Genomic DNA, 144,179 nt, shown 5'->3' with positions numbered 1-144,179 from the left:
TTTGCTGCTCACACTAAAGTGATGTGTGCGCCTGGGCAAGGTTTGTGGCCCAGTGGGCTCCAGGCTGATGGTTCTGCAGCGACCTGGATGTTTCCTGCTAGATCAGTCTCTGCAAGTCTTTTCTCTTGGCCTCGCCAGCTTCCCTGGAGATGAATCATCTGGTCTGCCTGTGGGGTGTAAGCCTCACTGCCAGCACTCCGGGAGCCAAGAGTGGGGAGGAGACTGCGGCTGTTACAATCCCCAGGGCAGACTGTCATTTACTCCTGTTTCAGCGGCGGGTCACACGCCAACTCCTTGTAGTGCCCGCTGTCCACGTGATCTCTCCCAGGGCTGGGCGGGGATGTGGCCTGGCCGTGCAGGTTTGTGGGAAGGCGCGGCGGGTGTCTCCCGGTTCCTTGCACTAATTTTCAACACGCTTGTCTTCAGTGCACCTGCACCCATGTCCTTCATGGGGGGGAACCGATTTCTGTTTCTTTCTCAGGTTCTGTGGAAGCTGGTTTGCTTCTTCCAGGCTTCCCTCCCTGTGGGCTTAGGTTTTGACTGTATCTTTTCTGCTAAATTAATGACCTCTCTTTTGTCTGCTTTTTTAGCTTCCCGAATATTGTTGACTTTTTTTTCCCCCTACTTTTGTCTCCATTGCTAGTCTCTCTTTGTCCTTAGGGGTCTAGACAAGGTATGTTGGTAAAAGTTTCACGAGTGGCTCTTGCGGGGAGAGGGAGGCCCTGATTTGTCGTCCAGTTTCGGGCCTCCTAGCATCAGTCCTCCTAGTGTGGCTATTTTGAGTGACCAAAAGGACATAATTGAACATACAGCTGGGAAGGAACGCTAAGAAGCACATCATTATATAATATTTCTACCATACAGACACAATAGACATAAATAACAGCTAAATAACCTCAAAAGAATATATAATTGCAAAATTACTACGAAGTGGTAAGTTTTGAGAAATTATTACCATTGCTTGCAGTGTCATTTTTAAAATTGTAAGCTTATGTAATTTAGCTTTGAAAATAACTGTATTTAACAACTTGATCCAAAAACTCCCCAAAATTTAACAATCCATTCTCCTAAGCCAGTATCAGCTGCCCCTGGCATACCATTGGGTTAATGTCTTTTTAATGGTTTAATTGTCATTTCAGTATGTTTTTGGAGTACTATTTTTCCTTTTTGTGGCCACAGGATCTTAGTTCCCCAACCTGTGCCGCCTGCAGTGAAAATGCGGAGTCTCAACCACTGGACCACCAGGGAAGTACTAAAATACTATATTTCAAATGAAAATACTAATTTGAAAAGATGCGTGCACCCCAGTGTTCATAGCAGCGCTATTCACAATAGCGAGGACATGGAAGTAACCTAACTGTCCATCAACAGATGACTGGATAAAAAAGATGTAGTGCATATGTACAATAAAAAGAATGAAATAATGCCATTTGCACCAACATGGATGGACCTAGAGAATATTAAACTTAGTGAAATAAGTCAACTGGCTTATCTAAGAAATAAAGACAGTTCAAAGTATATACAAAACAGGCACAGACTCAGATTTAGAAAACAAGCTAGTGGTAACCAGAGCTCGGGAGAGGGGAAGGAGGAGGGACAAATTAGGGGAATGAGACTAGCAAACTACTACGTATAAAAGTGGTAAGCAACACAGATATACTATATAGCCCAGGGAGTTACACATATTATCTTGTAATAACCTATAATGGAATATAACATGCAAAAATTCTGAATCCCTGTGCCGTACATCTGAAACACAATATTGTAAATCAACTATACTTCAATTTAAAACAAAAAGTTTTTCAATTTGCTCTTATATAGCACACAATTATCTTTCCTCGTATATTGGGGATTTTTCTCCCAGTTTTATTGAGATATAATTAGCATATAACGCAGATGTTGTTAACTCAATGGCAATTCATCCAAAATTCACATTATCTAACTGAAACTCCAACTGTGGTAAAGGAGGTCTGACACCTCGGTGTGATGGATGATGCTTGACCCGAAGAATGAATGGAAGAGTTAAAATGAGGAAACGGGGTGCTTCCCTGGAGGCTCAGTGGTTAAGACTGAGCACTTCCAATGCATGGGGTATGGATTCAACCCTGGTCAGGGAACAAAGATCCCACACGATGCAGGCACGAGGCCCTACTCCAACAAGACAGCAAACGGGCCAAACTTTCCATTTTGATCTAATCTCTATTTTTAAAAAGACAGTTTAGTTTATCTGTGTTTCTTTGCAGTTGTCTGAAGTAGTGCCAACCAGCTTCTCACTCCAAACACACGTGATCATGAAGAGTCTGTATAATAGCGCTGAGTGACTTCCCGGAGCCTTTCATTAGCTAAGCTCAAAGCGTTTTACCAGAAGCACCTCCTAAGTCTCACCACACCCCAGCGTGGGAGTCGAAGGGGAATATCATTATCCCCATTTTATGGAAGGGAAAAGCAGAGGCCTTACAGCAAAGCAATTCTAGCTGAGACTGGCTCACCAGCGTGCAAATCCAGTATGCTATCATTTCATGATAACAGGATCTCAGGCACTAGTTCAGGGCTGTCCCTGGTGGCTCAGTGGCAAAGAATCTGCCTGCCAATGCAGGACTCATAGGTTCAATCCCTGGTCTGGGAAGATCCCCTGGAGAAGAAAATGACAACCCACTCTAGTATTCCTGCCAGGGAAATCCCATGGACAGAGGAGCCTGGTGGGCTACAGTCCATGGGGTCACAGAAGAGTCAGACACAACTTAGCAACTAAACAACAGCAACAAGGGATTAGTTTATATTTTCTGCTTCTAGGCAGGCAAGTAAATGTGCAGGTTTTATTCTCTGAAATAGCGAAAAGTTCTTTTAAGTCCTACATTGTATGATTCTGGTTTTGATTTATGCTGACCTTCTCACACCTTCCTACACATGTGATTTTGTGGTATTTTATGTACATTATTCAATAATTCCAGTCTAGCCATAGGAATAGGGGTGAGTTGATAAGAAAGCCTCACCATTTGGGTTACAAGTAGAAGACCAGATGCTGTGGTTTGAGCAGATCACAAAGCTTTAACAATTGCCAAAATAGACAATGGACTTCTCGAACATTTATTTACTATATGCCACTTACAGAATTTAGTACTTTACATGCATTATCTCATTTAAATCATTTTAATCTTCACAATAACCATCTGTGGTTAGTGTCAATTTTCTTCTCTTTTTTTTTTTCCCACTCCACATGGCATTTGGGATCTTAGTTTCCTGACCAGAGAGTGAACCCGTCTCCTGCATTAGAAGCACAGAGTGTTAACCACTAGACCAGCAGGGAAGTCTTGGTTGGTGTTAATACTATCCCAATTTTACACACGAGGAAAGTGACACAGAGTTTAAGGAGACACAACTAGCCTCTTGGCTCCAGTGATTGGTGTAGAGATTGACCTGTCACCCAAGAGTGTCCCAACCGGGTTGGACCCAGCAGAAGAACCCTTCCTTCTTTGGTCACAGAGTCTTTTGACTGGGAGCCCCGTGAGGAGGACTCCCATGTCCACTACTGTGTGAGGAAAGCTGCCTGTAGGGGGAGAGAAAGAAATCCACACACAGGAAAGCAGAGAAAAGGATGCGGAGAAAGAACTCCGACGGAATCCAAGTCCTTACCTCTGAGTCCCAGCCTCCCTTCTCCAAGCCAGTGGGAGTTCAGGTCTGGCTCCTTGGCCCCTGGGAGACCCTGACCAACACTGTGTTTAAACACCTGCCACCCCGCTGACAGATATGATCATATTTACCAGCTTAGGAGAGCCCACCATTGGGCCACTTGGACTTCCCCCAGTCTCTCTCAAAGCTGTAAGCTGGTAAACTCTCCATACAGTACAACCCTTTCTCTACTTCTAGACACATTCTACGTCTTGTCCATAAGATTCTTCTCTATCTCTTGTTACTAGGCTCAAAACTCCTAATGCAAACACAGTATATCAGGATCATGCAGTCTGCTTGAGTCCATACGCGGGACTTTGTCTTCCAATCTCAAGAGGCAGGAGAAAATCATGGTACTAACCATGAAGGGCTTCCCAGGTGGTGCTAGAGGTAAAGAACCTGCCTGACAAGGCAGGAGATGTAACAGCCGCTGGTTCAATCTCTGGGTCGGGAAGGTCCCCTGGAGGAGGAAAAGGCAACCCACTCCAGTAGTCGTGCCTGGAGAATCCCATGGACAGAAGAGCCCTGAGGGCTACAGTTCATAGGGTCACAAAGAGTCAGACACGACTGAAGCAAGCTAGGACTCACTAACCGTACAAATTATTCAATGGTGCACCAATCATACAATTACACAATGGTGCACTGACCAGAATTACATTGGCCAGAAATTGTTTTTGATAGGATGAGGGTTAGGGGACCATCACAGAGTTGTCCACTTTTTATTTTACCAAACAGAGTTAGTAGACTTAAATTTATCCTCTTCAACTCTTCATTCCTACGTTCACTTTTAACAAGTCTCCTAAGCGCTTTGCTGTAAGCCCTGAACAACCTTGTAGTCAAATCACTAGACGATTGTAAAAGTCACACCGCTTCTTCTTCCTAAAATTCCACTCTTCACCCCACTTGATGCCCCTGACGACCTTCCAGGATTCAGGTGACGGTGTCAGGAGACTGTCCGGCATCCTTGTTGGGCATAACTTAAACCCCGCATTGGAGCCGGGGAGAGAAAAGGAGGTGAAGAGGGAGGCCTGGCGGTAGGGACTGCTCGTTCAAGGCCAGCGAGGAGCTGCGGCCTCTGTGGTCTATGTGATGCCCTGGGCGTGCACCTTTCGGATGCCTGCAGTCCCCACTTGACTTTAGTCTCCTGAGGCCTGAGTCAGAGCTGCCGGCGAGCTCACGCCCAGATTCCTGGCCCTCGGACACTGTGAGAGACGGCACACGTCTGTTGGTTTAAGGTCCTGAGCCTGGGGGTGGTTAGTCATATAGCTAGACGGTTACTGCAGGAAGGGGGTGCAGTATTTATTCCCTGCTACCCTTACTGTCCCTGGGAGTCCCTCCTTCCTTCCGCAGGGAGAGAAGTCCAGGCCCCTGATTATAGGGGTGGAAGCATCCCCCTTCCTTTGTGTCCGCCCCCCTTTCTTTGTGTCCTGGTTACACCTTCATTATCCCTTGGTTGTTGGGGCAAATGGATGAGAAAGGACACACAGAGTCTACAGAATGACACAGACAGTCCCTTTTGTTCCTGTCTCAACGGGGTGGAGTACGGAAAGCATCTTTGTGTACCTGCGGGCTTTAGAAATGGGCATAAACAAGAATAAACGTTCACTGTTCCTTTCTTATTATAAAAGCAATAGTATCTGTGGTATAAAAAAATAAAAAAGCAGGACTTCCCTGGTGGTCCAGTGGCTAAGGCTCTGCGCTCCCAAAGCAGAGGGTCCGGGTTTGATCCCTGGTCAGGGAACTCGATCCCATTAGCCGCAACTAAGAGTTCACACGCCGCTGCTAAGACCCGGTGCGGTCAAATAAATAAATAGATATTTAAACGAATGAAAAAGAAGACCATTAAAAACCTACACTTTCAATATGCAGATATAAATACTGTTAATAACTGAAGCATCTTCTACTTCTATGTCTATATATTTTAAACATAGGTAAAATACTTAGTGCTAGTTTATTTGGTTTTCATTAAATATATTATAAGCCTGTGTTTATGCCATTAACATATTGTCATCTACACTCATAGTTTAAAATAACTGCCTAGCACACTCCATTATACAGATGTCATAATTTTTTAAGCCAAGTCTTTTTGTTGGACATAAATTTGTTTCTATTTTCATTTTTCTTAGAAACGCTACAAAGATTATGTTTGTAGTTAACTATCTGTACCTCTCCTTGACTTTCCCCCTTTGGGATTAAATTATCAAAGTAGATTGGTTGACTTAAAGCCTATATACATTTTTAGAGCTTTTCCTATGTATTGCCAAATTGTCTTCCAGAGAAGTCTTCCACTTTAGAGTTTATTTGTGTGTCTAATTCTTCATACCCTTGCCAGCACTGAGTAATGATTTTTATCTTTCTGGCCTGCTATCTGACTGAGTAACACAAGGATTTCAGGAAGTCTAGCTTACATTCAGAAGTTGGCAGCATCTCTTGAGTGTGAACAGGCTGTGCTCCAGCCTGATGCCCAGTCAAGTGTGAGGGAAATGAAGCCATGAGTTGAATCTGTGTCTCCCAGATTAACCTTAGAAGATGAAGAAGGGGGACTTCCCTGGTGGGCCAGTGGTTGGAACTCTGAGCTGACACTGCAGGGGGTGCCAGTTCCATCCCTGTTCTGGGAACTAAGATCCCACATGAGGCTAAAAGTGAAAATAAAGTTGTAAAAAAAAAAACAGATGAGGAGGAAGATGTCTGCATTGGAACTCATCCCTATGCGTTCAGGATAAAAGATAGCCAGACATAAAATACTCAAATCCTTTGGTCCGAAAATCATACTTTTGGAAAGAAAAATCCCACTGAAAGGAAAAAGGGTACATACTTCAAAAACGTTTATTTAACATTACTTATGGTATGGAAACAAACAACTGAACAGAGAAGAAATGGTTTTAAGATTGATGTCTATTGATGAAATATTATGTAGATGTTAAGTTAGTTAAAAATAATTATGTAGAAGCTTGGGAATATATTTATGATATGTTAAGTGCAAAAGAAGGATATACATTTTTAGCTTTTAGAACGTATGCTCCTTAAGTCCACGTTGGTGAACTTTAGAAGAAAGCATAGAAACTGGAAACAGTTGTGAGAGAGCGGTACCCCACGTCTACAATTGATCTTGAAAGTCATCCTTGTGTGATTACAAGGAAAAAGTAACCATTCTGAAAGAGGTGGGAAGAGGTTCTCGGAAAGAGGCGGGTGAATATGCGAGAGGGACAGTCACAGAAAGTGCTAGGTCAGCCCCGCTAAGTTACTTAGGGAGGCTTTGAAACTTTTCAAGGGCGAGAGGGAGGCGCTGCAGGCAAACAGCTCGGCTGGAAGCCAGGGTCCACTTCATACCAGAAGTATGAGCCCAGACAAGTTATTTAACTTCCTGCCGTTCAGTTTACGTAGCTGTAAAAACGGATGAATAATGCCGACTTGTGCAGATGGTGGGGGAGGGAGAGGAAGGGGCGGGGCGGGGACGGGGGCGGGGACGGGGACGGGGGTGGGAGCCTCTGTGCTGGAGGCAGGTCTGATCAAAAGCGACATTGCTCCTCTCATGTGTTCATCTTTTCATAATTACTGATACTACAATAGAGAGAAGGAAGTCCAGCCAAGAGAAAATATTTGCACGTCTATTTCTGGTGAATGTAAACCATGAAATTCTGTCCAGGACACAAGGGAGTGAGTGAGGACTTTTCTCAGCTGGGCGGTTACAGAGCTAACTTAGCTGTGTCTCTGCTGCCTTCCTGTTACCTGATTTATCTGGAGACCTTGACTGATGATGGTATAGCATAAAAAGTACCACAAAACTGCCAGCCTTCCACTGTGTACTGCAGGTAAAACTGGTCATGAAAAGGTAATGGCCAGGAAAAAAATTCAGAAAATCTTACATAATATCTATCCCTGTGTTATTATTCTTCTTCTTAATCGGTTTATACAAAACTGATCTTATGTAACAGGGGACAAAGACAGTGCCGCGCTTCCCTGGTGTTCCAACGGTTAAGAATCTGCCAGTGCAAGGGGACATAGGTTCGATTCCTGCTCCAGGAAGACCTCGAATGCCACAGGGTAGCTAAGCCTGTGAACCGCAACTACTGAGCCTGAGGGCCTACAGCCTGTGCTTTGCAACAAAAGGAACTGTAGTACTGGGAAGCCTGCACACTGTAACTAGATTATAGCCCCCACTTGCAGCAATTAGAGAAAGCCTGCAGGCATCAGTGAAGACCCCGCACAACCAAAAATAAGTATAATAATGAATTAATTTAAAAAAACCCAAGTGCTGGCTCTTGTTAACACAGTGGTTTGAAACCAGCCCCAGAAGAGCAAGCAGCAATGCATTTGGCTCTCTGAGATGTCAAGACTGTTTGCCAATCACTTTTGGATTCACAGTATCTCTTGCACCAGGGAAAACTCAGAAATGAGAGAGAGAGAGAGAGAGAGAGAGAGAGAGAGAGAGAGAGAGAGAGAGTGACCTGACTTATAGACACTCAGTAGAAAGACCACCTGATGCAGAGAAATTGGGGACCAGAAAGAGGCCCATCTGTCTTCTCTTCAGGGACAAGAAAAGAGGGGGACAGTTTCTCAGCTACCCCCACCCCTTTTGTAGGGAGAAAGAAGTCAGCACCTTATTTGTACTTCATCCTTTTCGACAAATTCCTTGTCCTCCTAAGAACCCTTTTCTCTTCTTCCTCTTCAAAAATCTTTCAACAGTAACAGCAGCTCAAAGAACTGGAATTATCTTGGCATTAAAATGCAGGCTTCGTGGACCTTGTATGCAGGCGGCTGCAATTTCAAAGGAAACTTCTTTTGCTGGGTATTCAGTGTTACACGGGGATTTGGGGAGTTAATCTTCACCGTCTCTGTTGTTGGTGGGGGGAGTGGAGGTGGGAGTGGAAGGAAAGAAGAGCTGCTCTTTTTAGCTGCTCTTCCCTGTGGGTATCTGTCTCCTTTTGTACCGTGGAATTATGGAGAGGGAGGAAAGTTGGAGTGGTTTTGTCCATTCCCCCAACCCTGAGCCCCTCGAGGCATGCTGGGCTCTTCTTAAACCTCCAAAACAGATGGTTGTTGATCAGAGTTTTAAAGATCCCAGGATAGATATTCTGCAGCCTCCCTTGTTAACTGATGTCAGTGCTTAACCTGTTTTCATCCGAATAACTTCTTTTTAAAATTACACCAACAATAGTGGGAATTTGAAAATTGCCCAAATACGTGCAATAGCTCCCCACGCCATAAACCACCTGCAGCCATGTTGCTACAACTTACATTGGCTGCAGAAAGAGTTGGAGTTTAGAAGATGTAGTTTTATAAAAATACAAGTTTTTTTTTTTTTCTAAGAGAAAGAGTTACAAGTACTAATCAGTCCTCTTCCTCATGGAGTCAGGGCTGCTCCATCATGGGTCCTGCCTTCAGAACCCCAGTAAGGAAGCCCTGGCCTTAAGTCACATGGGTCTTTAGCCAGGGGACACAGACTCTCTGCTGTGCTCTGCTCCATCGTGGGTCGGGCGGGAAGGATGCAGCTCACCAGGTGTCTACTGGGGAACCCCCGCCCCCAGTGTCTCTTGGATTAAGGGTTGACTGAGCCCCACATTTGACCCGGATGCCTATTTTCATATAGCCTGTGAGCTAAGGTTTTTGTTTGTGTTTGTTTTTTAACCTTTGAAGTGGTTGGAAAAACACCAAAAGGAGAACACTATTTTGCAAGGTGTAACAGGTATTGTTGTTTAATTGCTCAATCAAATCGTGTCTGACTACACGATGAACTAGAAATTCTAGAATTTAGAAATTCTAAATGAACTAGAATTCCAATTAGCTAGAATCTTCCACTCTGTCTTTCTCATCCTGCCTTGCCTTCCTTTTCGTCTGTCTTCTCCTTTCTTCTCAGTTTTGTGTTAAACATATTGGGAGCACCCAGGCCCTCCAGCCACCCTTGAGCGTCCTTGCTTACCTAGCTAGAGCTCTGGGTGGAGCAAGTTGATGATCCAGCTCATTAGTCCATAGATAACCTAAAGTCTACATAGGTTGTTTTAAAAAAAAAGTTAACCTTGTTCCTGTTGAATCTCACCCTCTTTATAAACTATTTCTTTGTTCAGTTCATGCTATTTTGACTCCCGCCTGCCTTCTTACTAATGCCTCACAACTGGGTGTCATCTGCGATTTTAATTAGGAAGTTCTCGGTTACATCACTGGGGTGAAGACAGAGATGTTGACACAAGTGAGATCAAGCAAGATGCTCCCCAGTGGAGCCTGAGTCATCAGTCAGCCACCTCTTGGGTGATATTATTCAGCTCTTAAGAAAGAAAGGAGTCTTATTTCTTTCTATCTCATTGATGAAAAGTCATTGGCAATAGACTCTAAAGTCATCTTTCAGCACAGAGATTACACCTCCTGCTTATTCCCTATCTACATGGCCGATCTATCGTCGAAGAACATTAAATTGGCCTGCTGAGATTTGATCTTCACATACTGTCGACGTGAGTGCAAATTGATTGTTTGTTGATGGTGGACTCACTCTTTTTTTTTTTTTAATTTTTTATTTTATTTTGGGGTATAGCCGATTGATAGTTTCAGGTGAACAGCAAAGGGACTCAGCCGTAAGTATATACACATTTCCATTCTCCCCCAGACTCCCCTCCCATCCAGGCTGCCTTATAACACTGAACAGAGTTCCCTGCGCTATACAGTAGGTCCTTGTTTGTTGTCCATTTTATAACACCAAAAACATTCCGGGTTGGGGTATAGCCAATTAACAGTGTTGTGACAGCTTCAGGTGAAGGGTAAAGGGACTTAGCCACACCTAAACTTTTATCCACGCTCCCCCAGGTTATCCATTTTAAATACAGCAGTGTGTACGTGGGTGGACTCATTCTCGACACTGAAGTGGATTGTATGGTGTCCTGCATGGGTGTTGCACGGGGTGAGACCAAGGCAATCAGGGAGACCAGCCGAGGTCACATTTTTCACCTGGGAGTTATGCCAGGTGCTCTATGAAGATTTGCTTATTTAATATTTGCAACAGCCCAGGGAGTTTGGTATGGCTGTTCTTGTTTTCCAGCTAAAGAAACTGAGGCTCGGAAGGTAGAGGATCTTGTGCTAGGCCACACAGCTGGTTGGCAGTGTTGAACTTGAACTTCGAGTCTTTCCCACTGACTCCTGGCAGTGATGAGTGTGTGCTCACCTGAACAGGACCACACTGTGGGAAAGACTGTCTTTAAACTCCCAAGGCTTCAAACAGCGCCTGGGCACAAATGACTTCAAAGTTTATCATCTGCCTTCTAAGACCCAGCTACCATCTCCAACTGCCTCCTGGATGTTCCCAGTCACATCTCATTCTAAAAACTGCTGCTCCACATGTCAACTCAAGCAGTGATCTTCTCTGCAAAACTCAGGACCTCCCCACCCCTCCCATCGCTGTCGTGTGCTTTTTGGTGGTACAGTATCCTTTCAACTTTCTCAAAATAGGAGTTATTTTTAAGCCCCTCCCTGTGGACTCTTTCTCTGAAATCTTCCTCACCTCCATCTCCCATTTTCTATTTCTACTTTCCTTTTTGCCTTGATCGCCTAGGGCTTAGATTATTGCAACAGCTAAATACATCTTTTACCAGCTGTCACAATTAAACTCTGTATACTCAAGTCCGCTCCTTCCTTAAAAGTTCCTTCCTTGATTGTGTTTGCATACTGAAATTACCTGGGAAGTGTTAAAAGTACTTAGCCTTGTGTATGTTGGGGGTCTTCAGCATCGGGGTACCAGCCTTGTAGGAGCCACGTCAGGATTCTGAGACCAAGTGTGCTGTCCTAAGGTTCTGGGGATCAGACACAGTCCCCAGGAATTAAAGAGGTGTGACTGTAACCTCACTCGTCTCTTTGGACTGGATGAGATGAGACAGGCTTACCTGCCAATTAAGAGTCAGGTAGGTAAAGCTTTGCACTGTTGCCGCCCGCACTTTCTCATAGTCCCTCCAAAAGGTATCCACTGTCTTCCAGTGAATGGTGCCTCTATGGGGTCATAGACCCTCGCACAGAAGGGTCATGCTCAGACTTGCCACTGTCACAGTTTATACATTACATGTTTTCTAACCAACGTTCACAGAATTCTCTGATGAAGGCAGTTGGCTGGCACATCTGATCAGTTAATCCGGAATATAATGACTTGATGCAGTGTTTTCGGTTTTAATTTATTATTTATTTTTGGTAGTGTCGAGTCTTAGTTGCAGCACGTGGGACCTTTGCTGTGGCTCTCAGGTTCGGTAGTTGCCGGGCACAAACTTAGTTGTCCCCGGCATGTGGGATCTTATTTCTCGGACTAGGAATCAAACCCACATCCCGTGCATTGGAAGGCAGATTCTTAACCACTGGACCTCCAGAGAAGTCCCCTTAATGCAGTGTTTTACACTCTGTGTTCCATTTAAGTAGCACTATAAGGTGCTCCAGAGGGGAAAAAAAGAGAATTTCATGCCCAAGTAATCTCAACAAATCTCTTGAGATGCACTTTAGCATATTAAAGGCTCTGAGAAGGTCTGCATTCAAAACTTTTGTTCATTACTATGTTCTCCAAACATATTTGACTATTGTCCACTGAAAAAAATGCACAGCCTAAAAATTGAAAACTATGTTTTATTTGGCAGACAAAACTGAAAACTTAAGCTCAGGACACAGCATCTCAGATAGCTCTGAGAAACTGCTCCAAAGAGGTAAGGAAGGAGCCAATAGATGTAGGGATTTTTGCAACAAATAAGATACGCATAACAAAGAGAACACAACAGGTAGGCTTCCTGCTTTCTCCACAGCAGAGGGTGGTTGATCCCTTCCTCTCCCTTCTTCCTGATTGGAAGACATGTTGCAGCTGATGGTTACACCCCAAGGTGGCAGGTGATAGGAAATGAAGAGGGAGTAAGGAATCTGGCTGTGAGACTCTGGCCTCCAAAATAGTGGAGAAGCCTGAGTTTAGGGAATCTGAATCTTTTATGCAAAGCAGCAAGCCTGTGACACCCTCTGCTTCACAGATAGACAGTATCTCAGTCTCACAAGAATGCAAGCACACTCGCATTTTCTTCAAAGGGAGACACTGTCTCTCCTTATCAAGGCTGGTCAATGCACAGACATCCTTCAAAAGACAGTCCAGAACAAAAGGCAGTCAGAGTCTCTGCTCAAGACATGCGGAGATTTGAGATATCCATGAAGAACTGTATCCTCCAGAAATGTCTTTTTAAGCTTAAACTCTCAATAAATGAAGTTGGAATGAATAAAATTAAACGAATGATTTTTTACTTTTACCCCAAATTGTGTACTCAATTCTCACTTAAAAAAAAGTGATGTTGGAGAGTATTATTAATGTCTTATCATGATTGATTCCCCAGATCCGGAGAAACTTCTTAAACACTGCAGGAGTCTTGGTACACCGTTGTCTCTGCTTTAATTGTCTCTGACTTTGGTGTCTCAGATCCCCTCTGGCTTTTTCACGCCTCTGTCTAAACGACTGCCTGCTGATAACATCTTCCTCGCTCCCTGGGCTCAAGGCCTCCTTTGTTTCTGTCCCCAACTTTTTTTTTAAACTCTTTCTGGTCCTCTTGGGTTTCACCTCATTGGGTTTTGTCAACAATATATACAAAGAGAAGACAAAACAATTTCACTTCTCAATGCGTTGGCCGTCTTCTCATAGCGTGTGAAAGTGAAAGTCACTCAGTTGTGTCCAACTCTTTGCAACCCCATGGAATTCTCCAGGCCAGAATACTAGAGTGAGTAGCCTTTCCCTTCTCCAGGAGTTCTTCCCAACCCAGGGATCGAACCCAGGTCCTGCAATGCAGGCAGATTCTTTACCAGCTGAGCCACCAGGGAAGCCCGAGAATACTGGACTGGGTAGCCTATCCCTACTCCAGCGGATCTTCCCGACCCAGGAATCGAACCAGGGTCTCCTACATTGCAGGTGGATTCTTTACCAACTGAGTTATGAGGGAATAGTTGAGAGAAATCTTAAATGCTATCTCATCGTACCTGCTCATTTTACAGATGCGTGGGGTTCTGTGGTCAAATGAATACAGGAAATACACTACGTCCAAAAAGTTAACAGGTGCAACTATTTTGAAGAGCTGCTTGGCAGTTTTTAGAAAGTTAAACATATCTACCGTATGACCCAGTCATTCCTTTCTCAAGTGTTTACCCAAGAAAAATGAAGACATATGACCACAAAAAACTTGCACAGGACTGTTTGTAACTACCTTATTCATGATAGTCAAGACCTGGAAACAACCCGATGGATAAACAGATCATGAGGTAGATAAACATATAGGTGGCACTAGTGGTGGAGAAGGAAATGCAAGAAGGAGAAGGAAATGGCAGCCCATTCCAGTGTTCTTGCCTGGAGAATCCCGGGGACGGGGGAGCCTGGTGGGCTGCAGTCCATGGAGTCGCTAAGAGTCAGACACGACTTCACTTTCACTTTCATGCACTGGAGAAGGAAACGGCAACCCATTCCAGTGTTCTTGCCTGGAGAATCCCATGGATGGAGGAGCCTGGTGGGCTACAGTTTATAGGGTCCCACAGAGCCAGATGAAGCGACTTAGCGTGCACACACATGCATCCATATATGCAGAGTGAAATACAGCTCAATCACCACCAAAAAAAGAAGAAAGAATGAGCTGACATACGCAGTAGCTTTGATGAAAGTAAGAAATCTCACATTGAGCAGAAGAAGCCAGACCCCCCACAGAATTAAATCCATGTGGCGTGATCTGATTTTTATGAAGTCTAAGAAGTAGCAGAGCCAGATGATGGTGATGAGAAGTCAGACAATGGTTGCTGCTGGGTGAAGGGAGAGAGGATGGACTGGAACGAGACTTCCTGGGATGATGAAAACATCCTGTATCTTGTTTCGGATGGTGGTAGATTCATTCAACTTTTCTTTTTCTTCTGTTTTTTGACTGTGTGGCACGTGGAATCTTAGTTCCCCACCCAGGGATTGAACTTTCGCCCCTGCAGTGGAAGCGTGGCGGCTTAACCACTGGACCACCAGAGAAGTATGCATTCAACTGCTAAAACTTATTGATCTGAACAATTAAGGTCTGTGCTTATGTTAATAATCCCTCAATTAAATCTTTCAAAAAATTCAACATACTCCGATACTGTGGTACATTTCAGAGGCATTAATCCAGCAAATATTTATCATCTTCCTTTAAGACGGAGACACAAGACAGAGTATTCCTTAACCGTATATGAAGACGGGCCACACTTTGACGGTGCATCTGGGGAACGAAACATGCTTTAGAGGACGGATGGGTTTGCACACTGACTTTTCACCTCTCACCTGCTCATTGTTTCTTCTGCTTCCTTCCTTCCTCCTCAACACTGAGAGGGGCAACTCAGGCCAGTGTCCAGGGCAGGATGGTGAGTTACCTTCCATGGCCCGATTCCCCTGCCTCCCCCTGGACAGACTGAGTCCCCCTGTTGTGGGGGAGATGAGAGATGAGTCCCCCCTCATCTCTCCAGATCACCCCTGCCCATCACCTCCTGTTAGTGGCAAGAGACAAGGTTGGACGGGGGAGCTCGGCTCCTAGCGTGTTTGCAGGACGTTGCCTCTCTCGGCCATGCAGCCCATTCATTCCGTCACAGCTGTGTCCTTCACCAGCTCACAGCCCACACTGATGTCAGTGCCTCTGTCTGTCACTGTGCCCACTCTGGGGACACCAGACTGAGTAAACACCATTTCTGCCCCCCAGGGGAGAGAGTTACATAAACATGCCTTTTTTTTTTTTTTATGGCTTTTAACATTTTATTTTAGTTTCAGTTGAACAGGGAAGGGATTCAGTCATACATATCCATGACTCTTGAGAGTCCCTTGGACTGCAAGGATATCCAACCAGTCCATCCTAAAGGAAATAATTCCTGAATATTCATTGGAAGGACTGATGCTGAAACTGAAGCTCCAATACTTTGGCCACCTGATGCAAAGAACTGACTCATTTGAAAAGACCCTGATGCTGGGAAAGATTGAAGGCGGGAGGAGAAGGGGACGACAGGAGATGAGATGGTTGGATGGCATCACTGACTCAATGGACATGAGTTTGAGCAAGCTCCGGGAACTGGTGATGGGCAGGGAGGCCTGGCGTGCTGCTGTCCATGCAGTCTCAAAGAGTTGGACATGACTGAGTGACTGAACTGAACTGGAGCTGATTCTCCCCCGAACTTCCCACCCATCTAGGCTGCCGCATAGCACTGAACAGAGTTCCCTGTGCTATATGGTAGGACATAAGCACACCTTTTTTTTTTTTTTTTAAGCCAATTAACAATGTTGTGATAGTTTCAGGTGAACAGGGAAGGGACTCAGCCATGCACATCCATGCACCCATTCTCCCCCAAACTCCCCTCTCATCCAGGCTGCCATGTACATTGAGCAGTGTTGCCTGCACTCTACAGTGGGTCCTTGTATACACCGTGGCACAGCAGTGTCCACACGGAGCTCAAGGCCAGCTTTTATCTTCATTCCTCCCCTGCAGATGTGCTGATTTCCTCTTTCCCAGATGGGTCTGCCAGAGGCGTAAATCGTTAATACCAACCACTACACACAATAGGAGGCTCATTACTGTGACTGAAAAGGTATCCGTCCTAAGAGGGATGCTCTACATGCTGGCCAGGTGCCAGAGTGGTGCAGTGCGGGCAGACTCCAGGGCCTTCAGGGTTTTCCTGCACCTCTGTGGGTGTTGCAGCTAAGAAGCAGCCTCAGAAGCTCCAGCAATAAGGGGTCATATAGATCCATAAGCCCTGAAGCCAGCGAGTCCAGTGGAGTTTTGTCTTGTTTGTGTGGCAGGGATGAAGGGAGCTCAGTTTTACGGTTTTCATGGAACTATCAGTCCGTCACACAAAATGACCCCAGACTTCTTGCTCATTGTCCAGTTCAAGCGTGTGATATAGTCTTCCCTTGAACTAGTAGCTAGGCAGGTGGGGAGGGTAAATTCAGCTACTGGCTGCACTCAAGGGCAGCAGGAACAGCCTGGCATTGGCCATGGCCTTGGCCTCATTGATTGCCCTTGCAAGCAGGAGTCCAAGGGAGATGGTGGAGCCTTAGGTATGATTCAAAGCCCAGAAGGTTCTTCAGTGCAGTTGCTCAGTCGTGTCTGATTCTTTGCGATCCCATGGAAGGCAGCATGCCAGACTTTCCTGTCCATCACCAACTCCTGGAGCTTGCTCAAACTCATGTCCATCAAGTCGGTGATGCCATCCAACCATCTCATCCCCTGTCATCCCCTTCTCCTCCTGCCTTCAGTCTTTCCCAGCATCAGGGTCTTTTCCAGTGAGTCAGTTCTTCCCATCAGGTGGCCAAAGGATTGGAGTTTCAGCTTCAGCATCAGTCCTTCCGATGAATATTCAGGGCTGATTTCCTTTAGGAGAGACTGGTTGGATCTCCTTGCAGTCTGAGGGGACAAAGCATTCCTAGGGAACAATGTCTCCATTGACTTTTTTTTATATCTATTTATTTGTCTTTGGCTGCATCACGTCTTAGTTGTGGCATATGGGGTCTTTCGCTGCGGCGTTCTGGCTTTTCCCTAGCCATGGTGCCTGTGTTCCAGGGTGCGTAGGCTCTGGATATTCTGCACACAGGCTCTCTAGCTGTGCCGTGGGGCTCAGCGGCTCCGTGGCATGTGGGATCTTAGTTCCCTGGTCAGGAAACTAACTAGCAACCCCTGCATTGGAAGGCAGATTCTTAACCACTGGACCACTAGGGAAGTCCCTGACTTTTTAAAAGAAATTAATATGAACCAATTCTGTCTGGAGAATCCCCATGGACAGAGGAGCCTGGCAGGCTACAGTCTGTGGGGTCACAGGGTCGGGCACGACTGAGTGACGACTGAGCACAATGTTGACTTTGTGTGTGTGTGTGTGTGTAGAGCTTCATGCGTTTTACTGCATGTAGAGTTCCTTAAAACCGTCATCACGGTCAGGACACAGACAGCCTCGTCCCTCTGAAATTCTCTCCCGCTCCCATTGTACCCCCACACTCATCTCACCTCTGACGCCTAGCAACCACTGAGGCATTCTCCATCACCATAGCTTTATCTCTCTGAGAGCATCATATAAACGAAATCATTATAGTACATAACCTTCCGAGTCTGGCTTTTTTCACCCAGGGTAGTTTCATCTGGCGATATTTCCTTAGCCCTTCAGCAGTTCTTCTAGAGCAAGTCTGCTGCTGAATTCTCTTATTTTTCATTCACCTGAGAAGGTTTGCATTTTACCTTCATTCCTGAAGGATATTCTCTTACAATATAGGATTCCAAGATGACTTTTTTTTTTTCTTTCAGCACATAAACACAGTTGCTCAACTACCTGCTCTCCTCCAGTTGTTTCAGATGAGAATTCCAGTTGTTCAGCTGTTTCAGCATAACGTGTTGCATTTTTCTGATTGTGATCATGATTTTTCCCCCCATTTTCAGCAGTTTGATTATGATGCATCTGGGCATGGATTTCTTGGGTTTATCTTGTTTGGGGTTTGCTGAGATTCTGGAATCTTACCGATAGGTTTTATGCCTGTTGATAAATTTGGGACGTTTTCAGTCTGTATTTTTCACTTGGTTTTCTAGATTATACTCTATCCTCTGAGACGCAAATGACACAAATACTAGACTTTTTAGAGTTGTCCATAGAACTTGGAAGGTTTATTTTTTTTTTTCAGTCTTCAGTCTCTCTCTCTTTAGTTTTTAGTTTTTTCCTGTCTTTCAAATTTTTAAATTGAAATATAGTTGGCTTCCTTTGGTGGCTCAGACGGTAAAGCATCTGCCTGCAATGCGGGGGACCTGGGTTCGACTCCCGGGTCAGGAAGATCCCGTGGAGAAGGAAATGGCGACCCACTCCAGCACTCTTGCCTGGAAAATCCCATGGACAGAGGAGCCTGATAGGTTATAGTCTATGGGGTCGCAAAGAGTCGGACCCAACTGAACGACTTCGCTTTCACATAGTTGATTTACAATGTTGGGTTAGTTTCAGGTGTGCAGTAAAGTGATTTAGTTATATGCATACACACACACATATACTCATTGTTTCTTGTTAAGACTAGATAATTTCTACTTTGAGTTGATCAACTTTTTCATGTTATTTACATTCTGTTTTTAAACCCATTTAGCGAATTTTACATTGTTGTGAATGTATTTTCATTTTTAAAATATCTATTTGGTTTGCCTTTTATTTTTTGGCTGAAGTGTTCCAGAGTGTGTGTTTTTACTTCTTGGAGCACTTTTATAATTGTTGCTTTAAAGTCTTTGTCAGATAACTTTCACATCTTTATCATCCTGGCACTGCCATCCATTGATTGTATTTTCCCGTGTGAGCTGAGATTTAGCTGGTTCATATGCCAGATATTTTTGGATCATATCACATTTTGAGTATTATGTTAGGAGTTACTGGGTCTTGTTGAAATCTGGTAGAGAAGGTTGATTTTTTTTTAGGCAGACCATCGACACAGTTGGGCTCAGGGTGCAAGTTCTGAACTGACTTCTGTGGGTTGTGGCTCCAATGTCAGTTCTACTTTCAAAGTCTTTGCAGTGCTATCCACATTTCTCCTGAATGCCCACTGTCTCATGGTCAGGCTGAGACCTAGAGGGCGAGGAGCCTGTTAGTTCAGTTCTCTGTCTTGCAGCTTTGTTTGTGATCGAATCCAAGCATGCCTGGCTTGGCGGTGAGCCCAGAAGTTAGATGATAACATCATGAGTTTGTTTCCCAAGTCCCCTTTCTCTGTATAATCTCCCTGGTATTTTCCAGTTTCCTGGGGTTTCCCATTTTTGGCCGTCCATGCAGAAACCTGGGGTTTTCTTTTCCCTATTCTTCTGTGCACTTCCTGTGACATTACCCATGTCCAGGGCCGGTTCATCAGAAAAGACCTTGATGGTGGGAAAGATTGAGGCCAAAAGGAGAAGAGGGAGGCAGAGAATGAGATGGTTGGATGGCATCACAGACTCAATGGACATGAGTCTGAGCAAACTCTGGAAGATAGTGAAAGACAGGGAAGCCTGGCATACTGCAGTCCATGGGATCTCAAAGAGCTGGACACAACTGAGCAACTGAACAACAACAACAAAGGGCCAAACGGGTGGGGGACACAGAGAGAGGAAAAAGCATGTTCTTGGAGCCTGGAGAGGAAGAGTCCCCTTCCCCAGCATTTTCCATGCTTGTCAGAGGAGGTGATGGAGAACATGTGACCTCCAGGTGACCCATGAGCTGGATCTGGAGAGGCAGTGTCTCCTCACCCCTCTCCCCTCCCGTGAATGTACATTCTGCCCATGATTCCCGCGGTGGGAGCTGTTCCCAGAACTCAGCCTTGGGAGGGGGTGTTGTTGAGGCCATCCAGATGGTGTATGTGACTGGACTCAGTTAAGGGCTCTGCATAATCTTTCAAGATTCTGGTGGGTGGATGCAGTGATCTGTTTGTCTTGCAGCTGCTCAAGATGAACACCTTATGTAAGTTCCCTTGCTCATGAAACCTGCCGCCTGCCAACCTGTAGGGTCTTACTTCTTACCTCCATGTCTCCCTACCTGCCTTATATAGGGACCAGTTTCAGATTTCACGAAGGAAGCTCCGGAGGTCGTGAACCTATACCTCTGACCCCAGGAGGCTGAACTCGAAGATTTCTGCTGGAGTGTCCTTGGTCCACACTGACATCCACTTCCGGGTTTCAGGCTTCCTTGTGTCTCTTCCAGGGAAGACCAGGGTGTGGGAGGGGAATGATGGATCTGAAGGCAGCTGATGCTGCTACAGATTGGTGTTTTCTGCTCGGTCCTCAGATCACTGCCCCACCCCCCTCCTCATTCTGTTCGGGAGCTCACTGGGTGCGCCAGGATAGAGAAATGGAGATCTCATCTTAGCCAGATCTAAAAGCTGCTCACTGACTTTTGCTGAGCCATTTCTCCAAACTGGGGACCCTTGCCTAGTTACGAAGGGAGAGCGGAAATGTCATCATAGGAGTCTGTGATGACAGTTGTTGAGTATGTGAGTCTGTTTATCTGTGTGTGTGTGTGAGTACTACTAAAGTGTGGATAAAGGACACCGCAGCCTCTTATGCGCATCATGAAACCTTCAAAGAGAAGCCCAGCCCTCGTTCCAGACCAGAGTGGTGGTCACCCTCCACTCATCCCCAGACACCGCTGATGGGAGCAGAGTCTGCCCGGCCTGTTTGGTGTGATGGTACTTCAGACAGCTGCTTGAGGGTGGCTCTTCTCCTAATGGCCCGTGGGGCGCCTGTGATATTCCATGTGGGGAGATGTCAGCCCAGCATCTCATCCCAGGGTCCCCTTTCTGTTTGTTTGTTTTTTGTCGGTTTTGCGTATGTGAAACTTTAATCTTTTTTAAAAAATAATATTTCTTTCTCTAGTGCACTGGGCTTTCGTTGAGTCATGAAGCGTCTCTTGTGGTGGTGCATACGGGCAACAGAGCCCACAGGTGCCGTTGCTCCATGGCGTATGGGATCTTAGTTCCCAAGGACCAAACCCATGTCCCCCCTACATTGCAAGGCAAGACTCTCAACCTGGACCAACAGGGAAGCCCCCGAAACTTTAATCTTTATTTTATGTCTTAGGCCAGGCCATCAGCTGCGTTTGGGATCTTAGTGTCCTGACCAGGGATTGAACCTGTGCCCACTGCTTTGGGAATATGTAACCTTAACCACTGGACCACCAGGGAAAGCCCTTCTCTTGCTAGGTCCCTTTTGAAACTGTCTTTTCTTCTCTTTCGCATTTACCCATTTCTTCTGCCAGCCCCTTTTATGGAGTGATGTGATGGTAGGAAGGAATGATGAGATCCAAGCAGCAGAAGAGAATGAGTGGAGTGTTTCTGTGGCAAAATGAGGATCTTACATGTTGTATGTGTTGTGATCTGGGCTGGGGCAGGCTTTTGTGGGGAAGGAAGCGGCAGTGCAGAAAACTCTTGATGGATAAAGATATAGCTGTTCTCGCCAATGTCACCCAAGGGATAAACAGCTTGCCCGCCATAAAATCTCATTAGTCCTGCCAGGCGGATGAAGAAATGTAAAGATTTGTGGCCCCAGTCTAACTAAAGCCATTATCTCAAGACTGTTTCAGCAATGCGTTATGAGTCTATTTGAAGATTTCAATTTACCTGTAGTTGGGTTTGCTTTCTTTTCTTCCACTGGAGGAAAACATTCAGCCCGCTTTATTGTTTCGGATTCATTTTTTCAGAGAAATGAAACTATCATGGCCCTCTCTCCAAAAATAGTGAAAACACCACCAGTTACCTGTCTAGCCCCGCTCCCTGCCTGGGCCACCCACACACAATCATAGAAGAGATTTCTGTTGGGGCAGTAAGGGCAAGGGACATCTGCTGGGTGCACAGTTGAAGAATATGACTGACACAGTCATAAATTCCTTTGTGCTTGAAAAACATGCTGAGAATCCAAGGAAAACTCAGTTTCTTTCTGAAGAAGAGACATTACTATGAATATGGGCACTATTTTCCTTTATATATATTCAGTGAGAGAAGTATACACATTAATTATTATTAATTATATTATATAATTAATTAATTATATTAACGTATATACTTCTCTTAATGAATGTTAGCTAAGTGCCTCTGAATGAGGCACACACAGAGAACATACTAAGATCCTTGTTCCCTCTGAGTTTTTTTTATCGCCTTGTGAAGACGAGACATACTGGAGTGGGTTACCTTTCCCTTCTCCAGGGGATCTTCCCGACCCAGGGACCGAACCCGGGTCTCCTACCTTGCAGGCAGATTCTTTACCGTATGAGCCACCAGGGAAGCTCTTGTTCCTAAAAGAACTTCTCAAATTCCTTCTGTTTTCCTTCCTCCACTGTCACTTGGCTCCATCAGAGTGTCACTTATTACAGCATTTTCCTCCGAAGCAATCTCCAGTTCAATCTGATCACATCGCTACCCTATTCGGAATCCCTCCACGGGTCTCCATCATGACCAGAGCGAGGCCTGAAGTCCTGAGCTCGTTATTCTGGCCCTTGAGTCAGCACAACTTCCTCTCCAGTGCTGTCTTCTACTGGACCGGGAATACCGGTTGCTCTTGGAGGCGGCCCACCGTTGTCCCAACTCCTGACTTTGTTCTTCCTGTTCTTCCGTTTGCAATTCTTCTCTTCTGTTTTCTTCCAGGTAAAATCAGTCTTGCCCTTCCATACTCAGGTCCAGTGGTATCTCTTCTGTGTGATCTTTCAGTGGTTAAAGCTCCCATTCCTTTGCTCCTGTAGGGCTTTGTTTAGATAACATTCATTCATTCATTGAATCTATTCATTCAGCAATACTTTGTTACTAGGCAATAAGTCCACTGCTGAGGATGCATAAGAGAGACATCCTTCCATCCTCAAAGGACTTAGTCCAATGAAGAGATGAATTTGAGTATAAAAATATGCAATAAGGGGGCTTCCTAAGTGGCACTAGAGGTAAGAACCCACCTACCGATGCTGGAGACATAAGAGACGCTGGTTCGTTCCTTGCGTTGGGAAGATCCCCTGGAGGAGGGCATGGCAACCCACTCCAGTATTCTTGCCTGGAGAATCCCATGGACAGAGGAGCCTGGTGGGCTACAGTCCGTAGGGCTGCGCAAAGTTGGACATGACTGAAGAGACTTAGCACGCATATATGCAAAGACAGAGATACAATGGCTGTAGTGGACTTGTGTGTGTGCCTGCGTCGCTGTGTGCGGGGTCCAGGAGAAGAGGTCCCTAAGTCTGCTTGGGCGATCCTGGAAGAGCTGCCAGAGGACAGAGTATCTGAGCTCAGGCTTAACGGATGGGCAGGGTCTGTCTGGTAGACTAGTGGCAGGCGGGAATTTCCGGCAGAAGAAAGGACGGAAGCAGAGGCAGTAAACTCTGACCCGGCAGGGCACCTTGGGGAGGGAGGGTGCGCATGAATGGGATGCAGACTGTGAGAGGCAGCTGTGGGTTTTGGTGGCACCTGGGCTGCTTGTGAGGCAGAGTGCAGGACAAGAACAGATGCCAAAGCATTGGGTGGGTCGTGAGAGACTGTTCTGTGATTAGATTCCAGGGGCTGAGCCTTTCAGGAAGATGTATGCTTTTACATATTTAGATAAGAGTGCCAGTTGATAGTAACATCTGTTGAAGCCACACTTAAAAAAAAAATTTTTTTTTAATTTATTTGGCTGCATCATGTCTTAGTTGCAGCATTCAGGATCTTTAGTTTCTACATGTGGGATCTAGCGCCCTGACCAGGGGTCAAAGCTTGGCCCCCTGCCTTGGGAGTGCCTAGTCTCAGCCTCCAGACCACCAGGGAAGTCCCAGAACCATGTTTAAGCTAAAGGGTACTCTCACTCCCCCAAGTGATCACAGTGTTAGTGAAAGAGTAGAGTTTGTTTCTCAGAGCTTGGAACAGTATATGAAATAAACTAGGCATCCCGTTCTCTTTCCCTCCTCCCTTCCGTTCCAGGAAACTGTCAGGAGATAGCACTTAAGATATATCAGTGTTATTAAAAATTTGACTGGAAATAGTTCTAAAATTTAGAGACTTCCCTGGCAATCCAGTGGTTAAGACTTCTCCAATGCAGGGGTGGCAGGTTTGATCCCTGGTCGGGGAGTTAAGATCCCACTTGCCTCCAGGCCCCAAACCCAAAACATAAAACAAAAGCAATATTGTAACAAATTTAATAAAGACTCTAAAAAAGATCCACCTAGGAAAAAATTCTTTAAATTTTAAAAATAGAGAATGATTCTATTTCTATAGAGATATATAACTACAAACACTTACCTATAGCATATATCTATGTTTTATATAACTAAATTTATTTTATTTTTGGACACATGGCTCTTCATAATGTTTCTGCTTCCTTCCTGCTGCATGGATGGTCACACACACACACACACACACACACACACACACACACATACACAAGCACAGAGCTTCACTGGATTTGGAGCCCCCTTCTACTGACTTGAGGGGCTTCCCTGGTGGCTCAGCCAGTAAAGAATCTGCCTGCAATGCGGGAGACGTGGGTTCGATCCCTGGGTTGGGAAGATCCGCTGGAGAAGGGAATGGCAACCCACTCCAGTATTCTTGCTGGAGAATCCCCACGGACATAGGAGCCTGGCGGTCTGCAGTCCATGGGGTCGAAAAGAGTCAGACATGACTAAGCACTGCTGGCACAGCACAGCCACTGATTGGCAAGGTGTTCGCTGGGGCTTGAGCATTTGCTTTTTCCATCGTTTTCAACACAAGCCCCCGGGATGCTGACGCTGCTCATCCGGAGACCACTCTCTGAGTAGCACCGCTCTGCATGCTACTATCTCCATCATCAAATTCAGCACAGAAAACACTAATCTGAACATGACCTGCTGAGTTGAAAGGCATTTTAAGAGGCTATCTAGACTCATCATCACTTCACTACCCAAGGCATGACAGCGTGTACTCCAGTGCAGTGTTCAATACACCCAGGTGACTGAAGCCCCAGGTCCTGATACTCATGGGGATAAAAGTTGATTGTTCCATTTTGTTAATCTTGGATTTTAAAAAAATGATCCTGTGATACAATATGAGATATATTATCATGCACGAAACAAACGACGCAAACTTCTCAGCTACAAGCTCTAATGCCTTGGGACTAAGGTTAAGCTTTTTTTTTTCTTCCTTAATACTCGATCTACAAGCTTCAATTTTCACCTCTCTGTATCTTCTATTATCAAACCTTTTAAAAATCAACTTTGTTGAGGAATAATGTAGGTACAATAAACTATCCATTTAAAGTATTAACCTTTTAAACTACTGAGTGTGGTGGTGGTGGTGTAGTTGCTCATTCACGTCTGACTCTTTGCGAACCCGTGGACTGTGGCCTGCCAGGCTCCTCTGTCCATGGGATTCTCCAGGCAAGAATACTGGAGTGGGTTGCCAGTTCCTTCTCCAGGGGATCTTCCCGACCCAGATTATTCACCAACACAAATAAATTTTTTTTTTAATCCAACACAATTGGGAAATATTATGCGACCTTGAGAGGGAACAAGACAAATATGATTTATGAATGTGAATTTATGAATATGAATTCTGTCTGGGATCTATGTAACATATGCATGACAGAAGGGCCAGAGGGAATCAGGACAAGAGGGTCTACCAGGATGTTGGAGTCACTTCCTAAGGGCATGTGGGGCTCTGTTCTGAGGCACCTGAGAAGGGGGAGAGAAAGCATCAGATCCCAGACACCCCGGAAACTTTGGGAGTGCACCTAGTTGGCTCAGATGACACAGTCTAGGGAGCACTTGGACAGCAAGAACAGAGCGAGGGGACACGTCTTTGTCATGCCTTTCACGGCTGCCACTTGCTTTCTGTTCCCGGTGTCCCCACCTTGGCCCAGGACCTCATCACCTCATCACCATGCTTCTGGACTCTTCCCACATGAACCTATCTTGCACATAATTATGTTTATGCCACGTCTCTACTAACACAATTTCTAGAACTCTCAGAATGCAACCATACTCTTTAGTCTGGTATTTGAAGCCCTCGACCATGCGGCCTGCACCTGGAGTGGCTTTGTTGGCCCATCTCACCAAATCCCAAACACAGGTGCCACGTTCCAGGTGAGCGGAATGCCCTCACCTTCATGGCGTCTCTCCTGCTGGAACATACCTTCGTTCTCCTTATCTGTGTTCTATGCTGTACATGCTGTTCTCTGTCACCTTTACGCACACAATGAAGGCTCCAGTCCCTCTGAATTCTTTCTCTTCCAAATTTTTGCGGCTGTTACGGTCTGAACTACTTACTTTATACACAATCGTGAGCTGCTTTTGACTCTTAATGGGCGTTTCATGAACTTATGTTCTGTCTCTTAAAAAAACAGTATAAGCTGGTTGAGATTAGAGGCCACATTATAGAATACTTTTGGGGCTTTAGAATTATAGGTAAAAAGATACTTTAAACGTGTAATTCAGTGGTGTGTTGAGACTTTGAACACAAGCAAATCCAAGAATCTGAAGAGAATCCTTTGTTAAACCAAGCATCTTAAAAAAAATTTTTAAACATATCTTAAATATTTTTGTAGGCACCACAGAAATGCAAAGTGTGATAACAATAGCAAATGTTTATTGAGTGCTGACTGTGTGTCAGACTTTTTTCAAGTGCTTTTCCATGGCAGTCAGTCTCAGTTCAGTCACTCAGTCTTGTCGGACTCTTTGCAACCCCATGGACTGCAGCACAACTGCGTTAATTCTCCTGACAACCCACTGAGGCTGTTATTCCCATTTTACAGCCAAAGAGACCAGGATACAAAGCAGGGAAGTCATTGCCAAGGTCAGAGAACTTGGGCCACGGAGGTGGGCCTGGTGCCTGAAAGTTACACTGCGGTACACACTGCATCTCATTCATATAAGGAGCATATGAAATGCAGATGGGATAGAGGAATAAGAAGCAGAATTATAATTAGAGGCCAGAGGAAAAGATCTTGAAGTCCATGTCAAGATTTACACCTTGGAGATGGTGAGATGGAACGTAGGTTCTGTATAATGAAGGTGTTGGATTCTAATGAACTCTGGGGAAAGAGTGGTTCATTATTGCTCAGTCTATTTTTAGCTCCTTTTTAATGTCATCATAGAGAAAATATAAAGTCTCTATAATTTGATTACGCTATATATGATAGGTATTATCTTAATTATTATTATTTTAAAGATGTCCTACAAAAGTCTGCACTTCGCTGAGTTTTTCATTAAAAATCTCCTTTTTGGACATAGCAAATGCTTTATCTTTTCCACTTCAATAGCTGGAAATTCTCCCTTGGGCGTGCTAGCTCTTTAAATATTTTTAGGTTGCCAGATTTCCTCCGTTGGCTCTCCAGGAAGCCAATTTGGTTCTAAGCCCTGCTCCAGCTTTCACACCCTCACTGCATCATAATAAAACGCTGCCTAATTACCCCCTTTGTGGGGTCCCAGAGGCTCCTGTACTTGTCTCCAGGCCATTGCTTTGGACCATAAACTCTTCTCAGATGAGACATAAACCTCTTCAGTATTTAAATCTCCAGGTCTTGTAACATGAGTTTACTCCCACCAAATCGTTTCCAGTCTTGTAAGAGGAGCGATCAAATGAGACAGTGTAACTCATCTCAAGATCTTTTCTAATGGGACCACTTTAAGGGGAGGGATGTTCATTTCTAAAAATCCGGTACCCACATCTAAAAGGGGATCTCGAAAAATCAAATCCTTGTATTTGTTTTGTTTCTCCACTTCTGGTATGAGAAGAGAATTTAGAAGTGAATAGTTGCAGAAGTGTTACTGTATCACAAAGGCAAAGGGCCGATTAAAGTAATACAGTGGCTTTATTTGCTGGCTATTTTCTTCCAATAATGGAATTTTCTTTAAGAAACTTGAGCCAAACAGCCAAATCTATGTTTCTACTGAAAAGGAAATGCTTTTAATAGCTATGAAAATATCCCATTTGTAAAGTATGTGCATGCTTATGTGTGCTAAGTCGCTTCAGTTATGTCCAACTCTTTGCGATCCCATGGACTGTACCCACCGGGCTCCTCTGTCCATGGGATTCTCCAGGCAAGAATACTGGAGTGAGTTGCTATGCCCTCCTCCAGGGGATCTTCCCCACCCGGGGATCGACCGCGTTTCTTATGTCTCCTTCATTGGCAGGTGGGTTCTTTATCAGTAGCACCACCCAGGAAATGCATTTGTAAAGTAATCTTATGCTTATTTGGTTAACCCTAAAACAAAACAGATAGAACATGTTAGTTTGCAAGAGCATTGGAATTGAGAGGGAGAAGTTAACATTAAATGATCATTTCTTTCTGATCAGTGGGGAAAATGACAGGATTGGACACTTGTAGAATATTTGCTTATCTTCTGAGATTTCTTTCTTTTTTTAAATTAACAAATGTATTCAATTTTCCAGTCCCTAGACATAGGGGAGACATGGGGGCATGTTTCTGAGAAGCAGATCTTAGCAGAGAGACGGAGATGAGGATGAGGACATGGACTCTGCATCGCTCAGGCTTCTCTGTGTGCTCAGCATCTTCCCCACCGCACACATTACCCATACTTTCCGCCCACAGTGCCGGTCCAGAAAGGAGCCAGGCTACCGATGTGATGGCAGGACTTTAGGATTTTTGTGGTCTAAGGCCCAATTCCTGAATCACTTTCCCAGGTAACTTCAGACACCCTCAGCTTATGTGCTTCAACCTCTGGAACAAATAGACAGACTTGTAGTCTTTACAGGCTTCCTAGGTGGCTCAGCGGGAAAGAATCCGCCTGCCGGTGTGGGAGACGCTGCTTTGATCCCTGGGTTGGGAAGATGCCCTGGAGGAGGAAATGGCAACCCACTGCAGTATCCTTGCTTGGAGAATCCCACGGGCAGAGGAGCCTGGTGGGCTATAGTCCATGTGGTCGAAGACAGTTGGCCATGGCGAGCAACTGAGCATGCACACACGTAGTCTGTACAGGAGCGGCTACCAACTTTAGCTGCAAATCAGAACCTCTTGGGGAACTTTAAAAGCAACTGATGCCCAGTTCCTCCCTACCCTCAGATAAAGATTTTAACTGGCCACAGTGTGGGTCCTAGAGGCCTGTGTATTTAAAGTTCTGCAGGTGATACTAATCACTGCTCTAAATTCATTCCAGAAGAAAGAAGCCTGCCCTTCCCTCATTGGTCAGCTGCTGGTATACCTGTAGAGATGGTAGCAACAGGGGTGTTATATAGAAATAATGTGCTGCAAAATTATCAAAAGGCTGCAATGAAAGGCCCTGTCAAAGTAGAAAGATGATAACAAGTATGACTCTCATTTTGTTAGAAAAGATTGCTAAGACCTGACATCTGTGTAACAACCCTCCCAGTTATAAAGCATGTTCAACATACCACCAGCTTTGTCCTCATAAGGACCCTGTGAGGCAGATGGAGAAGGTATTATTATGCTCATTTTTTTTATAGGTGAGGAAAGGAAGCTCAGAAAGGCTGGGTGACATGTCCAGGATCACACAGCTAAGTAGCTAGGATTGCTGGGGTTGGAACCCAGGTTTTTGATGGCTCTTCTGTTGTAGCAAGTGGTACGATTATGAATATAGTCCTGGGCTTCCCTGGTGGCTCAGTGGTAAAGAACTTGCTTGCCAATACAGAAGACTCGGCTTTGATTCCTGGGTGGGGAAGATCCCCTGGAGAAGAAAATGGCAACCCACTCCAGTGTTCTTGCCTGGGAAATCCCATGGACAGAGGAGCCTGAAGGGCTACAGTTTATGGGGTCGCAGTGAGTCAGACATGACTTTGCAACTAAACAACAACCCATATAGTTCCAGCTATTCATTCACTGTGTGACCACATGCGTGGTTGTGTGACCTCTCTGTTTGCTCATCTGTAAGATTCGGATGCTATGTGGACCTACCTTACAGGGATCATGTGAAACAAAGTTTCTCATAAACTATACACCACAACACAAATATAAAGTGCTGCTATTATTCTACAGGGAAGAGGCAGTGGTTTGAAAGATGTCAGGTGATCTACAGCACTCTTTTCCTACCCTTGGGACTTAACATGAACTGCAAAATGTAAGTTGTTACCTGGTAGTCTGTGTATGTTTTTGGTCTGGTTTGTTCATTGATTTACCAGCCTCAGTTGCAGAACTGACCAGAACAAACTGGCCTTCCCAGGGTGAAAGGACTGTCTGAGTGAGGCGCTGAGTCCGTTTTTGATTCACACTTCCCTTCCTGCTGCGTTTCTGAATTTTCTGGCTTGTAATGGTTTTTGAAGCAGTTGCTGTATGCGTCCTAAGCCACCTTAAAATCTGCAACATGTCATATTACTTTACTTGGGCTCCCTGGGCCTATCTTGTGTTTTTTTTTTTTTTTAGAAATCATATGGTAGTCGAATTTTCTCTGTCTGACTTCACTTGGCACAATATACTCAAGATTCATCCCATGTTGTCATGAACAGAAAGATTTCATTCCTATTTATTGCAAAGTAATATTCCATTATATGCCATTATATATTCCATTATATACGTGTGTGTGTGTGCTAAGTTGCTTCAGTCGTGTCTGACTCTGCAATCCTATGGACTGCAGCCCACCAGGCTCCTCTGTCCATGGGATTCTCTAGGCAAGAATACTGGAGTGGGTTGCCATGCCCTTCTCTAGGGGATCTTCCAACCCAAGGATCGAACCTACATCTCTTATGTCTCCTGCATTGGCAGGCAGGTTCTTTACCATTAGTGCCATACGTATAGTGTATACGTATATACGTACATGTCTACATATGTATATGTAGTGTATATTTATTCATTTACCCATTGATGACACTTAGGTTGTTTCTGTCTTTTGGCTATTGTGAATGATACTGCAATAACACAGGGGGTGCATAGATCTTTTCTGATTAGTGTTTTCATATTCTTTCGATAAATACCCAGAAGTGGAATAGCTGGATCATATGGTGGTTCTACTCTTAATTTTTGGAGGAATCTCCATACTGGTCTCCATAGCGGCTACACAAGTTTGCATTCCCACCAGCGATACACCGGGGTTCCCCTTTGTCTGCCTCCACTCCAGTGGCTTTGATAATAGGCATTCTGACAAGTGTGAGCTGGTATCTCACTACGGTTCATGGGCCTGTATGGAGTGCCTCGGGTCAGTCATGTGGGAACTTGTGGAGCTCTGTGGTTTGCCACACACTGGACCCTACTGTTGGAGAGTAGATCCAGGTTCAGTCATGTCCGACTCTTTGTGACCCCATGAACTGCAGCACGCCAGGCCTCCCTGTCCATCACCAACTCCTGGAGTCCACCCAAACCCATGTCCATTGTGTCGGTGATGCCATCCAACCATCTCATCCTCTGTTGTCCCCTTCTCCTCCTGCCCTCAATCTTTCCCAGCATCAGGGTCTTTTCAAATGAGTCAGCTTTTCGCATCAGGTGGCCAGAGTACTGGAGTTTCAGCTTCAGCATCATTCCTTCCAAAGAACACCCAGGACTGATCTCCTTTAGAATGGACTGGTTGGATCTCCTGTAGTCCAAGGGACTCTCAAGAGTCTTCTCCAACACCACAGTTCAAAAGCCTCAATTCTTCAGCGCTCAGCTTTCTTTACAGTCCAACTCTCACATCCACACTACCGGAAAAAATATAGCCTTGACTTGACGGACCTTTGTTGGCAAAGTAGTGTCTCTGCTTTTTAATATGCTGTCTGGGTTGGTCATAACTCCTTCCAAGGAGTAAGCGTCTTTTAATTTCATGGCTGCAATCACCATCTGCAGTGATCTGAGTTAAGAGAGAGATGTCTGAGGTTTCCTTCATAAGAGATAAAAATAGGATTAAGAGAGAAAATAGGTTAAGAGAAGGGCTGAAATGAATGTGCTCCTTCAATCCCACTTTCATCATTCAGCACACTGTCAGTGAGACTCCTGATGACACTTAGTTGTGTATTAGGACACTTCTTATTTATAAATGCAGGCCGTTTTATACCTATTTAAAAAAAATTATCGCTGTCGACCTCCACTATTTTTTCCATAATTCTGTCCAGCACAATACTCTACGTTCAACAGATTTTCAATAAATGTTGGCAGGAACTTTTTTGTCTCTGACATTCATTCACTTATTATATTCACATAAGAAACATTTATTAATTTTGACTTGATGTTATGCACTGTACAAGTAAGTGGTACAGGGTGGGTACAGCTGGGGGTAAAGAGCCATAAAGACACAGTTTCCATTTTTAAGGAACTGATTGTTTCGTGGGGAGCAGAATATGAACGGAAAATTGAAGAAGAATGTGCTTCGCTCCCCAGCTTTCTTGCTACCCAGCATCATTTGCTAGCCATCATTCTTGAAGACTGAAGACAGGAGAAGGGGAAGACAGAGGATGAGACAGTTGGATGGCATCACTGATTCAATGGACATGAGTTTGAGCAAGCTCCGGGAGATGGAGGGAAGGAAGCCTGGAGTGCTGCAGTCCATGGGGTTGCAAAGAGTTGGCCACAACTGAGCCACTGAAAACAACAACGGTTCTGCCGCCCAACATCCTTTGGTACCTGACATTCTTTGCTACCTGCCATTCGACTTCTTGATATAAAAAACTTTAATATGTATGCACATCGTAAGATCCAAGAATATTCATTGCACAGTCTTTAGTATCAGTGAAAACCCAGGAGTGGGATGATGCTGTAATAAATACTTAAAAATGCAGACGTGGCTTTGGAACTGGGTGATGAGTAGAGGCTGGAAGAGTTTTGAGGTGCCTGCTAGAAAAAGCCATCATTGCTATGAACAGACTATTTGGGTGATTTTTTTCTCTTTCTTTTTAATTTTTTTTTTAATTATGAAAGTATGATAACACATTTAAAAGAGACTTGGAAAATACAGAACAAAGTTACATATATTTCCCCTGTATATTACAATTATTTAAAGTAATATAAGTAATAATTTATCTAAAATTAAGATTTTTCATTGAAGTTTCAATACCAAACTCTCAAAACTTAGTAGAATGAATACACAGAAAAGTATAAGGATATAGCAGACCTGAAATCACCATGAATCAATTCAACGTAATTGAGATTTATGCAATTTTCACACAAGACTAGGATACAAATTCTATTCAAGTTCATTAGGGGTGATTCTAATGAGATGTAGCTGCTGCTGCTGCTGCCAAGTCACCTCAGTCGTGTCGGACTCTTGCGATCCCAAGGACTGTAGTCCGCCAGGCTCCTCTGTTCATTGGATTCTCCAGGCAAGAATACTGGAGTAGGTTGCCATGTCCTCCTTCAGAGGATCTAAGACATAGAGGAAGCCTCAATCTTCTTAAGTACTTCTGAACAGAATATTGGCAGAAATCGGGATGGAAAAAGCCATTCTGATGAAGTCTTAACTGGAAACGAGGAACATTTTATTGGACAGCGGAGGAAAGGCTGTCCTCCTAAAGTGGCAAAGAGCTGAATTGTGTTCACGTCGTTGTGTTTTGTGGAAGTTAGAACTGGCAAGGAATGAAATGAGATATTTAGCTGAAGCAGTTTCTAAGCAAAGAGTTGCAGGAGTAGCCTGATTCTTTCTGACTCTTCAGGATAAAACGTGAAAAGAAAGAGAAATGACTCAAAGACGAAATTGTTAATTAAAAAGAAATTAAAGATTTTGGAAAATCTCAGTGGCACTGGAGAAGACTCTTGAGAGATCTTGGACTTCAAGGAGATCAAACCAGTCAGTCTTGAAGGAAATCAACCCAGAATATTCATCGGGAGGACTGAAGCTGAAACTCCAATACTTTGGCCACCTGATGGGAAATGCTGACTCATTGGAAAAGATCCTGATGCTGGGAAAGATTGAGGGCAGAAGGAGAAGAAGGCGACAGAGGATGAGATGGTTAGATGGCATTACCGACTCAATGGGTGTGAGTTTGAGCAAACTCCGGGAGATAGCGGACAGGCAAGCCTGCTGTACTGCTATCCATGGAGTTGCAAAGAGTCGGACACAACTGAGCGACTGAACAACAACAGTGTCCATGTTGGAACAAATGAGAAGTGCCGTGTGCAAGAGGACACTAAGGATGGGGCCAGGTGAGCCTTCGACAAAGAGATTTATTCTGCCATGTCCATGGAAACCAGGAGCTCTTCTCCAAGATGATGGAAGACTAACTCTCCTTTCCCTCCAAACTGATTCAGAGGTCATCAGGGGTGCTGCTTCCATCTCAGGCCGGCCTTTAGGGTGGGAGAGAGCAGCAGGGGCTACTGGCACTTGCCAGAGCTCAGGAGCACGCACCAGCACCGCCTGGCATCATGTCTCTGTGACCTGCACTCGGGCATGGTGCTCCTCAGCTGCCCCACGTGCAGGCAGGTGCAGCCGAGGCACGGGCAGCAGACTACCAGCATCCACGCTGTGCCCATGGAGTGCATCAGCGCTGGGCACGTGGCTGCCTCCACCTAGGTTTCAAAGGATGGGAACCGGCAGCCTGTGGAGCCACAGGTGCGAGACTGATGCTCCTTCCTTCTTCCCATCTCTCCTCTTTGAACTGGAGTGTGTGTCCTGTGCCCCTCCTACCACTTTGTATTTTGGAAGCACATGGCAGGTTCGGTTTCACAGACACAGCTGGGGAATGTGCCTCAGGATGAATCTTACCCTGAGTCTCACTTATATCTGATTTACATGATATTTGGAGGAGACTTTGGACTTTTGAGTTGACATTTGAGTAGGACATGAATTCTGGAGTGTCCACGTGGACTGCTATAGGCTTTATTATAGACAGCTGTAATAAAGATTTCTAAAAGCCCTTATTCACCCTCATCTCTGTCCCTTTCCCCCTAGCTTACCAGTTACCTGTTCTCACTATCTGAAAGTGAAGTTATTATACAATGACATGAATATTTCTGTCCCACCTGCCCAGGTCATGTGCTGAAATCCTAACCCCCAATGTAACGGTATGTGTTTAGAGGTGGGGCCTTTGGGAGGCGATTAGGTCATAGGGTGGACCCTTCGTGAGTGGGATTAGTGTTCTTTTTGAAAAAGACCCCAGAGAGCTCTCTCTCCCTTTCTGCCACGTGAGCAGTTGTCCATGACTAGAAATCTCACACCGAATCTGCTGCTCCTAGCTTGCAGAACTGTGAGAAATACATTTCTGTTGCTGATAAGCCATCCAGTCTATGGTTTTTTGTTACCAGCCTGAATGCACTAAGACATCAATATAAACATTCATTGATAGGAAATGGAAGAACTGTATCATATTGTTATAGCAATTAAAATGAGCTAACTTTACATTTGGGCTTCCCAGGTGGCTCTAGTGGTAAAGAATCTGCCTGCCAATGCAGGAGACATAAGAGATGTGGGTTCAATCCCTGGGTCAAGAAGATCCCCTGGAGGAGGGCGTGGCAACCCACTCCAGTATTCTTGCCTGGAGAATCCCATGGACAGAGGAGTCTGGCAAGCTCTGGTCCATAGGGTCACAAAGTGTTGGACACGACTGAAGCAACTTAGCATGCATGGAACATTACATTTATAAACATGTATAAACCTCAGAAATACAGTGTTGAACAGGAAAAAGGCAATCTTGAGAAAGCATAGTATGTGACATTTATATAAAGCTTGAAAACATGTAAAACAGTATTATAGAATGCTTATAATAGACGTATATATGGCAGTGGGAAAAAAACATGCATCTGAAAAAATAACCAAGATCAGGATGTGGCAGGTACAGGTGTTGTTGTTATGCAACGTTATTATTTTCATGAATGTTTTACATGTTAAAGCACAGCTGAAATGCTTATCAGCCTGGCACAGATCAAGATGAAAGACACTTTACAAAACCTAGGCAATCCAGCCATCCCCAACCCTTTTGGCACCAGAGACTGGTTTCGTGGAACACAGCATTTTCATGGACCAGGAGGCGGGGGATGGCTTTGGGATGATTCAAGTGCATTACATTTATTGTGTACTTTATTTCTATTGTTATTACATCAACTTCACCTCAGATCATCAGGCATTAGACCCCACAGGTTGGGGACCCCATTGTAATTGCCGTTCTACTTCATGTCATTGTAACTTCACTTTCAGATAGTGAGAACAAGTAACCGGTGAGCTGGGGGGAAAGGGACAGAGATGAGGTTGAATAAGGGCTTCTAGAATTGTTTATTACAGCTGTCTGTGAGGGTTTTCTGGAAATTTGAGGTGAGGTTTGAGACAGGAAGGAGGCAGCCTGGTGAATAAAGCAGAGAATACCAAGGAGAGATCGGATGATGAACAGTCTGCTTGAGTAGTGAGCCATTTAGGAGTGATTCATGCAGCCAATATTTATGATGTATCACTTATGCACATAAATCACAGAGACGACCTAAAATGTAGCAGAGAAACAAGAGCCAAAAAGGAAATGGAATTTGCTCTCCCCTCCCCCAACCCCATCACTCTGCATTCTGTAGTCAAAGTAGAACAGGACACAGAAAAATCGGCAGGGGGCGGGGGGGTGGGAAGGATTCTGGGGACGGGAGGGTCCCTCTAGAGTGGCTTGTATCTTTGTACAATGGGAACGGGAAATGGGGGTCCCAGCTGTACTGCTTCGTTTTTCATTCAGACTTGAAACGTTTCCCGCTTGGGGTTGCTTGGCAGAGCACTGGCTTCTCAGAATAGAAAATCTGATCACAAGCTGCTTTTCCTCTGTGACACACCACCTACATTGTAACATGCTTCGGTGACTGAATCAGAAGGTGACGTGCTTTTCAGTTCACTAGAAGATATCCTGCTTGTCACAAACCAAGTAACTCTTGCCAGCATTTTCGAGTACGGCCTATTCTGTTATGGATGCCTCTACTTAACATAAGGTCCTCCAACAGAGGAGGGGGGAAGAAGCGTTGCTGCTAACGTATTAGCATCTTGCAGCGTATTCACGACGACTTCCTGTGGAGCTCAATGAAATGCCAGGGCTCAGCTGTCGCAGGGGACTGTGTTCATTCATTGAGTTCCCTACCGGCAACCCTCCAGAGTGTTACAAATCCACTTAACAACCTCGAATCCTGGGTTTTCTGTTCATATTTGTAAATTAACATAAAGAAATACAGACTCACAAGCAAGGAGAATTCCCATAGGCTGCTGCCAAGAGGTTTTGTGTTTATTTTGGCATTCAGAAGAAATCTTTTTGAATCCCTTAAGTGGGGAGCAGTTCTTTTCATTAGGAATAAGTGAGGTGGCCTAAAATGGTTCTGGGCTTTCAAAATAGTCTCACTTCTAACGAAAGCACTGACGCAGAAGTATATGAATAAAACAGAGCAAAGCCTCATGGTGCGTGGATAAGGCACAAACTCAGGTACAAGGTGCCTCACTTCCTTCTCTGGGTTATTATCTCCTCCCATTACCTTCAAGAAAAGGCAACATCAGAGAGACAGAATTGCCACCCTGAAAATCTTTTTAATCCTTTTCCTCCACTTAACCAAATTCCAGTTCACTTTACGAGGACTCTGGTACCACTTCCTGGCTTTTTTCATCACTAACTTTTCACCTCTTCCCACTTGCCAATGAGAAATGGGAAGGTTAACAAGTGAAAAGGCTGAGTTTCCATATTCTAAGGGAGGTGAAATTCCAGATGAAGCTTGGGGTTCGGATCAAGCTCTGGGAGAACACTGCAGGCTTGTGGGCAGTGAGACTGAGGGCCAGGTGAGGGCAGGGGCCCCACAGAGACCACTGCTATCGGGGAGCTGGGTCTTTGCTCTTTGCAGACCTGAAACGCAGAGCGCCTCTACCTGTCAGGAGTGGCCCTTGGCACGAAGGGCAGCTGCACGTTTCTTTGAGAACCCCACTCCTCTAACTCTAAGGCGGTGTTTGACCCTTTCTGACTGACATTCAGAGTAGGAAATACGTGTTACTTCACCATCCGTATTGGTCAGGGTCCACCAGTCAGGAAAAAAAGAAACTAGAGTAAGTATTTTAACAGAGAGAATTTAACATAGGGAACTGGTTGAACAGAAGTTGGAGGGCCTAAAAAACTAAAAAGGAACACTGGGGTAACCCATACATCATAATTGCCTCGGGGGCTGGAGATCAGAACAGTGAAGGGCCAGCGACTTTAAGCAGAGGTGCCAAGGAGTTGGCCCCTCAGAGAGGATGTTTCACTAAGCAGAAAAGCTAAGGACCCACCAGTCAAAAATATTCTGTCCTTTTAACACAAAAGATATTATAAAGATATTTTGGGGGAATATCTAGAAATGCACGTCAGAGGAGCTTGAAATTTAGTAAGGAGAAAAGACAAAAGCCAATGAGTAATCAATACTTGATCAGCCACTAGGCAGCCTGGTTAGATGTCAAGTGGATGACATAGGGGAGTAATACTGGGTAGTATAGGATTGTGAGGGGAATGATCTGGGAAGGTTTCTTGTCAAGGCCTGAGTTATTTTTGATGGTTAGATGTCAAGTGGATGACATAGGGGAGTAATACTGGGTGTGAGCAGGAATGATCTGGAAAGGTTTCTTGTCAAGGCCTGAGTTATTTTTGATGGAACAGGCAGAGTTTAGGGAAGGAAGGGAGCATCCCAGATGGAAGAGAACACCAGGAGCAACAGGACGAGTCCTTGCATGTCTGGTGTGGTGCTGAAACCTGGGAGTCAGAACCAGCGAGGGAAACCCGAGTGCTGGCCAGGGCCAAGATGAAGCCTTGCACGTGGGAGGGTCTGTGGACTGAATGTTGGAAACTGTGCCCACGTTTAAGAAGCAGGAGGAAGACATAGTTAGGAACTCAGTGACGATGCTTTGCAGAGAACCAAGGTCAAGGAGCATGCAGGAGGGAGGTCAGCAAAGTCAAAGGCTGCTGAGCCCAAGGAACTGAGGACTAAGGGAAAACTCTGGTTCACGTTAGAAGCATGTTGTCTCTCTTCTCTTTTTCTTGTGGGCAGGGTGGGGGCGCTGCTGCACAGCTTGTGAGATCTTAGTTCCCGGACCAGGGACTGAACCGCAGGCCCCACATTGGAATTGCCAAGCCCTAACCACTGGACCACCAGGGAATTCTCATGAAGTCTCTTGATGAGGGTAATGGCTCTTGACCATATTGTCTATCTCAGTGGATCAATCTTTTGAATCTGCTTGGTGTGTTTAACCATCACTTAAACTGGTAGAAAGTACTGAGTGGAAACACCCAGTCCCCACGGGTTCCCAGCCGTCCAGAGCAAGTTAGGTTTTTTTTTAAGGCTGTGCTTCAGTGGCTCGTGGTCTTCCTGTGCGTAACTGGCCTCCTTCGGCTCCCTGCAAAGCAGCTGTTCCCTTTTGCTGCTGTCATCCACACCCCTCAAGGGGCCTGTCCTTCTGAGCAGAGGCTCTGGGATCCTGACTCAAGAAAGCAAGGAGGGGTCATGCATGGGACCTCGTGTTTGGAGACCTGTTCATGGCTGTGGGCTGCACTGAGACCCCAGCCAGCTGCCTTGCAACTGCGAGTAACTGCGAACGAGGGAAACCAGATGAGCGATCGATGGATTAGGTGAACCTGTCACCCCAACTGAACATGTGTTCAGCTGGGAGCCGAGCAGTATCAGCTTCCCCAGGAGAAAAGGAGAGTCTATTTATAGCCTTATTGTATATGCACAGTTGTGACCAAATTGCTAGAGGTGATAGGTCTGGGTGTTGCTTCTGTGCTCGTTACACAATCAGGTTTTGTTCTGGATTTTCTCGTTTGAATGCTGTCATTTCTTCTGTACAATAGAAGCTGTGGTCTTGTAGACTTTGGTTTCTTTTTTCCCTCCTAGACATCAGATTCAGCTACTGGCAACCCCTTTCTCACTTATACTAAATAGTTTTCATAAGTGAACCCACTCTGTAGGTAGCCTGAACACATCATACGCATAAGCTGCTTAATACTTACTGAGTAACTATACTGTGGGCTGAATCAAATAGAATATGCAGATATATTCTGGGGTGAAGACTATTATTTTAATAGCTGGCACTACAGTTTCTCTTGGCAATGTACTTTCTTGGTATGGGAACATACTTCGATAAACAGTTTAGGAATGGAAGGTGGCCCTAAGTATAGACTCGGAGAGAGGGATAAGTAAGAGTACTAAGTAAGGAGAGTGTATCCTTCACTTAAAACATTTCTGTTGCTCCAAACCTTCAGAAGACTCTGCTATACAAACAACCAAGCAAAGAGTCTGCTTTCCACATCATGTGGCAGCAGGAGAGAAAGGCATTGCAGGAGGTGGGATGTGAGGGAGTCTAACTGTTCAGAGAAAACTAGAGCTCAGAGCCAGAATTGACCCTGAAACTGTAAGCCCCCAGGGAACATGTGACCTTGGAGAGAACCCTGGCCTCCTGCAGGAGTTGGAAAAGGGACTTGAGTCAATTTCCACAAAACCTCTGTGGACAAGGTGACCCCAACTGAAAACTAGATGACATACATGGCAGCTTGCTATTTTCAATCATGATTTCTGGAGAGACATTTATTACTAGAAAACAACAGAGCCAGTAATCCCTACTTCCTCCTCCATTTACTTCAATCTGTAGGCCTCATTTTCCTCATCTACATTTCTGGCAACTGGAGCTAGAATATGTATATGGTCTCTGTTAACGTCTACAGCTCACTGGAAGGACTGATGCTGAAGCTCCAATACTTCGGCCACCTGATCTGAAGGGCTGACTCATTGGAAAAGACCCTGATGCTGGGATTGAGGGCAAGAGGAGAAGGGGGCAACAGAGGATGAGATGGTTGGATGGCATCACTGACTCGGAGGACATAAATTTGAGGAAACTCTGGGAGATGGTGGATAGAGGAGGCTGGGGTGCTGTAGTCCATGGGGTCATAACGAGTCAGACACGACTTAAAAAGACTTAACAACAGCTCTAATAACAATAGCTAATATTTTCAACGTTCCTTTTTGAGGTAAATTTACTTATAGTGAAACGTAAGTACGTAAAGGTAGCATTTCATGGGTTTTGACAAATGCATACACCCTCCTAAAGTGAAAGTTGCTCAGTCATGTCGGATTCTTAGGGACCCCATGGACTGTAGCCCACCAGGCTTCTCTGTCCATGGGGATTCTCCAGGCCCGAATACTGGAGTAGGTGGCCCTTCTTTTCTCCAGAGTATCTTCCCGACCCAGGAATCTAACCAGGGTCGCCTGCATTGCAGTTGGATTCTTTACCAGCTGAGCTACCAGAGAAGCCTCCTAACCCAAATCCTAAGTAAGATACAGAACTTTTCCATCACAGAAAAATTCTCTCTTCAAGCAAACTACACCCTCTCCCCCAGGCTCCCACCCTTCTGGCTCTGATCACCATGGATCAAAAAGCTAATACTTATAAATTATGTATAAATCCCAGCATTTTAGGATGGTTCATTAGTATCAAAGTTTTTATTTCTCACAAGTCCTGTGAAGCAGCTATTACCTCCATTTTGCAGACGAAAACGTTGAGCATCAAGGCGATTCACTTGCCCCTGGTTATCAGTGAATTGGGTTTTAGAAGTTGTTGCTCTTAACTTCACTGCATCTGAGGCGGGTCACGACCAGTCCACACCAATTGCTGCTGCTGCTAAGTCGCTCAGTTGTGTCCGACTCTGTGCGACCCCATAGATAGCAGCCCACCAGGCTCCTCTGTCCCTGGAATTCTTCAGGCAAGAATACTGGAGTGGGTTGCCATTTCCTTCTCCAAAGCATGCATGCATGCTAAGTCGCTTCAGTCGTGTCCAACTTTGTGCGACCCCGTGGACAGCAGCCCACCAGGCTCCCCTGTCCACGGGACTCCCCAGGCAAGAATACTGGAGTGGGTTGCCATTTCCTTCTCCCCCACACCGATTATTCAAGGGTTATTAGAGATCAGCTGTCAATTGAAATCAAAGCCACTTAACAAAATTCTCAAGCCTTCTGAATAATTTTAAAGGCCGTGTGCATTTTACTAAATGATTCGTTTTATTCCACTCAGAAAATGGCAGAAAGGAGGTGTGAAAGGTTGCAGATTTGGTTTTTACTTGTGAAGAAGCCCCAAAGAGGTGGCTTTTAGGTTTCAAACACGCCAGACGGCCGGGCCAGAGGAGGCTGCCTGGATGGGCGGCGGGGGAGGGGCTGGACCCGCGACCTTTCCAGAGCCGGCGCCGCTCCTTCCTCTGACGCCACCCGCATCTCTCTCAGGAGAGAGCGGACTCGCGTCCTGGCACGGGGGTTGGACGCTGCAGCGCAGGACTCGTCGGCGGCCCCGGAGCTCAGCTCGTCAGCCGTCCTTCTCAGTGTCACCGTCTCCCTCCGCTCTACGGCGCACCCTCGCGCCTCCCTGTCCCCGCAGCCCCTGCCGCTGCCCAGGCTCCTCCCCGAGCCGACTCCGAACCCTCGCGCTCCCCCTCAGCCCCACCGCGCGGCCCACGGCTGTCATGGCAACCAGCCGCCGCCGCCGCCGCCGCCGCCGCCTCTTCACGCTCGTCGCGAACTAACGGACTCCGTGGCGGCGGCGGCGGCTTGTGCCCCACCCCCCACCCCTCCTGGACCGCGGCAAAAACGGTCGGCCGACCTGCGGCACCTAGGTAATGAATCCGAGAGGGACGGGGGCCAGCGAGAGAGCCGGTGGTGGGGTGCTTGGGTGGACAGCCACACCCCAGCTCCCGCTGCCGGAGACGCTGGGGCCAGGCGCGGCGGGGCACACTGCGTGCTGGGCGAGAAGGGGTGAGAGAGAGAGCGCTAGCGGTGGGCGCGCGGGGCATTATGGGGATTGTAGTTCAGCGGCTCCTCGGGCCTGCGGCCTTGGTGGCTCGGCTCGGACGGGCGAACTACAAAGCCCGGCGGCCCCGACAGCTGGGAAAGACCGATAAACTTTGAGCCGGCCGGGGGAGACAGGGAGAGTCTGTCTGTGGTGAGGGGATTCTGGGGTGGTCGCTGAATGGGGTTCTGAGAGCTAAAGGGGAAGTGGAGGTGAGACTCGGGCGTTCCGCCCTTCCATTTGTCCCGCCCCGGCTGCAGCGCTGTCTCCACCCCGGTCCGGCCACCGCCCCGCGTAGAGTCGGGGAGGAGTCGCCTCCGGGGCTGCGGGGCCTCGGGCCTTCGGCGCCTCTCACCCTCTCTAGTTGCTGCCTCTTGGTGCAGAACCGTATGTATGGCACACTTTTGATGGGCGACCCGAAAAATTATATTTTAACCGATTTTTCTCCTTTCCCTGATTCACTCCTTTATTGCTAGGTACTTGATCAGATTTATTCTGAAGTAGTTCAGAGGTGTTTACATTAATTAAACCCATTGGTTAATAATTCCTCAAAGGGCATTAATGTTTAAAGGTTAAGTGTGGAAGTAGATAAAAGGTACCATGCTGTTGTATAGTAGTATCTGATATTTTTTCCGTTTTGCATTTTATTTACTGAGGGTCAAGATTACAAAGTGAGCGCTCCTTCACCTCAGCCTACTAGCCTGAACACCACCTACACATATTTTGATGCCATTTTAAAGATTATTTCTACTTTAAATTACTAATTTTTTTAAAGTATAGGATTGTCTTTTTAAACAAATTTTTTAGCAGTGGTGGTAATAATTATTTTCTTCTATTATTACAATTTTTTTTCAAAATTTCTTAGGACCATTTTTCAGAATGAAAAGCGCCCTGTTCTTTCTTTTTTTTAATGCAAGTTTGCCCAGGCCCTGGAGGTAAGGAAGCTGATACAGATTTAGAAAACCTGCCTAGTCCACCCTTTGAAAATTTTTCAACAGATAGATAACCATCCTAGAAATCTGGTATTTTACAATGATGTGTTGAAAAATTATTGGTGCAGTATGGGCTTATTTTGTGTGTGTATGTTTCTAAACAAGAAGACAACTTAAGGTCACTGTAAAATTAATTTTCTCTCACTATAAGATTCATTTTCTCTTTGGTCACTGTAAACTTTATTTAAAGAAGCAGTTTTGTAGGAGGAGATAAAAAGTAAGTTTAATAAGGTCGCTGGGGGAAAAAATCAAGGCCTTATGTTATACATAAGGAATTTGAAATATTTATTCATTTAGGATTTATTTATTCATTCATTCAGGATTTGTTAAGGATCTGTTATGCACAAGGCAATATGCCAGGTGGTGGGAATTAAGAGCTGATAGAAGAAAATCTGTGTCCTGCATGGGCACACAGTCATGTCATCACAATAGTGTGGAGAGACAGGTGCAAGTTGCTGTGAGCCCAGAGTGGGAATACGTTATAGTGATATTATATCACAATTTCATAATAACATGTATTGAATATTTACTCTATGGGAGGCATATTTTGCATGCAGCTGCTTATTTTATCCTCACAACAATCCTATGAAGTAGCTCCAATTAGAGGTGAGGAAACAGCCTCAGAGACCTTGCCCATAGCTGAATAAGGTCATAGCTGAGTAAGGTGTGAACCTGGAATTTCAACCCAAGTGGGTCTAACTCATCTAAATGGTGATCTCAACCACTGATGGCATCCTTTGTACCCTTGGGGAGGATTGTGACTCTGTCTAAGGAAATTAAGAGAAATCTCCAGAATGATGTGACATTGGACTTGGGCTAGGAAAGTTTATTAAGCTTTTATTGGAGTAAGGCTGAGGAAGACTGTTCTAGGCAAATGGCATAGCAAAAGCAAAGGAGAGATTTTGAATTTGGGGAATCCTTGACTGTTCTGATGACTGAAACCCAGAATACTTGCAGTTTAGTGGAGAGACCAGATCTCAAAAGTACTTGGTACCATGATAAAGAATTTAGAATTTTTCTTCAACATGGGGTCACTATTGAAGAATTTCCAGTGGAGTAGTGGCCTCATTGGACTTCCCAGGTAGCTCAGTGGTTAAGAACCCGCCTGCAATGCAGGGGACTCAAGTTAAATCCCTGGGTCAGGAAGATCCCCTGGAGGAGGAAAATGGCAACCCGCTCCTACATTCTGGCCTGGGAAATCCCATGGACAGAGGAGCCTGGCAGGCTACAGTCCATGGGGTTGCAAAAGAGTCTAACATGACTTAGCTACTGAGCACACATGTAGTGGCCTTAACAGGTTTGTATTTTAGAAAGATAAAAATAGTTTAAAGCAGAACTTTTTTCTTAAACTTCACATGTAAATATTATAACTGAATTAGATAAGAGTCCCTAGTAGCTCAGATGGTAAAGAATCAGCCCACAACGTAGGAGACCCTGGTTTGACTCCTAGGTGGGGAAGATCCACTGGAAAAGGGATAGGCTACCCACTCCAGTATTCTTGGGCTTTCCTGGTGTCTCAGCTGGTAAAGAATCCACCTACAGTGCAGGAGACCTGGTTTGGAAGATCTACTGGAGAAGGGAATGGCTACCCAGTCCAATATTCTGGCCTTGAGAATTCTATGGACGTATAGCCTGTGGGGTTGCAAAGAGTTGGACATGACTGAACAGCTTTCACTCACATTAAAAATTAGTTTGAAAATATTTGCTTTCCTACTTAAAAACTATTACTGTGGAGACAAAAGAATTAACTTAAAAATTAATGTAAAAATTATAGTGACATCCAAAGCAATTTTGGGTTCTGAGAATAAGCTGGTTATTCAGTTCAGTTCAGTCGCTCAGTCTTGTCCGACTCTTTGTGACCCCATGGACTGCAGCACACCAGGCCTCCCTGTCCATCACCAACTCCCGGGGTTCACTCAGACTCATGTCCATTGAGTCGGTGATGCCATCCAGCCATCTCATCCTCTGTTGTCCCCTTCTCCTCCCGCCTTCAATCTTGCCCAGCATCAGGATCTTTTCAAATGAGTCAGCTGTTCTCATAAGGTGTCCAAAGTGTTGGAGTTTCAGCTTCAGCATCAATCCTTCCAGTGAACACCCAGGACTGATCTCCTTTAGGATGGACTGGTTGGATCTCCTTGCAGTCCAAGGGACTCTCAAGAGTCTTCTCCAACACCACAGTTCAAAAGCATCAATTCTTTGGTGCTCAGCCTTCTTCATAGTTCAACTCTCACATCTATACATGACCACAGGAAAAACCATAGCAGTAATTAAAATTGTGGTACAGCTTCTAGAAATTATAATGAAAACTGGGTTAGTTGAAAGTAGCAGCTTCAAACTTATGCATTAATGTTGAGTGTGGAGTGAAAATAATAGCTTACATTGATTCAGTGTTATGTGCTTGGAATGATGCTAATGTATTTCACATTTAATTTTTGCAATAACCTTGTGATGATAAATATTATTTTCCATATTTTATAGATGTAGAACTGAGGCTGAGAGAAGTTACATGATTTGCTTGAGATCACAACTAAAAGTTTGTGGTGCCTGGATTCATACCCAGGTTTTTCTGCCTGAAATTTTAATATTGCCTTCACACTTGAATAGTTTAGCTTGGTATACCAGTCTAGATTGGCAGCCTCCAACTAGTAGCACATGAGAGATATTATTCTGCTGCCTCCAATATTCCTTTTGAAGAGTTAGCTGTTAATATATTATTTTTCCTTTGTTGACAATATATCATTTCTCTCTATTGCTTTTAGGTTTTGCAGTTTTACTAAGTTGTCCTAGATGTGGACTTGTTTTTATTTATTTTGAAACAGAGTTACTGTCTTGTATAGATTTTGAAAAAGTTTTAGCCATTATGTATTGAATATTGCTCTCCCCCTTTTTCCTCCTAGAATTCGTAGTAGACATATATTGGGCCATGTCTTTGTACTCTCTGCATTTCTTTTCTTTGCTTACTTACTCTGTGTTTATGTGCTGCATTCTGGGCAAGTTCTGTAGCCCTATATTCTCGGTTCTTGATCCTCCTTTCATCTGTGCCTGATCTGCTGTTTCCTCAGTGCAGTGAGTTTTTCATTTCAGTGAGCATTTCATTTTAATGCTAGAAATTGTTCTTGATTCTTTTTCAAACCTGTCTATTCATTTTTAAATGGCTTGCTCCTGTGTTTTTAGGTATACTTATTTAGTAGTGACTATTAGATAATCAAATGCTTTTGATAATAGCAATAATTCTGCTATATGTTGTAGCATTTGTCTCACTCTTATAATGGATTGTATTTTTTGTACTTTGAAATTTTAGATATAACCTCAGTGTCAATCCTGTGAAGTCTCGGTCAAGTATCGTGTACTTTTCGTTGTTTCTGTGAAGTGCATTATGGAGAACTGGTGAATGAATAAATGCATTTTAGTATATTCATATAATGAGGTGTTACTCAGCAATAAAAACATCAAATTACCGATACATAAAACAATATGGTTGAATCTCAAAAGCGTTATTTTAAATGAAAGAAGTCAAACACCAGAATATATGCAATAAGACTGTATTTATGTCACATTCCAGAAAAGACAAATCTGTGGTGATTAAGGAATGGAAGAATGCATGCAGTTGTACACATTTTTCAAAGGAAATAAAATTTTTCTCTTAAAATGAGTGAATTTCATGGTATAATAATAGTTGCCCTGGAGGGCAAGTACTAATTGTGAGGAGACATGGCTTCAGTGGGGTGTGAAAATGTTCCATATTTTGATGTGGGTGTTATGTGGGTGTAATCTGTTTTAAAATTCACTGAAGATGTGTTTACTCTGTGTTACATACTTCAATAATAAAGAGCAAAGAGAGAAACATACTTTATAGAGAGGAGCTAGAATACAAAGTTGAGAAAATCTAGAAGAAAGTTAAGCAAAAGAGCAAAGAGAGAAGATAAGAAAATTAGAGGGCTAACCTAGAAAGTCCAATAGCTAAATAAAAGGTGTTCAGAAGAGAGAAAAATGGAAAGAAATCATCAACGAACTAATTCAGAAGTTTTCCTAAAATTGAAAGACACTAGTTTCTAGTTTGAAGGAATCCCATGTAGATTCCCATGTCAAAGCATATCAACAACAGTTTTAGGAAACTTGTGTCAAAGAGAAGATCCTATAAGTTTGCAGAAAGGGAAAAAGACATGATATATAAGCAATTAGGAATTTGAATGACTTTAGTTGCCTCAACTTAATCTTGAAACTTAGAAGGTGATAGAGCAATGCTTTTACATTTTTAAAAGAAATTATTTGGAAATGAAAATTCAGTAATCAGCCAGACTATCACTGAAGTATGAAGATAGTTTAATAAAGGTGTTTTAAGACATGCATAGTCTCAAAATTTTATTTTACTCCCCATTTACAGAAAATGTATTCTATAAAGGAGACACTTGCTCTTTGGAAGGAAAGCTTTGATAAACCTAGACAGCCTATGAAAAAGTAGAGACATCACTTTGTTGACAAAGGTTCATATAGTCAAATCTATGATTTTTCCAGTGGTCATGTACAGATGTGAGAGTTGGACCATAAAGAAGCCCGAGTGCTGAAGAATTGATGCTTTTGAATTGTGTTGCTGCAGAAGACTCTTGAGAGTACCTTGGACAGTGAGGAGATCAAACCAGTCAGTCCTCAAGGAAACTGACCGTGATTATTCATTGGAAGAACTAATTCTAAAGCTCCAATACTTTAGCCACCTGATGCAAAGAGCCGACTCACATTGGAAAAGACTGTGATGCTGAGGAAGATTGAAGGCAAAAGAAGGAGGGAGCAGAGAATGAGTTGGTTAGGTAGCATCACTGACTCAGTGGACATGAGTTTGAGCAAACTCCGCGAGATGGTGAAGGACAAGGGAGGCTGGTGTGCTGCAGTCTATGGGGGTTGCAAAAAGTCAGACACAACAACTGAACCAGAGAGTAAACCAAGAAAGGAAGAAAGACATGTGATAGACAAAAAAAAAAAAAAAAAAAAATTCAATATAGAAAAGACAAAGACTACCCCGGATAATTGAAATACCAAATTGAACAGACTTAGCAGGTAGATATAGTGTCCAGAGGAAAGGTTAGGCTTGCTTACAGCCTTGAAAGAAAGATAGTATCTTCATCTGGAACAAAGGGTAGGCATGCATGGCGTTCAGTATGATAGATTTGGGTTCCCTGAATTTAGGATTCTTTGGTAATGCAGTCTGCTGCATTTGCTGTTACCGAGTGGCCCATTATACGTTGCTTTGTAGAAAATGGGGTTTGGGGGACCAGTACAAAACACCCCCACAATCTTAGGTTGCAAGTTTTGTAGTTTTAACTCTTATACTTGAGTCATTCATTTTGAGTTAAATTTTGCACATGTTGTGGGGTAAGACTTGAGATTCAGAATTTTTATTATTCCTAATATGGATATCTAGCTGTTTCAACAGCTTTTTTGGAGAAAAAATATATTTTTTTGTTGATTTGCCTTGACAACTTTGTCAAAAATTAATTGGCCATATATGTATCGATCTTTCTGGACTCTTTGATTTGTTCCATTGGTCTGTGTCTATCTTTATGCCAATTCTGTGCCGTCTTGATTCCTATTAATTTTATAATAAATCTTAGAATCAGTATAAGTTGTCCTACTTTACTATATGAAACTGTTTTGGCCGTTCTGTGTCCTTTGTATTTCCATGTCGAATCAGCTTGTCAGTTTTTATAAGAAAGGCTGCTGGGATCTTGATTGGGATTTCATTGAGTCTGTGGATCACTTTCAAGAGAATTGACATTGAGGGTTTCAATTCATAAATGGATGTGCACATACACACATGTGTGTATATCTATTAACTTAGGTCATCCTTAATTTCTCAGTGCCCAGATCTTACATATATTTTGTTCTGTTTATCCCTGGGGTATTTAGTATTTTTGAATGATTTTACTGTTTTGACTTTAGTTTTCAATTTTTTATTGTTAATATGTAGAAATATGATTGCTTTTTGAATATTAATCTTGTATCCTGCAACTTTACAAAACTCACTTATTAGTTCTAGAAATTATTATAGATTCCCTAGGATTTTCTCCATTAACAGTTAATGTTGTATGTGGATGAGAGCAATTTTCCTTCCACTTTTCTAATATGTGTCCCAATTATTTTTTTCTTGGCTAGTTGCACTGGTTAGAACCTATAGTTCTCATGTTGAATAGAACCATTGAGAGGAGATTCACTGGCCTTGCTTGTTCTTTCTTGATTTGGGGAGAGAGTATTCAGTTTTTTCTGGAGAAGGCAATGGCAACCCACTCCAGTACTCTTGCTGGGAAAATCCCATGGACAGAGGAGCCTGGTAGGCTGCAGTCCATGGGGTCGCTAAGAGTTGGACACGACTGAGCAGCTTCACTTTCACTTTTCACTTTCATGCATTAGAGAAGGAAATGGCAACCCACTCCAGTGTTCTTGCCTGGAGAATCCCAGAGACAGGGGAGCCTGGTGGGCTGCTGTCTATGGGGTTGCACAGAGTCTGACATGGCCGAGGTGACGCAGCATCAGCAGCATCAGCAGCATTCAGTTTTTTCGCAGTTAATCTGATGATAGCTGCTCTTTACTAGATTGAGGAATTTCTATTCTCAGTTTGCTAAGAGTTCTTATCATGAATGGTATTGAGTTTTGTCCACTATTTTTTTCTGCATCTGTTCAGATGATCATGTTTTATTTCTAGTCTCTTAAAATTGATTGGTTTTTTAAGTAGATACCACCTTGAATTTTTTATATAAACTCTACTTGGTCATAATGCATTATCCTCTTTGTATACTGGACTTGATTAGCTAAAATTTAAATATTTTTGTATCTATGTTCCTGAGGGATACTGGTAGGTAAGTTTCTTTTCTTATAATGTCTGGTTTTGGTATCAGGCTAACACTGGTCTTAAAATATGAGTTGGAAGTTTTTCCACCTGTTTCTTTTTCTGAGAGTTTGTTTGGAAATTGTTTTATTTTTTTCCCTTAAATATTTGGAAGAATTCACTTATGAAGTCTTTTGGATTTGGAGTGTTGGTTTTGTTTTTTGTTTTTTGTTTGTTTTTCTTTGGTGGAAAGATTTTAAACTACAAATTGAATTTCATTGATTGACACAGGACTATTCAGATTAATTATTTCTTCTTCAGAAATAGCTTTGGTATGTTGTGACTTTTATCTCCACAGTTTGTAGTGATGGCCCCTCCTTCATTCCTGATTTTGGTAATTTGTGTTTTCTTTCTCCCTTTCTTGATTAGTATAACTAGAGGTTTAATCATGTTTAGTGATCTCTTCAAAGAACCAACTTTTCACTACATAGAAAAATTTTTTCTTGTTTCTATTTTATTGATTTTTGCTTTCAGCTGTGTTATATTCTTCCTTCTGCCTCTTTTGGATTTAATGTGCCTTTATTTTCCTAGATTCTTAAGACAGAAGCTGAAAGCAGGAGTTTGCAAACTACAGTCTGGGGACCAAATCTAGTCTGCAACATGTTTTTGAACAGCTGATGGCTCAGATGGTAAAGAATCTGCCTGCAGTCAGGAGATGTGGGTTTGATCCCTGGGTCAGGAAGATCCACTAGAGAAGGGAATGGCTACCCACTTCAGTATTCTTGCCTGGAGAATTCCATGGACAGAGGAGCCTGGTGGGCTATGGTCCATGGGGTCCCAAAGAGTCGGACCATACTGAGAGACTAACACACACACACACGAACTAAGAATTTTTTTTCATCTTTTTTGTTTTAACGGTTAAAGAAGTCAAAAGAGGAATAATGTTTCGTGACATGTGAAAATAAATGGAATTCAGTTATCAATGTCTGTAAATAAAGTTTTATTGGGACATAACCACACTCATTTGTTTTCATATTGTCTGTGGATGCTTTTGTACAAAGTTGAGTAGTGCCAGTAGCGCCTTGATGGTGTCTCAGCACTTTCAGCTGCCGCTTGCTGTGCACTGCTGTCACAGTGTCTGAGGTGCCCTCCATGTCCCTGTACTCTGACGTTTTACTTTATTATCAGCGGATTCCTGTCACGTTAAAAACAGAAAAGATGAGAAAAATGGACTTGATGTATTTATACTTTTAAAGCACAGTGAAGTGAGGAATACTGAACAGGATGACAAAGCATTGTGATTATTGTGCGATGACTACAGCTGTGCTGAAGAAATACAGTCTACAGTGATATTACCAGACGAATCACTCATCGTGGTATTCCCAATTCGTAGGAAAACAGTGGCTAGAAAACTGAAAAAGGAGTATCTTTTCAAGCAGAATTTCTTCACAAATTAAAAAAAAAAAAAATCAGGCTGCACCCGGAGTAAGTTTCTTGGGTGTCTCATTAGTTGGCCAAACAAGAAAGTCATTTGCCGATGGTGACTTAAGTAAATCTTATTGACTGTAGCAGCCAAAGAAATGTGTCTGGAGAAAATAAACTTGTTTAATACTTGCCTTTTGGTGAGAACAATTGCTAGAATATTTGAGGACATCAGTCAATTAAAAAAACAAGGCAAATGATTTTGAGTGGTTTTCCTTGGTTCTTGATGAATTGACAGATGTTACCAAAACAGCTCAAGTGTTTATTTGCAAAGTCAGTGGTGACTTTGAAGTTACTGAAGAAATACATTTAATGAATAGTGTTCATGGAATAGCTACAGACAGGAATATTTATTAAAAAGTTGAGAATACACTTCTGTACAACCTGAAGTGGAATCTGATGTGTTGGAGCTAGTGGTGGTAAAAAAAAAAATGTGTGGAAGAGAAAAAGGCTTACGTGAACAAATTTACAAAGCTGGGAAAACATAGGGTGGTGAAAGTTGATGGTTCTTTTTTATAATCAGCAGGTATTTTGCAGAGAATATTTGAATCTATCATGTGGTAAGAAACCGTTAGTGTCTTAAGACGCAGGAGTGTTGCTCTTGAGGACTTAACCATTGTCAGTTCCTTGAATTTTTGTCAGAAGCAGTATATCCTGACATTTCCCTACCACACAGCAGCTCTGTGGCTTGTAGTGGCGAAGTTCTATTGCAGTCTTGGGTTACGGGCTAATTTGAAATTTTTCTGAATGAGAGGAACTGTTCTCATCCACTGTTATTGAACACTGAATAGCTTTGGAAAGCAGTTTTGCTGCAGACTTGATAATGTTTCTTAATAAATTCAATGGAAAATTTTAGGATCAGACTGCTTACATGCAAAACTAAAGTTACGTTGATGCCAGCTAATGTTTGAATCACAAGTAGTACTGAGCTATTTTATAATATATAGCTAGCTACACTTTCAAAAGTTAAAGAGGTGAGATCTCTGTTCCCACCCAGATTTTCAGTGTATTTGAGCTCAAACTACTTTGATGCAAGTGCAAAGGAAATTTCCATATTACAAAATCCATTTAACTGTGTAATGGAGATACTTCCACTTAACCTTCATTTGGAATTGATTAATATGCGGTGTAATGACTTACCAAGAGAAGAATAAAACCTTCAAATACTTTTCAAACAGCGAATATGCTGGATTGAAATTATATGCTTGTGATTTGATATCAGCATGTGACAATACCTCTCTTAGTAAACAGACACTTTTAAACATGAAATGCGTAAATCTTATTAAAAAGCAGTGTTGACACATGAACATTTGCAGTTGATCTTGATGATAGGAAACACTAACTCTGAATCCCAGGTACATGAAATCATATCCTCTGTTCTGCAAAAAGTTGTACTCAATGATTACTAGTATAATAGTTTGAATTTTGTTGATAAAAATTGTGAACATTTTTTGTCTCTCATATAACTACTTACATAATACCCTCAATTTTTCCTGTTGCCCCTCAAAGCTAAAAATATTTACACAGGAAAAGTTTGCTGACCCTGCTTTACATGGAAATATTTCCATTGTGCATCTTTGCATGCCTACATATAGTAGCAGAATTAGTGCTTTTGTCTAAGGACTCATTTGAAGAATTGTAATTTGAAGAGAGGCTTTCCTTGGTTGTCCTACATCCTGTGGGTAGATCTACTGAATGTTGAAATTTCTTACTATGTGAGAGTAGTATACTATTTGCTGCAGTGTGATTCTTAAGTAACATAAATGCTGCCTTCAAGGAACCTATGCTGGGAGAAGGGGCAACTAAAATGGGAGAACACGTAAAAAGAAACGACTTTAATCTTTTCAAGAATGTACTGGAGTCAGCTAAAATGACTAGAAGTAGTTGTAGTTAGTTTTGAGGAAGAGGTTCTGAGCCCCTTAAGAACAGATAAGAGGTAGAGAGGAAGAGCCAGGCTACTCCCATCAAAATTTAATCCCCTCAGGAAAGCATGGGACAAAATGATTTTTCTCTGCTAAGTGTATTTCTTGGTTTACTGTTCCAGGAAGTAAGAGTAGGTCACTTTGGACTCCTTCCCAAGATGTCATTCTCCTGGATCTCTGGACAGTTTTCAGTGGAAAGTATCTTTGCTTAGAAGCCTTGGATGATCTTGGGAGACTGTTGAGAAGCGTGGAAAAAAAAGCCAGAATTACTGAGCTGGAGGGCTTTGATAGAAATCAGAGGTTCAGATGGTATTTTTCCTAGTTTCTTGTAGAAGGGGAAGATTAATGATAGTGATTTGCACAGGCACAAAGCTCTAGAGAATGGCAGGATCATAGAAGATTATCAGATTGGGAGCATCAGACAGTTAAATTCACAGGTTTTTGCTTAGATTTAAGTTGTATGAAGCACTTAAATGTATGTAAATGATGCATGGACAACTATAGGCTGTAGTTTTAAAATGTGTTCCTTAAGTCAAAAAGTTCCTTCCCTTTTTGTTCTTGGGGCCAGATAGTTTTAGTGAAAAATAATTTTTGCAGTTTTAATTGATGTCAGTGGAAAATATGAGCTATTTATATGTTTTGCTTTACATTGTCAAGAATAAACCGACTAAAATGAGGCAAGTTGATCTTTGCTGTTATTGCAGCTTGTGGTGATTATAAATGAGCAAGGAGAACTGGTGTCCAGTTTATGTAGCTATAACATAAATTGATAGTGCAGAGCGGTGTCATTTCTCTAGTTACCTTCTTGGGTGTTCTTTTGTAATCTGTGCATTTCCAAAATTGAGAACTTTGTTCAGTATCATCATAAGATGCATTCAGATAACCTCAATGAATGAGAGAAACGTTTTGACTTTCAAAGTAGTGTTAAGCAGATCTTTTAAAGTGTAATAAGAAATGCTTTAAAGTTAGTACTGAAAACTTAATAAAAAGCCATTGTATTTTATGTTTAGATCTCTGAGGGATGAATTTGGCTGAGATTTGTGACAATGCAAAGAAAGGAAGAGAATATGCACTACTTGGAAATTATGACTCCTCCATGGTATATTACCAGGGGGTGATACAGCAGATTCAGAGACATTGCCAGTCAATCAGAGACCCAGCGGTCAAAGGCAGATGGCAGCAGGTAAGAGCCCTTGGAAGTGTTCGGGGGGGGGGGGACAGCGGTCTGCTGCACTGGAGAGAGGTGAGCTGGAAAATCACTTTGAGATTTTGCGAATAGTTCTCTTTTGTCTGACTGCTGAAATATATTTAAAATGTACTCTGGATAGTTTTCTGTCTTTCCTAGTTAACATGTATATGTTTTTCATAATATATTGATTTGGCCAAAAAGTTTGTTCAGTTAGTGAACACATTGTTCAATAAAGGCCTTGGTGAAAATGAAAAATATGTCTTTTAGGTTTACTTAAAACAGAACAAACTTTTTAGTCAACTCAATATTTTTGAGACATATTTCAAAGCCATTTAATTCAAATTGATTCTAATTGTTTTTTCCTCTTCAGTTGACTAATTGTGTATGATTACGAGTTGTAGAAATGAGGTATTTCTACTTGCCCTTTCCCCTTTCATTTTTACATGTAATTTTGACCCATTTCACAAAACTTTTCCTTTAAGAAAGTTTCCTCTTCTTTTGAAAGACTCTTTACAAATACAAAGGAGTCAGTAATCTAATAAAAAACACTAATATATTTACTGTGTCTTGACTATACAATTTGATTATATAATATTAGTTAATAAAAACTTGAATTGCAATTTCCCCATTTAGTCTTAAAACTTAAAATCCTTTTAAAATTAAAAGTACAAAGTCAAGCATTTCTTTGAAGTTTCATTTATGTGCTAATGCCTTTCAAGTGTTTCTTTTAAGTTTTCCATTGGTCAGAAATTGATTGATGTTTTACTAAGTTTTCAGGGTGAATTTGGCTTATTTTCCAACTTAAGTGTTACCGAATTATGTTGAGTGAGAACAATATATTGGTTTTAACTCAAATTGAAATTTTTGAGTTCTTCTCTCTGGTGTCCTAGCCACAGACAAGAGTTGTTTACTAATCCAGCATGGAAATATTTTTGACATGTTCTTAATTGTGTTAAATAGTGACCGTTTCTATTCTAGTACTTTTATTATGTTTACTTCCATTAGGTTCTGAAATGTCATTTCTCTCAGTATAGCATATAATTACATATATTAGGTGAATTTAAATTTTTCTTTGGTTCTGTGACTTGTTCATGTGTTTTTATGTGTTACTTGAGATAAAGTTAAAGAAAAGCTTCTTATGCTCTGCTTTAAAGTGTGCTTTCTGGTTAAAAAATAAGAATTATTGAAATTAGCTTATAAATGTAATTTTCAATCTGTTATCTGTTTGCCTTTGAAAATTAGTTTGGGCTCAAAATTTGAAAACATAAGAATTTCCACATAGCGTTCAATAAAATTTTTTAAATATGGGAAAAATCTTGCCTTTGAGCTTAAAATAAACTTTAGCCAGGACTTGAAAGATTTTAAACAAGGCCAAAAGAATTCAGACTTTGATGAAGCAGAACTTAAACTGGAAATGGGTAATTCTTAGTATTATATCACTCAGGGCTTTTAGATGCCCGTGAGAGGCATGTCATATCTTGTGATAATGGGGATAGGAAATGCTGATGAAAATTTTGGCTGACAAGTTTTGAGGGTGTTATTTACAAATATATTAAAAGAATTTAACATAACATTCAGAGAAGACAATGGCACCCCACTCCAGTACTCTTGCCTGGAAAATCCCGTGGACGGAGGAGCCTGGTGAGCTGCAGTCCATGGGGTCGTGAAGAGTTGGACACGACTGAGTGACTTCACTTTCCCTTTTCACTTTCATGCACTGGAGAAGGAAATGGCAACCCACTCCAGTGTTCTTGCCTAGAGAATCCCAGGGATGGGGGAGCCTGGTGGGCTGCCGTCTATGGGGTCACAAGAGTCGGACACGACTGAAGCAACTTAGCAGCAGCAGCATAACATTATAGATTTCTGGGAATGGTTACTGGTTAATAACTTAGTTGCTTGTTTGAATTGTCTTAATGGTCATCACATTCTTGTGGTAGAAAGAATTTCTTTATGAAAGATAAATAACTACTTGCCTTAAGAAAAGGTATATGTCTTTTCCCAAACCAATTCCTGCCCTCCTATCTATATTACTTTAAATAGTTCTTTGGTTTTTTGACTGTGTTTTAATGACTCATTTTGCCTACTTTGAACGGCATTAAGAAAACTAACATTCTAAAGCAGTTTGTTGTTTGCAATTTACATAAAAAGTTTGTAGCGTAAGGGCTATTTTTTTTTTAAAGGTTCGGCAGGAATTATTGGAAGAATATGAACAAGTTAAAAGTATTGTCAGTACTTTGGAAAGTTTTAAAATCGACAGGCCCCCAGATTTCCCTGTGTCCTGTCAAGATGAACCGTTTAGAGATCCTGCTGTGTGGCCGCCCCCCGTACCTGCAGAACACAGGTAAGTGGAACTTCATGTTTGTTCTCCTTAGGTACTTCTTGAGTTAATTGATGTTCAGAGTGAAGAGAGTAAAGCTTTATTTGAACCAAGTATGAAAAACTCTTTGGGGCGGCATGTAAATTTAGTAGCTGTTTATAATTTTCACACATGTGTGTCTACAGGGTTTGTAGTTGATAAAGAACAGAACCATGTCATTTGTCATGTATCTTGCTTTTGAAATATTTTACTACTGTAATCATAACAGTAGAAATCCACTGCTGGTCCTAAAGTTTAGTTTAACTGATAAATTTATCAATTAAGCAAGTTCTTTTTAGATTTCATGATGTCAACATCAAAGCTTTTTTGCGTTAAAAGACTAACAACTTCAGATGAAATGGTGGACAAATTGGATCCATCTGGTTGGGCCTACAGCCGGTTTCCAGAATCTTAGTGTAGAAGGAACCTTACCTTTCCTTTAAGGTGGAAGGGTGAATCAGTAGTGTGGCAGTAAGGCTTGAAGTTTATCTCCTTGATGCTCAGCCTGTGCACCGTCTATATTAAACCTCTCTCTTCTTGTTCTTTGCTACTTTCCTGTCTTTGCAGTCTGTTCTTCCTCAAGGAACAGCCATAATCTCCATCGAAGCAATTCATAGTCATTCTTCAAGTCTCAGTTAAACTGTTTTTCCTCTTTGCAGCCTTTTCTGGTTTGCCCAGGCATGACAGTGTGTTCATCCCAGTTATGCTGTATTTCTTTGTCTCTTGACAAGGGTAGGAGTTTTGCAAGGGCAAGGACCATGGCTTTATTTACTCAACACAAATAACAAATAGCAAACTCCCCTGCTCACGCAGCATTTGGCACATATTAGGCATTCTGCCAACACTGAGTAACTTCATTAATTCTACAAGTAAGGACACTGAGGCCTGGGAGACCTTGACCTGTAAGTTAGGCTAGACCAGGAGCTGAGTTTAGTTCTTTGTGGCTTTCAGTCCCCTTTTTTTTTGTGTGTGAAGTCATATTGTGGTCCGAGTGTTGCATCACAGAAAATAAAATTTCCTTTTGATTAGTAGCTGTGATCATGTGTTTAGCTTGTTGATCTCTTAAAATTTTCGAAAAGCATTTAAAGAACTGTGAAAAGTAGTTAATTCATTTCTTCAGGAGTTTTTCCACTGAGTTAGATAATTTTATGATTCCCATTATAAAAACACAAGATGATTCTTTTCTAAGTATTTTATTGTTTTTGATGCCAGTGTGAATGGGATAATTTTATTTCTTTTTCAGATGTTTTGTTGTTAATATATTGAGGCACAACTGATTTTTTTATGTTGATCATATATCCTACTGAATTCATTGATTAGTTTTCAATAGTTTTCTGGTGAGCCTTTAAGGTTTCCTGTATTTAAGATCTTACCAGTTACAAATAATGACGATTTTTGCTTATTCTGTTCCAGTTTGGATGCTTATTTCTTTGTCTTGCCTAATTAGCTACAACTTTCAGTATTATGTTGAATAAGAGTGATGAGAGTAAGGGCATCCTTGTCTTGTTCCTGATCTAAGAGGAGAAACTTGCAGTTTTTCACTGTTGAGTATAATTTAGCTGTTGTCGTACATGGCCTTTATCATGTTGAGGTATGTTCCTTCAGCTTGTTGAGGGTTTTTCTTATGAAAGGATGTTGTATTTTGTCAAGTGCTTTTCTTCATCTGTTGAGATGATCATATGATTTTTATCTTTTATTCTGTTGATGTGAGAGATCATGCTTATTGATTTGTATGTGTTGAACCTGGCATCCCAAGGATAAATCCTACTTGGTCATGGTCTATAGTCGTTTTAATGTGTTGTTGAATTTGCTTTGCTAATATTCTGTTGAGAAATTTTGCCTCTGTATTCATTGAGGATATTGATTTATAGTTTTCTTGTCATGTCCGAATCTAGCTTTGGTTTCAGGGTAATGCTGGCTTCATAAAATAAGTTTGAAGTGTTCCCTCTTCTTCAGTTTTCTGGAAGGGTTTTAGATGGATTGGCATTAATTATGTTTAAATGTTTGGTAGAATTTTCCAGTGAAGCCATCTTGTTCTAGGAGTAACTTTCAGTGTAGGAAGTACCTGTTCTTAATTGCTAGAGCACCATGATATACTGCAGAAAGCAGTGGCCACAGATAGCAACTCTAATATCTGCGGCTCAAACTGAATAAAAAGTGTGGCTGGCATTTTCCCATTGATGAACAGTTTTCTGAAAACTTCTCATTAGAGAAACACCAACCCAGTTATTTCTTTTCTTTGACCTTCCTTAACTGCCTTGTAGCACAGATCTGATTTATTTTTATACTTATATTTTAAGCCTTATTCTTAATGAAAGTGAATGGACCAGAATATGTTTCTCCAAACCTCCTTCCTCCATACTAAATTTAAAAACGTTTCCCTTGTGTGTAGCCATTGTGTATATACATATTTTCTCTGTGGTCAGAAATCCTTAATAAAAGCAAATCTAAGACTGTATATTGCCTGGCAAAAAAAATTTCCATTTCCATATGTATCATCAACAGTGATGGAAAATCACCCAACAACACAGCAAGCTTCTATCAGTGAAGGAATGCTGTTTAATACCATGAGTAATATCATAGAATTAGGAGTTTTAAACTTTAAAATCTTTATATCAGCAAATCCACAGATCCTTTACCAAGTAATTATCAGCATAGTGATGTCTAAGTATGGCAGAATGAAGTAAACTTCATTGTAGCACAGAATGTGTGCATGTGCTGATAGAATTAGGGTTAAAAGTTACGGGAGATTGAATTTGTATAATTTTTTTCCTTTTACAATTTCATTTCTTCTACAGATCATATAAAACAAACGTAGCAAAATACCACCTAGAGCTAGTGAAAGTGAATGTAGCCCTTAGATATTCTTGGTGTGGTGGGAAGACACTTGATTCCATGAGATCTGAGTTTGAATTCTACTTCTGACACCTCCTTGATTTGTGACCTTGTACAAGTTATTTAACCTCTAAACATTTAGCTTCACTCTCTGTAAAATGGGGTGTTTACCTCATGAAATTAAGAAATTCTAATGTTTAAGACAGTAACTGGCATGTAATAATTAAAATGAATCATCAACTCTGAAATAAAGTGCTACAGTGTTCTTTCATGTAAATAGTAAGAGCTAACAGAATTTTAAAAATGATACTGCCTCATTCATAAAATCCCTCAAGGAATTTTATTTCCTTCTAGTACATTCTACATAAATCCTTAGTTTTCTGAAACATTTTGAATAACTCTGGCAGAGAGGATGTGGTTTTTGTTACTTTCCTACACATACTTGGTGATATTTGTGGGTATATTTTGACAAGTGTCTATATATCCTAATACATAATATATAATTCTGTGAAGCCCTTGATTAAATTCTTACTAGAGGGGGTAGGAGAAAAGGAAAATGAAGAATACTTAATGAAGTACTTAAAGATGCTTAAAGAAACTGAAAATGCTTAGTGAAATAAATAACGTAATTTAAAAAATTTCTCTCTGGTAATACCACACTGAAATTGCAGTGTGGGCCAGTCAGAAAATATAATTTACCTTGTTCTGTACAAAGTGTTTCCAGGATGCATCTGATGTTTGCCGTTAGCCACTAATTCGGAAGCCTTGCTTGTGGGTCTTTTTCACACAGCGCTGCTTCTGTTACCACTGGTGGTCCCTGGTGGTAGTTTGCCGTATTGTTCCAGGTTATACCTTGTATGTTGTGTGTCCTCTGAGTTTAATCATGATCCTATTTTAGATCACTAGCAGCTGCTTGGATAAATCAAAGCAGCCTTTTAAAATGAATTAGATTTATTGCCTTTGAATATGGGGGAAACTGAGCTACAAAAGTAGAATTATAATGGGAAGTACTGGCAATATTAGAATTAAACTCCAAAGAGATGGAGCTTCCAGATTATTCTTAGTGTCCCAAGTTAAAAGATATCTTGTGTTAATTACATTATTTTATAATATTTGCCATGTAAGTTTATCAAGCATAGTTTCTTTAATGAGGCTATTTAGAAATGATCTTTCCCAGTGAGACCTAAGGCCATGAAGTTAAGATTTTTCTGTATAGGAGCAGTATGTGACATAGATTATATTCAACGAAGTATTTTTTTATTCAACTTCGAAAATAATTGTGTTAGGTCTTTTAAAGTGACATGTTTTGGGAGAGATGGCGGTAGCAATAGGATACCCCAGCCTGAAAAGCGTCATCTGACTTCTTCCATTCAGGTTTAAAAAGATAACTCTAACAGGCCCTCTAATGCTGTTTCACCTGGAACCAAGGGAAATGGCATAATGTGTTTCTGCATACAGATAGGTGGGAAGACTGATTTTTATCAACTTTGTGCTCTTCTGTAGAATTTCAGCCAAGAGGAAATTCTTGTTGACTTGGTATTAAAATCGTTGCTTTATGTTTCTGTGGATACCCTAATAGGTGAAGTAACTGCTCACATATTAAAATCCCAGTTTGCACTGGAAAAAGCTCAGTCACGGCCAAGGTCGGGTACTGATACAGAGTACCCTACCTTCTCATCCTTACGGTGTCTCACCAAGGCTCTGGGAAACTTTCCTGGGGTTGGGAGGTGGGAGAGCAAGTTTCTGTATCAGTGCCACCACTAATGGAGTGGTCCTCCAAGTTAATTTCACTTCTACTGGCCTCAGTTTTCACCTCTTTAAAAATGTATATCATGATGGGATTGTTTTGTAAAACTGCTTTGAAGTCTTAGGAAGAAAAAAACACTACTATTGATGTATCCAACATCTATGTTAGGGGCTTCCCAGGTGGCTCAGGTGGCAAAGAATCTGCCTGCAGTGTAGGCCAGGTCCAAATCCCTGAAGTGGAGCTAGTATGAGAAATAATCCAGACGCTGTGAAAGCCTCGCCTAGGGTGCTGGCCCCTGTCGTATGCCAGGTGCTCTGCTGGGTGTCATTCCTTCTGTAGGGGTGTGGCGGGGTGCAGCCTTCCTGAGCTTGCAGTCTTGTAAAGTGGCGTGAGAGCCGTTAGTGAGCTAGGATTGGCTGGATATGGTGATTAATGAGCTTTAGAGAATGAGAGAAAAATTAGATAATTAAACATCTAGACAAAGCTGTTGAATAGGAATTGAAAGTGAGAGCCAGAGTTTAAGAGTGATTGGGATTAGTAGTTAGTTACTTGGGAATCATCAGCAAGTAAGGCATTTTAAGAAAGAAATTTTAAGGTCATTCTTCATATGGTAGAATAGGTTATTGCCTAATATGATGGGCAGGTTGAGATTATACTCACTTCTAAACATTCTGGAGTCTTAGTCTCTTCCAGAATTCTGTTTCTGGAGTATGGAGTATACAGACTGTGGTAGAATGTAGCTAGCAGTGCTGATTAACTATGATAACTGACATTTATTGAGTTTTTAACTGTGAACCAGATACTGTGCTGATAAACTCTCTACATGGTTTATTTCTTAATCTTCAACATCCACCCTCTAAAATAGGTACTATTAATATCATCCCCCCCCTTTTTTTTAGAAGAAATTGAAGTTTGAAGATTCTAAGCAACTTTCATCAAATGCTGCATGTAGGTTAAGTAAGATAAGGATTGAGAATTGGATTGGATTTAGCAGCGTGGAGCTCATTGGTGACCCTGATGAGTGATTTTGGTGGAATGGAGGGTGGGTTCAGAGAATGAAAGAGAGGAACTGGAATCAATGAGTACTTGCAGTTCTTTCAACAAGTGTTGTTGAGCACAGAAATTGAGTAGTAGTTGGGGAAGACATAGAATCAGAATTTGTTGTTTAGAGATGTTTGTGTGCTGATGTGAGTGCCGCAACAGGAAGGGGCAGAGTGATGGTGCAGGGGAGAAAGGGTACCGTGCTGGAGCAGTGCCCCCATGTAGGCCAGAGGAGACGGGGTCCCGTGTGCGGGATCAGCTGATCAGAGTAGCTGCAGGGAAGGCAGTCAGTTACGAAGAGAAGCCTCAAGATTGTCCGAGAGCGAGTGCAGGGGTGCAGGTGTTTTCCAGGGTCTAAATTCTCAGCTGAAGGGTCCCAAGAGTGGGACTTCCATTCCAACTGGCTACTCTATTTTATGTGAGCTTTCTAGGGAGCATTTGTCTAATTTTGTAGGACTCAGTGGTCACTCATTTGAAATTTTATTTTGGTATTCGAGGTGTTTATTACAATTAGTGCCTAAAAACATGGTATTTCTATCTTTTTTTTATGTTACAGAAAGGACAACTGAAAGATAGAAATTTTAATTCATTAGCGATATTCTAAGGAGTGAGAACAAGATAGTGGTGAGTCAGACTGAAATCATAACATGTTCATTTTGTTTCTTCTTTCTTGAAACAAGTCTTCGCCCTGCTGCACTCTGATTACCTGTCTTCTTCCCTCTTGGTTCCTTTGGCAACTGCTGTGATGCATACACTGCCTCTGTTGCCTTTCACTGCTTCTTGTTCTTACGAAGTAGGGATCCTGGATCTCTGTTCATTGCAGGATTGGGACTGAATTCTTAAAAGACAGCTTCCAAATTTAAAATGGAATGCCGAGCTCTCAAGAGTTACGGTGTTTAACAGGTGATTGTGTTCACCAGCTCTTTTCTCGGGAGTGCTCCTCTGCTGTGGGCTTCTGTGACACTGCTCTCTTCCCTTTCCCTTCTTGTCCCCCTCTCCCCGGCCCCGGGACTGTGGCCTTTTCTCCTCTTACGTCCTGCTCTTGTCATTCCCTGCTGCTATCCTGTGCTCTTCCTGTGTTCACTTCAGCTCCAGGCTGTTCTCACCCTGCTTTGCAGATGAGATGTTAGTGGTGGCGGGATTTTTGTCTGCTGGCTTGCATGAGCAGTCTAACTGTTGTTTGTACTGATAAAGATACCTTCTGTTTTCTCTCTCATTGTTTTTATGATTTTATTTTGTCTTGGTGTTAAGTAGTCTCACTACAGATTATCTAAGTGTGGATTTATTTTTATTTAACATGACTCAAGACTTAAACGCTTCTTTTGTTTCAGATTCTTTTTTATGCTTTTAGCCATTTTATAGTTCATAACTAATAGTTCTGTTGTTAGAAGTTATTTGGCATCTTATCTTTTTTGTTATTTCTGATGGCTCTTGTTTGTGGTCAAGTTGAGAGTGTCCCTTCGAAATTTGAGCCCTTCTGAGGATTGGCTTATTTAGAGGAATGTCGCTTCTTGGAGGGTCTATATTAGCCCCAGCCAGCTGCCTTGGGGATGTCACCTGCCTGGAACACTTTTAGGTAAATTTCTTGGCTTACGTGAGTGTGGAGCTAAATCACAAATCACATGTGTGCAGACCCCTGGTCACTGTTTCTAGGGGAGACTTGCGCTTACTCCGCACATAGAGAGCATAAGCTGGGACGGACAGACGTACTTCTTTCTTTCACGTGCATGTCTAACTGTGTCCTGTGAGAGTCCTGGCTTCACGCGCTGGTCTCCGGTCATCTTCGACAGTGTGGCCTCAGGCCTCACTATGTGCTCGTTAAAGCCTCAAGCCCTGAGCTGGCAGAGACCTGGGACCTTCAAGAACCACAATGCCATTAGCTATATTTTATTTATCTTTTGGCTGTTTTCTATTTCTCTTTATCTTCTGGCAAGATCACCTATGTATAAAGAGGGTATTTGTTACATTTTATTCAGAATTGCTATCTTTTTTTTTTAATGTTACAGGAAAAAACAACTAAAAGAAAATTCAAGTCATTAGAAATAAACTATATCTATATACTTATCTTAAGTTCTTGAGGGCCTTACCCTCCAGTTTATTGTTTTTGAGGACTCTTATTTATAGTTTAGTTGGGAACTCTTCTTCAGCAAGGCTTTAGTTGTAGGATTTATATGTGGCTAGAAAAGGGATGTCCAATACAATACATAAAATATGTATATATTTTTAGCTAAACTATAAGCTTCTTGAGTGCAGTGATTATTCATATTTTTTTGTATTCCCATATTTTGCAAATCAGTAGAATAATTTTAGAACTTGACTATAAGATAGACAAAGAACTGTGAGACATTTAAAATTCAACTGATAATATTTTAATATAATCTGTAAAAGTTGTATAGATTCCTGTGGTCTGTTTCTATACACTGTTTTTATATTCTGAAACAGTGCTGTTGTCATCTAGTTTTAAGGTCTTTAGAGTTAGGCAGAAGAAAGGTATTTTAAGTATTTTAAGTTCAAAGTTCTTTAGAGTTAAATAGAAAAGGCAAGGGCCAATCTTTAGACCCAAAGAAAAGCAAAGTAAAATTAATAAATTATCACCCTGCCTGGGAGTGGTGGCATCCTACCATTAGACTAAATAATCAGTGATGTTATCATCCCCTTTCCCACGCTATCTTAGAAGTGATAGAATGACTGGCTTAGCAACTTTTTGAATGAGGCTTAGTGCGTCCCATCAGAGTCTCTGACAAGAATTTAGTCACTGTCCTTGCTGAAATTCCTAGTTGTGGGTGACGTCAAAATGCTAAGAGGACAGCCCCTATGATAGTTAAATGGGATTGTATAATATTTGGTGTGAGAAATGTGTCTGCAGCCCCAGATCGCATACATTTTAAGTTTCTGGCTAAATGTCATCTGGGTTAACTCGGACGGTAATTATCTTCTGTATCGGGTAAGTATCTTTAAATTCCAGTGCCATTAGAATGAAGAAAAAAAATGTCTTAAGAGAATCAAAATTGTAATAGTAGTATTTTTTTGGTTAAGAGATATGTACATATTTATTATTTTTATGTACTTGTAATATAAGAAAATATGGCTATTGAGAGTGATAAGCATGCAAATCCAATCAGGTGTATTATGGAATAATTAAGATCTGTGATTTTTACATAAAAATTTGTGTTAAGTACTTTGGCGGAATGTTTAGGAGAATTTGAGGCTTACCTCATTTCATTTGTAAGTTTAAGTTACTAAGTTTATGAAACTATGTATATATAAGCTATGCTTTGTTGAGAAACATAATTGAAGAACTAAGAAGATTGTGAAATATATTATATTTATAATCGTAGGTTAAAATATTGAGTGGTATTTAATTAGCTAGGTTTTAAATGGCAGCAAGTATTATTCAGAAGCCTCTTAAAAGTGACTTCTAAAATCTGCTGCTTTTATGCATAGAAAAAAATTTGTAAACAAATCCACAAACTTTAAGGACTAACTGAATTTTTTATATTTTTAACTTTAATAAGGTGAATATTAAAAAAAATCAAAGTAGACCTCTGAAGAGATTTTCCTCCTTGAGGACACAGAACTACTCATATCAGCATGGCTGGCAGTTCTCCTTGAGTTCTGAATGGGATTGATTTGCTCGTTAGATAATGAGGAAAAACTTAACCCAATATACAAAAGCCTTTTATATTATGTAGTGTAGTGTCTTGCATTCATCAAAAGTTCAGGTATTTGTTTTTATCTCCAAACAGTATCTGGCTTTTCTTGGAATCCTACTGTCTGTGTTCTTGTAGCTTACTTTTTCACCCAGCATTATGGTCCTGAGATTGATCTATTGTTACTGCACATGGCTGTGATTTATGTTCACGTATATATAGTATCCCATTATTGTGTATAATGATTCATGCATCTGTTCTGATTCTGGACCTTTGGGTTATTTCATGGTATTTACCAATCAGCAGTGCCACCACTCCCAGACAGGCACATTTACATACAACATTGATGATTAATTTTGCTTAGAAAGGAAGAATTGACTTTTGAAGGAAATCAGGGTTGTTTGCACATGATAGAATAAGGCACTCTTCTTCCCATTCCTACAAGGAGGTATCCTCCCATGGGAGAGCTGAGCTCTGCGTAGACAAGCTGCTTGTTTCTCTACAGATTGCCAATGCTTCTCTGATTTGAAATGCTGTAAGCTAGGAGGGTGTCAGCTTAGGTTAGACTGTCGGGGCAGAGGTTGATGATGCTGTGGCAGGTAGGGGTTGAGTCGCTCAGTCGTGTCTGTCTGACTGTGACCTCACGGACTGTAGCCTACCAGGCTCCTCTGTCCTTTGGATTCTCCAGGCAAGAATACTGGAATGGGTTGTCATTTCCTTCTCCAGGGGATCTTCCCAACCCAGGGATCAAACCCGTGTCTCCTGTATCTTCTGCACTGGCAAGTGGGTTTATTACCACTGAGCCACCAGGGAAGCTCTGATGATGCAGTGCAGCCCTACTAGGAATAAAGTCTTTTTTAAAAAAGAGACCAGTGAAACCAGCCTTGAGACACTGTTTAAACCTGGAAGCTGTCACTGAGTCCTTAAATTGAAGCATGACATTGTGCAGTGATGCACTAGTGGAGGAATAAGTACAGACAGTCAAGGATGTCCTTTGGGAAGCTGACATAGTCTGTTTCAGATGTAATACTAAACTGCAGTGAGACGGACCTGAAGACCTGCAGAGCACAGGCAGGCTTTCTGTGCCACTCTGGACTGGCCACCAGTGGCGGGTCTGGCCTCTGAGCAGTTTCATGCAGGCCGGGGATAGGCTCGTCAGAATATTGAGCGGCAGGACAGGGTCGGCAGTAGCACTCTTGGAGTGCCGCCTGTGTATGAGCTTGGAAATAATTCCTCTCGCAGCACAGCTTTACTGACCTGGATGTGTGTGCAAAATGGACTACAGCAGGACTCCTCCAAGACTGCTAAATAGCCGGCCGAGGTGGGAAGGCACAAGCTGAGGAGGCAGAAGAGCTGTTTGAGGATTCACTGCAGTTCTCCTCTCCTCACGGAGGCCTAGCAGGGCCAGCCCAGCAGCCGCGCAGCAGCCCGTTGCGCAGCTGTAAAGGACAGGCTTGCTGTTTGCCAGCGAAAGCCTCAGGCCGGCTGTGCCTCGGAAGAGCAGGACCACAAACAATGACAGACGACTTAAATAGCAGGCGCAGCTGCTGACAGAAGGCAAACACAAGTCAAGTGTGTTCTGCATAAGGAGGTTGTTGGTTGCATTTGATTGTCTTTGGCCACGAATCTGATTCAGGAGAGATATTTATATACATGCAGATATGCATTTACTGTTACGTATATATGTATTTACCATTTTATATATATTTACTGTTTTTTATATATATGTAGAGTAATAATGTTCTGCTCACCTACTTGACACCTCTTCATCAAAAAGGAAGTTCAGTCAAAAAACAATGGTTGCAATGAAATACTAGGAACAGAGCAGTGTAGCATTTTTCTTTTTTTTATTCTTTGCCAGTCTCATCACATTTTCTTTTATCTTACTGGGAGTCAGAATACTTAAAAGACTAATAATGTGCTAGAAGCAAAAACATAATAATGCCTTTAAATTTGAAAATGTCGTATAACCATTTCACTATACAAGTTTTTGAGTTCCTTTCCTGTGGATTTTTTTTCCCACAAGATTGCTCTTTCATCTTTGTCTTCTCTGAGGGCCTAGCACAGTAGAGGCTATCTGCCTCCTAAAGGGTGTCTGGGTGTTCAGTACATAATTGTTTAATTGGATTGAATTCCAAGGACTCCAGTGTCAGTGTGTGGTAACCCAGTAGATAGACACACATTTTCCACCAGGCTCTCTCATCCGTAACAGTTTTCATGCGGTGGTCTGATTCCAGTGGTTTGAAGATGCTACAGTATGTTACCCATTTTTCACCTTGAGTTTGCAGCCTTCCTGGCTTGTCATCCATTTTCCTGGGTTTATTGAGTTGTACACATGTGAGCCTTCCCTGATATCAGAGAGAGAAACTTCCATGATGAGTTAGATGAATTAAAAGCAAGAAGCTGGAAAAGAGATAATGATAGATTTGGCATGTGGGTCGAAAAAGGGATATACATACGGAATGTGAAGGGCTACAAATACAGGTGGAACTGTAGAGAGAGTAAAGGTAGAAAACAGAGGCAGAGACAGCTCAGGAAATTAGACACAAAGTGACGGCGTCTGGGCCAGCACCCAAAGAGGGGCAAGTAGGTACTGTGCTGAGGAGCCCTCCGACTTTACTATTTGAAGAAGATACATTTCACATGACATGAGACAAAGTGTGCTACTTTGTCAGCATAGTTATATGTTTATAAAAATTATTTTTTAAAATTGCCTTGTAATTGACATACTACGTTAGTTTCAAGTGTACAGCGTCATGATTCAATATCTGTGTGTATTGTGAAATGGTCTCCACTATAAATAGAATTAACATCTTTTGCCGCATGTAGTTATCAGAATTCTTGATTCACATTTGGGGGCCTGTATAATTTGAATGATTCTTGATTTTTGACACCTTCAAAGCATGAATTTTAGATACACCTAAATTAAGATTTCATTAAGCCTTGCTATTTGTAATTTGATGAATAAAATGCTGGGTTTTTTCCAATACAGAAGCAGAGAAAATAATTTTGGTTGTAAAGGATAAACTGGTAAGCTATGCAGATAGACATATTTTCAATTCTTGTCTTTTCAGCTCTTAATACTTTTTTTTAAAAGTTACTTGTTTGGTTTAGGACAGTAATGAATAAGGAAATGATACTCTATTACACTATTAAGATTATAAGATGGGAGTAGTCTGTATTGCCCTCTGTTGGTGATTAATTGTTACTCTGACAAAGTAATTGCTGTTATATATATCATTTATATCTATTTGATATTTGTATCAACCAGGATTTTTACAGAAAAGTACTTTCAAAAAGTGACCTAATAGTTGTGACCATGAATTGGCAAAAGGGGAACAACTGACTTTGTGGGCTAATTGATTTAATAGTTTTATTAACTGAGGTAGTATTGAAGTACTTTGCCTTTTTTTTTGGTTAGAGCTCCACCTCAGATAAGGCGTCCCAATCGAGAAGTAAGACCTCTGAGGAAAGAGATGCCAGGAGGCGGCGCCCGGGGACCCGTAGGCCGAGCACATCCCATATCTAAGAGCGAGAAGCCCTCCACCAGCAGGGACAAGGACTGCAGAGCCAGAGGGAGAGATGACAAGGCAAGCCTCCCTCTTCCTGACTCATTCACTTTAAGCCCATGACCTTTGGTGCATATTGTAATTTTTGTAGGCTTGGTTTTAACATGGAAGAGATATGAAAAAGAACTCTGAATCAAAAACTTATGCAGTCTTTGCATTTTGAAGGCCATTCTGCAATGCCAGTAAACTCAGAGATGTATTAAATAAACACACACACAAATTTATCTGTACAAATCTTAAGTAAAATGGAGCTTTTGTAGAAATATTCAAAATAAAGTTTTAAAACTTAAAAAAATATTTTAGCTAGTATTCTGAAGTAAAATGAACAATAAATGAAACATAACTGTAGGGGAAAGATTTATAAGGAAATAGATGTATATATAGTCTTCACAGAATAAGACAGTGGATACAGTTTATTACTGATACAGATTTTTAAAACTTAGATTTATCTGTAAATTTTTGAGTAGATTTTTTTTCCTTCATGAGAAAATTTCCTTCAGTATATACGTTTATCTGGGAAATTGATTGGTGAATAAACATAATACCGGGTAGAGATTCTGTGCTGTGCTTCAGTTTAGTTGCTCAGTCGTGTCCAACTCTGTGACCTCATGGACTGCAGCACGCCAGGCTTCCCTGTCCATCACCAACTCCTGGAGCTTGTTCAAACTCATGTCCATTGAGTCAGTGATGCCATCCAACCATCTCATCCTCTGTCATCCTGTTCACCTCCTGCCTTCAATCTTTCTCAGCATCACGGTCTTTTCCAGTGAGTCAGTTCTTTGCATCAGGTAGCCAAAGTATTGGAGCTTCAGTTTCAGCATCAGTCCTTTCAATGAATATTCAGGACTGGTTTCCTTTAGGATTGACTGGTTTTATATCCTTGCAGTCTAAGGGACTTTCAAGAGTCTTCTCCAACACCACAGTTCAAAAACATCAATTCTTTGGTGCTCAGCTTTCTTTATGATCCAACTATCACATCCACAGATGACTGTTGGAAAAACCATAGCTTTGACTAGACCGACCTTTGTTGGTAAAGTAATGTCTTTGATTTTTAATATGCTGCCTATGTTTGTCATAGCTTTTCTTCCAAGGAGCAAACGTCTTTTAATTTCATGGCTGCAGTCATCATCTGCAGTGATTTTGGAGCCCAAGAAAATAAAGTCCGTCACTGTTTCCATTGTTTCCCCATCTATTTGCCATGAAGTGATGGAACTGAATGCCATGATCTTAGTTTTTTGAATGTTGAGTTTTAAGCCAGCTTTGCACTCCCCTCTTTCACTTTCATCAAGAGGCTCTTTAATTGCTCTTTGCTTTCTGCTATAAGGGTGATGTCAGCTGCGTAACTGAGGTTATTGGTATTTCTGCTGGCAATCTTGATTCCAGCTTGTGCTTCATCCAGCCTGGCATTTTGCACGATGTACTCTGCATATAAGTTAAATAAGCAGGATGACAGTGTATAGCCTTGACATATTCTTTTCCCAATTTGGAACCAGTCTGTTCCATGTCCGGTTCTAGTGGTTGCTTCTTGACCTGCATACAGACTTCTCATGAGGCAGATAATGTGGTCTGATATTCCTGTCTCTCTAAGAATTTTCCACAATTTGTCATGGTCCACACAGACAAAGGTTTTACCATAGTCAATAAAGCAGAAGTAGATGTTTTTCTGGAACTCTCTCGCTTTTTCTGTGATCCAGTGGATGTTGGCAATTTGATCTCTGGTTCCTCTGCCTTTTCTAAATCCAGCTTGAACATCTGGAAGTTCTCAGTTCATGTACTGTTGAAGCCTAGCTTGGAGAATTTTCATTACTTTGCTAGCATGTGATGAGTACAATTGTGTGGTAGTTTGAACATTCTTTAGCATTGCCTTTCTTTGGGATTGGAATGAAAACTGACCTTTTCCAGTCCTGTGGCCACTTCTGAGTTTTCCAAATTTGCTGGCATGTTGAGTGCAGCACTTTCACAGCATCATCTTTTAGGATTTGAAATAGCTCGACTGGAATTCCATCACCTCCACTAGCTTTGTTCATAGTGATGCTTCCTAAGGCCCCCTTGACTTGACACTCCAGGACGTCTGACTCTAGGTGAGTGATCACACCATTGTGGTTATATGGTAATTGGTTTAAGTAATTGATTGAATTACTTAGTAGCAAATGGCCATTTTTTGAATATTTTCATTCTCATGCTTGAGTCTAGGAATGTCTGATATGGAGAGATATAAACTGGATTGAAGTATTCTTTTGAGAAATGTGGATCGGTAGTTATACAAATAAACAATGACCTAAAAAAAAAATCTCTTTATTGAAGAAAAGTATATTATATTATACTATAATATACTATAATATACTATAGTATAGTATAATATACTATAGTATAGTATAATATGCTATACCATACTATACTATTATACTATATTATAGTATATTATAAGGGTAATATTTCATGAATGATGATCATCTAACTAGTAATATACTGGTAAATGTCTAATAACTAGATTTTTTGAAAGAAAAAGTTGTATGTATTCAAGTATGCATACATATTCACACAAATTATAAATCTCATAATAAAGGATGTACAACATATAATTTATACAAATAATAAAATATGTAAGACTTTATTGTAAACTTTTATAGGGCCCATGGACCCCCATGAAATGCCTTTGCTGCTTTTTGCTTAACTCTTGCACCTGTAGGTACCTATGGTTGTAGTTGACAGATGATTAGGAATGTAGTTCTGACAGGATTTGGTTGATACTTTGTTTTTATTAGTGAGTCAGTTGAAAATGAAACAACAGAAACATATGTCAGAACTTCTCTCCTCTATCAATCATGTGAACAACTTTGATGAATCATATCATGGTTTTCAAATACTGAAAACTTATTTCCTTAATTGTTTGTGCTATTTACATTGTAAGAACTATAGAAATGACACATGCTTTAGTTTAATATTTCCCCCATTAGTTTAAGACTAGACAGTTAACAGAACAAGAAATCAGGTCCCCGTTTTGTAATAATTGCTGGTTTCTCTGGTATAAACACTTCCACTATGACTGGATCCAGGCTGCCAACACGAGATCACTGAACTCAGAGTTGGCATGAGTAGCAGCCTACCATTCTGCAGTGTAGACGCGGTACAGTACATAGGTGATAGTTCAGTAGTTGGCGGTGAGGAGTTTGGAGTAATTACTTCTTCTGTTTTTAATATAATTTATTTTAAGTTTGTATGATCTTTACCAATGGCTGTTTTTCACAGTTGGCTTGAAAAATTCCTGAAAATTTAATAACTGGCTCTTGCAAACCAGTAAGAGTCAGCTTAGACTGATTGCATGCAACCTCTGTAACTACTGTGTAATCCGTTTAACTATTGCTCAGGGGTCAAAAATAGAGCATTGAGCTCCTCAGAAGCCATACTCATGATCCCTTCTGATCTCTGCCACTTACTGCTTTCCCAAAGAGAACCACTCTTCTGGTTGCAGTTAATCTAGCAGGTTAACCGAAACCACAGCTATTCACTCATATTTGATATTTCCTATTTTAATTGATCTGTTTGTCAAGAAGGATAGTTGTCACCCATTTTGTTGGTCTCCCAGTATCACCCAAATAAATTATTAGTTTTAGTTTCCTAGTTTTGCTTTTTAGTCACCTCACCATTTTGAGTTGAAAAAGATCTAGAATCTTCTTTGGAGTACTTACTTTGTATTCAGGTCTCATGTATACTATTGAGAAACTTTGGGTGGGAGGGCAAGTGGTTTGACTGACTTTCTACCCACGTATCTTCTTCTGTGAATTGAGAGCCTTTACTTTGCTGCTACAGGCTTTTATTTCCCTGTTTCTCCTTCTTTCTCCAGCCCACCATTTTTCCCACATAGCAACTACAAGGGTCATTTTAACATGAAATCAGATTCTGTCATTGCCCTTCTTCAGTCAGTCAGTCAGTTCAGTTGTTCAGTCGTGTCCGACTCTTTGCGACCCCATGAATCGCAGCACGCCAGGCCTCCCTGTCCATCACCAACTCCCGGAGTTCACGCAAACTCACGTCCATTGAGTCGGGGATGCCATCCAGCCATCTCATCCTCTGTCCTCCCCTTCTCCTCCTGCCCCCAATCCCTCCAAGCCCTTGTTAGCAAGTTTCCAAAATTTCCCCATTTACTTAGAATAATAAAACCTAAACAGCTCCCCATGGCCTAGAGGGCCCAGTGTGCTGACTTCTGACCATCTTTCCAACCTATTCTTATTTTTTAAAAATACTTTATTTTTATTTTTTTGGTGACACAGCACAGCATTCAGGATCTTAGTTCCCCAACCGGGGATCAAACATGTGCCCCCTTCAGTGGAATCTAGGAGTCTTAGTGGACTGCCAGGGGAGTCCCCCTCCAGCCTATTCTTTTTGCTCAGTACCTTTAACTATACTGACCACTCGTTTTTTTCATAGCACTTCACAGTTTATGTGTGTTTGGCATTTACTTGTTAACTTTCTGCCAGTAATCTATCAGATAATCTTATTTTCATGCACTGATCTTACACTGAAGGCACAGTAGAATGTCTTGGACATAGATAGTCATATATTTATTTTTCTTAAAATCCTATGCTTCCTGTTGCTTCCGGACAAGTGTACACCTTTTACTTTCCCTTGATAGTGTTTATTAAATCCTCCCCACCACTTGATATTCATATTAAAATGACTCTCTGCCTGTATTTTTAAATATTTTTTTTTGGTAAGTCTCAAATTACAATGTCATATCAAAGCTTGTTAAATCCCAGATATATCAGTTTCTGTTTCATTCTCTGGTTGATTTATTTTTAGAAGAGTTTTAAAAACGATTACAGTGTTCGCAGTGATATGTTTGAGTGTGACTAGCCTTGGCCCATCTTTATTATAAAATATGTTCTAGGCTGAGCTAATTTTAAATTTGTTGACATTATCTTTGTTGTGTAAGCATGCCCAGAATTTACTCCTTTTAAGTGTCAATATTGGGATCCATCATCTGAAGTATAAGAATCTTCCTAAAAATTCAGTTTCATATCATGCTAACCAGAGACAGTAAATTATTCATTTTGGAGTCAAGCTACCAGAGTACTGTTTGGTCATTTACCCAATGACTTAAAGAACTGGAGCGTCTGCCCACAGGGAGCCATTTAGTTCTCTCTGCACTTAGGATTTCTAGTTTATGGTTTATCTCAGATGGAGTGTGGTAGGCGAGGTTCATCCTGTTCTCTCTCTTCAGATTGAAGCTCAGGAAATGGATTAGTGTTTGGACCATTTTTCCTTCATTTTTGCCTTAACAGTAACTGTGGGGCTGAAGCTCCAGGGAGGTGCTTGGCTCTGTCTGCTAAAGTAGTTCTAGTGGTTGAACTGTCTCTGGCAGCTGAGCACATCTCATTTAAAGCTCTTCAGAGCTGAGTAAATGTTGGCAGAACCCCATAGAAACCATAGCATGTAATTCTTTTTTTTTTTTTTTTTCAAGCTAGTGTGTTATTAAATAAAGAATTTGGGGTAAAGTATATTGCTTTAATGACCCTAATGATACTATTTTAAAAGGTCCTTTTATCTTTGTCATTATAGTGACTTTATGATGTGGTCCAAGGACCTTACTGGGAAGAAACGCTGAACCCTGAGTGGGTACTTACACTGAGTGGGGAAAAGTTTTGTAAGCTGCAGTTCAGTGTCCCGTCTCTCCTCATCTGCAGCCTCTAGATGCTTAGGAGAATGTAATAGTTCTACCATGTGTAACCTACTCTCTTTTTTTTTAATGACATATATTTGATATATAATATAGTGTATCAGGTGTATGGAGCAGTGATTCAGGTATAGATATTTATTTATATATATATATATTTTTTCAGATTCTTTTTCCTTATAGGTTACTATAAAATACTGAGTATTGTTCTCTGTGCTAGTAGGTCCTTGTTCGTTGCCTATTTTATATATAGTAGTGTGTATATGTTAACCACATCTTCCTAATTTATCCCTTCCTGCCCCTTTAACCTGCTTTTAAGCTTTAAAATGACCCAGGCAGGCATGAGGTGGTCTGATGTTGTGAAAAAGCATGAGTTTGGGGAGTCAGGAAAATCTGAGTTAAAATGTATACTCAGACGTTTAGTAACTGTGAACTTAATTAACTTTCTGAGCCCCAGTTCCTTACCTGTAAAAACGAGGTAATAATACAACCTCCTTACCTTTAGGGTTGTTATATTAAACAAGATAATATATTTGAGATTTCTTGCTGTTCTGTAGGTTTTCAGTAAGTTGGTTTTTTCTTCCTCTGTATTAATGCTTGAAATATTTTCTAGTAGTGGCAGAAATCCCTAGCAACCCCAAGTTTAGAGATATCAAGCTTGTTTAGTCTTAATGTGCACCTGTCCCCTCAAGGATGTAAATTTGAAGTATCTTCTAAGGTTGGCCAGTTCATCTATTGCTGATGAATTAAAACGGGGAGGATGGCCTTGGGGGTAATTAGAAAACACTATTTAAAAAAAAAAATAAGCCATTTAAAATAGTTCCACTGCAGTATTTTGAAAGTTTAATGATGTTAATTAAAACTATCTTGTTATTGATGTTTTTTTTACATCTGTCCCCAGGGAAGGAAAAATATGCAAGATGGTACAAGTGATGGTGAAATTCCAAAATTTGATGGTGCCGCATATGATAAGGACCTGGTAGAAGCCCTTGAGAGAGACATCGTCTCCAGAAACCCAAGTGTTCACTGGTGAGTCTGTTATGTTCTTGAATCACAGCTGCGGAGAAGGCCGTAGGTTGGCTTGGTGTGTCTTGCCTTGCTATCCATTCACCTCCTGATTATGACTTCACCCATAATATGAGTGTGCAGACTTGGCAGAACAATTGTTCTTTCAGAATACAGCCAAGACATTTTCATGTTAATTCGATGTTGACGTAACCAACAAAGGTTGTTAATTGAATAATGTCCTGATTTATAACTGTAGTATGTTTTCACTGATGATTTTATACAGTAAAAATTAGAATACTGTTCTTCCTATAAGAATAATTTCCTAAGTGAAAAACAATTCAAAGAGCTGCTTTTGACCATAAATCAAAGGTGACCCCGAATAAGCATTAAATGTGGCTGTTCTTCCAAAGGGATGACATAGCAGATCTGGAAGAAGCTAAGAAGTTGCTGAGGGAAGCTGTTGTCCTTCCCATGTGGATGCCTGACTTTTTCAAAGGGATTAGAAGGCCGTGGAAGGTGAGAATTTATTAAAATAATATAGGCATAAAACTGCAGCTTGCATGATAAAGAAAGCCAGCGTTGTAGTTTCCTTACACATTTATTAACATGGTCTGTAAAGGTTGAGGGAGGCTGGTGTGTACCTCAGGTACCTGGATAAGGATTTGTGGTTGACATGCTGCCTCTGCCTGGCAGAAGAGGGGTCGGGAGTGTTGATGCTGTCATCTTTAAAGTCACTTTCCTCAGGGGTGCTGAGCTGGAGACGAGTTTTGAGAATTTTCCAGGTGTCTGTTTCTGTAATGGAAAGTTAGCAAGCAAATTAAATAGTAATAGTACATAGTCATAGAGTAAGTGTTTCATCAAATAAATATCTTTTTAAAAGCTGATCTGTTTCTCAGTAATTAATTATTTTGATCACTTCATCTAGGCCAGGTATAAATTCTGAGAGGTAATGAGGATGTTTAGATCTTTCTAGCTTGCCCTGTGCTTTATAGTCTAAAGCCTGCCCAGGACTCGTGCCTCCTAAGTTCAGTGCTTTCATTCCAGTGTTTTAAAAAAGCCCTTCCAACAGCTGCTGCTGGGACTGTTTTTGGTCTTAGCCATAGGCAGAGTCTTGCTTTACTCTGACTGGCAGAATGAAATAAAAGCGTGATCTTACTTTGCCCCTTCTAGATTAGCTGGAAGGGCTTTTATGTTCTCAATACCTCCTCCTTGTTTGTGCCCAAAAGGAGAAAGGAGGAGAAATTGTGTGTTTATATCATGGTATTTTGATTACCTCTCACAACTTAAAAGCTTCTATAGACTGTTTGTTTTCAGTTTAGTTCAGTTGCTCAGTCGTGTCCGACTCTTTGCAACCCCATGGATTGCAGCACACCAGGCCTCCCTCTCCATTGCCAGCTCCCGGAGTTTACTCAAACTCATGTCCATTGAGTCAGTGATGCCATCCAACCATCTCATCCTCGGTCGTCCCCTTCTCCTCCTGCCTTTAGTCTTTCCCAGCATCAGGGTCTTTTCCAGTGAGTCAGCTTTTTGCATCAGATGGCCAAAGTATTGAAGTTTCAGCTTCAACATCAGTCCTTCCAATGAATATTCAGGACTGATCTCCTTTAGGATGGACTGGTTGGATCTCCTTGCAGTCCAAGGGACTTTCAAGAGTCTTCTCCAACACCACAGTTCAAAAGCATCAATTCTTCGGCGCTCAGCTTTCTTTATAGTTCAACTCTCACATCCATACTACTGGAAATCCCAGAGCTTTGACTAGACAGACCTTTGTTGGCAAAGTAACGTCTCTGTTTTTAATATGCTGTCTAGCTTGGTCATAACTTTCCTTCTAAGGAGTAAAGCGTCTTTTAATTTCATGGCTACAATCACCATCTGCAGTGATTTTGGAGCTCAAAAAAATAAAGTCAGCCACTGTTTCCCCATCTATTTGCCATGAAGTGATGGAACCGGATGCCATGATCTTAGTTTTCTGAATGTTGAGCTTTAAGCCAACTTTTTCACTCTCCTCTTTCACTCTCCTCAGGAGGCTGTTTAGTTCTTTTTCACTTTCTGCCATAGGGTGGTGTCATCTGCATATCCAAGGTTATTGATATTTCTCCTGGCAATCTTGTTTCCAGCTTGTGCTTTAATATCTATTTGTTATAGATATCTATCTATTTGTTTTAGATATAGATATCTTTGTTACAGATATTACTAATTTAGGGAACATAGTACCATAAATTTCCCCCTTTATAATAACTTTAAAAATAATGTTTAAAAGAAATAATAAGGCCTTCATAAAATAGGTATTTAAAGGGGTTTTAAAACACCTGGAATGGTAGGTGTATCCTCCCTAGCATGACAAGTCCTGTGTCCTAGAACCAGCCTGGGGAGGAATAGTTTCAGGGAGAAGGGAGTGAACAGGTATTGGCATCAAAGGTCAGAGGGAGAAGAGAAGCTGTGAGTTAAACAGTGGCCATTGGGTTAGTCAGAGAGGTATCTTTAGTGAGGCAGTGGAGGCAGAAGTCAGATTGTAGCTCATGAAGAAACAGTAAGCGTAAAACATTTCTTTAAGAAGCTTGGCCAGGAAGGGAAAGGGAGAGGCAGATAGTCATTAGAGGATCTGTAGGGTCAAGTGAAGGCTTTCATTTTTCAAATAAACAGGAGAGGAGATACAGGAAAGAGAGGAGGCAGTTGACGGAGTAGCGTCACGAGGAGGCGACGTGTTTGAATGCTGTCCTGTATCTGTGAGTTGTGTCTGTGCACAGATGCTGCCGCTGGAGATCTTTTGGTTGTGGCCGTGTTAGTGACATTATAAGAACTGAGAGGGCATTAAGAGGACAGCGGAAAGAGAAACAGGGCCTTTTTTGTAGCTGTGCCTGTACCATTAGTTGTCTTTACAGTTTTTGAAATATTAGTCTCACATATAGTTAAAGGTTTCTTGCAAAGCAAAAAAAAATTTTTTTATAAAACTAGTGTTTTCAATCCTACTGATCCCTTGGATCTTCCAGTCTTCAGGACTGGAAGATTAGTATTCTTGGATAATTTGTATTCCTTGATTTATTTTTATAGAATATTTCTGTTTAATTGCCCTCAAAGGTGAGAAATAACTAATATTTAGATTTTAGTCTATGTTATATTTGGCTTTTTCATTACTAACAGTGTTTTATGTAAACTATTAACTGTCCAGCACAGTTAAAATGCTGGCTAATTTGATTGTTTAAATCACCACTAGATTTTAGCTACCTTATAAGCTGATAAATGGATCTTTATTTCTGACTGAAAGTATATATTATGTGTTGTGGAAGATAGGTTTTGTGCGTAAGGAGGGCAGAGGATATATACTTCTGCTCCATGTGGTAGAAAATGTCATCTGTTTTCATTGCTTAAACAGAGCAGTTAGTCCTAAGCTGTGCCCAAGACCATCCATGTTTATCTTCTGCCAGGGCCTCTCCAGATGTCCCAGGCAATTCCTTGTTGTCTGAGCCCATTGTTAGCCCAGCTCTGAGTACCTCTGATACCTTTGAGACATTCTGTGAAACGATTCATCATTTCAGTTTTTTCTGTCTATAAAATGAAACATAAATGCACCATGATTTTACAGTGACAGTTGAACTTCTCTTTTGATGGGAAGAGTTTCATGTACATTATTAGCTGATGATATTTTATAAGAAAGTATTTCAATCTGATAACTCACTTAGTATATCCTTTGGAATTCCAGGGAGTGCTGATGGTTGGGCCCCCGGGCACTGGGAAGACCATGCTGGCTAAAGCCGTGGCCACTGAGTGCGGCACGACCTTCTTCAACGTCTCCTCCTCCACGCTGACGTCAAAATATAGAGGCGAGTCTGAGAAGCTGGTTCGTCTGTTGTTTGAAATGGTGAGTGATAATGTGTTTGGATTTCAGGGTCCTGTTTGTATAGGCACAAGGTATCCCTGTTACCTAGATCCATTCACCTAGGTGTCTTTTTAAAAAAGGTCAAGTGTCGTTGTTTCAGAGTTCTCGACACTGGTAAGATATGGGGTGGTGAGTTTTGTGGAGTGGCTCATGTGTCTTCAGCTTGCATTCCTCCCTGAGGTTGAAGCTCTGTGGCATCCCATCCAGGCAGGGTAGAAGAGACTTGGGAAATGTATGTAGTTTGCAGGATATTTCTGGCTCTCTAATGAGCTGATTAAGCAGTATCAATTAGGAATTGATCAATTAGGAATCAATTAGGAATTGATTAGGAATTGATCAATTAGGAATCAATTAGGAATTGATCTGTCATTAAAGTTTGTTCCTTTTTCATAAACATTTGCAATAGTTACTTAGAAATGTATGTTTGAGGATACATTGATGATTTATCTTTAGGAGCATTTTGTATTATGGAAATTTTCAAACACAGAAGTAGAGAGATAGGACCATGAATCCTTGTGTATCTGTCACCTGACTTTACCAACCGTATAACTTATCTTTTTTTTTTAGGATTTTCCTTTTTTTGATATGATTAACATATCAGTAACCAAAGAGTGGCATTAAAGCAGTGAGAAATTTCTGCTCTTTTTTACTGTTGTTTTAGATGGAGGAAAATGGCATTTTAGAAATTCAGTTAATTTTATGAGATCATTAAATGATCTTTCAAATATTTTCACAAAGGCTAGGTTTTATGCCCCGACCACGATCTTCATCGATGAGATAGATTCTATCTGCAGTCGAAGAGGAACCTCTGATGAACATGAGGCAAGTCGCAGAGTCAAGTCTGAGCTGCTCATTCAGATGGATGGTAATTGATACTTAATTAATGCCTCAAAACTATTCTAGTTCCTTTTTGAATTTTGTATAGATTGATTTTTTGGAAATTCTCAGTGAATGGACCAGAAGACCGCTGGAGTTTATTTGTTCATCCACCCAATTGTTCGTTTCTTCATGCACTCAGGAGGCATCTGCTGCATACCTGTACTGTTTCAGGTTCTGAGGTTACAAAGAAAAGGAATGTCATGGCCTTCAAGGGGCTTACTGTTCAGAGATGTGGTCCAGGGTCCCACAGGTCTTTAAAACTCCTAAAAGGTGTGCAAATGCTGAACTATTTTCATAGTAATATCAAGATGTTACTTACTTTTTTCACTCTCATTCTTTTGTAAGTTAAACAGTGGAGACTTTCAGAGGGTATAAGACATGTAGAATATCACAGTAGGTGAAAGGCTGAAGCAGATATGAGAATCCACCTCTTCTCTGTTGAGTCATACATTAGAGATTTGCAGAAATGCAAAAAAAAAAAAAAAAAAAAAGCCAGCCTTCTTACTAATTTTTTTTTGGTTTTAAAGAAGGTATTTTTCATAAAATGTGTTATGTTAATAAAGAATGTATTTTTATTGTTAAAATGAATTAATATTTGTTAAGTCTCAGTATCAGTTTTTAATAATAAGTGTTGAATATTGATATACTCCACACACACAAAAACTCTTTGAAGCTCAGTAATCTTCAAAGGTGTAAAAAGGATTCTGGGGCCAAAAAGTTTGAGAACCACTGTGATAGCTGAGAAGCAGGCACTTCATAGACAATTATAATATATCGCTAGTTCTGTAGTAGAACTAAACTCTGAGTGTAGTGAAAACACAGTAGGAGGGGTACCACCCAGACGAAGGGAGTCACAGAAGGGAATAGCCAAGGGGCTTTGAAGTATTGGCAGAAGTTATTCAGATTAAGAAGGAAAGGCTTTGGGGAGCAATTGGAGGAAGAGAGTAATGGGCCCAGAGCTACTCTTTAGAGATATGTGACTCTGATTGCCAGGCACTGTAAGAGGTATAAAATGATTCAGTACTAGGAGGCCCTTCCCTCAGTGAGTTTACCATTTTTGTGTCTGTTGAAGTATAAAAGAAAGGAATGTCTGTGTTGTATTTTTTTGCAAGGAGGGATATGGAGCAAAACACACAAAACATTTAAAAACATCACCAAATACAAATTTAGTAGCTGAATTTTATTGCTGGGTATTTGTGACCATTAGTTGGACAGCTTAACTCTTTATAATAATGATTGAAATAAGAATTTAGTAATTTATTAAGGAAATACCATTGAATTAAGTTGTTTTAATCTACTACTTTGTTATATCAGACTCAAAATTCATATCAATAAAGTTTGTGAGTTTTTGATAATTTTTTTTGTTTATTGTTTATTTTCCAGAGTTTCCATTCTGTAAACCTGGTTTTTTGTTCTAAAATTTTAATTCTGAAAAGATAGACTCTGTGTACATATATTTGGTTTTGTGTAAAAAGAAATGGTTATTTTCAGTAATAATTGATTATTATATTCATTCTTAAATTTCTTATTTTTTCTTAGTCACTTATATATTAGAAGGCCAAAATTATTGCAGTATAATGTCTCTCAAAATTATGATTGCATGCTAGTATTAAATAAATGTGAGCCCTATTCTGTTCTCCTTTTTGAGAAAAACAGAGTAATAACTAAAAAATTCATGATTAAAAAAAAAATAAAGTGGTAAAACAGCATAATCTCCCTTGCCTCCTCTTTGCAGAGGAAAAACACACACAAAAAAGATTACAGAAAAAAATTAGGTTTTCTTATCAGATTAGACTTCTGCGATAGACTATAGGAATTCTTCTACGTCTTTGTCTTCTCTGTGGATCTGTCTGGTTTCTGACACCACACAGGTGAGAAGGACCACATCATGTTTGTCACTGAGCCTCCCACCAAGCCTATAGCTGATGCTTAGAAGTACTGGTTGAATGGAAGAATAAGGGACTGTAAGAAAAATGCTCTTCTTTACCCTTGTTGTCCATAGGAGTTGGAGGGGCTTTGGAGAATGATGATCCTTCCAAAATGGTCATGGTATTGGCTGCCACTAATTTCCCATGGGACATTGATGAAGCATTGCGGAGGAGATTAGAAAAAAGGATATATATACCTCTGCCAACAGGTATGATGCCTTCCTTTTCTTCTATTTTGATCTTTCTTTTACTCCGTGCTACCTTTCTCTGTTTCTCTAAGTCCTCATTCTTTTGGCATTCTGCTTATAGAAGTTTATAAATAACCAATTTGTTATTTTGGAGACAGAGGCTACAGTGAAGTTTCTTACATTCAGGGTGGTGGTGTTTTTTTCCCCCATGGAACATGCTTTATTTTATTTAACACTAATACAGCCCTGTTAGGTAGGGAGTGTTGATCCCACTTCACAGCTGACCAGTGTTCCCGAGGTCCCAGACCCAGGTGTAATAGCTGATATTTGTGTGCTTATACTTTGCTCTCTGCTATCTTAGCTCCTCGATGTACTTACCCAGTACTCCTGTGTGAGAGAAAATATATAGTTAGAAAGATAATTGATGACAGAAATTTTATAAACTGCTGAGGAAAGCTTAGCTTGTGGGGAAAGATACGAGTTGATGGTACAAAGGCATAGATTCAGCTTTCTTTGAAATATTGGAGAACATAGAGCTGGTTGACTATTAAGATTTTTTTTTCCTAAACTTATTTTCCTGTATGAAAAGGTTATGTCCATCGTGGGTAATGGCTTGTAGGTGATTCTCTTTGCTCACTACTAGTCTGAACATGTGTACCTCGTGACTATAGGACTGGAGAAATTGCTTTCTCCTCAGGGGCTCCCAAACGAAGACTCATAATCAGAACTCCACTATTTCTGACTTCTTCCATCCGTGTTAATTAATTTCACAGGTGTTTGTTTAGCTCTTTGCTATTTGAAGGACATGTATTATTAGGGATTACTAGGTATTGTGTCAGTATAAAGATGTGTGACCCTTGTCCTCAGAGTGTTCCTGTATGGTTGGAAGGGAGCCATACACCTACCCAGTTTAACTGCAGTGAAACCAGGGAGCTCGTGATACTGGGGTTGCGCAGTCTTTTGGGGTGGAAATGAAGAATAGTAAATTCTGACCAAGGTGCTGAGGGGAGAGGAAGTTGCATTTTTCACTGAATTTCCATAGAGAAGGATGGAAACAGAGGCATGGCTGCTTGAAAATGAGTAGACAGCTATTGTGGGATAATATGGTGGGATAGAAGGGTGTGGAATCTGATGGGTAAAGGGCGTGGAAGAGACAGAACCATAAAGAAATGTGGGAAGACAACAGGCCTGAAAGATCGGTTCAGAAATCTAGAGTAAAAGGAATGGAAAGAAAAGTAGATTTAGAAAGTTAAAAAAATTGAAGGACATTTTATGAACAAAATCTATGACATGAAAAGACGTTTTTAGTTGGAAAAGGCAAGAAGTGCAGGAATGAAAATAGATAAAACAAGAAAAGCCACCCAAAAAGGCATATTGTAAGTTATGTAATTTACATAAAGAAATATGCAGATTTCTTTAAGATTGAGAGGCAATTAGAACTTGATGGCAAGGAAAGGCAGTGGATGGGTTACTCTTGCCATTGCAAACAGTCTTGTTTTGCTCACAGTGTGTGGATCAGGAATTTGGATAGGGCACCGCAGGGATGCTGTGTGTGTGTCCCCTCATGTCTGGGGTCACAGCTGGAAGGTCAGCAGAGGAGGTGACTCCATGCTGGAGCCTGACTTATCTGGAATGTCTCCACCTGGGGCGGAGGCCTGGGGCCTCAGGTGGAGCACCTCTGTGTGTTACTTGGGGTTATTCCGCGTGGCCTGGGCTTGTTCAGGCATGGTGGCCTCAGCTGATCACGTTTCATACAGGGTAGCTCAGGGCCCCAGGTGTGATTGTTCCACTGGAAAAGGTAGACGGTGCAGTTTTTTTTGAGCTGGCCGTGGAGGTCAGGTAGTGTCACCTCTTGGTACCCTGGGTAGAAGCGTTTACAAGCCCACCCATTTTCAAGTGGAGGGGAATGAGACCACCAGTGGGTGGGGATGGACACCACATTGTAGAAGTGCATGTGGGTGAGAGGCTGTCACACCATCTTGGTGACTACAGTCTGGCATGGCCAACAGAAGGAGGAAGTCAGGTCACAGGCTTGGGTGGAGCTTGGCCACTCACTGAATACTTGATGCATTTGAATGACGGCAGCAACTCCTGTCGGCCTGACAACCGCCTTTCTCCAGCACCTTCATTTAGTTATGCTTTGCTTTTAGATTCACCACCCTAAACCACCAGGGCATCACAGAGTCTCTTAGACTCCAAATGATTTTTATTTCCTGTCACATCAGGGTTAGAGCACTTCTTTTAAGCTCTCTTTTCAATACCTGTCTTTCTTTTTTGTGTCTGTTTGCATTTCTTAGTATTCTGTTGCACTTTTCTACTTACATTTTTTTCCACACGTGCTTCTTCCTACCTTCATGTCATGGTTTACAGTGCTCTCATTTCCCAGGATGTTTTCTCTCTTCCTTTCTATTTAAACTTTATTTGTTTTTCTGAGTCATTGCAAACACACCAGTTCTTTGAGGTCTTCTTTGCCCTGGCCCCTCTCCCTGGTGGGCTCCACTCCCTCGGCCATTTCCTCTGTGTTGTCCGTCTCCCAGTTGGTCCTTAATAGAAGGGCTCTTGCTTTCTCTGTCTCCCTCTAGTCCTGTTTGTTGATTGGCTGGGGGTGGTGGGACAATGACCACTTGCTGCGTGCTGTCTGTGAGCTGCGCTTTTCAGGTGTTAGCTCATGGCGCGAGGCTTGTGAGGTCGCTTCTCTTCTCACCTTTCCTCGTCAGCGCCTGAAGCCCTGAGGGTTAGGTGTCCTCCCAGGGCAGCAGATCTGGATGTGTGCCCGGCCCTGGAGCACATGCTGGTTACCCGCCCTGCTGGACGGCCTCGGATACTCAAGAAGAATTGTTACTACAAGCGTGTGATCCATCTGACAGTGTTTATTTAAATTTCAGATGTGTACTAACTTGGTCATGTCGTGTTGACAGTTCTTTATACTATTGTTACCACATTAACCCCTCATTAAATCCTTTTACAATGTTATTAAGTATCATTAATTGGGTTTTATAGAGATGATAAATCCTGCTTAGACTCTTCTAACAAATCAGGGATAGAACCAGTGTCAGAAGTTACTTTCCCCACGTCATGGTCACTGGGGGAGAGGAGCATGCTGCCTACTGAGCTTCAGGCCCTCACGTAGGAGCAGGCTTAGGCCCCAGAGTTCCTTGAAGTTGGCTGTTGGGAGTTTTATTTCTGTGGAAGAACACGTTAGGTTAAACTCAGTGTTTTAAGTTCTTAGCTCAGGCCACAGTAAAACATTCTGGTTTACAAACACAGTGATGTTCTAGTACTGGGACTAAAAGAGCAAAGTGATGTTCATTCACCAACAGCCACCTGCTGCGTGTGGAGTGCTACCAACTGCATTGGAGCCTAGAGTTTCAACCTAAGAGTTTAGCGGGGACACAGTTCAGCCCATAATATCCATTATGTGGTCATACCACAATTCCCCATCATGGTATTTGATGGATGTTAATGCTTATTTCCAGGTTTAGGCTGCTGTGCTGCTCTGAACGTTCTTCTATATGCTGTAGTGGTGCCAGTGCCTAAGTTTCCTTACGCCATGATGGAGCATTCCATCCTAGGAGCGAATTGCTGGGTCGTGTAACATAGATGAAACGTCAGCAGATAAATCCAGTCTGTCTTCCAAAGTGGTTGCTCTATGTACACTCCTCCCAGCAGCATATGAGAGCTCCCATAGTGTACATTTCTCCATTGCCTAGTCTTGTCAGACTTCTAAATGTGTACCAATGCTTATTGTGGTTTACTTTGTCTTTCCTTTACTATTAAGGAACTTGAACATCTTTTCCTTTATTGATTGGCCATTTGGATTTTGTGATACATGTGTTCAAGTTTTTTGCCCATTTTTCTATTAGGTGGTCCAACTTTTTATTACTGATTTGTAGGAATTCTTTAACTATTTTAGATATAAGTTTTTTGTTTAGTCTGTTGTATTTCTCAAACTCTGTAGATTGTGTGTTTTCACCGAGTTTATAAGCCATGTCTTTTGATAAACAGGAGTTCCTGATTTTAATATGGTCAGTTTATTAGTCTTTTTGTTTGTAATCGATTTCTTTTATGTCTTATGAATACTTACTCTGAGGTCATTAGGATAGATTCCTGCTTTATCTTCTGAAATGCTTATGAATTTGCATCTTATATTTAGATCAGTAATACATCTGGCACTGATTTTTATGTATGGTGAGGTATGACCCAATTTCATTTTTTCCCTCTGTGAATAGTCACTTCTGGTGTCTTTTATTGAGAAGACTCCTTTTTCTCCCACTGCCTGAATCAGGTGTCCACACTGTATGCCCTGCTCTGCTTCTGGGCTTCCTGGTCTCTATCCTGGATCTGCTCGTCTGCCTCTGCAGGAGTGTTACAGAGATTTGAATCTTATTCCTCTGTAGTAGAGCAGTTCCTCCCACCTTGCCTTTTTTCTTCCAGAGTGTCTTGGTTATTCTTGGTTCTTTCCATTAACATTTTCATATCTATCTGCCTGTCAGGTTCAAATGTACCTGATGGAATGTTTTATTTGAATGCCTTAACTCTGTAAGATCATCTGCGGGAGAATTGTCAGTGTCGTGAAAGACAGCACAAACAGAACAACACTGGGGAACTGTTTTAGACTGAAGAAAACTAAGGAGACAATAACTTAATGCCATCTGTAATTTAGGTCTTTAAGAAAGGAATGAAAGCCTGGGACAAATGTGGACATTTCAGTCTGGATTGTGTATTAGATAATCCTCACGTGCCAGTGTTAAATTTCCTGCTTAGTGAGATGGTTGTATGGATACCTTTGTTCCTAGGAGACACTGCTGAGTAATTTAAGGCACAGTGTTGTGATGCCTCTAGCTCCTCACAGCTGATAAGGTAGGGGATTCAAGGAGAAGGCAAGGGGGTGATAACTGGGTGACAACTGGGGGATCTAAAGAAAGGTAGATGGCGTTCACTGATTCTGTTTTTACTTGAAAATTTTAAATTTTCAAAATAAAAATTGAGAGAACTAAATTTCATTTTGCCAATTAGAAGATAATAGAGAGGCACATCTGAACTAATTTTGCATCACTTTAGTGTACTGTATTAAGCAGATTTGCCACAAAAACTGGTGGTAAAACAGCAAGATTGGTTTTATTAAAAAGTCTGTAGTTTGTTTTGGCTTACTTCATACACATTTTCAGTCACATTGGAACAACGAATGTCTGTGAGCTGGCTCTCCATTAAAAAAATATATATTAATAAGCGTTTTGTGCCAATTGCTGATTTCTAGGAAAATAAAACTAAATTAAAAAAAAAAATACCGATTAGAGTTCTAGAAAGCTTTTCCTGTGTCATACTAGAAGATGAGCAGAGTAACTCAGGAATTATACTCCATGCACTCTAATTTCATTAAACTAGGCTAAATAAATTTTTGTTTTTACAAAAGCATTTCTGGTGCTAGAATGCTAATGTTTTTTATTTTTCATAAAGGATCTCAGACCCTTTGTTTTCATGGCAAGTGTCTTCACAATCTTTTAGGAAAACTCCGAGGTTTGTTTCAGTTATTAGTCATTGCAGCTAAGGCCCACAGGAAGTTACATGATTCCACGAGTCATGGGGTAATTCAGTAATTATCTGTGGACTCAGAGTTATTTCCTCTTCTTTACATTAGACTCTGCTTCTTTTCCTGAATGTTAGTAGATGATTTCGTAACAAAATGGTTTGTAAAGTAAAATGTCTAACAATAGCAAAAAAATCTTTTAACAGCAAAAGGAAGAACTGAGCTTCTGAAAATCAATCTTCGTGAAGTTGAGTTGGATCCAGATATTCAACTGGAAGATATAGCAGAGAAGATTGAGGGGTACTCTGGTGCTGATATAACTAACGTTTGCAGGTATTTTTTTTCTTTAATGATCTGTGACCTTTTTGTATTGGTTGTTTTCTGTGAAACTTCACTGGTCATTGTTAGATGAATAGTTACATAACAATATGTTCAACTTGTATAGCCTTTGATTTTTAAGAAATTGTTTTGCCTAACTTGGTAATAATAACTTCGACAACCTGAGATTATTTAGCCCTAAATTGGAGCCTCGCTACATCAACATAAAATAATATCATTTAGTTTGAGTTGGCATTATTTTACTACACACAGATGAAGAAAAGTGATCAATTTAATATATATATATGTAAATACCCCTTTCAGTTTAGTAACATAACTTTTAGACAGTTCACATCACTCAAGAGGATTTTTTTTAGTACTTTGCTGACAGCACTTAAATTGACATCAGTAAAAACTGTGATACCTATGTTATTCATTTTTTCTACGGTTACTTTTCTGTGTGCATCTAAGTTTAGTGGCACTCAGTAAGCTCATAATAGCTTCTACTATTACTATAGTAAAATGTATAAAAATGTGAACTTTTGATTGGCTTGGCTGCCTGTTAGCTATCTTGTGAGCAGTCATTGTTTGCTTAACCTGCATAATTATTTACAAGTGATCAAATAGAGTTGAAAATAGGATCTGGAGAAGCCAGATTTTACTTCTTCACTTGCCCACAAATACTCCCTGTGGGGAACTCCATATCTACTGTGTGTACATATATTCATGCTCGAGGGAGAAAGGTTCTTGACTTTTCTTCCTCTGCTTAGATTATAGACAAACTGGCATAAGATTTAAGTTATCCTAACATTAGCCTTATATTTATTTCCAGGTCTGCAATTCAGTATTTCATAATTCCCCTTCAGTTTCCTAGACTTTTGGGCTGTCTGTCAAGAGCAAGTGAGGGAAAAGAAAATTCAGCACCATCTGAGCCCAACCTAGACTTATAGGATTCACCAGCAGTCCCTTTTATGGTTAAGTCCTTAGCATCCTGTCTTCACCTTTCCTGAACCCTCAGAATGTCTCTGAAGTGGAAAATTCTGAGTGGCATTGTAAAAACATGTAAAAATGATCTTTTGAATGTATTCCGTTAACTTTATCATAATTGATGTGTCTGAAACATTCACAGCAGTAAATTCTTATGATCCTGGTCTGTTTTTAGGGATGCATCCTTAATGGCCATGAGACGGAGAATCAATGGTCTCAGCCCAGAAGAGATCCGTGCCCTCTCTAAAGAGGAGCTTCAGATGCCCGTGACCAGAGGAGACTTTGAGCTGGCTCTTAGGAAAATCGCAAAGTCTGTCTCTGCAGCAGACTTAGAGAAATACGAAAAGTGGATGGCAGAATTTGGATCTGCTTGAATTTTTGTCAGCTCTTTCATTTCTGGTATTTTTGTCTATAAAATGTGAAGAAATTCCAGCAATTTTTTTTTTTTAAAACAGGTTTAGAACTTTTCAAAGGAAAACAATTTAAAACCACAAAGAGTACACATGTAGTTGAGAAATAAGAAAAGCCTACTTAGAGAGCCTGACATTCACGTATCCATGCTTTACTATTGCACACCCGCACCAGAGTATGGAGGGCTGAAGAAAGTGACCCATGTGCTGTTATAGAAACTTGTTTGCAGAACATCTAGAAGAAACTCTGTTTCTGACTTTGCATTTTTTTTTTTTCCTCTTCTTTGCTCTGAACATGAAGGACCTGTTTCTGTTGACTTTTAGCATCAAAACTGGGTTTGTGTCAGATCTGTTCCTTGTTGTGAAGAGTGATAGTTTTGGAATAAATAATGAATCTGCTAGTTAAACCTTCAGCATTCAGCCACTACTGTTAGAGGCTGTTACACCGTTTGAGTGTTTACCTTCCCTTCCCTCACCATTTCCTCTACTAGCTATTTAATCACTTATTGAGCTTTGTGGGGGTGTATAGCTTCATGCTTTGTGGGTTTTGAATCATCTTGCCAGGTGGCTCCTCTGGTCTGGAGTATTTTTGCTGGCAGTACTTCATATTGGAAGGGCGGGAAAAGTATCATGTTTGCATAAGACCTTCCTCTTCGTTCTAGACTTCTGAGTCTGTTTTCACTCTTCTTTCAATAAGTTCAACAGATCAACCCTTGCTCTAACATTGAGTTTTGCTGAATTTGCCTTTCGTATTCTAAATAAATGCTTTGGTATTCTAAACAAGTCCACTCTCTTGTGGCTAATGCAAAACAAAGCAAACTCTTTATGGTTTTCTGGACAGCTTGTTTATTAACAAAACAGCATCATGCGTAATGAATGATGTTCAGTTGAATATTTAGAAACCATTCCTTGTCTAGGTTGAGTGCCTGTATGCACACTAAGGTTAGGTTAGAAATCAGCCTTGCTCATTCACTTCAGCAGGAATTAGACAGAAGGAGGCCAGAAAAAGAGAGGCTGTGTATCTAGTTTTGAGTAGCCGAATGTTATTTTAAAAAATTGCGTTATTTTGATTGGGCAATCTATGCTTTGATAGTCAAGCTTTAAAAAAGTTTGTATTGGATGGTATCCTGAATTTTCAATTTTAGACAGTAGCTAATAGTTTAACTAAAAATAATATAGCTTTTTTGACAGTTGAAGATAACTTAGCAACTTTCTTAGGAGCTTTTCCCCTACTAAGAACTATGTAATTTTTAGATAAGTCTGACTCTGACCTGCAGTATTCATCTGATGCTCTAAATCACCCTCCCCCTTTCCTCTGAGGCATAGATTAGAAGAGTTAAAATCATGACATATCATGATTTTATTTTAATTGAATTAGTTCATCTTAATTCTTTTTATTCATGAACTTTTAAAATGAAGACATAATCCCACTAACATAATCTTGCAGACTATTGCCAGCCAGTAGCTAATTTTTTTTCATGAAGTCCTAGGGGTCATCATTAAAACCTTAGTGTTTTGATTGCCAAAAGTTTTGTATATGTTAGTTGACTAGTTAGACCATATTTCTAGATTTTATGTTATTTGTCTTGGCTTCTGTTTCAATTTTTCCTGACTTCTTCATGCATAATAACATGGTAATTGTGGTTTTTTAAAAAACTGTCAGTTGATTAGTTCCTGGGAGCTTGTCTTCACTGTGTTCTGTCAGTCGTGTGTGCTTTTTCACTTCCCTGGTTTCTCTGTCAGAGGATGGTGAATGCTTTGTATGTCTTAACCCCTTAAAGGATCCTGGCTCTAGCTAAGGAAAATGAAAGGCACCGTAACCTGCGTGTGCTTTGGAGAGATAATATATAAAAGTTTTTCTCTCTTCAAATTTGCTTTAAAATTAGAACTGGAATCCATTTGCTTGAACAATACAGCTATTATAGACCTGGCTGTTTACAAGAACCATTTTTGCCATTTCCCAAGCTACATGTTTATTGTGAACATGTACACATGTAATTATGGAGAACCTGTAAACCTGTTACATGTTTACTGCAAACATTTTGCTTGCATAATTCCTTCGTTTTTAAAAGGAAATTAATATTCATGAAATGTGCCAGACAAATGGCTGAAACCTTCTATAAATCCAAGTAGAAAGTAGACGTTGGCGTCCCAGGTTTTGTCTTCTAGTGAGCAGCATCGTGAGCATTCCAGAATGACCAGATACATGCTGGGCTTGGACCTCTGCCTCCAGAAATGCCAGGACAGCTTGGAAGAAGTAGCATGCTATGTTCCAGCTGCCTGTGGGGGCTTTGTTTGGGCTCTGGAGATTGTACTTTTTATGATGTGATATTTGACTGTCAGAAAGTAGGCTGAAATCACTAATTATTCAAAAAAATGAGCAAGTGTCTGGTGAATCTACTGTAAACAAACATATAGCTGCTACACCAGGAAAAATACACCGCCCAGATTTTTAATATAATTGTCACTTTTCCACTTTGCTATGTGTAGGCTGACTCTTTGAAACATGGCATTATTGATGCTGTAGGTTTTGAACAGCTTGAGTTTGTTTGAATTCCTTTCTGGGAGGTTTCTGTATATGCTGCTGAATCCATGATGAGAATCATAGATCAGCTGACACTGTTCTGTTTTTACTCTCCTGACCCCGAAGGACTTTGAGGTCCAGTGAAGGACGAGGCAGGCATTGCTTGTCCTGTGGGATTTGGCTCCTTCTGGGTTGTTTTGATCATTGAGTCTTGGCATAATAGATTCCCACACTTCGTTTCTCTTGCGAATTAGTAAGTCACCTTAGGGTATTTCCTGTGTGATAGGCATAGAATGCTAAGGGTTAATTGCTGGCCTTTTCCAAGAAAGGGCCACTTAAACCACATAAGGAAGCAATGGTAATCATTCTTTTAACATTCGTTCTGTATCTTCTGTTCCATAACTGTTTTGATTGTATAGATTTGTTTATATACTATATATACTACTTACTTTGTGATGTACATAATATTTATGTGAATTTAAAAATCTGTCACAATAGAAAAGGGTAGGAATTACAGTTGGAAGGCATATTGGAGGAATTCAGGTATTTAAACCCCAAATGTTTTAGTCTCATTGCTGCTAACTTTTTTTTTTTCAGAAAAAGCTAAAACCATATTATAATTACTGTGTTTACTTATTTATACTTTTAAATTAGGCTTTTTATACTTATTTATTTAATTTTTTAGGACATTTGCTTTTAATGTTGTTTTCTCTTATGGAAATGATATGAATATTTAAAAAATAAAGCCCCTAAGTAACACTTATGTTTTTAAACATTCACAAATTGACAATAATTCTTTGCATTTTTATTAGTTTTTTTTTTTGGCTTTGAACAACTCTTTAACTTTAGGGATATTTCTAAATTTCCAGTTGACTTGTTAATAAAAACAGGAAAAATATGAAGGTAATGTCATCAGATTCAGTTTTTTTATTTTACCTTTCTCATTTCTTGATTGATTTTATTTTATATATATAAAAGTAACCTAGATTCTGCTTTGTCACCAGCAGTGTGTACGTTTCTGTACGTTTATGGAAATTTGGCACAACAAATAGGGAATTAATATGGAGGTTTTCCTCCTATGAAAGGACTCTGATTTTATGTTCAAAATTATAAAACACGCTTTTGTTCTGTAAGCTCTAAAATGACTAAATATTGCCCTTTGGAAAACCTGAGTCTTTGCACATGTCATTTCCGGAGTCTACCTCAGTTCAGCGAGCTTAGTTTCACGTGGGAATGAACTGAACCATGTTGAAATTCAGTTCATCATCTAGGCAGATTTGTTTCTTGAATTGCTTCCTTCTCTCTCCTCTCTCACTCCCTTTTTTTTTTTTTAACACTGAAAGTTTAATTGAAGATGCTAGTGGTTCTTTCTCTGGCAAAGCCACACCCTCCAGGTGAAGCCTCTGCGAATGTCGACATTAGTCTTCCCACCTCTGTCACGGCGGCTTCACCACCTGTGCTTCCATTCAAGGAGAAGTTTCAGACACAATGCACCTTCTCAATAGCTTCATAAATACACACTGTTGTGGCAAGGACCTAACCCTTCCTGTACAAGGACCTGAGTGCTTCGTGACGACACACGGAGGTGGGCATGTGACACGTCCATTCACATGGCAGCAACTGATGCCCTCGGTTAACGCTGTGTGGACACAGCGTCCAGTAAGGTCGCTCTGCGCTGTGACCGTTGGTGTTCTGTTAACATTTTCATTTCAGTGTCTGTGTCCCAGTGTTTTGAACCTAACTTAAAAAGATGTTTCCAAATTGTATTTATTAGATGTGCTTTTCCTTACATTTTGTGTGGCCACGTCGCTAGTTTCACGAGCTGAGCTGTGTCTGTGCCTAGAGTATAATTTGGTAATAAATTTCTAGAGTGTGGCTTGTCTGTGTTTTCTTTGTGGTTCATGTTTGATCTACAGTCTCTAGTCCACTTTTTGCCACCAGTGGGAATAACAAATCCCTCGCAACAAGGGATGACTTTTTCCAGAGTTTTAGTTCTGATAAAATCACATGTTGTAAACCCATTATTTTGTGTTTGCCATGCATTATGCTAATAACTTCAGGCTTGATACAGGTAAGATAAGAATGGCTTTTCAGTTGATTCTGTTTTAACAACTACATTTGTCTTCCTTGTGTAGGACCATTTTGCAAAGTGGGTGTTCCATAAGGTGAATTTTCTGGGTGTCTATGTCTTATTTTATGAATCCTCCAAAACTATTTTTTTTTTAAATTCACATGCTTTATTTTTTGAGCAGTTTTATGTTTACAGAAAAATTAAGCTTGTGTGTCAGTAGAGTTCTCATACACTTCTTCCATCCTCACCTCACTCCACTATTTCCCCTTTTATCAGTATCTTCACTTCAGTGTGATTGACTTGTTTTAGTTGGGTCAATATTGATTATTACTAAAGTTCACAGTTTACATTTCACTTCACCAGGTTTGACAAAAGCATCATGTCGTAAACCCACCATTACAGTGTCACACGGATAGTGTCACTGACCCAAAATCCTCACCTTTACCCCTTCTCTTCACCCCTGCACCCAGTGATCTTTCTGCTGTGTCCACAGCTTGCCTTTTTCCAGGAGGCCGTATAGCTGCAGTCGCACAGCACGTGCCCGTTTTAGACAGGCTTCTCTCACTTAGCCGTATGCATTTAAGATTCCTCCTTGTCTTTTTGTGGCTGATGGTTCATTTCTCTTCATCAGGGAATAATATTCCATTACATGGATGTGCCAGTCTGGTCACCCATCACCCACTGAAAGGACATCTTGCTTGCTCCCAGCCTTCAACATTCATGAACAAAACTGCTGTCAGCATTTCTGCTCAGCGTTTTGTGTGGACGTAAGTTTTCGGCTCATTTGAGTACATACTTGAGAGGACAGTTGCTGGAGTGTGTGGTTAAGTTATGTTCAGTTTTGTCAGAAACCGCCAGGCTGCCTTTCCAGGTGACTGCACCACTCGCATCCCCAGCAGCCGTGAGTGAGGGTCCCTGTGGCTTGGCATCCTCACGGGCATTTGGTGGTGTTGGGGTTCTCGTTGTGCCATGCTAACAGGGGTCTCCTGGGTTCTCAGTGCTGTTTCGATTTTGAATTCTCTAGTGACATAAGGTCAAACATCTTTTCATAATGCTTATCTGTTTTTAATTGGCTTTTATTAAAAGCTTTCTAAAAGATGTCACACTGTTCTCTGACTTTGTAAAACAGAGAATTTGAACATCACCTTCTCTTTGTGATTCAGAGTTTTCCTTGTGATGTGGCCCCCTCAGCAGCCAGTGGAGGGGCGAGCAAGCTTTTCTGCCTGTCACTCCGTGGTCTTTGAGTTGTGGCATTTGCTTTCATAGCATTTTTACTCTCTTGTTATCAGGCTGTCAACCTTTATTTCTCTTCCAGTTTCCCACCTGCAGTCTTTCAATGAACCTAATGGAAAGAAATACATTGTTAGACGTGTTAGAATTATGGGTAAATTAGGAGTACAGCCATTTAGGGGTGAGGAGTGATGGGGAGGTGTGTTGCTTGAGCGTTCACTGTTTGTGTCATTTCTCTAGGCTATCTGTGGCCTTTTAGCTTTATCTTTGGTTCCCAGAGTGTTCCAGGTAGACCCAAGTGTGAAGCAGTTATTTATGCATCATTATTTTGTCATGTTGTATGATATTTATAGCTGGAAGGCACCTAGCAACAACTTGATTCCACGGCTCCCCTTTCTTCCTTGCTGTCACTGTTGCGGATTTGATCTCTTAGAGGGTATAAAGGAAAAGAATGAGGTACAAAATTAATTAAGGACAGAAAGAGGACACACGCGTGGCTAGGGCCTTCTTCCCTTTAGTCCCTTCCACATTCTCCAGCGCCCGTGGCCAGTGCCGCCTCCCACCGTCCAGTGCTGTGCTGAATGCTACGCAGCAGAGGACACGCGTGCTGGGGGTTTGCCTGGGCCGGGACTTCAGTTGCAAACAGTGAGGGAAGCCTTGCCTGGCCAGGGGCAGCTGCTGCTTGCAAACAGATGGGGAGAGAGGCAGGGTGGGCTCGAGTCTCCTCTGGCAGATCCCATCTACCCAGGTTCAGACTTGGGAGACTGGCACCCCGAGCTCTCCTCCCTGCCTGCCTGGGTGTCACCGTGGTCAGCTGCTCCCGGCCCAGCAGAGGCCGGGATTCACCAGCGACTCCTCCCCCTCCGATTCCCAGCCAGTCTTGCTTCTCCAGCCAGGTGAGAGAGGGAGTTGAGAACACGTGTATTCGGTGCCCACGTCTCATCCTCTTTGTGATCCGAAAAGTCACGGCCAGCTCTTCCCCGATTTCTGATTTTCTAAGATCTTCTTAGCACCTTTCCTGTGAGTTGTTGAGAGGCTCAGCAGTAGCCTCAGGCACTGAGACCTGAAATGGGGAGCAAATGATCTGGTCCAGGCCCTTCCTGTTATAGGTGAAGGAACGGAGCCCACGGAGAGTTTAAGATGTGTGTTCAGGATCACATTCTGAATTGGGAAATAGGACAGCTGTCTATTTCTCATTTTGATAAATGCTGCAGGTAAGGTAGAAAGAAAGCATGCAAGACAGCAAGCACATTTATGAAGGGACTTCAAACCTCTGCAGTGTGGTGCAGATAGAGATGGTTCATCCAAGTAGATGGTAGTTAAGAATAAGAAATACCAGATGAATTGACATCATACAGAACTGGCGCTGACATTTGTAATGTTTGATGCACGCTAGAACTTTTCCCTTACTGCTTTATTAAGTCCACACATTAGTTTTAAGATGTATTTACTATTATCCTTTTTTTTTGCAGAGGGCTTCCCTGATAGCTCAGTTGGTAAAGAATCCACCTTCAATGCAGGAGTCCCCGGTTCGATTCCTGGGTTGGAAAGATCTGCTGGAGAAGGGATTAGGCTACCCACTCCAGTACTCTTGGGCTTCCCTTGTGGCTCAGCTGGTAAAGAATCCACCTGCAATTTGGGAGACCTGGGTTCAATCCCTGGGTTAGGAAGATCCCCTGGAGAAGGGAAAGGCTTCCCACTCCAGTATTCTGGCCTGGAGAATCCTGTGGACTGTATAGTCCACAGGGTCGCAAAGAGTCGGACACAACTGAGTGACTTTCACGTTCACGTTTTTTTAGCAGAAGCAGCAGATGAGGCTTATAGGGTGACTTGCTCTGGTCATTTGTCTCCTAAGAAGCAGAAGAAGGAATGGAACCTAAATTAGTTTACTTGCAAAGCCTAGGCCTTTGCCATATTCCAAACAGTGTTAAATGCAAAAGTTCTCAATTCTTGAAATAAATGTTAACATTCACCCATTTTTCTGAGGTTATTGGTCACTGTTTTACTGTCCCTTTCCTGTAGTGCCTTTTTTTTTTTTAACCAAGAGACTTTTGGGCAGACTACAGTGATATATTCTTTTGCAGTGCTTATGTTTCTAATGATAGGAAAAAATAGTGGCTTGTGTTGTGGGATTAGTATGAATTTGGGGGACTTACATGGTCCAGTGGTTAAGAATCTGCCTTGTAATGCAAGAGACTCAGGTTTGATATCTGGTCATGGAACTAAGATCCACATTTTGTTGTTCAGTTGCTGAGTCGTGCCTGCCTCTCTGTGACCACATGGACCACAGCATGCCAGGCTTCTCTGTCCTCTACTCTCAGGATCCATTGAGTCAGTGATGCCAATGAACCATCTCATCCTCTGTTGTCCCCTTCTCTTGCCCTTAATCTTTCCCAGCATCAGGGTCTTTTCCAGTGAGTCAGCTCTTCACATCAGGTGGTTAAAGTATTGGAGCTTCAGCTTCTGTATCAGTCCTTCCAATGAATATTCAGGGTTGATATCCTTTAGGATTGACTGGTTTGGTCTTGCAGTCTAAGGGACTTGAGTCTTCTCCAGCACCACAATTTGAAAGCATCAACTCTTCAGCGTTCAGCCTTCTTTATGGTTCAACTCTCACATCTTTACATGACTGCTGGAAAAACCATAGCTTTGACTATACAGACCTTTGCCAGCAAAGTAATGTCTCTGCTTTTTAATATGCTGTCTAGGTTTGTGATAGCTTTTCTTCCAAGGAGCAAGCATCTTTTAATTTCATGGCTGCAGTCATCATCTGCAGTGAACTCTGGAGCCCAGGAAAATAAAATCTGTTACTGCTTCCACTTTTTCCCCTTTTGTCATGAGGTAATGGGACTGGATGCCATGATCTTAGGCTTTTAATGGTGAGTTTCAAGCCAGTTTTTTCACTCTCCTCTTTCACTTTCAGCGAGAGGCTCTTCAGTTCCTCTTTACTTTCTGCCAGAAGCGTGGTGTCATCTGTATATCTGAGGTTGTTGGTGTTTCTCCCAGCAATCTTGATTCCAGCTTGTGCTTCATCCAGCCCAGCATTTCGCATGATGTACTCTGCATAGAAGCTAAATAAGCAGGGTGACGATATACAGCCTTGAATTACTCCCTTCCCAATTTTGAACCAGTTCATTGTTCCATGCCCGATTCCTAGCTGTTGCTTCTTGATCTGCATACATGTTTCTCAGGAGGTAGGTAAGGTGGCCCGATGCTCACGTCTCTTTAAGAATTTTCCAGTTTATTGTGATCCACACAAAGGTCCCACATGCCCAGAAGCAACTAAGCCCACACACAAACTGCTGAGCCAGTACCGCAACCAGAGTCCCTGTGCCTCAGCCAAGACCCCATCTAGCCAAATAAATAAAAGCCATGACTTTGGGAATATTGTTGCCCTTTGCTGTATCTGAGGGTAAAAGTACATCTACTTCTCTTTCAGGGCAGGCTTTATGAAATGAATTGATCATTCTGAAAGTTTCTCCATGACTTGCCCTGGCTTCAGTGTCCACTTTTGAAAAACTGCCCCAGAACCGAGTTTGTAAGTTTAGCTCTGAATGTTCAAAATGCTTTTGATTAGCACATCTTAAATAACTTCTTTCAACAAATAACTAATCATGGTCTGACTACTGTATTCCATAACATAAATCCTAAACAATAGTGTTAGTAATTGTTGTAATTAAAGATGGTTGAGTCAGGCTTCATTTGGGATTTATAAAAATACCTCCAGCTATTTTCCAAACATTTTGAAATACATTTTATAACATTTCTAAAACATACTTCAACAAGAATATTTCCTCTAATTTTTAAACCCTTGTGTATTTTAAAGGGAATTTAATTCACATTTCTGATTCATTGGCATGTAACTCATCACTGTTATTTTTTAAGAACAGTTTAGAGGACTTCCCTGGCGGTCCAGTGTTTAAGAATCTGCCTCCCAATGGAGGGCATGTGAGTTCGATGCCTGGTCAGGAAACTAAGATTCCCACATGCTGCAATTAAGACCCAATGCAGCCAAAAATAATTTTTAAAAATTTAGTTTCCAAGTCCTTAGGAAACCCTTCTCAAATTCTGTGAGCCTTTAAAAGCCTTTTCTGTAGTCAGACTTTTTTCTCCAAGATAAATGTGTGTGCAGTGTTTTAGTTTGGTTTATAATGCAGAGCCTATATTTCAGAATCTAAGTTCACTCTGAATTTCATGTAATAAGTTGTTCTGCCTTTACTGTAAGAACTCGCTTCATTGGTGTCTCTTCAAAGCACGTTTCTGTGAAGAACTGGTGATCGAAGTGCTCTCTTGAAAACCCAGCGCGCTGACATTCCGAGCTGTCTCCCGGAGTCACAGCACAGGGAACAGGTGTGGGTTGATCAAACACAGCAAGCCCAATTAGCTATTGATCGGGGATCTGTCACGTCTGCTGAATATACACATTTATACATATTCAAATAAACATGTACACATTCATAAGAATGTTCACATCCTCATAGGCTGTCTGTTTTGTTTTGACCTCTGTAAATTCTAACAAAACAGTATTCTATTCTGGGTTAAATTGATAATTTATTGTGTGATGACTGTAATTGTTCTCATCTGTCTTCAGAAATGTTTTCCACCTGAGATTTGGTTCAACAGGTTTCTGTTGCCTAGCAGTGGGTCTCAGAACAGCTTTTTGTGTAGTTTTAATTGAATGGGTTGACTGTGTGAAATTGTCTTAGAAAAAGTAAGGTTATTGCTGGCAAGGTAAAAGGAAGTACGCTGACAACTAATTGGACAAAATGTCATCCCGAACAGCGGCTCTAAGAGATTTGTAGAGACACAGCAACTTAAGAATGGAGTTTGCTCAAGGCAGCCAGAAACTGCATCCATAAATACTCACAGTAAAAGAAAAGCACCTTTTTCCTAGGTTCTCATTAGAGAATGGTATGAAATACATATTTGCAAATCATAAGAAGCAACCTCTTTAGTTACTATTCTTAATGAAACCTCATTTCACCCTGAAGTTTTCAGTGTGGGATTATTAAACAATGAGAACATCTTTTCAGTACTTTTCAAAGTATACCTATTTCTTACATAGTTAGTTTGTACTATAAATTAATTTTTAATATTTTAGGACAGTCTTTTATGATCAGATAAGTTCCTTTTAAAATTTAATACCTGACTTTTTCTTTCTTCATACCAAAATGAAAAACCTCTTGAAAGGGAGACTTTTACCTTTTGCTTTTATATGATAATTATTTTACTTTTCAAAGGAATTATGCCTATAATATTAAGATTGTTTTTAATTTAAAAAATTTAAAAAAATTTTGGCCACACCATTTGGCATGTGGGATCCTAGTTCTCTGACCAGGGATGGAACCAGTGCCTCCTGCTTTGGAAGTGCTGAGTCTTAACTACGGGACTGCCAGGAAAGTCCCTAGAGTGGTTTTTAAAGAGCAGTATTTATAGAAATCCAGTCAGTCCCTGCCCTCACTTTTGCCTCTGAAAAGCCCTTGGCATGCAAGTTAGTCGTGGCTCTTGACCTCATGACCTTTGACTGATGGGATAGGATCGTGCTGGTCACATTGTGTGACCTGGGACACAAACTCCTACATGCTCACAAATTCCTGTGATGGTGGCTCTCTGCCAGTTAGATGCTTGTGAGTTTTACAGTGTATTATATTTACTAAATGATAATTTACAGAATATTTGTAATTAAGTAATTTATAAAAATATGCACAAAATTTTAAAAATTAAGGACTATAAATATGAAAACATGGAAAATAATTTTACTGACACAAAATACCTTCCAAAAATTATGAATAATATTTGTATTGAGAGCCATGAGATTAAATATGCTTCATTTAAAAAAACCAAACCTTGGTCTAGGCTAACTAGGTACAGTGATTCCATTAATTTTCATGCTTACTTTTAATGACTTTTGTAATGAAAAAGTTAACCACAAAAGTGTGTAGATCCAGGTGGAAGAAATAAATCATTGGCTGCAGTTATAAATCATGAGCTTCATTTTAAAATTATGGGCCATTGAATATGCAGAAGTTTTCATTTAACTTTGGCTGTTAAATTTGCATCTTTCCTGGTATCAGTCAGTTCTTGCAAATTAATTGGAAGGTTGCATTTTGTATGAATAGTTTAAAAACCCACTGAAGCTCTTCACTGGGAAGATTTTTAAATAGGGAAAATCATTTCAAGTTAAGTTGCACATGTTAGAGTTTCTAATAAGAGACTCACTGTTTGGGGCAACAAAATCACAGAACAGTGGAAACAAATCCTTGTGTCAGGGCCTGGGAGTCTTGCCTCCACCTGGCTCCTTGACCCTCCTATGCCCATAAATTCTTGTTATTAGTCCCACTGACGGTTTTCTTGATTCTGCTCAGCCTAGAGGTGCTCGCTTCAAGGACTTAGGACAAGTTTAATTCCCATCCTGAGTGTTTGTGTCTCCCCGGATTTGGAATAACTCCTGACTTTCAGACATAGGGTTATATCCCGGTCCACCTCTTTGTTTTCACTGATCAACCATCCCTGTGCCCTATCCACCAGAGGCCCTCGACCTCCTGCGGACAGGGAGCCGTGGGGCCGTGCCCTCACCAGCTCCTGCCCTGGGAATGCAGGGGGCTCTCCCAGTGTGAGGCTCCCAAGGAGGACACTGCTGGCCGACCCATCCTTGTTGATACAGGGGTACAGCAGGTCAGCTAAACGTGAGTGGGCTTGTGGGGGCACCCACAGCAGGACAAAGGCTGCTGTTCCTGGTAGGGAAGTGTGAAGAGGTGAGAGTCAGACTGGAGGGAAGAAAATGGGAGGAGGAGGCTGAGTTTGCAAAGGCAAGGAGCCCCCCTCATGTGTTCTGTGCCTGGGTGAGGGATGTCTGACCTCGTTGGGGCCCTGTGGACTCTGGTTGGAAGGCCCTGCCCTTTGGCTAGAGATCCGTTACTATGGAAATGAGGGCCTGTCTCGCAAGAGCACTGTGGGGCTGGGAGGACTTCAGCTGGGGAGTCAGACTGGGATTCCAGCCCCTGCCCCAGCCCCAGGGGGCAAGTGGCTTATCCTCTCTGTGCCCCTCTTTTCTCACCTTCAAATGGGGATGGTGACGATGGACCTTCCTTATAGGACTGCTGGGAAGATGAAATGAGATACTTGAAGTATAAAGTGCTTATCAGTCTCAGGCCCCACCATAAAGTGAAAGTCGCTCAGTCATGTCCAACTCTTTGTAACCCCATGGACTGGGGCCTGCCAGGCTCATCTGTCCATGGAATTCTCCAGGCCAGAATATTGGAGTAGGAAGCCATTCCCTCCCTTCTCCAGGGTATCTTCCAGACCCAGGAATCAAACCAGGATCTCCTGCATTGCAGGCAGATTCTTTACCACCTGAGCTACCAGGGAAGCCCATGGCCCCATCATAAACCCTCAATAAATGTAAGCTGCACAGTGTGCTAGAGTTGACTCATGACAGGCTTTTTTTGGAGCCAACTGTTGACTATTAAAAACAACATTGCCAGTCTTTCAACCTGCTGATGGCTTGAAATCAGCTATGGTGAGATTATTTACACCGTGGAAACTAGCAAATACCACAAGTGAGGCTTCCTCCTCCACAAGGCCTCCTTGCAGAGGTAGTTCCGGGCACATCACTGTAGCTCCCTTTTTTTTGTTTGGGTTTTGTTTGTTTTTTTCCTGCAAATAAAGCAGCTTTGGTTGCCCATCCTTGCTCTCTGTCAGTGCCTCTGAGATCAGTAGATGGAGTGATGACCCTTGCATTCAGAGTGCATGGGGTCTGTTCGCTTGGCAGTGAGCCGCTTTGACTCAAGGGTGGGAAGGGATCTGCCGCAGTTAGGGACCACTCTCTTCTTTGAACTAGACTTGGCTCTGAGGCTTCTATTGTGACGGAGCAGAAATCTTAGGATACCAGAAATAGCCCAAAGTGTCCCACTACCCTTTCATTTGCTGACAAACACAGTCTGAACTGTATCGAGGTGGTCCCCACACTACTTTTACCAAAAGTGGGATCCTAAAGTCACCCTGAAGCTTCTGGACCCCCAAATTGGCCTACCCAGTGGCCACAGTAGACACGTGTACACTGAAGTGTTTTGCCTAATGCTTCATGAGCTCTTGGGCTATTTTTCCAGCAAAGGTAGAGGCTGGAGGAGAGAGGCTTCTGTCCTTACTTCTCTTAGTCCCTTTAGTCAACCAAAGCATGGATGTTGGTGGTTGTGCTCTTGTCCTCTTTACCACACTAAGACCCAGATTTCTCTCTCTTTATAATAGGAACAATACAAGCAAGCATAATTGCCTCAAAAAGAAGCGCTTTAAACAGGGAGCTGACAAACTACACACTGTCTCACTGTCTTTTCTTACTGCAGATACAGGTGTGTGTCCTGGAGAAGGTCACATAGGGAAGAGCTTGGTGTTGCTCACATAAGAATCACAGACCGGAGCTGCGGTTTGCTTTTCATAGAAAGAAAAAGCATTACATCATGTCAGAGGGTCTCGGGTTTCCTAAAGAGGGGGGTGGTTTCCCAAAGTTTTCTGTATAAGGAAGTCTTCTGTGTAAACCACAGGGGATTATGCACAGAGGGCATCTAGAAAGATCTAGCCTGGATTTATTTTTCCGTATTTTTCTCATTTGAATCTCATACAGATATTTATTGATTTATTTAGGTGTATTAGGGGGCTTTGGCTCAGATGGTGAAGAATCTGCCAGCAATGCAGGAGACCTGGGTTGGGAAGATCCCCTGGAGAAGGGAATGGCTACCCACTCCAGTATTCTTGCCTGCAGAATTCCATGGACAGAGGAGCCTGGTGGGCTACAGTCCATGGGGTCACAGAGAGTCAGACACAACTGAACAACTAACACTTACATCCTTAGTCTATTATGTAGACCTTTATAAAGTCAGTTTAGCTGAATGCCCAGCAAATCTGAGGCACAGCCCCTGCCTTACAGAACTCATCCCGGAAGCAAACCATCGCCAGATCCATCCATCAGCCACGGTGAGCACATGACTGAGCAGCAGCAGGGAGGAGGAGAAACGCAGAGAAGGCTTCACAGAGGAGGTGATACCAGCCAGGCTCTGAAGCACAAAGAGGAGTTCATCACGTGGCGAGAGAGGTGACAGTCCCCACTCGCTGCTGACTTGTGTTAGTCTGCCTTCTATCAGAGCAGGTTCTTTTCCACAGTAGACAGCGGCGAGTTCTGGGAGGCAGGGGCCATTGGTCACTGCTGTCCCCCCTGCAGGGTTGCACATGTCGTGGCTCCGTGCCCGGTGAGCACTGAGACTCCTACTAGAAGGCTCTGTCTTCACTGTGACCCTGTAAGCAAAAGCCCTCATGAGAAACACTGACACGAAGAAACTTACTTACCACATGGTGATGGCGAAGCTGGGATTGGACATTGGCTCCCCAGCCGAAAGCCCAGGTAAGGCTGGGTGTTAGTCTGTGGACATGACCTAAGTAAACGAAGAACTTCAGTTCCTTTCATCTTTACGTAGCTTAGAGTTGTTGTGACAGCTAGTCGTGGAGTCGCTGACAGACTGCTTTGCCCATCTTCTCAGGACGGGTGGCGGTGGCCTTGGGTGCTTTGGTTTTGACGAACGTGGAGGAAGGTCTGACTCTGGCTCTGCAGTCAGTGTCTTCTCAGTCTACGAACTCCTCTCCACTTCGCCAGGTCCACAAGCAGCCTGGGGTTCATCTTGGAGTTGTCTACGGGACATAGTTTTTTCCACATATGAATCAAGCCTACTTTATAAATCAAAAAGCATTTCTTAATTTGCAGTTGTATATTAAATTCACACGTTTCAGATGGAAATTCACAAAATCTATTTTGCATTACTCACACTTCATAGTAATTTCTTTTGGCTATTGCCCTCAGGCTGTAGAAGAGTGAAAAAATATATATTTGAATTCTTTGTTTTGACTTTGTTCACAGATTGTTAATCTAATTAGTGCTCTTTTTTCTCTAAAAGTAACATACACAGTACTCTCTGAACAAAGACTGATAAGCAGAGACAGGTTTGCCTTATAACCATGTTCGTCTCACCTAGATTATCATGTCACTTCACTTGAAAAATTCGTCTGTTTTTCTGCCCTAATTAACTGCATAAAGTTGATATGTGCCACTAATAAAGTTGATATCTGCCTGTCAAATGGCGAGGAAAATGATGTCCCAATTAGATAATGCTGTAAGACTGATCTGTTTCAGAGCCAAAAGGGACCTTGCAGGTCGTTGAATCCAGTGTTCTTCATATTGAGCAAGAGAACCCATTTGTTCTGTGAGAAACCTTTAAATACTGTGCTTTCACTCAAATGAACAACTGCCAAAAAAAAAAAGAAACATGGCCTGGGGGATGACCTCTCTGAACCGAGAATCCACTGTGAGATTTCAAAGGCCACGTGAGAGGAATTCAGGGATAGGTTCGAGGTTTCCTGCAGACCTGTGGGCAATCAGAGACCAGGGAGTGGCTTGGGACTCTGATGATAAGTCCAAGGTCTGCCTTTACCCCCACTGAACTCCAGTTCAAAACACAGCGAATGGAGGGCATCACCGTGATGGTGTGGTGTGCCAGCCTCAGATTCCCATGGGTGGCAGCTGGGGCTGCGTGTTTGGAGAGCTGTGCATTTCTGGCATCCGTGGGAATGAGGCTGCTGCAGCCAGGAGCTTTCAGTCTAAGAGCACACATTAGCCGTGTCATCTTTGTCCTTCTGTGAGTAGTTCTCGTATGTGCCCCATGGAGGGTGGTGAATCGGTCAGCTTTCTCTCGGTAAGACTGAAGGATGAAATAAGCCCCAGGTTTCAGTGGCTTTCAGGAACAAAGGTATGGCTCTTATGCTCATGTCATCTGCAACTCTGCTACAGCTGTGATTTTGCTCCATACAGTGGTCCCTCCTTGAGATCCCTAAAACCTTCAGTGACTCTGTTCTCACAGCACTGGGAGGAGAGCAAGGGGGTTCGCAAGCCCTCAGAGGCTCTTAAAACTCCTCCTGAGATGTCACACACATCAAGTCTGTTACCATCCACTGGTCAAAACAAGTCACATGGCCAAACTTTTTGTCAGTGGAATCAGGAACTATTCTCTCCAAGAGGTATCAAGAGGTATAACCCTTCTCCCAGGGTGGTGGTAGTGGTTCAGTCACTAAGTCATGTCCAACTCTGCAACCCCCTGGACTGCAGCACACCAGGCTTCCCTGTCCTTCACTAACTCCCAGAGTTTGCTCAGACTCATGTCCATTGAATCGGTGATGCCATCCAACCATCTCATCCTCTGTCATCTGCTTCTCTTTCCTTCAATCTTTCCCAGCATCAGGGGCTTGGTTCGAATAATTGGGACAGGACTGCACTCCGCACAGGTGGTACCCACCAGGTAACTGTGCTTCACAGCTGCTTATCCGCTTTGGCTGGTCCAGCTCTTCAATTTGGTTTTCCCGGTTGCTTTTTTCTTTTTTGTTTTTAATTTTTTTTTAATTAATTCTTATCGGAAGATAGTTGTTTACAATGTTACATTAATTTCTGTCATTTAGCAAAGTGAATCCACTATATGTGTACGTATCTCTCCTCTTTTTTTGGATTTCCTTCCCATTTAGGGTCACCTCAGGGCACTGAGTAGTTTTCTGTGCTGTACGGTAGGCTCTCACTAGTTATCCACTTTATACACAGTGTGAGTAGTGTATATATGTCAATCCCCGTGGCTTTCTGTCTTTAACTTTCATTTTTTTCTTATTTGGAATTTTTAGGATTGGAAAGCCAGAAAGCTTTAGGGCTGGACTGATATCTAGAGGCCTTATCTCCTGCTCTTATCTTTCTGGTAGAGGGACTGAGGTCCAGGGAGGTGATCGGCAGCGAGATCTCTCAACAGCACTCTCTCCACATCATCACCTTGTGAAAAACCTTGAGGGAAGAAGTGCTTTGCTAATTGGATGAGAAAAGGCTTCTACTGTTTGTGAAATCATGCCCCTTCTGGAGACGGAAATAGCCTCAAACCTGGTGGTTGGTCTGGGGATGAAAACTGGTTCAATTTTCTATCAATTTCTTTTGCCCAGCCACATTCATATTAGAGGTAACTTACTTAAATTTATTACGTAGCATCAACAGAGTGCTGGGAGGTGTTTAGTGCACTAGGAAGGCACAGTTCTGCCAAGGCAAATTGCATCTCTATTTTACAAATAGACGTCACCCTGCACCGATCTGATTTAAACCCTGTATGGAGTAGGCAATGTGCTTCCTTTAGCCTTTGTGGGAAAACAGTAGGGGGGTGACTGTCAACGCTGGAGACATTAAACGGGGTGAGAGCTGCTCGGCAGGGCTTCCATGGGCCTCTGATGTTCCCCTATGGCTCAAATGAGGAAAAATAACAAGACGCAGCACTGCCTGTGGGAAACGCGGATAACCTTTACGTAGCCACTGACTTTCCCAGCACCCCACTCCTGCTCTCCAGAGATTTCAAGTTCTGAAGTCAATGGCCAATGAAAGAGTGATGAAATAGATGGAAGTTCCTGGAAGAGCTCCCGTGTAGAGGCCTAGGATTGTGACACAGTGGAAAGAGGCAAAACAGGTGCCGCCACTGCTCTGGGGACGGGCTGGTCACAGGGGCAACACAGTGCCTGTTGTTCATGTAGAAGCTCAGTCGCTCAGTCAGGGTCCCTCTCTTTCCAGCCCCGAGGGCTGTAGCCCACCAGGCTCCTCTGTCCATGGGATTCTCCAGGCAAGAATACCGGAGTGGGTTACAATTTCCTCCTCCAGCCCGTTGCATGAAAGGGAAAGTCGCTCAGTCGTGTCCAACTCTTTGTGACCCCATGGACTATACAGGCCATGGAATTCTCCACATCAGAATACTGGAGTGGGTAGCTTTTCCCTTACTCCAGGGGATCTTCCCAACCCAGGGATCAAACCCAGGTCTCCCGCATTGCAGGTGGATTCTTTACCAGCTGAGCCACAAGGGAAGCCCTGCCTATTGCATGAGAGGCTCACAAATAAGATCCATGAGGAAAGTGAATGGGGTGACCTCCCATATACCCAGGAAGGTTTCAGGATACAGTGTGGCCTCTTTCTTTGAGGGGCAGCTTACGGGCAAGCACCTACTGATGCACAACACTTGGCGACAACCGTATTTCACATTCTAAAAGCTCTTAGGTGTGTGACCCGCATAATTTATATCCTTTTTTGGCCATGCCATGTGACTTATGGGATCTTAGTTTCCCGACCAGGGATTGAACCTGTGCCCCCTGTGTTGAGTCATCACCGCTGGACCTCCAGGGGAGTCGGTGACCAGCGTAATTTAAATATTTGCTTGCATTTGAGCATCTTAGACAAAATAGATTGCAGAAGTATGGAATTTCTGGCAGAACTGCCAGCATAGCTGAGCTTGAGTGGCTGATCTGGGATGTGCTCTGGGGCAGACAGAGCATCCTTCCCAGGATGGAGTCTCCACCTTTAGCCCATGGCAGTGAAAGGGGAGAGGAGGAAGGGACACACCAAAGAAGAGTTATTTGAAAACTGCTTGGGCATCTGCAGACTAGAGACAAGATTAGCCTGGCTCAATTTTGAAGAGGCCTCTTTCTGTTTTATCACTTCCTCTCACTTCCTAAAGCATCTTCTCCCTGTGAATCAAGTGCCAGTTCCCTTACGCAGGTTTTCTCAAACCTGTGTTTTAACATCCCACCCACCCTGCTCTGTATCACCTTAAAATGACCTCCTCCACCGCCCACCCTGGCGTCTCAGTAGCACTAGTGGCAAATAACCCACCTGCCAATGCAGGAGACGTCTTCCTGGGTCGGGAAGATCCCCTGGAGAAGGACATGGCAACCCAGTGCAGTACTCTTGCCTGGGGAATCTTATGGACAGAGAAGCCTGGCGGGCTACCGGGCGGTCTACCGGGTCACAAGATGTCGGAGAGGACTGAAGCGCCTGGACACACACACGCACCTGACCGTCTCAGGCAGAGTACCTTTTCCCTGAGTGGTGGCGGGTGTTAGGAATGCAACCTGATGAGATTTTCTTACACACAGTGGTGTAGCACATGGCGTTTTCTACTTCAGCTGTCTCTTCCCACTCTTTCCTCTCTCTGGCTGTGCTTTCTAGTCTCCCCTAAGTATAAACATTCTGTACCTAAAGGTTCTAGATAATCAACTCGGGTGACTGTCAGGACTGCTTAGGAAGCTCTGAAAAATACGCAGGTCTAAACCTGCTTCCTTGAGATCTTGATCAGTGGGCTTCAGAGTGATCTAGGTGTCTGACTTTTTAAAGAGCTCCTAGATAATCTGAATCCAACCTCCAAGTTCTTGCACACGAAGGCCCAATTTCTTCTTGTTGCCATAATAGAGGGAGGCATTGCCTTTCGCCTTAGAATCTTTTGTTTTTTTTTAAGATTTTTTTTTTTTTTTTTGATGTGGACCTGTTTTGAAGTCTTTATTGAATCTGTTACAATACTGCTCCTGGTTTATGTTTCGGTGTTTTAGCCACGAAGCACGTGGGGTCTTAAGTTTTTCAACCAGGGACTGAACTCTCACCTCCTGTGCTGGAAGGCAAAGCCACAGAACCACCAGGGAAGTCCCTTACCTCAGTATCTTAACAATACTCCTAGAATCAGCTTTTGCTGATTTTAATTGATTCTTCGCTTTCATTTCTTTTCTCTTAGAAGAACTGAATATGTCTTCTTAGACTCTATACTTTCTGCCCAAGTTCCTAGCTTGTAAATTTAGCCAAGGGCAGGGACTGGAAATTCTATAGTCTTTGGAACTGCTTGGCTTAAAACAGGGCAAAAACCCACCCATAGCCGTGATCTTATTAGATGACCCTAATTCCCTCCCCACTAACCCTTCTCATTTCCTTTTTTCCAAGGACCTTTCTTTACCCAGTTCTCACCCCCAGAATTTTGTACTGTGTAAGAAATAATTTCAGTTGCTATGAATTCCTATAATTCTATTTAATTACCATAAAACACAATCGTAGTCATGCATTTCATTAAAATGTATTAGATTTACTTTATTGTAAGTTTTATTGAATGCAGTTGCTCTGATACTGCTTGTCTATGCAAACATTAATGAAACAAAGTGGGACAATTGTCTAGTAACATTTCCTTTGTGTTTGACTGACAGACTGGCACTGGGTCATCAGAAGTCAAGTGTGAACAACAGGTCTGAGTTGACTCTCACGGCTCCAGACAAACAGTTTGGTTTTCTCATCTTACATTTTGGATTTCAAAGCACTTGCGATCCCCCCACCTCAGTCTCCTCCCAATATAGAAGCGCGCTTGTCTTTGGGGCTGGGAGAAGGAATTTTGCCAAGGCTTTTGGCAGCATCCTTCATCATGTCCTCAGGGCAAGGTAGAGAGGTATAACTTCAATAATAGGTCCATGGGTTCTTGGCGGGACAAATGACTGCACCAAAGTGTACTACTTAGTGTTTTCTGCTGGGCTGGAAAGAAGACTTTAGTGCCTTGCTCTAGGCCTGTCCTTGACACTGTTTTCCAAGTGCTTGTTTTTTCTTTCTTTTAAATTTAATTTGTTGTTTAGTTGCTAAGTCATATCTGACTCTTTGGCAACCCCATGAACTGTATGCCACCAGGCTCCTTTGTCCCTGGGATTTCCCAGGCAAGAATACTGGAGTGGGGATCTTCCCAACCCAGGGATTAAACCTACATCTCCTGCACTGGCAGTCAGATCCTTTACCACTGAGCCACCAGGGAAGTCCAATTTACTTTTAATTGGAGGGTAATTGCTTTACAATTGTGTTAGTTTCTGTTGCTTAAGAGTATGAATTAACTAAGTATATAGACATATGCCCTCCCTTTTGAGCCTCCTTCCCACCCCTGTTTTTTTTAGTTTATTTATTTATTTGTTTATGTTTTGGCTGCACGGCATGTCGGATCTTAGTTCCCTGCACAGGGATTAAACGAGTGCTTCTGTAGTGGGAGGGGAGTCCTAACCACTGGACCACCAGGGAACTCCCTCCAAGTGTTTTAATACAAGGAGAAGATATCAAATTTCTGGACGACCCAAAGCTGGGAAGAACAGATTATATTTAAGGTTGTTGAAACAATGTTTAAACAGAGCAGAGGTGGAAGGAAGAGCTAGAATGATCAAGATGACATGTAAAGAAATGCCACAAGTTAGGAACAGATGCCAAATCCTATGCTCATCAATTGTCTGATGCACAAGTGTGGGAACCCTGGTATGACAGTCACCCCATGACAATGGTTTGCCCTAGAAGGACGCACCCAAGGGGTTCCAGCTTCTCAGGAGTTGACCAAGAGGGTCCCAAAGGATCTCCAGGGAGGTCAGAGGGTCTGGGATCTTTGAGGGCTCTAGTCATCTAAAGCTAGAGAAAGAAACCTTGGATCCCCCAGTGCCCACCTAGCAGCACCATTCCCAGAGCTTTGCACCTCTTTGGAATCTAGCTCTTATCTCAGTGCATTGCAGTTGGGTTATCTTGGCTTCTTAATCATAAACTCTTTTACTGCTTCTGAGTTCTCATGGTCCAGTGTCGGACACAGACACAAACTGGGGTTTAGGAAGTCCCCCCAGGCAGGGATCTTTGTCTGATTTGTTATAAAGAGTTTTTGTCACCATTGCATCCACGGGACTTAGAACAATGCTTCGTGTAAGGTAGGTCTCAGTACGTATTTAATGCAAGAATGAAGGACACATACAGATGCTCAATAAATCTTAGCCATTGGTTCTCAACGCGGTTGTGGCTTGTCCTGTCAATAAGTCACCACTTGGCCATTGGAAGCCTTTCAGGAGCTTCACTTCCTGTTTCTTTTTGCCCTCAGTTCTTAGTTCATAGGACTGAAAAGCTTGATCCTTTGAACAGACAGACATACTCCAGATGTAATGAATTCATCACCTTTTGGCAAGGAGTTAAGTGCACAGGCAGAAGTCAGATGGTTCTGGGTTTGAGTTCCAACCTGGACAGCTGTTTGTGAGATTATGACTTGGGAAACTTTCTTGAAGCCTTGGTTTGGTTTTCTCATCTGTAAAATATAGATAAAACGCTTACTCCAAGGAGAGATAGAGTATACATAACACAAAGCACCATCTTAATTTGTTGTTGTTTAGTCGCTCAGTTGTGTCTGACTCTGGGACCCCGTGGACTGTAGCCTGCCAGCCTCCTCTGTCCATGGGATTTCTCAGGCAAGAATACTAGAGCGGGTTGCCATTTCCTTCTCCAGGTGATCTTCCCAGTCCAGGGATAGAACCCATGTCTCCTGCTTGGCAGGCGGGTTCTTTACCACTGAACCACCTAGGAAGAACACCATGTAATAAAGGCTACTACTATTATTATTGTTAGTTCAACAAAGCCTTCACTCATGAAGTAGAGAGGGAGAAAACTCTTTAGAAAGAATCAAGGGAAAAAAATTAGAAATTCCTAAAGGCTTGCCGTCAAGGTTTACTTCTTTTGTATGTCAGAGCACCTGTTCCTATTAGACAAGTAAGTTCCTCTGAAGGCGGAAGTAGAGGCCCTACATCGCTGAGGGAGTGCTGGTCTCCATGGTAACGGCACTTTAGATTCTGATGCAGGCACACCTGGTATTCTCAGGTTGCTCCACCATATGGCACCTCATATTTCATCAAGGAAAAAAAAAAAAACTACCTTGACCTCCGCCTACTGAGGAGACACACGCACACACACACACTCCCCTCTCTGTGTAATCCACAGCCACTGAAGCCATAGAAACTTCAGTCACAGAGACTGGAAGCAGTTTTGAAAGCACGCAGTCAAACAAAGGGCCAGAAGAGTTATTCTTGCTTCAAAGAGGTGCCCAGAAGCGAGGTACCTATCGATCCATTTGCAGTTCGCCTTTATCTTCTATGGGACTGACTCAGAATCAGGTGGCTCCCTCTTTGCCCCTAACTTGCCAGTAAAGCAGCTCCATTCATAACCCTGCCTAAAGCAGAATCTCGCAATTGATCATGACTCATCTCATGACAGCCATTTGTAAAAAGTAGCCTCTCAAACGCTCCCTGTGTATAAATGCCCATTAAATGCTCTGCTTTGAACTGGTTTAAAAGAAAAAAGATTTCATGGTAGGATTAAAAAAAAAAAATTACAGCCTGTAGTTTCCACGTGACACAAGCAAAGAGTTATGGCTGCTTAGAGATTTCCTGCTCTGCTCTAGAAACAGATGTTTAAAAACGTCGCATTGAAAGAGATGTCAGAAATTGGGGACAAAAGTGACTATTTCTTGCAGCATATCAAAGCTCTCCTTTTCAACGAGCCTCTGATTGACTCGGTTTCTTCACACCGCATTCCCGGTAGAGCCCGTTTCAATTAACCACGCGAGCTGCTCCTACTTGTTTGGCTGCAGCTGTGGTGCCTTGTGTGTGTTGTGCTTCATAAAGTGCCTTTGAAGACAAAGTCTGAAAAAGCTGCAGTCAAGGAATGTTAGAATTTAGGTTCTAGAACTGTTGGCTCACTCATGGTGTTCGTGGAGGTGTTTTAAGTGCCTTAGCTTGCCTACTGAGTAATTAATAATAACCAAATGTATCCGACCAACATGGGAAAGTGAACTGTGCTCTATAAAGTCTGTAGTTTATGGTTTGAAGCTGGCTCAGGGTGCAGGGTTCCTGGATCATGACTGAGTTTTAATTTGTGGGAAAGGCATTATGTTTAAAGCAATAAAAACTTTTCCTCCCATGTCACGGCAACCTTTTGGCAAGCTCACTGGCTCTTTCTCTCAGCTATTTCTCCACCCACTTGGTCATGAGGGAACTCTGAGATTGCCTTAGGTCTCGGAATACATCTGATCTCTCCCAAACATGCCAGATACAGTCAGACTTCGGTTCTAGTCAAGATGAAGTGGCTGCATTCCTCCCAGCCCCTCACTCACAACTAAAAGACCACAGACATAACACAACAGAAAGGCCTAAGAAGACTCCGCTTTGGCAGGGATGTGTGTGTTTTTCTACACCACATGCGAGACCTTAGTTCCCCAGCCAGGTATGGAACCTGTGCCCCCTGCCGTGGAAGCATGGAATCTTATCCACCGCACCACCAGGGAAGTCCCCAGAAGACTCTGAAAGACAGAAAGAAGGCAGGCTTCCCAGGGTCCTCAGGACTTGAGGAACATCACAGTGGTGGGTCTCTGGGGTTGCTTTATCACCTCCAGTAGATTTCAGATATTGCCAACATATATATATATATATATATATATATATATATATATATATATATATATGTATGTATGTATTCCAGTATATTGCTGACAAAGGTCCATATAGTCAAATCTATGATTTTTCTAGTAGACATATACTGAAGTGAGAGTTGGACCATAAAGAAGGTTGAACATTGAAGAATTGATGCTTTCGAATTGAGGTGCTGGAGAAGACACTTGAGCGTCCCCTGGACTGCAAAGAGATCCAGCTGTAAGGAGATTGATCTTTAGGTCAGTCCTAAAGGAAATCACTCCTGAGTATTCACTGGAAGGACTGATGCTGAAGCTCCAATACTTTGGCCTTCTGATTTGAAGAGCCGATTCACTGGAAAAGACCCTGATGCTGGAAAAGATTGAGGGCAGGAGGAGAAGGGGGCGACAGAGGATAAGATCATTGGATAGCATCACCAAATCAATGGGTATGAATTCGAGCAAGCTTTGGGAAATGGTGGAGGACAGGGAAGCCTGGTGGGCTACAGTCCTTGGGGTTGCAAAGAGTCGGACAGGACTGAGCAACTAAACAACAACATGTGCATCTTAGTTCCTCGACCAGGGATCTGGGTTGCTTCCCTGGTGGCTCAGACGGTAAAGAATCCACCTGCAGTGCAGGAGACCCAGGGTTGGGAAGATCCCTTGGAGATGGGAATGGCAACCCACTCCAGTATTCTTGCCTGGGAAATCCCATGGACAGAGGAGCCTGGTGGGTTACTCACTTCAAATACAACAACATGGGTAGGTTGAAAGTAAAAGGATAGAAAAAGATATACCATGTAAATAATAAGCAGGAGTGGCTGTATTGACTTCCAGTAAAATAGGCTTTAGAGCAAAGAAAACTGCTAGAGACAGAGAGGGACATTACGTATGACAGAAGGCTCAGGCCCTCAGGAAGACATACAGTAGTAAGATAAACCACTGCTCTGGCTTCCGTGGCAGAAGTCTCTCTTCCTCCCTGGATGGTAAGAGCCTTCCAGAGCAGGAACCACACCTGCTGGTCTTGCTCTTTCACCCAGAACTTCATTAAGAAATGATGTGCATAAAATTTAGTGAAAGTCCATGGCAGTGCAGTGTGGCTCATAAGGACACAGTGAGGGAAGGGGAGAGAGGGGCGAATTGAGAGAGTAACACTGAAGCATTTTCATTACCATTCGTAAAACAGAGAGCCAGTGGGAATTCACTGCAGGGAGCTCAAATCCGGTGCTCTCTGACCACCTCGATGGATAGGGACGGGATGGGAGGGATGTTCAAGAGAGAGGGCACATATGTACACCTATGGCTGATTCATGTTGATGTATGGCAGACACCAACGCAATATTGCAAAGCAATTATCCTCCAATTAAAAATTTAAAAAAGAATAAAATGTAAACGAAATAGTTAAAAAAAATTAAAAGTCCATGACAGTGCAGTGTAGCTCGTAAGGACACTCTCTTCTCTAGGCCGGCTCATTGGAAAATACCCTGATGCTGGGAAAGATTGAGGGCTGAAGGAGAAGAAGGTGACAGAGGATGAGATGGTTGGATGGCATCACCGATTCAACGGACATGAACTTGGGCAAACTCCAGGAGATGGTGAGGGACAGGGAGGACTGGTGTGCTACAGTCCATGCAAAGGGTTGGACACAACTTGATGCCTAAACAACATGAAATTCTCTAGGAAGAGCCTGGGAGGAACTAGGGAGACTGTTCATGATGTCATGACTTGGTACCCATGTCATGGTGTCATGGGTAGCAAGATACCCTTTGAAGCAGAACACTGGTTCCCTGGCTCACTTTCGACTTGAGGTGAAGGGAGATCCCCACTTGCCCTAAGTGCTCCCCTGTGTGGCTTGACTAGAGTCTTCCCTTGAGTAGCTGGTCCCTAAAAGCAGGGACTCCACCCTTCAGCTGTGCTCCAGTCCTCTTTCTGGGTCCTCCCCAGAAACCTAGGGCTTCTTATGCAAATAACGTCCCAGCTCTCCTGAGAGGCATATGCAGATTAGGCCCCACGGTGACCCTCCACGTGAAACCATATCCATAAATAACCCCAACTTTAAGACACACTGGGGTCAACCGGCATACCATTTGATTAAGTAATGCGCTGAAATGCAGTGAGAGGTCCCATCTCATGATTGGAACGTAAATCTGAGAGAGACTGGCCAGGAATAAATAGAAACCCGTCTTGGCTGTGTCATTATGATACTCGGTGGCTGGAGAGGAAATTATTTACTTGGGAAGTCTCCGCAGTGACATTACACGATCACTGGTACATCGCTAATGATTTCTCTGCTCCTGTTTTTTATGGCTTAATATTTGCTCAGTGCCCAAAATTTACAGGACAGAACTTGGCAGCACCCTTGGTGAGTGAGGCCAGGGCACATGAGCCTGTGGTCAGAGAGGGAGATTTCCCTGGGGACCCTTCAGAAGCCTGAAATTATAGCCTCCCTGCCCAGGGGGAACTCAGAGACCAGTCTGAGCACTTCCTGACCACGTGCTTCCAAGGAGCCCATCCTGGCTCATTTCTCTGGGCAAGGAGTCCCCAACCTCCCGGCCGTGGACCAGTACCTCCAATCAGATCAACAGCAGCATTAGATCAGAAATAAGGAAGAAGTGAAGTCAAAGTGTTCTGAAGCTCAGTTGTGTCCAAGTCTTTGTGACCCCATAGACTGTAGCCCACTGAGCTCCTCTGTCCATGGGATTCTCCAGGCAGGAATACTGGAGTGGGTTGCCATGCCCTTCTCTAAGGCACCTTCCCGACCCAGGGGTCGAACCCATGTCTGCTGCATTGCAGGCAGATTCTTTATCATCTGAGCCACCAGGGAAGCCCAGATTAGAAATAAAGTGCACAGTAAATGTAACGCACTTGAATCACCCCAAAACCACCGCCCCACGCCTGGTCTGTGGAAAAATTGTCTTCCACGAAATTGGTCCCTGGTGTCAAGCAGGTTAGGGACGGCTGCTCTAGGGGCTGTTTTCACTGCTGCTGGTCAGACTTCAAATGCCTGTGGTCATCTCACCATGATACCCCCTTACCCGAGCCCCCTCCTTGTGCTTGCCGACCCCCTGGCCTGCAACTGGCTGATTGTTCACACATGGAGGCTCCCGCCAGGCCACCGCTACCTCTGCACCTGGGGTCCTGCTTCCTGGTCCCTCATCATGTGGGTTTCGGCCCTTGAGGTGTCTGCTCTTGTCCTCAACTTTATTGATTTATTGATGGGCCAGAGTAAGGGGTAGACAGCGCCCAGGCTCTCATGAGTTCAGGGCTGCCATTTGTCCAGGGGGTCACAATTACCCACATGTTTGACCCACAGCCATCCCAGGCGAGCTGATTTTCTGCCATCATGTTTTCAAATTCACTCCCGTTAAACTTAGTAAATCCCCACTTCTTGGAGAAACGGATCTTCTGGTGGCCAGGGAACTTGAACCTGGCCCTGAGGAGGGCCTCACTTACATGCTCCTTGTTCTGCAGCTTGGTGCAGGTGGACATGATGACTTGGCCAATGTGAACCCTGGCCACTGTGCCCTGGGGCTTCCAAAGGCACCACGCATATCTGGCTGGAGCCTAGCCTGGGGACACCAGGCCAGTCATGAATGTCCACTGGGAAGAGCTGTCTCCAAGGTCCCTTAGGGCAACCTGTACAGACAACAGGCTGGATACACTACCAAGAAGGCTGCTGTTTGCAGCCACGGCTGTCCTCAACTTTTGGGTGCATCTTGGCTTTTCCTTGTCTTCCAGGTCTCCCTAGTTCTGACATTTGACATTCCCTGGGATGCATCCACACTGGTCCCCTGGCTGCTCTCAGTCATCACCCACCCAGGCAATTGCTTTATTGACCAGAGCCCCCAAAGATGGCCCAGCTCCTCATTCCTTTCCTTCATCCATCCTCACCCAGAAAGAGTCACCCCCAAATCCAGTTTAGTCTTTCCATTACCCCACAAGGATGAGGTGACCATCTGGCCTCCATGCTGAGGGTGGGCTGGCATGGGGTTAAAAGTAGGGGCTCCAGAGGCAGGACGCTACCTAGCTGCTCACCCCAGCTGTCTCTCTCTAGCTGGGAGACCCGGGACAAGTTGACACAGTTTTCAGCCCCAGGTTCCTTATCTATTAAATGGAGATCATAAGAGTATTCACATATGGATGTGAGAGTTGGACCATAAAGAAGGCTGAGCACCAAAGAATTGATGCTTTCCAATTGCGGTGCTGGAGAAGACTCTTGAGAGTCCCTTAGACTGCAAGGAGATAAAACCAGTCAATCTTAAAGGAACTCAACACTAAATATTCATTGAAAGGTCTGATGTTGAAGCTCCAATACTTTGACCACCTGATGGGAAGAGCTGACACATTGGAAAAGACCCTGATGCTGGGAAAGACTAAAGGCAGCAGGAGAAGGGGGCGACAGAGGATGAGATGGTTGGATGTATCACCGACTCGATGGAATGAGTTTGAGCAACTCTGGGGCTTGGTGATGGACAGGGAGACCTGGTGTGCTGCAGTCCATGGAGTCGCTGAGAGTCGGACACAACTTGGTGACTGAATAACAACAATGTAACAGTAGCTACCCTAGAGGGTTGTTGGCAAGATTCAATATGTAATTCATGTGATGCCTTTAGAACAGAGGCCAGTACATAAGTGGTACGCATTTACTAGTTTTCTAAGTTAATCTTTACAAGCTAAGCCAGCTGTGAAACAATGTTTCTGTAATTCTATGAGTCCCTCTGTTGTGTCATTCCTTGAGCGCCTGGCCACCCAGCCTGGACGGGGACACTAAGATCAAAGCCAGGGTTAGGGGAGGGGGAGGGCATTCTGGATGCTTTTCTGTCTGTAATTTGCAAAAACAGTTCTCTCCCCTAAAAGAGCTGAGCTTAATATCAACTCCTGAAGCAGCCTTTTCTTGAAGAACAACCTTGGAAGAAATGCCACAAAAAGTTAGTGCCATTTTAATTCTTATTCTCCTCTGTCAACTGACTTAGGAACTTGGCTCCAAAGCTCTTCTTCTTTTATTTTTGTAAATGGATGGCATTTTATTTATCCATTTTTGGCTGTGCTGGGTCTTCGTGGCTGTGAGCAGGCTTTCTGTAGTTGTGGCAAGCGGCTCCTCTGAAGTTTCAAGGCGAGGGCTTCTCATTGCGTTGGTTTCTCTTATCGGGAAGCACAGGCTCGAGGAGGGCAGATGTCAGTAGCTGTGGTGTGAGGGCTCAGCTGTTGCGGGCTCACAAGCTTAGTTGCCCTGTGGCGTGTAGAATCTTCCTGGACAAGGGATTGAACTTGCATTCCCTGCATTGGCAAGCGGGTTCTTAACTGCTGGACCCCAAGGGAAGTCCCAAAGCTCTTGTGATGGGGGTGTTTGTGCTGCTGCTGGCTTGTCACTCCCCTCCATCCCTCGGGATTGAGTTCCATCATTTTCTTAACCACAGGTGGCCTCTACAGCCTGCCAAGGAGGTTTACATTCCTTGCAAGGAAGACCCTATTTTATTTAGATTCTTTTCCCATAGAGATCATTACATACAGAGTATTGAGCAGAATTCCTTGTGCTATACCGTAGGTCCTTATTAGTTATCTAGTTTATATATGTGTGTATGTGTGTGTCGTGTCCAACTCTTTGCGACCCCGTGGACTGCAGCACGCCAGGCTCCTCTGGCCATGGAATTCTCTAGGCAAGAATACTGGAGTGAGTTGCCATTTCCTCCTCCAGGGGACCTTCTCAACCCAGGGATCGAACTCATGTCTCCTGTGTCTCCTGCATTGTAGGTGGATTCTTCACCCACTGAACCACTGAGGAAGCCCCTCAGCAGGTCCTTACTAGTTATCTGTTTAATATATAGCAGTTGTATATGTCAATCCGAAACGCTCAATTTACCCCTCCTCCCTCTTAGGAAGCATAAGTTTGTTTTCTACGTCTGTGACTCCATTCCTGTTTTATAAATATGTTCCTTTGACATACTGGGTGAAATAAGTCAGACAGAGAAAGACAAATATCATAGGATATTGCTTATATGTGGAATCTAAAATAACGGTAGAGATGAGTCTATTGACCTGAGTCTTGAAAGACTAGTGAGTAGGTGTTTACCATCAGAGGGTGGGCTGGGCGGGAGTGGGTCGAGACTTCCAGGTCAAGGAAACACCTGGACCAGAGGTGAGGCAGCCAGGGGATGTGTGTGGGGCTGGGTGGGGTGGGGGGAGGATGCACAGAGAAGCGAGATGGCAAAGGGTACCCAGGACCCCTGGGCTCACACCATCTACAGCCCCGACCCTCAAGGAAGCTGAAAATCATTTATTTACACTGAAATGTGTACTGAAACTGTTCATTATGGCTGGTCAGATGCAGGAGTCCTATGCCTATAAAAGAGCATGAAGTCTCTCTCCCACAGAACAAGGTTGTCTTTGGGGTCTAGGAGATTTGAAAATCAAACCTTCAGTCTTGGATGTACACCCTGCTGGATACTGGCTGGCATTGCTGGAGCAGCAGCCTCTGCGGTGGAAACTGGGGGCCCTTCTGGGAGAGCCTCAGTCTCAGACAGGCAGGTGCTCAGAGGAGGCCTAACAGGGCCTATAATTAAATAATGCTGACCCACCTCTAGGATAATCCAGACTAGACTAATTCTATTCTCCCTCAAGGCAGGAATTCCGAAGAATCACCCTGGACAGATCTCCTCGTAGAGCATAATTTTCCGTTATGATTAATTAGCTAGCTAGACATCTATATTTAATTAATGACTCAAGCATCTATTAAATGGTCTCTACATGACAGGCACAGTGGATTCAGAGCAGCATCAAGTTGGTCCCTGCCCTCCAAGCACTCGCTGTTGGAGAGATGGTTCCATAGACCACCCCACAGCGCCATATGTTGTATGCCTGAAATCACAGCTGCAGCCTCACAGAAAATAAAGCACTAAGGCTCCTGGTGAGGGGCTGGGGTTTTGAAGGATGAGTAGGAGTTTAATCGGTGGATGGAGTGGGGAAGAACCTTCTAGGCATTTGCAGCAGCATTTTCTAAGGCGTGAAGCTATGAAAAACCACATTACATGTGGGAGCTTCTAGCTGAAGCTCATTTCTCTCAGCATGGCAAGCTTTCCCCATCTTGCCAGCCCCCAGGCAGATATGCTCATGGACCACGGCCGTTTCTCCCACTTCTCCCCAACAGTTCCGGGCGGCGATCACAGACCTGCAGGATCAGTGCCTGGAAGGAGCCTCTGTGCTTTGACATCTTTTATGCAGGCTTTCATGTTGCAGGACCATCAGGTGTTTGGAGGATGGTGGCAGGAGGAGAAATTGGGGTGGTGGTTTGGGGCCAGAATGTAAGAGCCTCATGAGTCATTCCAAGAACCTTTGGCTGATGGCAGAAAGCCACTGAACGTGTTTGGGCTGGAGAATCACCCTGTCAGATCCATGGTTAAGAAATAAACTCTCTTCACAGAATAGTGCGCCATTCTCCACATCAGCACTGCAGCTCACTGACACGTGGTGGGGGACAGCCTAAGGTCTGCAGAGGGGGCCCTTAGCATCCAAGGAAGGGTAGGGTTGACGGCACCCCCGTAACCTCTCCCACTCTCGCTGGGGAGATACAAACGGGGCTGGAGTTCACCTGCTGTGCTGAGAAGTTCGCTAGACCTTGGAATGACTGCCTGCCCCACCTGTAGTAGACCAGGCATTGCTTCCCGTTTGATAACTTCTCTGCCTGGTTCACATTACTTTTGTACTCCCTCACCTCTTTGAGCCTATTTATTGTGTCAATTTGGGCTTCCCTGGTGGCTCAGCTGGTGAAGAATCTGCCTGCAATGCAGGAGACCTGGGTTCAATCCCTGGGTTGGGAGGATCCCCTGGAGGAGGGCATGGCAGCCCACTCCAGTATTCTTGCCTGGAAAATCCCATGGACAGAGGAGCCTGGTGGGCTACAGTCCATGGAGTCGCAAAGAGTGGGATATGGCTGAGCAGCTAAGCACACACATTGTGTCAACTTCCCTCTTGGTCCATTTGTCCCAAAAGTTCTGCTCCTGAGGTGCATGCTGTTGGCTTGATGTCTTTCTTCTAGCGGTTGTTCTCTGCAGAGGTGCAGTTTGGATCACGAGCTCTGTCTCCCTGACCTGTCCACTCCCCTCTCTGCTGATGTGTGTTACTGAGATGGAGGCCTTTGTGTGTCTGCCCTGATGAGTGTGAGGGGAGAGGAGGGAAGCTCCCCAGTCGACCGCAGGAAACTGGAACCGCTGCAGCCTCCCTGTCGCTTCTGTCCCTGCCCAGAGCTGTGCCTGTAAACCCTCAGGGCCCTCAGGTCGCCGAGCTCCAGCTCTGGGGCCAGGCCCCCTGCTTCCAGCTCGGCCGGGTTCAGGGGGCTCTTGCTACACAGAGCTGGGCTGTTTCTTCCTCTTTCTGTGGGACCAGATGGGCTTGGATAGTCCCAAAGCAGTGTGGTGGGGAAGGGTGAGACCTGGGCTATAACTCTTCCAGAACCTTCCTGTGTCCTTTTTCAGTCTGTTGATGTGATGGATTATATTGGGTGTTTTTTTTTTTTTTGGCTGTACCACTTGTGGGATCTCAGCTCCCCAACCAGGGATTGAACCTGGACCCTTGGCATGGAGAGCTTGGAGTCCTAATTACTGGACTGCCAGGGAATTCCCAATATATTGATTGATTTTTTCTTGAGATTGACTTGTTTGTTTATTTTTTGATTGTGGTGGGTCTTTGTGGCTACAAGTGGGCTTTCTCTAGTTGGGGAGAGTGGGGCTTATTCCTTGTGTGGCCCCTGAGCGCTAGAGCACAGGCTCCGTAGTTGTGGCGAATGGACTTAGCTGCTCCATGGTGTGTGGGATCTTCCCAGAGCAGGGAGCAAACATGGCATTAGATCAAACATCTCCTGCATTGGCAGGCAGAGTCTTTACCTCTGAGCCACCAGGGAAGCCCCATTTCTAGCCTTTGATTTAAAGCGAGAAATGTGCAATGCTCTCTTTCACTTGAACACTTAGAGGCCATTGTAAGGTTATTAAGTGGCCTAATTTCAATACTGTTGTGTCTCAAGGAATAGGGAAGGAGACAGGGTAGCAGCCCTGGTGGAGCCACTGATTAAGTTTTCCATCTACTGTGGGTGCGTGGCATCTCAAAACAATTACAGTAGGGACATCAAAGACCTCTGACTATATAGCACTCTAACAAATAATAATGAAAAAAGTTTGAAATATTGTGAGAATTACCACAGTATGACACTGAAACACAAAGTGAGCAAATGCTGTTGGAGGAATGGTGCAGATAGACTGCTTCTATGCAGGAGGGTTGCTTCGATTTGTTTAAAAAAAAAAAAAGAGAACAACCCAGTGTCTGTGACACCCAATAAAGCAAAGTGCAATAAAACGAGGTCTGCCTGTAAGCCCATCAAAGGCGTTCATTTCTGCTACAGTCCCTTTGATCTCCAGCGCTTCTCTCTGGTTCCTTCTCAGGACTTCCATCTCTCTGCTTACACCATCCATCTGTCCTGTGTCTGTCTTCTCTATCCATTAGCGCTCTCAGCATAGTCATCCGAGTTGTGTTAAATTCCTGGTCTGATCATTCCGACATGCCTTCCGCATCTGGTTCTGATGCTTGCACCGTCTCTTCAGCTGTGATTTCTGCCTTTTGGTAGACCTTGTGATTTTTCTTAATAGCCAGACACGATGTGCTGGGTAAAAAGGAACAGCCATAAACAGGCCCTCAGGGATATGTTGGTGAGGTGTGAAGGGTGGGGAAGCGTTCTAGTCCTAAGATAGGGTCACGGTGTTTCTCTGAGCCTGTGTCTCTGGACTGTGAGCTTCACAAGTGTTTCTCAGTTTATTTTTCCTCCTCTTTTAGGAGACACAGGATGGCTAGGGCAGGTGGAGGTGGGGATTTCCCTTCCCCAGGCAGTCTGGCTCTGATCACACCCCAGCAGGCCAGGCTCTGGTTCCCTAGTTTCCCCTGAGGGCTGGCATTGTTAAGAAGAACAGAGGGCTGTGGTATATTTCTTTATATTTTAAAAGGTTTTATTGGGCTGTAGTTGATTTACCATGTTGTTATTTTCAGGTCTATAGGAAAGCGAATCAGCTATATACACATTTATACATATATCCATTCTTCTTCCTTGTTTAGATTCTTTTCCCATACAGATCGCCGCAGAGTGCTGAGCACAGTTCCCTGTGCTAGCCACGACTGCCTGGCACTGCTGGTAAAGAGTCTGCCTGCCAGTGCAGGAGACACAAAAGACGCGGGTTCGACCCCCGGGTCAGGAAGATCCCCTGGAGTAGGAAATGGTAACCCACTCCAGTTTTCTTGGGAAGTTCCATGGACAGAGGAGCCTGGTGGGCTACAGTCCACGGGGTCACAAAGAAATATGACTGAGCCGGGGTGCACAACGCGCTGTGCTTATGTCTTTATTAGTCATCTAGCTTATATATTGCAGTGTGTATGTGTCAGTCCCAAGAGAAATGTGTCTGGTGTATTTTAACAGGGCTCCTTTTCCCCTCCCACTGCTGGGAGCCCGAGGGAGCTTTTCTCTGATATTTACTGTGGGAACCTGGCTGAGACCCCAGAGATAAATCGTGCAAGACTGTGGGGGCCTGCTATGATGGCATCCCCCTGGAGATTTTAGCTCTTGACCTTGTCTACATGGAGCGCCTAGGGGAAGTGAACATCACGGCTGCGGTTTTGGTCCCAGCACTGGCCCCCACTGAGTCCGCTCCGGGTGGCTGCCGATCCCTGTACTTGCCTGGCTGGGTCTCCAGTCTTGCAGGCAGTGGTTGCCCCATGTCCCCCCTCCCTCTCTTATTGCATCCTAGAGAGTTGTTGAATTCTCAGTCTGTTAAGCTTTGACTTACTAGAACACAGGGGCAACTTCCAAGCTCTTTACTTGAGGAACCAGAAATCTGATGTCTCATTCTTTCCTCTAAACATATAATCACAACACCTTTTAAAAGATTAAGGGACTTCCCTGGTGGTCTAGTGGTTAGGACTCTGCACTTGCCTGCAGGGGGCACGGGTTCGATCCCTGGTCAGGGAACTAAGACCCCACGTGCCTTGAGGTATGGCCAATGAATAAATAAAACTACTTTAAAAAATAAAAGATTTAAAAATAGCTATTTATGCAGGGTTTGGGGCTTCCCAGGTGGCTCGGTGATAAAGAATCTGCCTGCTATTGCAGCAAACTCAAGAGACACGGGTTCGATCCCAGGTCCAGGAAGATCCTCTGGAGAAGGGAATGGTGACCCACTCCAGTATTCTTGCCTGGGAAATCCCATGGACAGAGGAACCTGGCAGGCTACAGTCCCTGGGGTCACCAAGAGTTAGACACAACTAAGTGTGAGTGGGCATGCACACACACACAAGCAGGATTTATCATACACACACACAGAGTCTTAAAGCTCTAAGAAGGACACTATAGGCAACATTTTAAAGAAAAACTACTTCAGTGCTAGGACATTTCTTTTAAAGAGACGATTGACATTAATTTCCCTCAAATCCCTAATCTTCATCCCCTGATTAAGAATAAGAATAAAAGTCCTAGCAATTCATCCTGTGTACTGAGCACTCACTGTGTTTCACTTACTGCACCGGATGTTTCAGCCAGTATTGCTATTCCTCACCAACAACCTGCCTACAAGGAATTCTTTAATCAATTTCATAGATTAAGAAATTGAGGCTCAGAAAGGTCGGGCACTTTGTCTAAGGTCACACAGTAAGTGATTTAATAGCCTGGTAGTAATAAGATTTTGAATCACTGTGGGAAAACCTAAACTGCCAGAGTCCTGGCAGACCATGTGGTTAGTGAAGTCCTGCTGGCTTAGTGGGCAAGTAGCTTTTGCAAACATGGATAGTGTGTGTGTGTGTGCACGTGCACACACCCATGTATAAGCTGGACCACGATGTTGCTGTCTTGTGTTCACAGCCCTGTTCCGACAAATGCTGTCCCAACCTATCTCATCAGAACCTCTAAGGCGCGTCCTATCCCCTCACTCAGCAAGCCCCTCAGTATTGCATCCTCTACAGAAGGATGCCTGCTTTTAGGTGGCGTTAACGAATCACCAGCAGATTTACAACCACTCGAATCTTTTATTAGGCTTACAGTTGAATGGTTTTAATTTTTCACTAACCCTCTGTTTAACCATCCTAAAATCAAATTGTCTTTTCTCAACCGAAATAAGCTATTTCCTTAGATCCAAGAGCTTTCAAGCTTTGAAGATAAAAGGATGGGCTGTTCTACAGCCCCAGACTTTCCATGACGAGTTGCTGGGACAGGAAGTGAATTTGCAATCCTTCACGTGTGGGATGGAGTTCAGGCTAGAGGGGATTCAGAAAGCGGCACGCCTTCCTGCCGCAAACCGTGAGGGTGAGGGGCACCCCACTGCTCCGTTGTTCCCACAGTTAGAAGTGAGCACACCCTGGGACACCAGCTCTACCTCCTGGGAATTCGGATGGAGAAGGCTACTGAGAAGCTGGACTGTGCCCAGCACCTTGAAGGGCAAGGGTAGCATCAGCCAGAAACTGGGCAACTCGTATGTTGTCAACAAGGCCAAACAATGAAAGGCCTCTTGTAGAAGAACTTGATTAAATACAAATTTAATATATTAATGTTTCATCTTCTCAATGAAACCCTAGAAGCAATCATCCCCACATTTGTCATGCTCAACAGAGCCTTAAGAGAGGTGAACAGAGAACACTAAACATCGCCTATTAGAAAATTGCATTTCACAATAGTAAGGAAAAGGAAAAGACATTAGCCAACAAAGGACGCTCTTCTTTCCCCAGATAATTTGCATGCTCCATCAACACTAATGGTTATGATGGGAGAAAAAAGACAAAGTTAAAAGCTTTTAAAATTTAAGATATAATGGAATTGTTGCTTCTTGTGAAATTCTGTTTTAAGTCTATTTATTCTGAAGTCGGGTCAGAATGTCACCTTAAGATTATGGCACACGGTGAACTCTAATACTGCACCCCTTCTTCGCTAGGAGGCAGAGATATTGAGAAAGTCTTTTAACCCTGAAGTCTTTGAGAGTTACGGAACACAAGCAAAAATTAACCAGTTCACAGTTTAGCCGTTTAAAAAAAAAGAAGGCCCCTTGGGCTCCACCTGCCAGTTTGGCATTAACACAGGTCTGTGGGTGACAGGGCACCGAGGGTGACACCAGCATCACACTGCCTCCAGCTGGAAGCCAGTAAGTGATGCTTGGAAACTTTGAACTTCGCTCCCGTGACTTTCCGAGGGGCCCCAGGACTTCGGGTCAGTGAACATTTATGAACATCCAGTGCAGCTGGAGGACTGTGTTAAGCTGCCTGGTGCCTGTGAATAGCACAGAGAGTGCTTCTATTCTGTTAGGAAGCGTCGCACCCAGTGCCTGATGAGCCTGATTATTACAATAATTAATATAATGATTACCCCCTGCTGAAAAGCATTTATTCAGCTAATGACTACCTCAAACAGCTCACGGGTGTTCTAAAGACACAACAGGTGGCCCCCAGGCAGATCCGCCCAAAGGTGGAGTGTAGGGGTGCTCCAGCCAGACTCTTAGGGGCCCTGCCCTGCCTCCCCTGCCACTTCTGGGCTGTATGACCGAATCAGGCTAACCCCCTGGGACTGGGTTTTAATAGTCTGTAAGATAAGAACAATGCCTTTGCAGGTGGGTGTGAGAGTTACCTGAGTTGGCAAGTGCAGAGCATTTGCTCTGTGTCTGGCATATGGTAACTTCCTCTTTCACCTCCTCCTTCTGCTTTTCTTTTTTTAAATTGCTATTTATTTATTTGGCCAGCACTGTGAGGCATCTTCGGTCTTAGTTCCCTGACCAGGGATTGAACCAGTGCCCCCTGCATTGAAAGCTCGGGGGCTTAATCACTGGACCACCAGGGAAGACCCTCCTCCTTTCTTGATCACATTTAAAATGATGTAATGTTATACTGAAAAAGACCCTGATACTGGGAAAGACAGAGGATGAGATGGTTAGGTAGCATCACTGACTCAATGGACATGTGTTTGAACAAACTCTGGGAGATGGTGAAGGACAGGAAAGCCTGGTGTGCTGCAGTGCATGGGGTTGCAGAGTTTGACACAACTCAGTGACTGAACAGCAACAATTACAGTGTGACCTAACTCCTAAAATCAGATTCTGCCCTGTCTCCAGGGTTGGTTGCTGTTGTTGCTGTTGTTGTTGTTTTAATAATCTTCTCTGAATGAATTTTGTAAAGTCTATCATCTTGTTCATGTTTAGCCACTAAACTCTTTAGCTCACCAGTCAGTTAATGAATGGACAGAGATTTCCTTAAATTTCTATAACCAATAAATCTCTCATTCGTTGCCAAGGGCTCTTTGTGCCCAGAGGGGCTCATCTTCAATGCTCAGCCAGGAAGTTGACAGGTATGCCTTAGCTATCAATTCCTGGCTGTGCAGTGCATCAAGGTTGGCGAGAGGTGAGAGCTTAGGGCCTTTTGAGGTCTTTTGTGAGCATTTACATAGCCCTGGCATGCTGTAGTCCATGGGGTCACAAAGAGTCGGACACGAACGAGTGGCTGAACAGCAACAATACACACAGCTCTGGGCACACTCATAGCCCTTCAGGTCCACATGGCCTTCGAGATTCCCAGGAAAATGTCGAAGTTTTTCAAAGCCCGTTTGGAAATTCATTCCTCAGCTTTTCCCTTTAGGCTTTTTGGCCAGCTAATTGTTTGTCCCAACTGTTGTTCACTACCTCAGGCGGCCACAAAGCACCCAGCTGCAAAGTTAAACTGTTGCCTTTAATTTCTTTTTTTGACAACCACTGTCCGCAACACCCACCCCTGCCACCCCGCCCCGGGGGAAAAGGCTTTTTGCACGGAATGAACGCCAGGTCAGGTAAAAGATGACTTTGCAGGTGGACACTTGCAGGGAACTACCAGAGAGGTCAGATACTGATGGTTCCCTGGAAATGAAGCTTTAAAGGAACCCCAGCGCCATCTCCGCCGGTCTAGTGGCTATTAGGTGGCTGGTGTGACTATGACTGGTTTTTCAAGACAACCATGGAGCTGGAAGTGGAAAGACTGGAATACAGCAAGTTAAAACCCCATAAATCTCACTGTTCTTACCAAGATTTAGCCATTTATAAGCTTCCCAGATGACTGCAAGCCTTTGGTTAATTTCATGACCTCAGGCAAAGTTGGTTTTGACAATTTATGATCAGTTTTTTTGGAAGAGAGGGTTTTTGGATCTTCTTAATACCAATTAGATTTGTGTTCTGGAAGATCACTCTGGCCCTAGTGTGTGGAAGACTCTGGGGTGTGGGGAAATGCTGGAGTCGGGGAGATGAGTTGGGGGTTTTGCGGTCAGCAGGGGACAGATGCTGGCCACCTGCACTGAGGTGTGGTCGTAGTGATAATAAGCAACATATATGTACTGAATGAGGAGTTTGCTATGTTCTGTGCTCAGCATTACATACTTTTTGTGCACTGTCATGACTATCTTGTTTATTTCTTTATCTGGCTATGCCGGGTCTTAGTTGCGGCATGCAGGATCTTTTGTTGTGGCAGGTGAACTCTCAGTTATGCCATGTGGGATCTAGCTCCCTGACCTGGGATTAAACCTGGGCCCCCTGCTTTGGGAGCTCAGAGTCTTAGCCACTGGACCACCAGAAAGGTCCCATCATGCGTATTTTAAAAGATGATAAAACTACATTAAAAGGAGTTCAACACCTTACCCCAAGGTCACACAGCTAAAATGGGGTTAGAGCAAGTTTTTGAATCTTCATTAGTCTGACTTTAAAATCCTTGCTAATAATCATTATTCTCTGTGTCTAGAAGCAGGATCAGTGACTACAGAAAAAAAAAAATCCTCACTCAACAAGTATTTATTGATGACCAACTGTTAGACGTTTATATGGGAAAGTCTTCATTTGTGGTAAAATGAATTCAGGTGGGCTGCCTCTTGCCCAGCAATGTTGAGACAGGAGAGACTTCACTGTGAAAGTCAGGTTGGGCAGAGTTGAGACGCGGGAGAAGGTCCTAGGGCAGAACTTGTTCACGTCCTCCTAATCCACGGCCAAGGCCATCCATTTCTCAGAGATCTCCCCAGGCAGAAAATGGACATGGTTTGCTAGAGTGTGCTCGTATTTCCTGCTTGCATTAATCTTCCTTTTCTGGGGAACTTGCCCGTCTGCCAAGGAAAACACACCGCATGTCAGCATCTCCGCTGTAAATGAGAAGCTCTTTGTTCATGCTCTTCCCGGGGACTGGCTGCTGCTCCACCAGACGGGAATCATCTTTTCATTTGGTTGCCACATACGGCTGGCTCAACCCAAGCTCTCTTCTCTCTGTCGCGTCTTGTTGCCGCAATCTGTGGTTACAGCTTTTAAAGACTTAATAAACGAGTGTGTTTTCTATCCCCGAGAAATGAAATGAAGATTGTCACTTGGCGTTGTTCTCCGCCATCATGTTTCTGTTGCCGTCTGTAGAAATGGAGCGGAAAATGACTGCAGCTCTTTTGTTGCCCAGCTGCCCATGCCACTTCCAGTCCTTGGGAAGGAAATCCATTCTGTTTGCAAATTCTCTTCAGACATTTGGTTATTTATCTGTTGAAATCGTCCCCCATCCTTTCCTCTGACCAACTCTTGGTTCTGGGCTAGAGAAAGACACCACTTTTCCCCTCTCAATGAAAAATCAACTGCTATTGTATCCTTTCACTGCGTGCTTGCTAAGTCACGTCCATCGTGTCCGACTCTTGTGACCCTATGGACTGGAGCCCTCCAGGCTCCTCTGTCTATGGGATCCTGCAGGCAAGAACACTGGAATGGGGTTCCATGCCCTCCTCCACAGGATCTTCCCGACCTGGGGGTCAAACCCGTGGCTCTTAAGTCTCCTGCATTGGTAGGTGGGTTCTTTACCACTAGCACTACCTGGGAAGCCCAGATCTCTCCATTCAGCTTTGTCACAGGATATTCATGAAATAGACATGTTTATGCCTGCATGTCGCGCAACTAACTGTACGTCGTTTTCAAAAACTATTTCTTGACTGTGCCCGAGCTTACCTGTGTACTGAACACAACGCTTACAGCACCAGGGCAAGGAAGCTGTTTTAATCCTGCTTTTGCAGTTGAGGACAAAGAAGTTAAATATCTTTATTTTATCTTATTTATTGGATTTTGGCTATGCTGGGTCTTCATTGCTGTGACTTCTCCCCTAGGGCAGAAATGGTAGGTCCATAGCAACTCTCATTATAACTTTATTTATCTCACTCATTCTAAGGATTGAATTTCTCTCCAGCTCATTCACAAGAGAGGTTGTCAAAAGAGCAAACAGGAATAATTTCCGAAGAGGTGGGGGACGTCGCTGAGCAGGGGATTTGCCAATCGTGTTAGATTGCTAGGGCTGCCATAACAAGGGACCACAGGCTGGGTGACAAACAGACATTCATTTTCTCTTGGTTCTGGAGGCTGCAATCCAAGATCCAGGTGTCAGCAGACCTGATTTCTCCTGTGGCTTCTTCCCTTGGCTTCTCATAAGGGCACCAGCCATACTGGATTAGGACCCCAAATGGTGGTCTCAGTATCTTAACCTCTTTAAAGGTCCTGCATCCAATACAGTCACATTCTGAGGTACTGAGAGTTAGGACTTCAATATAGGAATTTGGGTGAAAGTGAAAGTCGCTTAGTTGTGTCTGACTCTTTGCGACCCCATGGACTACACAGTCCATGGAATTCTCCCAGCCAGAATACTAGAGTGGGTAGCCATTCCCTTCTCCAGGAGATCTTCCCAACTCAAGGATCAAACCTAGGTCTCCCGAATTGCAGGTGGATTCTTTACCAGCTGAGTCACAAAGGAAGTCCAGGAATACTGGAGTGGGTAGCCTATCTCTTCTCCACTGGATATTCCTGACCCAGGAATCGAACCGCGGTCTCCTACATTGCAGGCAGGTTCTTTACCAACTGAGATATCAGGGGAAACATAGCAATTTGGGTGGGTGGGGACACGGTTTAGCCTGGTTTCAATCTCTGGGTTGGAAAGATCCCCTGGGAGGAGGGCATGGCCACCCACTTCTGTATTCTTGCCTGGAGAATCCCATGGACAGAGGACCCTGGTGGGCTACAGTCCATGGGGTTGCAAAGAGTTGGATATGATTGACCAACTAAGCACTGCACACTTTAGCCCAGAACACTGATGCTGTATATCCTCCTCCCTGGTCTCAGAGACATAGCTCCTCTCTTGGAGCTGTTGCCATCCTCATTTGGGCTTGTTGACATCCTTGGCTTCCCAAGAGAAGGAAGAATCACGTGTCCATATCCAGGTGACTCAAGCCCTCTTGGGGGGATTCTCTGAGGGACCTTCCACAAGAAGGTACAAAGATCTTCAGCCTTCTGGATTTCTAATTTTATGGAGGATAAGGGCCCAGCGAGGTGGCCTGACTTGTCAAGGTCACACAGTGACTCTTGGGAGCTAGGAGGCAGGGTCTCCTGTGGTCTCTGAGGCAGGGCATCACTGTGCTTCCAGGGAGGTTTGCGGCCTCTGGTCCCATCAGTAGAGACGGCAGCCTTGTTCACTCCATGTCCTCTAGGGGGAGCTTGTGAGAAGGGCCCGCAGAGCTCTACAAAAAGTAAGGAACAGTGGTCTTCAAGAGAAACATTTTTTGAAAGCAAAGGACCTTTTGGGAAACTGAATCTCCAGGTGACTCAGTGTGAGGTGGTGGAAAGTGCTTGAACCATGATCAAAACAGCTGGTTTATGTCCTGGCTTTACAGGAACCATTTGTATGGCCCTACGAAAGTCAGTTCTGTCCAGAGAACTCAGATTATCAATAAGATGAAACTGTTCCAAAGTTTTTTAATGGAGCAATTTCTCGGAGTCCACATGGTGGAAACCTTGGTCAGAAATCCAGTGCATAAAATAGACCAAGAGGGAGCTGAACTGGTTGAAGACAGAGATAGGGCTCCACTCCCTCTGAACACCTTCCCAAACCCGCTCTTCCTGGGACCCTCAGGGTCCTGCATAGTTTGAGAATCTCTGTAGGTCTCAACACCACCGTATTTCTTACCAGGAGATGGCCCTCTTACCTTGCTTCTAAGCTGCATTATCTGGAGGAAAAGTTATCATTAATCGAAGTAGTTTGTGGATTTGTTGAAGAAAAATGCCTGGAGAATTCAGCGGCTATAGAAACCTTCAATCCACATACCTTCTTTGACCTTGGTTTAGGACAAGGTGCCATCTGAAGCCATGGCCAGGCACCCTCCTCACCCTCCCTGTCTGCCTCCTGAGGAATTCGATCCTAGACCAGTGTGAAAAATGTGGATTCTCACTTCCCCCAGACACTCTGGTGAGACCTTTAAATTAACAAAGCGTAAGATACCTGTGGCTGATTCACATGGATGTACGGCAGAAAACAACACAACATTTTAAAGTAATTATCCTCCAATTAAAAATATACAAATTAAAAAAATAAAACCCAAAGCATTGGAAAACAGAACAATTAAGGGGAAAAAACCTAAATGAGGGTTAACTCAAATAGAGATGTTCACTTCCAATATGGTGGACTAGCTGATATCATATCAGCCCCCACCTTGAGATAACTAGGGATCCAACCCACCTCTCTCGAGGCTAGAAAAACCGATAAAATTTTTTTACAAACTCTTTTGAAGGTATCAGAGAGCTCCCAAGGGTGCTGGGACTTGAGGGGCCAAAATCGAGAAGAAGAGGGTATTACAGAGAGGGTAGCCTTCCCGTCCCCTACCGCACGAGGCATTTGCCAATTTCTATGTGCCAGATGAGGGGCTGAGGAACTGGTTAGAACTTTCAGTCTACTGAAAAGAGACTGGAGAAACAAACATTTGAGTTCGGGTTCTGCCAAGAAGGAGAGAGGGCTTAGGAAACACTCCAGGGCTTTGGGTGGGGCAACAGAGGGGTTACTGCCGGCCATAAGGGTGAACCAGGAATGGACCAGCCTTCACAGACTGAAACCAGCTTTGAATCAGCTCATCCAGGACGGATTAAGATAATCTACCCCTGGCCGAAGTGCCTACTCAAAGCAAAAGTAAATCTCTAGAGTCAGGCAGATAACGTCATTTAAAAGCTCAGATTATCTCTATAATTTTATATACAGCCTTTCCAGTTTTCAAAACAGGCAGACAAATAGGTCTGAGATCCAGGTGAAGAAATGGCTGGGATGCCATTTCAGGATTTCTGTAGTTCTGTGTTTCTCTGTGTGTGAGGTTTCCTTAGTAGGGCAGCTGTTTGAAAACAAGTCCCCCCATCACCGCTGCCCTCCACCCCGTGATGCTAATAATGACGGAAGCTGGGGGCCGTGTGGGCCGTGCGTACATTCTCTCGTTGGCTCTGAACAACAACCCTAGGATGTCAGTATTGTTCTTTCCATTTTACAGATGAGAAACAAGCTAGGGGATATGACCTAAATAGAGCTGACTGTGAACCACAAGCGGGCACGAACTGGGCCCAGAGGATGGAATGGAGCATGCCCCAGAGCAGAGACCCCTGGAGGGTATGGACTGGCTAGTTACACCTCCAAGTTAACAGGAGGCCCAGACGGAAGTCTAGGCGATTCCCTTCTTGGTCCTATAGCCTGTGAGGAGGAGGTGTGCAGGCAGAGGAGCGAAGCGGGGAGGATGCAGCCAGGCGCTGAGTAGGAGGGAGACCTGGGCAGTGGGTCTGTGGACACAAAGGCCCGGAGGTCACTGTGGGCGTGGCTGCTTCAGGAAGGCCTGGGTGAGTGGGACGCAGGAACAGGAGTGTGTGGTGAACGCTGAGATTGGTGAGGGTCCTGCTGGTGTAGGCTTCAGAGCAATCCAGCGTGGGGCTAGCTGTTTACAGACGTGGAGTCAGACCGCCTGGGCTCTGCCTCTCATGAGTCTGCGATTCGGGGCAAGAACCCTAACGTCTCTGGACCTCAGTTTCCTCATCTATGAAATGGGACTGAATGATAACAGAGCTGGTCCACGGTGGGGACTAGGTGAGAGGCGTGTGTGTAGCACTTGGGGCAGTGTCCGCTGAGAGGTCAGCCTAATGTCACTTGGGCTTGGGAACCCGGAGCGTGAGAGAGAGCATGTGTTTTGGAGAAGTTTCTGTGACTTGCCCGAGGTCACACAGGGTGGGGGACAGGGCCTGGATTCCATCCAGGGCGTCCTGACAAGCGAGGCCTGTCCTTTCCACAGCAGAAGCCAGTTTCCTGGGATCTTGGATCTTCTGGTCAGAAGGACCAGGGAGAGTGCCTTGGGGGGGCCGTCTGCCTCTGGGCAGGTGGAGCTCTACCTGCAAGACCGGACGGGGGTCTGGAGGCTAAGAGGTTGCCCGCACGGCCGGGGAGAGGAGACTGGACCTGCCCTTTCTGCTCGGGACCGCAGAGAACTCGCTGCCCCCAAACAGCAAGCCAGGCTTTGTACAGCGCTCTCACAGCTCTGCTGGGATCAGCAACCTGCTTCCTCCAACAGCTCTGGGTCAGAGGCATCAAAGGGGCGCTGCTCCCCTGTTGGCACCAAGGTTACTCGGGTTGAAGGCACAAAGAGACCAGAAACCCTGGGGCAGGGCTGGGGGCACTGGCGGTGCAGGACCAGGTCCACGCGGTCTCTGAGCCTCCTCCAGACCTCTCGGGGCTGGGAGCCCGTGTGCGGAGAAGCCCCTAACCCAGCTTCCTGCTCATGAAACCAGCCTTCCACACTTACATGGATTTTGCACCGCCGAGCTCCGCGGCCGAAACCTCACCAGGCTCTTTCATCCGGACACGGAGCCGCTCTGTCGCAGCCCGCCTGCTGCGGTGCCTGCCATCAGGTTGTCATGACAATCTTCTTCACGAGGAGCCATTTCTGGAGACGGAGCAGGAAAGAAACAGGGGGAACATCGCTTATTAACGTCAGGCCTGGTGGGTCTCGGGATTTCAGAGCTGTTAATACATGTCACGATGGTCTCTCATGAGAAACCAGGGCACCTGTGCCTCTCCTAATGGGGTCCTGGGAGCTCGGCTGTTAGGCTGTAGCCAAGCAGGGCCTCTGCAGTCCGCCAGACACGGCTAATCACAGGCCTGACAGTGATGGTAACTGAATGAGAGCCTCAAAGCCAGGTTTCCTCTGGCACGATCCCTTGGAGAGACGGGGTAACTGTTCAGACCTCCTAGGACACAACATACTACTGGGGGCTGGTCAGAGCTGCCCTAACAATAAGCCCATTTCCGCACCTCTGCCACTGGCCGTCTGGTGTATCCAGGATGTCCACTGATCCTTACAAACAATCTTCAAAACAAGAAGTCAACAGCCCATTTCACAGACCTCTCACTGACGGGAGGGGACTGCCCCTTCAGGGCAGACCTCAGCGTGTCCTACAGAAGAGCCTGGACCCAGGCCCCATTTGGAGCCATCATGGTGAAAATCACAAACTGAGTAAGGTTTATATTTTTCCTTGTTGTTGTTTTTTTTTTTTTCCTCATCATTAAATAAGTGCAAGTTCATTGTGGTAAATCTAAAGAAAAAAAATGCAGAAACGTCAAAAATCATCCACAATCCTAATGCCTGGATTTAATCCCAATACTGAGGATGGATGGGTCGGATTTATAATTGCTTTGTCCTTGTCCACCCAGGTTGGCAGTGGATGTGATCAGGGCAGTGGAGGGGGGTGGTTCTGGAGTTGGCCTGAGGGCTGGTCTGGGCACAGTTGGTCTGGGCACGACCCTTCCTGTGGCCAGCAGAGCCACAGTGGGAAAGTGGAAATAACCAACAGTGGAGTGACGGCAGAGGTCACAGATACTCATGACGGTTTTCGAGTCCTGGTCCTTCAAACAACAATGCTATCATCCCCCGTGGGCCCTTACTATTATGGGTGCTTGGGACACAGCCGTGAAATAAGCAGAGATCCCAGCCCTGAAGTAGCTTTTATGGGTGTGTGTGGTGGTGGTGGTGGTGGGGGGCGGTTGGCAGAGGAGGGGCCGGCAGTAAATGACACGGAAAGTAAACGGTATGTCATGCATGCATGCCAAGCCGCTTCAGTCGTTGTGGCCCCACGGTCTGCAGCCCGCCAGGCTCCTCTATCCATGGCACTCCCCAGGCAAGAATACTGGAGTGGACTGCCATTTCCTTCTCCAGGGGGCCTTCCCGACCCAGGGATCCAACCCACCTCTCTTGAGGCTTCTGCACTGGCAGGGGCGGTTTCTTTACCAATAGCGTCAAATAGGATGTCGGGAGGCGATAAGTGCTGTGTTACAGAGGAAGCGGACGGTATGGTAATAGGGACGGGAATGCAGGGGCGGGGTGACGGCACTCATGGGCCCAAGGACGGTGGGTGGGCCTCCTGCCGACGAGCAGCAGGAGTCTGGAGAATGACCACCTGTCCCAGGTCTCCTGTGCCTGCGGGGACGTGGGGGTTTCAGAGCTAAAACCACGTCCTGACACGGGGAAGAGGAAATGGGGTCTGGGAGCCGGCCAAGCAGACGCAGGGGACACTCGCTCCAGGAGACAGCTGGACTGAGACTCAACCGGGGGTGATTCTGTCCCCGGGGGACACCTGGCAATATCTGCAGACATTTTTTGGTCACCAAAGCTGGGGGTGTGGGAGGCTACCACATCCAATGGGCAGAGGCCAGGGATACTGTTCAACTTTCCACAAGACACAGGACAACACCCACGCCTCACCTCAATACACACACACAACAAAGAATTAGGTACCTGGCCCCACATGTCCAGAGAGCCACAACTGAGATGTCCTGGCCTGGATGCCTGGTCCTGAGTCCCTCCGGAGACTTCATTTGCCTTCTGCTTCCGTTCCTATTCCCTGGGGGAGGAATATTCCTCTAACCACAACTCAAGATAAAGACCTCGTCCCTCTTCTTTTTCCAGAAGTACCCCCCACCATCACTGCTTCAGCACAGGGATGGGACATGCCAGCCCTGAGAGGCCAGCAAGACCTACTCAGCTGGACGCTGGGCCCTGCTGCTGGGCCTCTGCCCCGTGACTGTCAGACCATCTTCCTGTCCTCCCTAAGAGGTCACCTCAGAGTCACCTTCCAGGAACAGGTGGCTTTGCTGCAGCCTCAGACAGGAGCCAAATCTGCCTTTGCGACAGGCCTACCTCATCCAGCAGGAAGTGCTGAGATGGCTGGCGGGCTCTGGCTTTGGTGTCTAGCTCTTTGGGAGAGAGTATATTGTTTGCCCTTTTGCTGCCCTGGGGATTTGAGAAGTGAGGATATCTTCCTAACTCTGTAGAAAATCACTGGGGCCAAGTCTCCCTGGGGCTTCCCAGTTGGTGCTGGTGGTGAAGAGTCCACCTGCCAACGCAGGAGATGCGAGAGATGCAGGTTGGATTCCTGGGTCGGGAAGATCCCCTGGAGGAGGAAATGGCAGCCCACTCCAGTACTCTTGCCTGGGGAATCCCATAGACAGAGGAGCCTGGCGGGCTACTGTCCATGGGGTTGCAAAGAGTCAGACACGACTGAGCGCACACACACACAAGAGGACTAGAAAATATTCGGGTTGCAAATGTCACATTCCCTGGGGACTTATATAAGTTCTGTGAGGGCCGAGACCTTTTTAATATTCACCAACGAAGCTCAGGCTCCCATGTCTGCCCAGCCCATCATAGAGGTTGCTACACTCTTGTCGATATGAGTGTCATCAGCAAACTTGGCCACTGGGCCAGCTCCCTCCAGCCTCCTGAAGGATTCAGTGAAGGATCCTTCTGGAATAGGGAGAGCCCAGACCCACGTCCCCTTTCAGGAGGCCCCCTTTCTCCGTCATTTCTGTGTCCCCAGGGCTGAGCGCAGAGCAGATGCTTGGTAAATGCTGGTTGGTTGATCAAAGGAGTGAATGAACGGGTGATGTGGCTTCAGTCAGGCTCTGCTCTGCACCCACAGTCAAGGGCCATCCAAGACAGGCAGGCGTACAGCTCGTCACTCGGCGTGGCGGGGTGAGGGGCTCTAGGCTCCTATGTATCCTGAGCCAGTCCTCCTCGCACACGAAACATCTCGCTGGCTGATGGCTCCCTGCCCCCTCACCCCCTTCCGCTGCCAGGCTGGAAACTGCCACCGGTGACGAACGCAGGATGGTACGATTGGCAGGCGGGCTGTGGGTGAGTGTGGCCCTGGTGCCTTTGAGTGCCAGGCTTTTGCTTCCTGTGCATTTGGGGCTGAGCGTTTGGAGAGCATCCACCGCTTAGCAGGGCAGAGCTGCAGGATTGACGGGCCCGGCCCCGTGCCAGCCGTGCCTTCCTGCCCAAAACGTATGGTGCGTGTCCAAGGGCTCTCAAGGCACCAGAAGCCGTGCCAAGTTGCGATAATTAAGCAGTGAGACCCAAGTGAATGGGTTTGCTCTTGTCTGTGTGTCAGCCAGATGCCTGGGGTGTGAACTGTGGCCCAGCACACCGCTCTCCACATTGCTCTGAACACCACCGGGTTGGAGCTCCGAAACAATGATGAATCAATGGCAGCCTGATGACGGTGATGTGACGCTCGCTCCGAGCCCTCGCGTGTCACTGCCCTCATCCTTACAGCATCCCGGGGGGTGGGCACTTGGCCTGGCCTCTGCCCTCCTCTGTCTGGACAACAGCCTGGCTCCCTGCTCCAGGCCCTGTCCCTCAGTCGCCCCTGTTCATTGGGAGGACCTCTGAGTGCCGGGCCTGGGTTCTTCTTAGACATCACCTGTTTCACGTTTCCTAACAGCTCTCTGCAGGGCCTGCCTTCCCTGGTGGCTCAGTGGTAAAGAATCTGCCTGCCAATGCAGGAGACCCTGGTTTGATCCCTGGGTCAGGAAGATCCCCTGGGGAGGGAAATGGCAACCCACTCCAGTATTCTTGCCTGGAGAATTCCCAGGGACAGAGGAGCCTGGTGGGCTACAATCCATGAGCTCACAAAGAGTCAGACACGACTAAGCACCTAACAACAACTATAACAACTCTCTGCGTTACGGTCTTAGGGTCCTCATTTTCCGCATGAGAAAAGCCATGTAGAAAGTCGCAGGAAGGCAGGTGGCTTGACACAGAAGTCTGCGCCCTCAGCCATCACAACCTACTGCCTCTTTCAAACAAACAAAAGTGGGCATAGTAACTTTGTTTGCATTACTTTCCCTCGGCTCTTGTAACAAAGCACCATGAGGTGGGTGACTTATAGCAGAAACGTACACTCTTCTGAAGATCACAGGTCCAAGACCAAGGTGCAGGCAGGGCTGTGCTCACTCAGAGGCTCTGGAGGACAACCTGTCCTGGGACTTTTGCTCAGCTTCTGAGGTTGCCAGCAGTCCTGGGTGTCCCTTGGTCAATGCTCCATCCTCATGTGGCGTTTTCCATATGTGTGTGTGTCTTCACAGGTCAACTTATCAGAAGGACACAAGTCATATCAGATTACTCCTATGACCATGCTGTGATTTAACTAATTACTTTCCTAACAATCCTATTTCCAAATAAGGTCACATTCAGAAGCGCTGGGGATTAGGACTTGAACATATCTATTTTGGGGGGACATAATTCTCTCCATAACAGGTGTTGTAATTGCTTTTATTTGACTTTGAATATAAAACAAAGGGGAAATAACTTTGACTTATAGCTGGGTGGGTGGAACAGCATCCTCCTCCTACCAAAAAAAAAAAAAAAACCCAAACAACCCTGTTTGTTTACCAGGTTGTCTTTCAAAATATGATGACTTATCAGATATCAGTTTGAAAAGAAGAAAGGGATGGCACACCAAGACCCATCAAGGGAGGAATGAGGGCAGAGACAGGAGGACAGATCGTGGGTGACTTAAATTCATCTTATTAAGGAGTAATGAACATTTTTGCTTTGTAGTACATCCCCAAAGCCTTCTCCCTGGGTTTCCCAGATGGTGCTTGTGATAAAGAACTCAATGCAGGGGACAAAAGAGAGGTGAGTTTGATCCCTGTGTCAGGAATATCCCCTGGAGGAGGGAATGGCAGCCCACTCCAGTATTCTTGCCTGGAGAATCCCATGGACTGAGGAGCCTGGTGGGCTATGGTCCATGGGGTCGCAGAGTCCCACACGACTGAAGCGACTTAGCACACATACACATCTCCCTGGAGCTAGAAGAAACGGGAAATGCCAAAACAAAGGCATGTTGGAGAGCGCTGCTGAGAGGAGCTGTGGTGCAGAGGCCTGGTGGTACGGGTTTCAGATTGCCGAGGGGGTGCTGAGAAATATATATACCAGTGCTCAGGCCCACCCCAGACCAATGAAAGGCGAGCCTTGGGGCTGAGACCCTGGCATCCGTGCTCATCTGAAGCAGTCTGGCTGGTTTCCCTCCCCAGATCTGTGGTGTCCCATCCGGGCCCCAGGTGTCGCTCTCGTCTAAAGGCAGGGAAGAGGCAGTGGCAGGTGGGGTGGGAAGAGCCGGTCATGTTGTCGCCTGTGCTGAGCCTGCTGGGCACTTTCTGTCTATCCAGGGCTGGCCAAGATGGTCCTTTTTGGTGTGCTCCATTTCTCAGCCCTACTTCCTCTGGTCTTTGGGGTGAAACAGAACTTTTGAGAAAGTAATTTTGATGAGGTCATTTTGGAGGGCTGTTCTATACCAGGAAGACTCATAACAAAATCTAAAACCAGATTTTTTATTACCAGGAAGTTGGTCCAGCAGACTTTCCTGACCTTCAGCCTGTCTGAGATGCAAGCACGTTTCCCAGCAGGGAGTGGGATTGGCAAGGCAGGAGACTCAGGTGAGGCTGAGCCAAGGGGACAGAGTATCTGTTTCCTTTGTCACTTGGTGATAGAAATAGCTGAAAGCTTAATTTCGGCCCATATCAAAATGATATGGGTCAAACCAAGAGTAAAGCAAGCATGTTGGAATGTCCCCAGTGACAAAATGACTGTGTTGAATTGTCGCAAACCTTCCTGGGGGAGTCTGTGTCCACAACACCAGAAGCCACATGGTCTGTGCTGACGGGGACGAATTTTGAGAGCTGGGTCTGCACTTGGGACCCACAGTCAACTGAGAGCAGAGGCTGGTTGGCTGGAGTCTTTGTAAATGAGGTGACAATGCTCAGGAAGCAGATGTAGGTCAAGGTCAGCCTTCGTGGCTCTGCGGCTAGCATCTGCCAGTGGTCTCCCCATCACACCCAGCAGCTCCCTCGATGACAAATGCCTTGTTGCTGGTTAGTCGCTCAGTCGTGTCCGACTCTTTGCGGCCCCATGGACTGTAGCCCTCCAGGCTCCTCTGTCCATGGGCTTATGGAAGTCAGGAAACCAGACAAGAATACTGGAGTAGGTTGCCATTTCTTTCTCTACAAA

The 144,179-nt window shown here is 43.4% G+C and overlaps 1 protein-coding gene across 4 annotated transcripts; it reads left to right on the top strand.

The window, feature by feature from the left end:
- On the top strand, positions 41,905 to 95,497 carry KATNAL1 (katanin catalytic subunit A1 like 1). 4 transcript variants are annotated; one of them, XM_018056612.1, is made up of 11 exons: positions 41,905 to 42,529; positions 54,926 to 55,098; positions 57,285 to 57,445; positions 70,155 to 70,323; positions 76,878 to 77,005; positions 77,395 to 77,500; positions 80,685 to 80,843; positions 81,600 to 81,726; positions 83,743 to 83,877; positions 89,590 to 89,716; positions 90,864 to 95,497. In XM_018056612.1, the coding sequence occupies exons 2-11, from the start codon at positions 54,937 to 54,939 to the stop codon at positions 91,060 to 91,062; spliced, it is 1,473 nt and encodes a 490-aa protein (XP_017912101.1). In that variant the 5' UTR covers positions 41,905 to 42,529; positions 54,926 to 54,936; the 3' UTR covers positions 91,063 to 95,497. The 4 variants fall into 4 exon arrangements, with proteins under 4 accessions (XP_017912101.1, XP_013823698.1, XP_013823700.1 ...); XM_013968244.2 differs by lacking the exon at positions 41,905 to 42,529 and adding an exon at positions 42,556 to 42,914; XM_013968246.2 differs by lacking the exon at positions 41,905 to 42,529 and adding an exon at positions 42,556 to 43,089.

The sequence above is a fragment of the Capra hircus genome, chromosome 12, assembly GCF_001704415.2.
Source record: "Capra hircus breed San Clemente chromosome 12, ASM170441v1, whole genome shotgun sequence".
NCBI classification, from domain to species: Eukaryota; Metazoa; Chordata; class Mammalia; order Artiodactyla; family Bovidae; genus Capra; species Capra hircus.
The sequence above is the reverse complement of the archived record's forward strand: the minus strand, read 5'-3'. Positions and strand labels throughout refer to the sequence as shown.

Excerpts from the sequence above, each read along its gene's own strand:
- KATNAL1 (XM_018056612.1), top strand. The coding sequence starts at position 54,937 with ATGAATTTGGCTGAGATTTGTGACAATGCAAAGAAAGGAAGAGAATAT. Across the intron at positions 57,446-70,154 it reads CCCGTACCTGCAGAACACAG|AGCTCCACCTCAGATAAGGC; the intron begins GTAAGTGGAACT and ends TTTTTTGGTTAG. Across the intron at positions 83,878-89,589 it reads ATATATACCTCTGCCAACAG|CAAAAGGAAGAACTGAGCTT; the intron begins GTATGATGCCTT and ends ATCTTTTAACAG.